Here is a 144179-nt window from a genome sequence, read left to right on the forward strand (position 1 = left end):
AATCTAGAGTTGATTATAATTTGGTTGGCATTTCAAAGAGGCCTGCAGGCCATTTACATCAGAATCCCTCATTTGGGGGTGTTCCTGGGATTCTGTATTTCGCATACCCCACGTAATCTTTGATACACTAAAGTTTTATGGACTTGTTTTAAGATGGATAGAGTTAAACATGCTATTCCATAAGGGTTTTTTTTTTTTCTGTTCTTTTAAATGCATTTTCATAAAACAGACCACTCAAGCATTTTAATCTTGGACCTTAAGTCTAGCTTGAAAAAAAAAAAAAATCTGAAAATACTTAGCATCTTAATGACAATGAACAAGTGTCCTAAGTGGGAAGGGGACTTGGTGGGGTGGCTGTAGGCTGGAAACGTGGTGAGTTGGTTTTATTTTTTAATTCTCTACAGGAAATACACTCTCCTTATTTCCTGCATATTGCCCTCTTTGGTTTGTCACTGATCTCACTCATCCTTTCATTATTATGAATTGGTAATCAGCAACTCATTGAAATTGACTTTGGCTGTTGTCTAGAGTTGGGTTGGTTAATAAATATTGCCTTGTCGTCCTTAATATCTTGTAGATTGTCAAGAAGGGTGTGTAATTCCAGCAGCCTCAGGTAAAGACTGGGATCCAAGGGACTATAATTTAGGAAGACAGCAGTGAGGTAACTACTAAGTTACTTTTCCAAAGCCCTGTAAAGGTAGATAATTTTGGGAGACAGAAGGATGCTCTAATAGGATAAGAAGAGGACTTCATAAAATTATACTTCTTAAAAAGGGTGAAATGCTTTATAGGAATTAGATCCCTAAAAGAACAAGATGTTCCTTGTTACAGCAATCCAAATTGGGTATTTTATCAGAAATTTTAAAAAATCTTCAAAGAAAGTGCAGATAAGCATTGGGAAAGGTGCTAATTCAGAAGTGATAATAGAGGTTATTGGATTCTATTTTGAGAAATATCTAAGCCACTCGGTGTTGGGAAGATCATTTACTTAAGGTTAGTTGGTATACATTTTATTTCGTCATCAGATAGACTATTTTCTGTTCATACTTTAGAATTTGATAGCACAGTTACTTTCCTGGCTCTTTTATTTCTCTTTAAAATATTTGAAGAAACTTAGGAGGTCTGTTAATGCCAGTATCTAAATGTGACATTTAACATGTCATGGAAGCTATGCTTTGAGTAAATACCTGAGAAAAAGTATAATTGCCCTGTTTTTGCTGTTGTATGGATGGCTTTGGATTATACAGGGCTTAATCACATTTTTAGAAAGTACTTGCCAGTCTCAGACTGATGAAGTGGAACCCTTTTAAAAATAAAAATTGCAAGATGGCTGTTTAATAATTACAGTGTAGTTAAGAGATTGGTTAAGGCAATAAAGGAAAATTCGAAATGCTGAGAAATTGTTGTAAATTGCTTCCGCAATCATATATAAAGCATGCTACTGATAAATTAGTTTTATGTATTAAGACCTATCAGCATGTCTTTTTTAAGTACCTGGTTGACTTGATTTTGAACTAACATGATGTTCTCTGTACCATATAACATTTTCAAGACAGTTTCCCCAAGCAAATTCTGTTGGAACCAAGTGTTTCCAGTTCTAGAAGCCTACTTCTAGAGTCTTCATATGAAATTTATAGTGGGCTTTACTGGGATTTTAATTTGCACTAAATTCTCTTTTCTGAAAGCTTATGTTCAAATTATAATGTAGTGCTTATGTCTTATAATTAAACTCTTACAGCACTCATGCATTTTTTGCACTGTCTTTTTTTTTTCTTTTTTCTTTTTTTAAGCTTTTCCCTCTTGGATGAATACTTTAAATAACATAGGTCTTATTTTCTTAGTTGAAAAGGTAAGGCAACTACTATCATGTTTAAAATGACAAGAATTTTTTTAAATGATGGGTTCTTTTGAAAGATAGCTTATGCATAACTGGTCAAACAGTATAAAGTCACTAAATTTGATAGAAAAAAACAGGCAATTTCCATTTTTCAGTATCACGAGGAAGGATATTAAAAGTAGGGAAGATTCTATATGGGGATATTCAGTCTTTGGCCTCTACATTGCTGTCAAATGTAGTGAGGCCACTAAAAGCGCTGGGGAGCATTTTATTATTTATGCAGACTTTTATAAATTCAGAAAATGGCAAATTAAACTTGATGTATATAATAGTAACTGTTAACCATGGCACTTAGGCTTTCTCTTTAAGCCTATCAGTATTGTTTCATTCCACTTTTTATGTTTGTGTCCCTTGAACTTTTTAAGGCATGTGGGTCACTCAGTGCTGGCCTGATGAGAGAGGTTGCCATTATGGCAGGTCATGGTGTGCTGAGCAGGTCTGCCCCTCCATAGATGAACTCTGTAACCAGCTTGTGATTTACCTTTTTTAAAAATCAGAGGATGGAATTAAATAATGGGTTTTGTTATTCTAGGTTCTTCCAAGTTTCTATAATGAGATAACTTTTGAAACAAAATCCTTTTCACATTTATTAAAATGTGTGAGACACTAGCAGATTTTTAAAAATTCTAGTTAAATATATTGAGTGGACTAGATAATTTCAGATGTATGGTCCTGAGGTCCAGCTATCATTTGCCCTGTGGTACTGGGCAAATAAAATTTTAACTTTTTCAGGTATCAGATATACAATTATTATATCTCAGGTGTGGACATTGAATGGTGGTCATGTGAAAAGTGCTTTGAGGTTAGTAGTTTTCAACTTCATCCTGGGTTTACACACACTTTGAGGCCCCGTCCCAGCCTTAAGTAAAATCCTCAGGGGTAGAGCCCAGGCATCTGTATTACTTAAGAGCCCCTGGTGATTCTGATACTAATGATTGAAAACTAAAGCTTTATATTTCTGGCAAGGACTGTTTAAGAAATATGGAAATAATGCATATGAAACTCAAATGTTAATACCTGTATGTGCTGGGGAGTGAATATGAAGAGTACAATGTGGCCAAACAATGTAGACACACATAGTGACCACCATGAGATGAGTGCTCTTTCTGAAGTTTGCCTGGACACCTGCAGAGACTCCCTACTTTTGTTTCTGTAACTCTTTTGGGCTTCTCTGGCTGTGAACCTTCTGGAAATTTGAGGAAGCTCTGTGATTTTCGTGAGTAAATTTGGGAAGAAGAGAAGGAGAGGAGCCAAGGTAAGCTAAGACATCTAGATTCCAGAGTAGCTGTGATTCCCTTTATAGAGAGGAAATAAGGCCAAAAAAGCAGTTTTGCAGGAAAGGAGGAAGAATGAATGTATAGTTTTGGGATTTAAAATTTGAGGTGTTTTGCATGATACCCAGGAGGGTGTATCCAATAGAGAGTTGGGAAATGGTTTGGAATTCAGAAGAGGTTAATTCTGGAGAAGGCAACATCATGGGAGTGAAAAAAAGTATCCTTGAGAGGAAAATGAAGAGAACCAAGGCTGAGCTCTGCTGAAGGCCATTTGAATGATTGTGTGATTGAACTCCCTCCAAGGCCTAGTCCACCTTTACCACCCTCAGCAAGCAGTATCTTCATTTTTCGATCTCTTACTAGCCTAGTGAACTGGGGCAAGTGATGTGACTCGTGCTTCAGTTTTCTCATCTGTAAAATGGAAATATAGTACCTATCTCAGGGTTGTTAGGTGGATTAATTAAGAATCTCTAAAGTACTTAAACAGCTACTGGCATGTAAATGCTCAATAACTTAATTGTTACTGATGACTGGACTGCCTTTACCTATTGAGATAAATTGGATTTCTAATGAGATCCAGTGCCCATCCCCCTTAAAACCCATGAAATCTACCTCAGTGATTTGACCTGGTGTTGACCACTATCTTTCCTGAACCTATTCTGTGCCACTTGATGTGCCGCTGAACTAAATGTTTTAACGTTTATGATTTTTATTGGTCTTGCCACTTCAACTGCAAGTATGCTTCCCTTGAGGATTAGGACCATTGCTTACACTTTTATATACAGCCATGAATTTCTCAAACATTGGTTATTTCTATCAATGTGGTAACTTAGAATAAAAGCTAATGTTTTAGAACTATTGGCACAGAGTAGGAGCTCAAAATTTGAATGCATAATGGAAGATCTAAGATTCCCTCAATATTTGCTTCTACTCGGGTATGTTGCACAAATAGGGAAATCCCCTACTAAGTGAGGAGTGGTTTCTTTTCCTGGCAACTTTCAACAGTTCATAAAAATGTAAGTCATCTCGAAAACTAAGACAACCTAGGAAAACAGGTATTACGTGGACTTGTTGCCCAGAAACGGTAACAGCTTCTGCTTTAAACATGCTGCAAGTGGACAGGAGCTTGCAAAGGTACATTCACTTTTAGGCTCTGGGTCTTCACATCCTAATATGTAAAATTGGGGGCTAGATTAGGTATCTGTAAGTTTGATGTCTTACAGCAATAAATATGCTAGTATTCATTGGCATCCAGGATACAAATGTAGTGTTTTGTATATAATTATAAATTATAGAAATGTTAGGCAAATTTTATAGAGCTTCAAAAATAATGGCAGCAAAATACATGACAATTCCTTTTCTCACAATTCTCTAAATTTCTGTCTCCGCCCCTCAGAAAAATCCTGCCAACCTAGAAAAGGCAAAATGGTACTGATGTGATCTATCTGGCCCATACAGGGTTGGATAATGTACAGTGAATTAAACATGGGTTTAATGGCCTTATACCACAGTACTTGGATCAGTAAAATCTCAGATTCTAGCTGTGTGATCTTATCTTAAAAATAACATGAACATTTTTATAGCATTTATGTGCCAACTTGTTCTGTGTGCTTCACATCATGCTAACTTAGTAGTTTTTACCTTTTTATGTCATTGTAAAATTAAATGACACTCATCCCCCCAAAGCACTTAGTACATTGTGTCAGGGTACATAAATATTCAATAAATCACCTACTTTTTCTCCTGGGAATATATTAAACTCCAAAGTTTCTAACATTTAAAATCCTTTAAAAATATTTTGTGAATGGAAAGGTGATACTGTGCTAGAGGAATTGGTGCCTATTTAAAATGCTGATATTTGATCCTTATAAGAATTAGTATGAGTTATCTAGCAGGAAGAAATCCCTTTTTTAATCTTTTATTCCTCATGGATCAATAAGTGATTTTTAAAACTATGACTTTAGATCTCAAGTTCCCACTTAGGAACTAGAACTCAGGAAACCTCGTTCAAGCTGCAAAGTAAAGGTGCATGCATGCTTTGGTCATTGGGATTCTTAGTGATCCGAAGTAACTGGATGAACTAAACATTCAAAAAAAGGCTGTTAGGGTAGCAAGACAGACAGGAACTGTGATTTATACAGAAATGATACAACTTTTCAATTTTTTGATCTTTATTCATGGAAACGCCTAACAAAACAATGGCTTGAATTTTCACTTCAAATGAAAGAATATGTAGAGGGGAATGTGTATCTCTGGACTGTACTCAGGTTTAGATTCTTATATTTTCAAGGGAATTTTAAGGTCAAGGTCATTTCTGAGTAAGGAGTAAGCATAGGGATTTAATCAATGCCATTAATACTATCATCTATTCCTATTAAGTAATAGTTAACACTTAAATATTTACTACGTGGTAGACATGATAAAACTCTATGTGGTATTATTAGCTCCATTTGACAGATGAGGAAATGGGTACAGATTAACTTGTCCAAAGTTGCCTAGCTGGTAGGTGGGAGAGCAGAGTTGAACCTCGGTAGTCTGATTCCAGGGTTTGTGCTCTTGAAAAGAGAGGCTGGGGAAGTGGTGGAGCAGTGGAAATAAACAGGATTATGGAAAATGAAAGAAGTACAAAGACAAGAATCAAGGGACACTAAAGGGACAACCTCCTCTTTTTCCAGTCCTGTTACTACAGAATGCTTTCGTGATTGTCAGTTGTAGAACATAAAACAATTTATTGGGAGAGGAGGGGTCAGGTTGGTATTACATTTGTACTTAAAAGAATGATGATGATTGAAAGGAGAATTACCATGGTGATGATTATGACCTTTTTGAAATGTTTCCACCATATCCTCTTAAGAATCTTTCTTGTTTTTTTGGAGTCTTTGGCCTGAAATGAAAATAAACACAAATTTAATGTTTACAATTCTGGATCGATGGGCACACTCCAGTACTTATTAGAGCTATCTAAAAGAACTGATTTTTAATTTGGTTTTGACAAGTTCCAAAAAGTCTCAATAGAGCTGAACAGCTTTTATAAAACAATGCACCAAGATTTCCGGTGCCTTCCTTATTGTGTTCAGCTGTACTCTACTTAGCTTTATTAACTTTGTGACCTTGAACAAGTTACTTTGAGCCTCAGTTTCCTCATCTTCACTTCATGATTTTACTTAAATACCGTTATCCATTACAACCCTATTTAAAATTGCTAACCCCATATCTACATCCCAGAAGCCTTATTCCCCTTCTATACATTATTTTTTCTTCAAAGTACTTATCTAACATCATGTAAATTTTACTTATGGGTTGTAAAGAATGTAAGTTCTTTGAAGGCAGGGTTTTTTGTTTCACTGCTATATTCCCAAGAGAGCATGCTCTAGAGCAGGTGAGATGTTCAATTAATATCTTGAATTAATGAGTAAGTATATTAAATGGGAATAATGATATCTATTACAAGGTAGCCCAGACTGTGAAGATTGAGATAATATATCTAGATTATTATATATAAGAATAATTTATGCCATTATTATATTTTTAATAATGAGATGGATTTTGTTAATTTAATGATACAGTAGTTTCATATCTTAATTAAACCTAAATAAAATAGCTCACTTTTGTTAACAGCAAAATATTGAAAGAATTCAAGGAGCAGTGGGGAGAAATGAAACAAATCCACACAAAATTGTAAAAATCTCATTTATATATATATTTCATGCTGCAAAAAGCTTTGTTTCCATTTGGTCCACTCCTTTTTGTTTTAAATGTGTACAAATTTCTCATAGCCATGATCAAATGAATTGATTGATGCTTACATGGGCTTCTGCTGTCTGATACTTGGATATGAGGTAAAACTGCAACATATTTCAATTAACTTTATTCATGTATCAGATCAGCTTCTTTATTCTCAGTGTATACAGTGACTTTTCCAGAGCAAAGTCAAGGTACATGATTACAGTGCATGCTATAAATGGCATGGGTCCCAGTATGCTACTCAGATGGCCTCATGACTCTGAATGTATGATAAGTTATAGGAGCACCAGGTTTATATACCCAAGATGCTGTTAAGTTATTTCAAAGGATTTGGCATATGGAAACTAGTGAGTAGGTGTACTTTCCAGGATGCTATATTTTATTGAATGCTGGTACTATATGACATACATTATATGTATTTTTGCATCATAATACACAATACTCATAATAACCTTGGCGAGTATTCCTATTTTACAGTATTGAAGAAAATGAAGCTCAAAGGTTTTAAGTTACTAGTCTAAGGTTATATAGCTAGTAAGTGGCGGAGCTAGAATTCAAATCTGGAATTGCATGACGACTGCCTTGTGTAGAAATATTCAATTAAGGTATAAGCAGACTATGTTCTTCTCTTAGATTACCTGCTTTCTTTTATTAATGCAATATGCAAATACAGTTTGAAAAGTCAGAATTCTACAAGGCTTATGAATAAAAATGGCATTCTACTGCTCTACTCCTTCACACCCCAAACCTATTTTTAGAGGTAATTATGTTCAGCTTTTTTGTTGTTGCTCTATCCCTGTTACCTGGAACAGTGGTGCTCAGCTGGTGGGTGATTTTGCCCTCCAGGGGACATTTGGCAATGTCAGGAGACATTTTGTCATGACTGGAGGGGGTACTACTGGCATCTAATGGGTAGAAGCCAGAGATGCTGTTAAACATCCTACAATGCATAGGACAATTCCCTACCCTTACCACTCGGAACAAATAATTACCCAGTCCAAAATGTGCCAAGGTTGAGAAATGCTGACAGTATTTGACATACAGTGGGTGCTCAATAAATATTGGTTGAATATGCCTCATTAGCTGTTTATTTTTTTCCCCGGTGTTTGTTTTCCTCTGCATTACTAGAAAGCATGTATTTCTTGATTTTTCTGTTTCTAGCTACAGAAAAGAATATAATTCTTACCATATCCCCAACCCCACCACACACACCTTTCCTTTCTTTCTTATCCTTTTTGTTTAACTAAAACATTGTAAATATTTTCTGAGCCATGGAGTGTATTTGATTACATTGCCTTTAATGTATAATTTTCTGGTTTCTCTAGAGCTTATAGTAGGTAGACAGTTAAAAAAAATCTTTTCAATTGTTAGTTGCCATAAATCCATTCCCAAACTTTCCAAAGGAGCCAAGAAATATCCTTCCTTTGATTGTTCCTGTGTTGAATCCACCTGTTTTATCTTGAAGTGCATCACAGAGCCTTTTCATTTGCTCTAATGTGGTTTAGTTGGGCTCTAGGTTTACTATATAGCTTTAATCTTGGGATCATTCTTCACCAATATCCTGGGAATGCATCTCTTGTGTTGGGGCTTCTATTTTCTTAATCTCATTTTTCTCTTTCTTGATTTATTCCCTTTTATTGGTGCAAAAACATTTGCCAAAAACTTCCTTAGAAAGGGTGAGTGGGAAGTATATTTCTGAGAACTTACATGCCTAGAAATATCTTTATTCTACCTTTACATTTAATTTGTAATTTGATTGGGTATAGCAATTAGTAGAAATCATTTTCCCTCAGAATTTTGAAAGCAGTCCTTCATACCTTGCTATTGTGAAATCTGATGCTATTCTAATTGCCAAATCTGTTTTTTCTCTTTCTTTGAAAGCCTTTAGAACCTTCTTTTTTAATGCTATATAATTTCAAAATTACATGTCCTGCTGTGGTCCTTGTTTTTGTTCATTGCATCTGGAAACTCATTTAGTTCTGGAAATTTTTCTTGTATTACTCTGATTTCCTCCCCCTTTGAGTCCTTCATTTTATTTTTCTGAAACTCCCATTATTCATATGTTGGATCTCAACTTTACATTGTTAATACTTCTATTGAATTTAGATTTACTGTTTATTTCCAAAAGATCTTTTTCCCCCTATAAATAAGCTTTTATATAGCTTTTTGTTCTTGTTTCAGAGATGTATTCTTCTCTCAAGACATCAGAAAATTTTTTTAATGACACTTTTTTGGCTTCTGCATTGTTTTTCCTGAGTTCCGGTTTTTCCCTGTTTCTTTATATATATTTTAGTTTTCCCTGTTTCCTTATATATATTTTAGTTATAGAAACTTTCCTCTCATAATCTGTGTTATTTATTTACTAAAATAATGACTGGAAACTGTTATGAGTGAGGGCTCTCATTTGGTGGGCTATACTGTAGGATACTGTGGTGTGGACCTGACCATTTCATTAGGAACACATCAATATTTGTAGGTATCTTTAGTTTTTTTCTGTTGTTTTTCCATTGGTCTTGTCAGTTTTCCCAGATGAGAGAGATTGGGGAGTGGTCATCATATTCAGGATGAAGATTTTCACTTAATCCATCTGATTTTAATATGATGGTCACTCGGGCTTCAACTGCACCTGGTGTCTAAGTTTAGAACATCTCCGGTCTACTGCTTTTAGATAAGAAAATTTATAATCCTTTGTCAGGGATAAGGAGAAGCAGCAATGTGGTTGTAAAAAGTGCAGATGTGGCTCTACAAGTAACATATTCTTTTTAAAGACTTCATACCCAGTCTCTTCATTCTAGGCCCAAACAGCATGTCTTCTTTTAGAAATACCATGTGTCTCTAATTTCTGATCCTTTTCAAGGTTCTGTGGCCTGGATCCGTTTGCATCTTAATGTCATTTCCTGCTTACAAGCTTAAGTTTCAAGCTTTTACTGCTCTACTGAGACCAATGATTACTGATAATCTATGTTTTAGCTTCCAAAATTGTTGATCTTTCTTAACTGTTGTCTTTTCTCTTGTTTTTTTATCCTAGTACTTTATACATTAAAATCTCTAATTATTGTTTTACCTATCATTTTATTGGAGTTTTGAGAGGATATCAAGATAAATGTATATGTTAAAATCCATGACCCATACTTAACTGTAGGCATACTAAAAGAAAGCTTATTGGCCTACTTTTTGTTAAACACCAAATCTGCTTTTGAAGAACATCCAATAGAGTCTTTACATAAAGACCAAGAGAAAAGAGGGAGAAAACTAATTTAGGCAAAAATAGAGTGATTATGTGCTGTGTGAAAATAATGTGAGAAAAATTGTAAAATACTTCACATTTTATCTTTTATTGAGCTGTTTCTACTAAACTGGCTTCAAAGAGGAAATCATTTTTTCTCTGTAATCATGAAAATATAATGTACACATAAAAGTGGGATTTGTTTGGAAGGTAAGGCAGTATAGTGAAACAAGTTTTCATAATGTTTTTTGCTATGATTTTTCTGGGATTTAGATGTTGCTCATGAGAGATGCATATAATAAAGTAATAGATCTGGCGACATGGTAGATTATGTAACTCCATAACCCTGCCACTATTACTACTCAGAAATGCTAGGTAAAATATAAGAAGCAAATGTTTAAGTACATAGCTTAACTTGGGAGAACAGGAGAGTAAGGCCAGGGGGCAGGAACCTAGGAAAGCTGTGAGAAATTGCACTGAAGGTTCAGCTCCTCTGGATTTGGGAGGATGATGATGTTGGCCTCTGTAATCCAAGGCTTAGGAATTTAGTGCTCACAGTGACAGCAGGCTAAGCTATGGGCTCACCAGAGTGACGGAACTATACACAATTCCATCCTCCTGTTAACTAGGCTCAAAGCTTTGGAGACTTCTTTGACTCTATGACCTCACAGCTAATCCAGTCACCAACTGCAGTTTGCTCCATCTTCAAAATATATCCACAGTCCGACTATTTCTCATCACATACATTGTAGTCGATATTTATTTAGTGTTACTAACACTGTTACCACTTGCTTTGCTCTTTCTCACTGAAACTCAGAATTTTCATGTGAGGTAATTTTTCACATTCTACTACTGCCTTTAGAATTTCCTTTAGTGCAGATGTGATAAAGTGAAGACTTGAATTCCCCTTCCATAATGCAGAGTTGTTGCTGGCAAGAGGCTCTTCCAATAACAAACCAACTTCCCAGGCCTCTCACCCAACCCCATCTGTACCCCTCCCTCTCTACCCCTTGCACCTATTCAAAGCTATAAGACTAATTCTTACCAATACATTGTGAGTAGAAGTGATAGGTGTCACTTTTGGGCTGAAGTGGCTATAAGCAACTTTGTGTCCTTCACACCATGTTTAACTAACTGCCACCTGAAATTGAAAAACTCAGAGGCCCAAGGAAACTGGCAGTCATAAAATGAAAAAAGCTTGGGTTCTTGGATTACCATATGTAAGTCTTCCGATGGAAAAACCTGCTAAAAAAAAAACCTCTATTGAATTTAAAACACTGAAAACTTGAAGTATGTTGTTACAGCTAGTGTTTCCCTAATACTGAAATTGGCAGTAGGATGAGATGTTATTACAAAATTCTAAAACGTGAGTTAACCACCAGGTGATAGGCAGCAAAGAAACCGATATTAGAGGCTGGAAAGATAAAGACATGCTATGGAGAGTAAAATATTTTCTAAAACATCACCTGTGATAACTTGGAAGGAAGACTAAGTACCTACTGAGTCTTTCACTTTAGGAAAAAAAGTTGGAAAACAGAATGGTCATGTGAGTTCTTGTTACTGGCTGCATTTAGCAAGGCAAAAATCGATTGGTTTGCAAAAGGAAAGGAATAGAGAGGATGAAGAAATGTAGAACACTGAAAGATTAGAAAGTTGATGGTTTCCGCCCCCCTACTCCAAACAAGAGGAAATAAGATTGAAAAGGTTTTTTAATGACAAATGCCCATTAAGGTTCTGCCCTTTCTCAATATCAAAAATGCCCCCTAACCTATTAAAAAATGGGGCAATAACTCGAATAGACTTTCTCTAAATAAGATATACAAATGGCCAATAAGCATGTGAAAAAATGCTCAACATCATTAGTCATTAAGGAAATGCAAATCAAAATGAGATACCACTTCATACCCAGTAGAATGGCTATAATTTTAAAAAACAGAAAAGAAGTGTTAGAAAGGATGTGGAAAAACCAGAATCCTCCTACATTACTTATGGGAATGTAAAATGGTTCAACCACTGTGGAAAATAGTTTGGAAGTTCCTCAAAACTATTAAACATACAATTACCCTATGATCCAGCAATTCCATTCTTATGTATATACATGAAAACAAGTATTCAAACAAAAACTCGTATGAGAACATTCATAGCAGCATTAGTCATAGAAGCCAAAAGGCAGAACTATCCAAATGTCCATCAGCTGATGAGTGGATAAACAAATTGTGGTATATCCATACAATGGAATATTATTCAGCCATAAAAAGGAATGCAGTCTTTATACACAGTACAATGTCATGCTAAGTAAAATTAGCCAAACACAATCACAGATTGTATAATTCCATTTATATGAAATATCAAGAATAGGTAAATCCATAGAGACAGAAAGTAGATTAGTGGTTGCCAGGGGCTGGGAGAAATTGCTTAATGGGTATGAGGTTTCTTTTTGAGGTGATGGAAAAGTTTTCAAACTACGTAGAGGTTATGGCTATATAACTTTGTGAATGTACTAAATACTACTAAATTGTATACTTTAAAATGTTAATTTATGTGAATTGTACCTTAATTAAAAAAAAAAAAAGATTCTGCCTTGCAGCTTAAGGGTACAAGCTTCCTATCCAAGCCTAATGGCTCAAGGTACTGTCTTTAAATTGAGAGGGAGGCATGAGGACAAGGAAGCAAAGAACTATGTCTAGAGAAGAACTTTTCATGTGGCTACAAGTACTTGGAAATGACTAGAAGCAAAGAGGTTGGAAATCAATTTTTTGAACAAAATTATAAATAAACCAAAGTTTGGTCCTTTGGAAAGACTGGAAAAAAAAAGCTTGAGGACAGACTAAAATAATTATATGAGAACATAACCACACACAGCATATAGTATATAGTTTTTATACATTGCTGAATTCAGTCTTTGTGGCAGCAATGAAGAAACAATAACATATTAATGCAGCAACACGTAGACATTTAATGTGCAATTCATCATATTAACAGGTTAAAGAAAGTCATTATCTCAATGTAGAAAAAAGCATTTGATAAAATTCAATCCCCTTTCATGATAAAATTTCTTAGCAAATGAAAAATAGAAAGGAACTTTTATATCATGTTAAAAGGTATCTTAAAATCTGAATGTAAATTTAATAATTGGGAAGCACTGGAAATATTCATTTTCAATCAAGAATAAAACAAGTATTTCAGATATCAACATTTCTATTCAAAATTTTACTGGTGGTCCTAGATACTGTTGTAAGATAAGGAAAATTACATAGGAAAGGATTTTAAAAATCCAGTCATTATTTATATATGATAGAATTTCTATGTAGAAAATACAAAGAAATTCATAGACAAACTATTATCAGAAAAGAGTGCAGCAAGATTGTATTGACTGTATTCCAGTTAACCAAAAAAATACAGTTTAAAGATATCATTTACAATAGCAACAAAAATGGTAAGATATCAAGGAATAAATCTCATCAAAGGTTTATAAGACATGTATGGGAAAATTTATGAAACTCTATTGAAAGATTTTGAAAGAGACCTAAAAGAACGAAGAGACACAGCATGTTCAGAGATGGAAATAATATTTTAAAGATGTCAATTCTCCCCACATTAATATAATTACAGCTAACATCCTCCCAATTTTTTTGTGTGTGGAACTTGAAATGTACATTCTAAAATTCATTGAAACAGAAGCCTAGCCACCAATTTTCAAAAAATAAAAAGACAAAAAATAAAAAATTAAAACTTATGAACCACAGTAACTGAAACTAGCCCAAGGATATAGAACTAGGCCAGTAGAAATAAAATATATAAAAACCAAAAGAATAAAAACCACTCACATATGAAAATATAACATATGACAAGGATGGCATTACAACCCAAATGGGAAAGGCTGAGCTAGTCAATGGTGTTTGGGAAACTGGTTATTCATACACAAAATAAAATTTGATTTCTACCTCATACTATGTGCAAATATAAAATTCCGTGTTTTAAAGACCCGTGTTTAAGCAGAATTTAAAACTCTTAGACAAATGAGACAAGAGTATCTTTGTAACCTGGGGAAGGGAAGGAATTCTTAAATGAGATGCAGAAAGCATAAACCACAAAAGGCAAGACATACATTTGCCTATATGAAAGTTAAAGACTTCTCTCCTAAAAGATGCTATATACAAAATTTAGTCAAGCTACATACTGGGAGAACATATTTATACTTATACAACTAAGTATTAGGAAGAATTGTACACTCATTCTTTATTCTAAGTTATAAATTCATATTTTATATACTACAAATTATTTAAAAAGATAAAAAAACCCCATTAGCAAAATGGGCAAAGTACACCAACAGAAAATTCACAGAAGAAACTCTAATGGTTAATATAAATAAAAACTGCTACGGTTATTCAAAATTAGGGAAATGCAAATTAAGACAATAATTATTTTTCCCCCACCAAAATGTTAAAATTTATAATCTCATAATCCCAAGTATTAAAAAGAATATGGAGCAACAGGAACTCATATAACATACTACTGATGGAAGAAGCATAACTAACCTGGCATAACACTTTGGAGAACAATTTAGAAATGTTTAAAGGGGCATACATTTTAAGATCCAGCAATTCCATTTATATGTGTGTATATATATATATATATATATATATATATATATATATATATATATATATATACAGTGAGGGTTCCAAAATGCATCAAGCACCCCAAGGGGTTACATAAGATGATCTGCTGGAGAGCTAAAAAATAATATTAGAACCTTTATTTTAATCTAAAAAATAAGGAAATGAAAATGTATTAATATTTAACATATGGATAGATAGTGACCCCTCCTCTAGGTGTGTATATAAGATGGTAGCTTATGAAAGTTAAGGTGTTTGGGGGTAGAGAAATGAAGAGTTGACCACTGCATACTCTTTTATCCATTTCCTCATTGTGTACTGAAATTCTTGCAGTTTACATGCATCTGGGTAAGTGAACTTATGAGTCATATTATTTAGTTTTAACTAAACTAAAAAGTACATATGTGGCTTTGTAATCAGATAAAAATTAAAATTATACACATAAGGCAAACATAAAATGGTAAAGGGGATAGATCTCTGCTTCTAGTTTAAGTACTCCATCATCATATTTAGAGATAAAAAATAGTGATTTGTATTCAGATTTGATTTTTTTTATCACATGACTATCATTAAAATACATTATTAATATATTTCTTAATTGGAAAGTTTACTTTTCTCAAAACAAATTAATATTTTATTTAATCTGTACCTCTTTTAGTTTTTGTATGTTTAATATATAACTATTATAGAAGAATATATAAATATTTAAATGCATTCTTAAGATTATTTTTTGAATAAATATGCATGATCAAAAAATTTTATAGACCACTGTGCTAGAAACATTTTTGCAAAAGTATACTGAGAGACATGTACAAAGATGTTCAATGCAGTTCTGTTTATAATAAATAAAAGCTGTAGTCTACATTAATGTTTATTAAAAGGAGAAAGAATAAGTATATTGTTTTTTTAAATAGTAATGATATGCTGTCAGAAATTAAATTGATAAATTTGAGCAAAGTGTATCAAAATAAACACATTTCAAAAACAATGTTTTATTAAAAACTCAGGTCACAGAAGGATATGTACATTAATTATAATGTCATAAAATTAAAAATGCAAACCAATAATAGATACATATACAACTATACATATATAGCAGAGGAATAAAAAAATGCATACAAATGATTCATATCAAATTCACAATAGTGGTGATGGTGGGGGAGTGGAATGGGCTTGGGAAAGGTGCACAGAGGACTTTGATTATATTTATAGTTTTATTTCTTTAAAAAACAAAGGCCAAGTCAGATGTGGCAAAATATTAAGACCAGATAAAGCAGGTTGATGATTACAAGGCTATTTGATTAACTATTCTAAAAACTTTTTTACATGCTTGCAATAAATATTTCATAATGAAATAGTTTAATTTTCTCAGGATTCCTAACTATGGGCTCTGAGTCACACAGTATTTAAATATCATACATGCTTTCTAATATAACAGAATGAGGCAATATTTATTGTGGAATTTTATGTCTGCAATTTCAAAATGCTCTGTAATAGTGTAGATACTTTCAGTTCTCCACTGTTTGGCTGTTATGCTTTATCCATCTATTATGACATTAATACATACTTTATATTGCAATTAGCTTTATATAAATCTGTCTCCTGCAGTAGATTAAACTGTGTATCTTATTTTATTCTTTTACTCCTAAAAATAACCACCATATCTTGTACATAATAGGCCCTATAGAATGTTTATTAATGAATATTGAGTGAATCTAAATGGCTTGAACAGGATTATCTGAACTCGTGCTATGACTCTCATAAAGTACAACTGTAATCCTAGATAATGGTTTACTTTATTCTTCTTTGTAGATTATATAAACTGATGTGAACTTATCTTTTTTCTGCTATAAAAATAATGTTGGGGAATGCTTTGTTCAAATAAATACTATTTAACATTGAATGCTTGTTTGTTAGAGTTGTGGCTATCATATTCATCATTATATTCTTAGTGCCTAATATAGAGCCTGGCAGACAGTAGATCTTCAACAGATATTTGTTGAATGATAAACACAGCCTGGTGAGGAGTCTTTGGTTGGGTTTTGATGGATGAGTGCAAGTTTTCCAGGGCAAGGAAAAAGAGAGGGAACAGTGTCTGTAAACATGTGAAATAATGTAACATGTATTTTGCGAACTACAATTTGTTTTTGAGATTTATAAACTGCATATCTGGGTCATATGACTGGCAATATAGTCAGAATAAAGCTCTTTATGGGAAGGAGGTTGGACTCTACCCTGTGTGGACAAAGGTGTACCACCTGAATGTTTTATGAAGGCTATAGAAAATGCTCGTACTTCCACTTAAATAAATATTCTAGTGTCAGTGTGGACGATGACTGGAGTGGAGTAGAACTAGAAATAGGGAGAACAATTAGATCTGGGGATTACCATAGTAAGGGAAAAGATAATAGATCTTGGAGTGAGATAGTGAGTGGCACTGGGATGGGCAGAAAGTAGATTTAAAAGAGATTTAGCCATTCCATGGAACAATATTCAGCAACGAAAAGGAATGAAATAGTAACACATACAACGAAATGAGTTACTATCAAAAACATGACACTAAGTGAAAGAAGTCAATTATAGAAGACTATTATATAATTCTATTTATATGAAGTTCTATAAAAGGCAACACCTACAGTGACAGAAAGCAAATCAGTGGTTGGCTGGGGTTAGGAGTGTGGAGAGAGTCAACTGCAAAGAGCACGAGGAAGATTTTAGGATGAAAGAGCTATTCTATAATTTGAATGTGGTTACACAATTGAAGACAGTTACCACAACTCATCAAACTCATATTTAAAGTGGGTGAATGTTACTTATTATATATAAATAATAACCTAATATTTTTGTTTTGTTTTGTCTTTCAATTACAGTTGACATTCAATATTATATTAGTTTTAGGTGTACAGCTTAGTGGTTAGACATTTCTATACCTTACAAAGCTGATCACTCCGATAAGTCAAATACCCATCTGACACCATATATAGTTGTCACAGTATTACTAATTCCTTTTACAACCCTTTGTAACTGCCAATTTTTACTTCTCAATCCCTTAATAAATTGATTTTAAAAGTGAAAAAATGAGGCTAAGACCAAAAATGATTTGGGAGGTAGAATCAATAGAACTTGGTGAGTAAAGTGTGTATACTTAGTTTTACATTGTGGCTATGTTTCTAGAAAAGAGCTGTAAAAGTAAATTTTAAAATGCTCGAAGGGAACTAATCAATCCTTAGCGATTGCTTTAAAACTATTTTCTAATAGAGAATTTTTAACACACATAAAAGGTGACAGAACAGTATAATGAACCCTATATACTCAACATCCAACTTTAACAGTCTTCAATTTATGGCCAATTTTGTTTCATTCATACCTCGTTCTTCTCCCCTACTCCTGAACTATTCTGAAGCAAATACCTCAGATGTTACATAATTTTATTCATACATATTTTAGTGTGTATCTCTAACAAATAATGACTACTTTAAAAACATAACTACAATACCATGACCACACCTAAAAAGTTAATATTTCTTAATGTCATCTAATATCCTGCCAGAGTTCAAATATCTAATTGTCTCATGAAGTTATAAATTTGTTTGAATCAAAATCCATTAAGGACCACACATTTAACTGATATACCTTCTAAATCCATTTTTTTGGTAAGTTCTCCTTCTCTTTTTTTCCTCTTGCAATTTATCTGTTGACTAATCTATTTCTCAGTGTAATAAATCCTTCTGTTATGCAAATAATCACCTCCTACTTAAATGTTTTTTAAAAATTTGGATTGTTTTATAATTTGAAAAAATATTTTGGTTGTATTCCAATAATTTTTTGATAAAGCCATAATGTGATGACATAGGATTATCTCACAGTACCAGGGTATGTTTTTGCTTTTGGTGATTAGTCTCACGGGCATTAATCCTATGGTTTAGATTACGATTTAGATTTGGATATCAAGACAGATGTGCATCACTCACAGTTGTTTGGAGATCGCCTGTTCTGTCAGTGAAGATATTCAATCGTTCTTCGCTTTCCAATATTTTATCAATATTTTGGGACATAACATTTTTTACATCAGTTACTTGACTCCTCAGTGTGGATATTGAGCTGCCATCTTGATTTTTATTGTATTTCATCTATATGGAGTGAAATATAATACAAATTTTATTTTCTATAAGTGAAATCTATTATATTGTACACATTAGAATAAGAGTGTCAAAGGCATATCTCACTTTTATTTTGGCATAAGGTATCAACTGAGCCTCAATTTGTCCCACTTTAATCTTGCAAAAAGAAGGGGTTAGTGGGAGAGGGATATATCAATGTTCTCATCACAGTGGGAGTGTTTTTCTTTTTTTATAATATAGGTTGTTTATTTATTTAGACTTTTTTCCCTTAAAGAGCAGTGTTAGGTTCACAGTAAAATTGAATGCAAAGTACAGAGTTCCCACATGCCCTTTATCCCCTGCAGGTGCACAGCCTACTTCACTATCAATGTCTCACTCTACAGTGAGACATTTGTTAAAATGGATGACACTACACTGATGCATCATTATCACCAGAAGTCCATAGCTTACATTAGTGTTCACTGTTGGTACTGTATATTCGATTGGTTCGGACGAATGTATAATGACATGTATTCACCATTTCAGTATTAGGCAGAACAGTTTCACTGCCCTTAATATTACCTGTGCTCCACACTATTCATGCCTCCCTTCTCCCTAAGCCCTAGCAAAGATTGGCCTATTTAGTCTACATAGTTATAATTTTTCCAGAATGTCATATATTTGGAATCATACAGTATGCAGCCGTTTGATTCGATTTTTTCACTTAGCAATATACACTGGAGGTTCCTCCATGTCTTTTCATTGCTTAATAGCTCATTTCTTTTTAGTGCTGAAATAGTGCATTGTTTGGATGTACCAGTTTACTTATCCTACTCATGTATGAAAAGACATCTTGGCTGCTTCCACATTTTGGCAATTATGAATAAAGTTGCTATAACATCCGTATGCAGGTTTTTGTGTGGACAAATGTTTTCAACTCCTTCAGATAAGTACCAAAGAGCGTGACTGCTGGATTGAATGGTTAGTGTGTTTAGTTTTTTAAGAAACTGTCAAACCGTCTTCCAAAGTGGCTGTTCCATTTTGTGTTCCCACTGGCAGTGAGTTTCTATTGCTCCACATCCTTGCCAGCCTTTGGTATCGTCAGTATTTTGAATTTTTGGCCATTCTAATAGATATGCAGTGCTATCTCATTGTTGCTTTAATTCTCCATTCCTTAATGACATATTTGGTAATAAGGTCTTTGCAGATCTAATCGAGATGAATGGTTAGTCTTTGATCTTTCTCTTTGTTTCTTGTCTTTTTCTCTTTTTAAAAAGCTTAATCTTTTTTAATCTATGAGGATCCTCTACATTTTGTTAAGATAATATATTCATAGTCCATTCAACGGCAGTTGGTACATATATATATTTTTAAATTTCTCAAAACTTTTTTTTGAACTGTGTGCATTTTGTTAATTATAGTATAAGAAATTCAAAAACTTTTATAACATTTTCTACAGATTTAAAGCTTACCAGGTTAGCTTTTAAATGTTAAACAGAAATTTCTTTGATGTCAGATGTGTTAACTGTTTAAAATGTGCATATTTTCACATAGTAACTAGTTTTCAGGGAGCTATGTTAATATATTTTGGTTGTCTTGAATTTGCAGGATTCTTCATAAGAAAATGTATAAATTTAATACAAAAGCACCTATCCTTAGTTATTTTGTCAGGCATTATAGTGGACATACCTTATGGTAATCCCCAGTAAGTCACATCCTTGTAAATTCCCCTCCCCTTAAGTGTGATTTGCTTCTAACTAATAGAAGCAAAGGTGATGGAATGTTACTCCTGTGATTATGTCACATTATATAATATTTAGCAGATTGGAGTGAGAGAGATTCCTTTGCTGGCCTTTGAAGAAGCACGCAGCCATACTGCAGACACTCACTTTGGGTGGCAAGAAACTGCTATCAGTCTCAAGGACCTGTAGGTGTCCTCCAGGCAATGGCCAGCCAAAAGCTGCATTCCTCATGCAGCTATAAGAAAAAAAAAACTAATTTTAAGAGTTTATTTGGGCAAGAATTGATCCAGCACCAAACTGAAAGTGGTTAGAAGTGCTTCTAGGAAATGAATTCTGCAACAATCCAAATAAGCCTGGCAGCAGATTCTTCCCCAGAGCTTCCAGGTGAGAACATGGCTTGGCTGACACACTGACTGCAGTCTTGAGAGATCCTGAGTGGAGAACCCAGTTGAGCCATACCTTGATTCCTAATCCACAAGAACTGCCAGATAATACATATGTGCTGTTTTGTGGTTTTTTGTCATACATAAATAGAAAACTAATATAGGTATACTTAAAATATTGTTACAGAAAAGTTCAAATATATACAAAAGCAGAATGAACAGTATAATGAACTCCTTTGTACTAATTACCTAGTTTCAGAAATTATCAATGCATGGCCAATCATGTTTTATCTATGCTACTACCAACCACCCCTTTCTCAAATGTATTATTTTAAAGCAAATCCCAGATATTCTATTATTTCAGTTTGGAAATGCTTCAGTTTGTATCTCTAAAAGATATGGGTTCATTTTTTCTTAAAACTACAACATCATTACTACAACTAAAAACATTCTTTAATACCATCAAATAACCGGTTTGTGTAGAAATTTATCAAAAACAAATCATAGCTTTTTTAGTTGTTTTGTTGAATCAGGATACAAAGTCTACATACTGCTATCTTAAGTCTCTTTTAATCAATAGGTTCTCTTTAACTTCCCCCCTCCCCAAAGTTTATTTGTTGAAGAAATTAGGTCATTTGTTTAATAGAATTTCTCATATTCTAGATTTTGATGATTGCATTGCTGTTCTATCATTTAACATGGTCATTGATCCACTTCCTGTAAACTGGTACTTACATCTAAAGGTTCAGTCATAATCGGGTTTGATGTCTTGGGTAAGCATAGCTCAGATGTGTGCTGTATATTACTTGATTGGTGACATCAGGAAACACGTAACTACTGGTTGATTGTTTCCCTTACTGTGACCTTAGGAATAGTTTTAGGTGTTTTGAGCCCGTTTCATCCATGATGAAGTTTCACATCAGCTTCTCACTTCATTTTTTGTGAATCATTAATGATGATTGCCTACACCCATTATTTCATTAGAGATTGCAAAATAGTGATATTTTTCACATCTTCTTCATTTATTAGCTGGAATACTTCTATAAAAACCAAAAAAAAAAGAAATTTTTTTCTCAATCACCTATTTGGTTCCTTTGAGGGATAGTTCATATAGGAAATCAGAATAAATGCCTGACCCTTTCATTTGTTGGTTTTCAGAGTGATGAGGTATCTTCCAAAGTTGACTACGAAGACATTCCCCTCAGCCCTTTAGCAGTATCTAGGGACTCATGAATTTAATATATTTGATGTATTACAATCCACTGCAGTTATTATTATTTTTGATGTTCAAATTATTCTGCCACTGGACAGTGGCAGCCTCTTCAGGTTGGCTCCTAAAGTCTTTTGGCATGTGTACCATAAACTTGGATAGCTTTCTTGTTTCTGGTATGACAAAATGTTTCTGACATATATTTTCTGTCTCATATATGGAATTAGGTTCCTTTTAGTTTAAAATGGTATTTAGAAACTATAATCTATACACTGAGGGGTATGCTGCTACCGGATTGGCCATTGTTCTTGGGTTTTTTAGTGGATAGGCTAGGAAATACTTTTTTTTTCTTTTGTTAATGAATTTTATTGTTTGGTATGTTAAAGGGTAAGAATAATGCTATAATTTTTTAAGCTTACTTTAATGATTTATACTTTTTTTAAGTTTATTACTTATTAAATTTTATTATTAGTTTCAAGTACAAAGTACATTGGTTAGACTAGACATTTACATAGTTTATGAAACGATCCCCGATTACTCTTTTTCTCCTCTGGCTCTACACCTAGCCATCTTATTACTGCTGACTGCATTTCCTATGCCATGCTCGCCATCCCCGTAACTATCTATCAACTACTAATTTGTACTTCTTTAACCCTTCACCCTTTTCTCCCAGTTTCCCAACCCCCCTCCCCTCTGGCAGATTGTCTTCTGTATTCGTGAATCTGTTTTAGTTTGTTCTTTTTGCTCCTTAGATTCCATATATAAGTGAAATCATACGGTATTTATCTTTCTCTGTCTGGCTTATTTCACTGAGCATAACCTTTAGGTCGGTCCATAAGAACATGTCATGAATTTGTGTGTCATCTTTGCACAGGGGCCATGCTAATCTTCTCTGTGTCGTTCCAATTTTAGCATATATGTCCTGAAGCCAGCACGGAAACACTTTTCTTTTAAAAGAGAAAATATACCATGTGGTACATTTCAATTACATATTTTTTTATTTAATTTTCAATTAAAATTTACATTATAAGATTTTACTTAATTCTTTGACTTTATATTTATAACTATATTATTGTATATGGTGTACAAAGGTGGTCCAGTTTTTTTTTTTTTGCATGTATCTGTCCAATTTTTCCACACCATTATTGAAGAGACTGTCTTTACCCCATTGTATATTCTTGCCTCCTTTGTCATATATTAAGTGACGTATAGGTATGGATTTATTTCTGGGCTCTCTATTCTGTTCTATTAATCAATTCATAATATTTATTTTAGTTCTTTATTTTAGGGTGTGATCTCACTAGGAATACACAATCAACTTATTGTGTTTTAAAGTCACTTGAAATAAATTTTCACTGTCTTTTAAGCCATTATCAACTCAATACACACTGGGGTTTTTTTTGTTTTGTTTTGCTTTGAGTTTTAGGGGTTAATTTTTTAAATTAAAAAATTATTATGATAAAATATATATAACAAAATTTATAATTTTAATGATTTTTTAACTGTATAGTTCAGTGGCATTAAGTATATTCACACTATTGTGCAACCATCACCACCATCCATATCCAGAACTTTTTTCATGTCCCCAAACTGAAACTCTATCCATTAAATAACTCCTCCTCTACCGTTCCCACCAGGCTCTGGCAACTACTATTCTATTTTCTATAGATATGACTACTCTAGGTACCTTATATAAGTGGAATTGCACAATATTTGTCCTTTTGTGACTTTCTTATTTCACTTAGCAGGGACTATGTTTAAAATATTTAATAGTATTTTAAAATTATGTAAAATATATACATGGTTCCCAAGTCAAATTTGTAAAACACATTTCATTCAGAGAGGTCTAGTTACCCCTACACAGGTAAAATTTTTGGTTTATCCTTCTCTTGCACTCCTCCCCCCACTTTTTTTCCTATAAGTAAACAAATATATACATTTGTATTTATTCCCTACTTCCTAAATGGTTGCATATAAGAATGGTAAATAAATAATAGTATACCATACAACTTTTCTCTAGCTTGCTTTATTCACTTATCAATATCATGGATATCATTACTTATCATATAGAGATAGAAGTTCTCAGTTCTTATTCATCTTTATAGCTCTTAACTCATAATTGTCCTCTGAATTGTCAGCTGTAATATTAACAATGTTTAGGAATACAGTTGGAGGTTACATACCATATACTTTCCTAATACTTGTTGAAAATCTGCAACTGCATTTGAAGAAAAAAAAGGATCTTGTGACTTCAAAGGATTTCTCAGAAAAGTATCACTAACCTGGGAAAAGGAATGAAAAGATATAAGCTATGTATATAATTTGAACTGGGGAATTACAGAGTGAATGTTTATTTGAAGCAGCCTGGCAGAAACCTGAAATAAAAGAAACCAGAACATTTCTAGGTTTTTGGTGGCAGGGTGTCTTTTCTATTTAAAGATGCAGTGTTTATGAAAACTGCTTGCCCAGTCTTCTCCACTGCCGCAGTACAGATTACAACCTCATAGCATGAGACTGCAGGTGCTACCTTAATTCTTTAGTATGTTTGAGGACTTGCAAGGAAGAACAGATGTTTGCCTCTTGCAGACAAGGAAAGACAGGAGTCCGTGATATTTTTTTTCCCCCAAATTAACGATTATTTCCCCTCCTGCCCCTATCCTCAAAATCCATTCAGTGATAACAAAACAATCCCAACTATTTTTCAAACCCTATAGGGTTGCACTGGACATTTCAAAGTCTGAAGAAAGAATTCTGACAATTGTTTGTATTTAAATGTTGTATTCCCCAGAAGTAGTGGGAAAAATTATGTGGTCAGCAATTCTGTCAACTGGTTTTGTAAAGGTGATGAACTTGGAATGTTCTGTCATAATGACAGAGAAAAAAAAATTTAGAGTATATTCAATTTAAATGGCTAACAGTGTTTAGCATCTAGACTCTAACAACAGTCTAGGTCTAACTGCAGAGTGACAATATTAGGCCTAATAATCCTTGATTCTATATATGTTACGATTTGAGTTGTGTTAATAAAAGAAGTTGGTTACACTAAACAACTGAAATATATGCATGATTCATAAATGTGACCGGAGAATAACTACTGGTAACTTATTAAAGTAGTATAAGAAATTACTTACGCTTTTAAGAAATGCAGATGGCGTTACAGTATCCAAGGCATTATCTGAGGCACATAGGTAAGTGATTCCATCGATAAAGAGACTATGATAGATAAAGCTTTGAAAAGATTACATTAATTTACATAATAATATTGAAGAGATTAGGTACACACAAAGAGAGTTTAATTTCGTTTTCACGCTCTGATTAATAGCATAAAAACTATATAACTTTTATAATCAGATTAGAATATCTTTCATATATTAAAAAAATTCAATTGCATTCAATTAAAAACTATAAACTTTGAATAAGTATTTAAAACAGTATAAATAAAAACAAGTTACAAGAAAGAAAACTCTGAAATAGGTCAGACAGAGAAAGATAAATACCATATGATTTCACTTATATGTAGAATCTAAGGAGCAAAAAGAACAAACTAATCAAAAACAGACCCACAAATATAGAGGACAGTTTGGTGATGGGTAGAAGGAAGGGGGGTTTGGGATCTGGGAGAATGGGGTGAAGGGTTAAAGAAATACAAATTAGTAGTTGACAGATGGTCACAGGGATGGGGAGCACGACATAGGAATGCAGTTAGCATTAATATATTGGCTAGGTGGAAAACCAGAGGAGAGAAGGAGCAATTAGGGGGATTGTTTTATAAACTATGTAAATGTCTAACTAATGTTCTGTATACTTGAAACTAATAAAAACAAAAGAGAAAACTCTAATAACCTAGTAAATATGTATATTTGAAATGGCTTTGATAGAAGTCACTTATATTCCAAGACTGAATCAAGATTCTGATTAAAGAGAAAATGTTATGTTCACTAATTTTTACTATCCCTGTATTTTAAAGTAGACATATTCAATTTTGGCATTTCTTGGCTTTCTATCACAAAATAGATTAGAATTTAAAAGCCATAAACTGCCAATACCAAATATTCTGAAAAACAGGATGAGTTGGGGAGGAGGAATTAAACTCCCTTATAGCATGCTAAAGTATACCTTGTCCTGACCACTCCGACTTCTAGACCTTTAGTGCCTTCTCAGTGTCTCAGTGTCACATATTAGGAGGCTAGATGAGTCCTGGAAAGTGCCTCCATCTTTACTGCCCAACAATCCAGAACACCTAGGGATATGGCAACAAAAATAGTTGCTTGGTGCCAGGCTTCAATCTAGTTATTCTGAACACTCTATGGTTAACAGGCAACAGACCTGGTCAAATGCTAAACTGGATATGCATGAGAATGAGACATCTCCAAAAAAGGTAGAAAAGATAATTCTAGAGGCACAAAATTTAAAGTATGTGCCCTATCAATATAAACCCTTCATATCATATCACAAATCCAATATGCTAGGAGTATTTATAATGATGACATTGATTCATACACAAAATCCCCAAATGGAAAATATTTTTATTTCTAAGTTGGGAGGAATGTTTGCTGAAAAAGAGTTGCTAATTATACTACTTCTCTGAAAGTTGTATATATGATTTGAATGTGAAAGGAGATATTTTAAATTTATGCTTAGTACATAATTAGTGAGTAACATCCAGAAACCATCTTTAAATGCTAAAAAACTTGAATACCTGATATCTAGCACATACTGTCAACTGACAAAAAGAAGGTGGAGAAGAGTATGTATATCCTACCATTTATCTATATCATTCTTATGTACTACCATAAGGAAGTACAAATATATGTATGTGCCTCATATAGAAAAAAAGAAAAAGGAAATGAAAAACTAAAAACTTATTCAAAATGGTTACCTATATAAGGGGAGAAAGAGTATAGTGTGGACAGGAAAGAAATGAAAGTTAGACTTCTAGAAGGAAATGTGTTTTGTAGATTTGACTTTGGAATCATATAAATGTTGTGCATAATCATAAAATTTCATTAAATCAAATTTTAAGAGTCCAATCCTTAAAAAAAATGAAAAAAATGAACCTAACTTTATATGAAATAATTCTAGCAAGAGATGATGTGGTATGGTTCCTATGGTATTGGTGGAGGTGGTCAGACTCTGGATATATTTGAAAGGTAAAGGTAAACATGATTTGCTGATGGATGGGATTTGAATGTAAAAGACAAAAGTCAAGGATCATAAAAGTTTTAGGCTTGAGGAACTGGAAAGTTGATGTGTGGAAGGCTGCAGGAGGAGGCTTGTTTTGGACACAAGTTTGAGATGCCTATCAGACATCCAACAGAGATATGGAATGGACAGCAGTGTATACGAGTTTGGAGTTCAGGGAAGAGGTCTTTGAAAGATTGAAATTAGGATGTACAATACAGGTAAGCATATTGGAGATGGGGAAAGTGTCTCTTTTTGAAATCATTCCTGGTAATAAGTGAACACAAAACTAGAGTATTACCATTTTGTAACCCCCAATAAATTAATGGCTCTAGGGTACAGGCAATGAATATCAATGGCTGCTAGCATGTCAAAAGGAGGTATAAACAGGCATTATCTATCATCTGATGACAAAACACCTATATTCTTGATGAAGAGATCAAGCCTCTTGATCTAGCTGTTTGAAACACTGTGAGCTGCATTTTGAATATGTAATCAGCAAACCCAGACTGTGGGAAACTCCACAGGTTCTTCAATAAGAAATTGTAAGAAAGGGATGGAAGGGGAAAATGTAGGTTAAAGAGATTTAAACAACACCAAATTAAAAAAATGGGCGGGTCTATGGCCATGCCACCCTCAACATAATGGATCTCATCTGATCTCAGAGGCTAAGCAGGGTCGGGCCTGGTTAGTACTTGGATAGGAGACCACCTAGGAAGACCAGGTGCTGTAGGCTTAAAAAAAAGGTGGGGGGGGGGCAGGATTAGGCTCTAATATCTGAGGTGCATATTTAGGTGCTGAGGCAATGAAGAAACCCGGAAAAGTGACCAATACAGAAGTTGGACTGGTGGTTGATTTTGGGGAGAGGGAAGAAGCTGTGAATGCACAGGACACATGTTGGGAAGTTTTTGGGTGGCAGCGTTCTATTTTTTTGGGGTTAGGTGAAGGTTGCAGTTAGTAGGGGGATTACTTTATAAAACTTCATAAAGCTAGAGTGGTTTTTATATTTTAAAAAAATTTTTTGACCCCCTCCATCCCTTTTTTAACCTTTGGCAAACACTAATCTGTTTTCTATATCTCTGAATTCCCCCTCCCCCTCTTTCGCCCCTGACCTAGGGATGTTGCCGTTTCCCCTTAAGAACTAGATCTCTGAAGGCGGGGCGTCCTCTCCACGGAGCACACCTGGGGCCTGGTGCACCTGGGGTACCGTCCATGGCTCTATCTGGGGTGCGAACCCAGGACCTTCTGCGTGTAAAGCACACGTGCTTACCACTACACTATGGAGCCACCTGAGCGTTTTTTTAGATTCCACATATACTTAAGATCGTACAGTATTTGTCTTTGATTGCCTTATTTCACTTAGCATATGCCCTCAAGGTCAGCCATGTTTTTGCAGATGGCAAGATTTCATTCTTTTTTATGGCTGAATATATATTTTGTTTTATTATACAATATAAAGGTTACAACGAACCTACTCAGACAATGAAGAGTAAAAATACTGGAAAATCTCTTATTCCCCACCTGTTCCTTTACCAGCAAAATATTTTCAAGACTGTTTTAGGCCATACAATGTAAGGTCCCAGGTAAAGCTTAGTCTTAGTCATCTTATTAAACATGTGTTCAAGTAGAAGTTTTTTTTTTATTAATGAAATATTTGGGGTATACCAAAAAAGTATGAAGAATAACAAGAACACATGCAGATCCACCATCCAGTTAAAATGTTACAGATACAATTACTGCCCCCGGTATATCCTTTCTCAATTTCATTCTGCTCCCTTCCCTTTGCAGAGATAACGACTATCTTGAATTTCATGTTTATCATTCCCATTCATGACTTTATGCTTTTACCTATAGGAAGTTCTCCCTTTCGAGGGTTCAATCAAGAGTATATACAACTAATATACTTTTTCCTCATGTCATTATTACTGGAAATAGCTGGTAATTGTTAAAAAGTAGATTTTTATTAGAATATGCCTTACCTTCCCATTTGAATTATGGTCTTTGGTTCAGCTCTAAGAAGCACTAGTCTAAGCACTGTTGCTGCTGTTTCCTAAAAATAAATTGTCAGCATTCACTTTGTAGAAGATTGTAGTGTTTCTCATTATTCCTCTCCTAAACTTTCCTATGCTCTGATTAGTTTATTAAGGGACAACTGTTTACCAGAACTAATGGGTGATTATTCACAATTCATGGTAAGAGGCAAGTTATCATGAAATATTCAAATGTATCTGAAGGAAAATATTAAAATTACATAAATCTATATACACTATGTATATGAATATAAGTGTGCAAATAAAAGTTGCACTAGATAATTGGCCTTATTTTTATAGTCACATCTTATATGTGGCTTTAAGGCTGGGAAATATTATCTAATCAAATATCTTTTCAGTGACCTGCAGTCACTGAAACTATAAATAAAATCTTAATGGATTTAAAGTATTCAGCTCTTATTTTCTGAATACCATAAGCCCCTTTTATGAGATAAAAATTTTATTCACTATTATTTACTGGTCTCTTTCTATAAAGCAAATAATTGCTGAGATCTCTTATATCTGTTTCTTATAGAGCTTATTCTTTTGCTAAAATTTGCAAGGTGTTAAAATTATCCAGAATACCTTAAATACAGTTAACTGTACAGAATCCCATTAATTTACTTTAGAAGTGTGAAAGGAACCTGAAAGTTACCTAAGAAGCCTTGAATAGCCATATTCCTAATTAACTTTTCCATTTTCATAAAATGACACTTGAAATAAAAACTTTTTGAGAGGTTAAAGCTTATTATTAATAGTAGAGAATAAAACTTAGCATTCTTAGTATTGCCTGGAAAATCCAGGCAAAATTCTCTAAGAAAAGAATTTCTAAGAAACATGAAAAACTAAGGGAATACACAAACTTTCAGTTACTCTATTATCATCACTGGAACATATTCCCCTAGCTTTCCCCAAGTGTCACTTTTAGAGTATTCAGTGAAATCAGAGCAAAATTTGAAACAAAGAAAATGGCAACATGAGGCAATAATATGAGTGATGAACTGGGCTCTAGCTCTGTTTTTGGAATTAAAGTGCTACAGAACTTCAGAAAGAGATTGTTGGGATCTGTTCCTTGGTATGAAGAATGAAGGAATTGGCTCTCACCTCTAGGATCCTGTCCAGCTCCAGGACCATATAATAGCAGTTGATTTGATCTCATGATTAAGCCCTGGTAGGTACTAATACTTTTCTAATGAATATAAAATATTCGTGGCATCAGTATTTAGCATGAGAAAAGACAGATAGAACTGTCCTTTAAAACACCTTGTCATCCCTTTTCTTCTCCCGGGTCAGCTTTCTGTATAGCAGTCCTGTTCTAAACCTTTAATCCTTTTCTCCAATTGCATACTGCTCCGCCCCCTTCCACTTTTCTTATCTTCCCGCATGCTTCATCGAGAGAGGCTGTTGGGCTTATGAACTCCTTCTACTTTCTGTCTCTCTCCCTTCTTAATTAAATGTTTATTGAGAAGCTGCTATGTAAAGACAGAGATGAAGACAGCCCCTATCCTGAAGGAGTCTCACTGCAGAGATAGAGAAATAAAAAAGATTCTAATTCAGTCTGGTAGTTTGGTAAAGTGATGGAAATTAGCCTTGGCATAGGGAAGACTTCAAAGAGGAATTGAGGAAAGTCTCAAAAGCACAAAAGAAGCTATATTGCTAAAAAGTTGAGACAAGTGGGTTCCAGGGAGAGGGAACAAGAAAATGAAAAGGGAGACCTCCTTGGTGAAACTGGAGAATAGATGAAGTTCAGTATAGCTGGAAGAGAAGATAATAATGGAAAAGCCCTACTAAAATCCTTAGGAAGGCCTTGAGTGCCAGGATAAGTAGTATGGCTTTACTCTGAATGTAATCAGGTGCCACTAAATGATTTTAAGCAGCGGGGTGACATGATCATATTTGCTTTTAGGAATAATTACTTGAGCAGCAGTAATTGAAAGGGAACTGGTTTTGAGAGGGAAGAGGCTGAAGTCTGGTAGATCAGTTAGGAGGCATTTTCAATAATCCCGGTGACAAGTAATGAGGGCCTAGATGACAACATGGTTCAGAAACAAGGAGATGGAGTCCTGACATATTCAGGAGATAGGACTAATAGAACTTGGTGAACAAGAATAAATATGAAGGTGAATAAGAGGGAAAAATTGAAGTTGGCTCTTGTTTCCAGCTCCAATGGCTTAGGAGGGTTACTAAGCAAGACTAGAAATACATGAGGAGGAATCAGTTAGGAAATAATTAATTTAGCTCTGGACATGATATGTTGAAACTTCTATTAGGCAATCTAACTGTGGAGAAAGTTATTTTGGAAGTGGATTTGGCAGTGATGAATGTAAAGGCATCCATAGGTGTGAATGAATGTGCCAAATTCAAAGAGGACTGAAGTTAGAACCCTGAGAAACACAGCATTTAAAGGACTGGAAAAGAGGAGAGCCCCAGAAGGATACCAAGTTTTGTATCTCTATATTCATACCTCTCCTTTCCCCAAGAGAAAGAGCACATTCTTTGAATTCAAGGCTCACATCTCCACTGGCACATTGGACTCCATCCTTTTGTGCATCTTTAGGTCTTGCTCCACCAACAGACTCCTCCCCTCTTATATCTCCAACCTCATCTTCCCATTAGCCTACATACCTGTGAAAGTTTTCTCTGTATTAAAAAAATGAGGCTCTTCATAGAACATGCTTCTTTTTAGCTTTTAATGTATCTCACTCCCTTTCTAAATTCTTGAAAGAACAGTCTAACTTAACTCTCCCTTCTTCCTCATCTCTCATCCACCTAGCCTAAAGCAATCTGCCTTCTGCCTCTTCCATGTCTTCCAAACTGCTAAATGTAAGGTTACCAATCATCCGCTAATTGATAAGTCCAATGAGCATCTTTTAGATCTTGTTCAACTTCTTTGGGACATAAAACATTCTTGTAACTTTCTTCTTTCGGCTTTCAGGACACGACTGCTCTTAGTTGGTGACCCGCCTCCCTATTATGTTCTTAAACAGTGCTTTGCCTTTTGGTCCTCTTCTCACTTTCTACACTTTTCTGGGTCAATCTTACTTCTACTATCTTCACCTGTTAGCCCTGATCCTCTGAATGCTACCTATTGGACATTTTTATCAATTAAAGCTTTTGGGAATTGGTAGAGGAATAAATGCACAAATAGACTGGCCATTTCCAACAGGCAACAAAATTCAACCTGTCCCTAACTACTTTCCTCCCCTGCATTTCCTCTAACTCCCTCCTCCAGGATTCTCCACACAGTTTCTATCTTGTTTAATACCACTTAATAAAAAATCGTCAAATCATCATGTTGTATACCTTAAACATGTACAGTGTTACATGTCGATTATATCTCAATAAAGCTGGGGGTGGGGTGGGGGAGAAAGAATTAAGAATCATCCTAGGTGTGATCACTGTCCCTTATACCACATATTCAACGGGTCACTAACTCCTTAGGATTAGTTTTATGAAGTCTCTATTAGGATCTGCCCCATCTTTTGAACCTGTACTGTTATTGCCTAAGCTCAGGCCCTTACATCTTCTACATAAACTGTAACAGTATCATCCTACCTTGTTCTCTCCCCTCCAATCCACCTTCTAGATTGTAACAAAACCAAATTTTTCAGAAGATGAATAAGATCATGCTATTCCTATTTGCTTCCCATAACAAACTTAATATAGGACACTTCATTAACTCTTATTCTCTGCCCACTTCTCTGACCTCATCTTTAGCCTCTACATGCTATGACCCTGTGACTGAGGTTCTCGCGGTTCCCCAAACACACCGTTCTGTGTCCTCTGCACGGAGTACCCGTTATCCTTTTTGTGCCTGGCTCTGAAAAACTCTCATAAGGCTTCTAAGCCAAGCATCCTAACATTACCTCCTCTGTAGTCAGCTAACAGCCACTCATTCTGAATACTACGGGGGCAATCTCGACCTACTTCCCTTGAAATACTTTTTACACTGTCGGACATTGTATATAACCATTGGAAATAAAGGGACATCGAGCTCATAAAGCGACATTTCCAGGTGCAGTCTTCCTTTCATTGCTGCGTCCCCCCCATACCTTTATTCAGGCATTATACAACTAACACATGCTCAATAAATGTGTGTTGAACTGCGGTCATTTCACCGCAGGGGAGAGGAAATCTTTAAGGGGGTCTCAAATTGGACAAGACCGCTAATCGCCGCCAAAAGGGTCGCGGGCAGCACCCGCCCTCACCCCTAGGCGGCGCACGTGCGGCTCCGCTGCTCCGGAGCAGGAGCGGCTCGCGCCCGGGGCTCGCCGCCTCGCAGGCACGCCGCGCGTGGGGACGAGCCCTCCCGCGCGAGCCGGGCCTCGCGTCCCAACTCACTGCCTGTTCTGGTCCGCCCCGTAGCGCCGCGTCCGGAGGGGCGGGCTCAGCAGGCGCCACCCTTGAAGAGGAGCACGCGTAAAGGCTGCGGTGCCGACCCCAAGGGTACCTGATAGGAGCCACCAGTCAAGGCCAGATCCGCAAGGACCATTCGGCCATTCGCAATGCAGCTGTAGGTGATCGTCATAGTAGGCAGGCCAGTGAAGCAAGAGCTCCCGCTGGCCCTAACCGCCCGCGACAGCCTGTGGGCGGTCACTAGGGCGGGGCCCCGGGAGAGGGCGGTGCCTGCGCAGGCGCGAGGAGCTATTGAGCGGCAGGGAGGGAGGCGTGGTCATCTTGCCTGGGCTGAGCCTGTGCTGAGACGGGGCGGGGGGAGGGGCGCGAGGCCTCCGGTAAAACTGGCTTTGGGTGAGTGAAGCCTTTCTTCGTGGTTATCCATAAAATCATTTAAGAGTCAAATACTTCACAGTGCTTACCTACATCTAACTCATTCACAATCTAACATGTAAAATATAGACCTTGATTTCAAATAAAATTGATTAACGTAAGCATTCGTTGAACTCCCACAATGCGCTGTGTCTTAGATTAACAGGCACGCAAAGTTGTAGGCCCCAGACCCTCACTTTGAGAGGTTCATATTCTAGCGAAGATAAATTCCAATTGTATACTGTGACAGAAGAGAGAGGAACTAAGTTGCAGAAGCTGGAGTGGAGGCAGCTAATCCTTGGGAGAGGGGATGAAGCTTTCAAAGTCACTGTCCAAGTTGGAGAATGGATTGGAATTCCCAAATGGGAAGAAGATATAGAACAGCCTAAGGAGAGGGAACGCTCTTAAAGGCTTGAAGGGAGGTAGGTGGTTTTAAGGAATGGATGTAAGTAGATGTGGCAGAGGAAAGGCACATGGTAGAGTGAACAGATGAGAGTGGTAGAATGACTTTTGTTATCCTAGTCCTTGAGTCCCTTGACAAGAATTTCGAAAAGTATAAGCTTAAGGTAAGCTTATATATTTTCATTAGCAAGGAGTTGTGGAAGAGTGAAAAGTCAGACAAACTTGTATTCAGATATAGACATTTCCTTTTACTCTGTGCCTTTAATGTAGCTTAACCTGAGACAGTTTCCTAATCTATAAAATGGGAATAGTGGTCAGATTTAAATTAAGTAATTGTGCAAAATACTTACCATACAGTAGATATGTAATTGCAATTCGTATTGTGATAAATACATTAACAAAAATTACTTTCTTGTTCCCAATGGTATAACTTTAAAGGAAAAACAATCACTGCCCTTCTGGGGTATGTGGCAGGAGGTGAAGACAGGTAGTCAGTTGAGTTTATATTAACCCAATGAGATCAAATTGGATTTGACAATCAGCAAAACTGGTCTGGACTCTAGCCCTTGAGAAAAATGCTTCGTTGAATCATGTATCCTCCACATATAAAGGAAATCTTGAATCAATGTGTCTTATCAGCTTAGAGATAATGCCTTGTGTTACAGGTGGGGTGACTGAATTAAAAGCTGTGCTTACATTACTTATATTTGGGGAAATTAAATATGTTAATTCTGAGGTAATGCGTTGGTATATTCTTGCTCACAGTAGAAATAAGCTGAATAAGCTTGGCCACATTGCAGTGCCTATTCTGATTAGTAAATAGTGGAGCTGAAAGTGACTGGGAAATGATATCATGAGCTGGAGTAATGACAAGAAATATCTGATAGTTTCAGAGGGATATATGGGACCTCCCTTGTCTCAGTTTCATCTGGTCATTAAAACAGTCCTGTGTAGTGGATTCACTTTGCACAATCACAAATTCAGACCTACGGCAGTATAAAACGTAATTTATAACAGAACTCTTTCTTTAAGCCCTGTTTTACCTGATATCTGAGGATTAATCTAGTCAATGTCAGGCTTCCTCAGTTAACTCAAGAACTCCCCCTCCTTTCAATATGGGGTGGCATCTTTGTGTGTGGGGAACTTGGTGGAGGGAGAGATCTTATTTGTGACCTATATCTCTCTAGGGTGGCATCCACTGCTAATGTTTATTTTTTATCTGTCTCTGATCATCAATTCACATACTCTCTACTTACAATCTCAAGGCTCCATTAGGCTCTCTGGTTTTCTTAGCCACTTTTGTGGCCCTCTTAGGGGTGAGGAAAACTTTTTACTGCTTCTTCATGCCATTCTGAGATATTGGGAGCCGAGGGAGGCTGTCTCCAGCCTCTGGTCAACAGTCAATGTTGTCATCCTCCTGTTGTGCTATCATTTGTTGTCTTATGGGGAGCAGCTCATAGATCTTACCTCACTTGGGAAGGAAGCCCTTGGATCCCCAATTTACTGAGGGTCTTTATCATCACTGCAGTCCATTACTCATCACCTCCCAGTGGGACTCTGTGGATAATTGGATTGCTTCCTTCTGACTCTCTGCCCAGCAAGTTGAATTGGGAACCTCCTATCACCTCAGGCATTCTTCCTGATTTAGGGCATTAATGTTAGCTTCTGCTGTCCCAAACCTTTTCTTTCCATATACTCTCTTCAGAGAGTTTCCAAAATCTATTTTGAAACATTAAGGGATGAGAATCTTTTTTTTTTTCTTTCCCTGCTTTTCTTCTTCTGTCCCTCCTCTTTGTCCTCCATTTTCTTTGTTCTCTATTTTTATGCAAAAGGAATAACTGAAGGAAAGTAAAACCCACAGGAGGTAATATAAAACATCACAGATATTTCCATCTTTCCCTTGATAGTTTGACAAAACCTTGAGGATAGAGCAGAAAGAGTGGTGAGAAGCTGGATCCCTGGGAAGGTGAAATGGGCCATTTCATCATTGTCCATTTCTTTTAAAGCAAGCTTTTAGACCTCATGACTACTTTCATTGACTAGCAGATCTATCATTGCTTTTTAGAGATTCTCTTCTTAGAAGGAAAAGTCACTAATTTATGGATCATCCACTTTCTCAGGCTGCTAGAGAGTTTGTAAATATTCCATAAACAGGAGACTTTCAAGCATTCAGTAATTCAGGGTGCTTTTAATTAAGTATTGACATTCTCCTATAAATAAGTAAAAGTTCTCTTATTTTTGTTCTTCAAAATGAAAATGTTTTTATAGTTTTTTTCTTTTTTTCCTTTTAATTCCACCCCCCACCCCTCACCCCCCACCCCTCACCCCCCACCTCCCACCCCCTTGACTGATGGATGTTACTGTCTCCTCTTAAGGACTGGAAGGTGGGAGATCTCCTCCCATGCACTCACGGTGCATTCCCCGGGCTTGGGGCACCCAGGGCGGGAACCCAAGACCTTCTGCGTGTAAAGCAGACGGCTAACCACTACTCTATGGAACTACCCCAGTTTTTTTTCTTATAGTGTGTGATCACTGTAGAAATTCAAACAATATACCAGTAAAGGCCTCTCTATTTTTACTATCTCATAAAAATAACCACTACAATAATCTAATTTATATTTGCCTTTTCTTTTTAATGTCGTTTTGTATTTAACGTTGATGAACACATGTATACACATTTTTCTGAAACCTTTTTTTTTTAAAATTTATAAAATGTTGTTTTCTTTGGTGATATATTTTTCAAATATTTCCTCTGAGGCTTATCATGTTCTTTTTGTTTTTGGTATCCTTTTGCAGACATATTTGCTTCTTACCTAGTCAACTATGTGAGTATTTTTTATTATAATATTGGACCTTAAGGTCCTTTTAGGCAAGGCTTCCTTTAATAGCCCCATATAAAAATTATCCCTTATTTTTCTTCTGTTACTTTTGTTTGTTTGCTTTAATGTTTAAATCTTTAATCCACCTGAAATTTGTTTTTGTGTTTCTTGCGAGGTAGGAATTTGTGTTTTCTGCAGTGTATAGCCAGTAGTTTAAAACAATTTATTCACTATCCTTTCCTCACTAATTTGAAATGCCACTTTTACCATAGACTAAATTATCCTCTATATATGTAAATTGGATTTTAGAGTTGATTTATACGCCTGTTTCTGAGCGATATCGCAATGATTTAATAACAGTAGCTCAAATTGCTTTAAATTTAACAAATTGGAGAGAATTAATATATTTAGAATATTGAGTCTTTTCATCCAGGAATGTAGGTTGTCTTTCTGGTCATTCTTTATTATATCTTCCTGTAAAAGCTCTATAAGTTTCTTCATAAAAGCTTGACAAAGTTTTAAATGTATTTTTTTCTCTGATATTTGCCTGCTTTTGTTAATGGAATTTATTCCCCATTGTGTTTTTAAACTGGCCATTTTTGGCATATAGAGAATCATTAGCTGTGTTTAATTTGTTTTGTATATAGCCCTTGCTCTATTATACTGTAACCTTCTTAAGGCCAGGAGTTCACAGAGCACATAGTGCTTTGCTCACTGTGAGCATGATGTAGGATACTATTGTTGAATATCGTACTAGGCTTTTCCATTATACTCTGCAGCCAAGTGGAGGATAACCTCAGGTAGCCATGATATTTGTGGAAACTGGGTAATGATTGAGGGTAGTGTAGTGGGAAGCCAAACAGACCTGGACTTAAAAGCTGACCTTGCCGCTTTCTAGTTGAGTAATCTTGCCATCTCTGAACCTCAGGTTCTTCTTTAGGCTAACTTCTGAACCTAATTCATAAAATGAACTAACATACATAAAGCATATTGTGACTGGCTCTCAGTAGGTGTTCCATAATGCATGGCTGTTAATATCGTTATGAGTCCATATTGTCATGTAACCCAGTATCTCCAATAAGATGCACATTTAAGAAAGCACAGCCTGGCCTATATGAGGTATCTCATTACAGATTTAGTGAACATATTTGAATCATCATTCAAGGTACATGTAACAGTAATTTTTAAAAATCTTTCCTTTTTGAGAAATGTGTTGTACATATTGGTTTCCTCTCTTTAACTTGTATAGTTCCTGAGAGTAGAGGCCAAGTATTACCAATATTTTTATATCCATCCTCTCACACAGTGATGGACACAATTTAGGTGGCTGCATTTTATTTTTATTTATCTTTTTCCTCAAGCAATTTTATTTATTTATTTTTTCTTATGGTGATATTAGTTAACAAAATCCAGTAAGTTTCAGGTATGCAATTTAACAGTAAGGCATATGTGTGTGTGTGTGTGTGTGTGTGTGTGTGTGTGTGTGTGTATAGCATTGTGCATTCACTGAGATGGTTGCATTTTATAGTATAAAGCACAACAATTTAACCATCCGCTTTCTATCTCCCTTTTCTTTTGTTGTTGCTAATGCAAAAGAAGTTGATTTCTCATCTTTGCTAGAAAGTGTAGACAAGTGTAAGGGAGGATATGTAGATGATAAACATCATTGCAGACCACTCAAGTATTACCATGATACTATAATTGGTTTTAAATCTAATTGCCATGTTAGGGCCAGCAGAGGGAGCACAGAGCACAGCTTTGAAGGAGAAAGCCAACTGCGGCGGTTTTGGTGAAGAATTTAAAAGGCCACTTAGCTTTTACAGAGGAAGGAAACAAAAGCTGAGAGGAAGGTCATACATTATTTTATTCTCATCTGCTTTGTTTGTTCTCTTTTGTAACTCATTCAGTCCCAGACAGGCCGATTCTCATCTTTTCTTTTGTCCCTTGTTCAGCAACTTTTCATGACATCTCTTTCCTCTAGCTAATTACATAGGAAGACCAAAAAATGCCACCACGTTCTCCAGGCTGGTTTCTCTTTTAGCTAGCTTAGTTATTTAACTCAGATTCAAGGGATGGACTTTGGTAAGGGTCCCAGAAAACATATGAAGAACCTAGGAGCCTTGATTTATCATGCTCACTGAATAAGGCTATTTGGGGAACTTAAATGGTAGGAGACAGGGCTGGGGTCAGGTTCTTCTCTGTGTGAGGAACTTAGAGGCAAATGAGAGCTAGACAGAAAGGATTGTAAGGAGTGGAGTTTCTAGATAGTAGGGGCAATGGCACTTCCTGCTGAATATCTGTATTTTATTGTTTTGTGTAGGATCTGTGGCGGGTACAGAACCACATATGACATGTCCCCAACCACATAGGAGCTACATGGACTGGTGTTTCTCAGTCTTTTTCTGTGCAATACTAGGATGTTAATAGGTATTATGTAAGAATAATATCTGTGATCAAATAAGTGTGTGGAAACTCTGAGTTAAAAAGATTGAACAGATTTCTCTACTATGGAAGTTTTTAGATGATATAGTCAGCTAATTAATGTGGTTAATTATCTTATAGAAGGGGATATGAAATGTAGGATTTCTCAAACTTATGTGGACCGACCCTTTTAAACAGATGGCATCTGTAGAATGAGTATCCTATGAATTACCTTTTGGAAAGTACAGAAATACACTTGTCTAACATTTAAGAAATTAGGCAATTACTCCATGAAATACAGCCATTGAGGCAGTTTCAGAAAGGCAGTATTTTCCTCAAAGGTTTTCCTTGGCTTTTCATTTCCATTCAGAGAGGTGTGGAGGCATGAGGAGTGGTAAGGAAGGAATATCAGAATCTCAAGTGGGGCTCTCTGATCTCTCATGTCCCTCACTGCCCACCCTTGACAAAGATTCTGATACCATTCTTACTACCTCATCCTCATCTTTGACGATCTCTTGAATTATGAGTCATTGCTGTTCTTGGGAGTGATTGCACTGCATCTTTCAGGTGTAATCCAAAATTCTTTGCCTGTTAAAGTTTTCTCTTGTCTTCTCCAACTCCAATGTCTCCCTGACTTTAACCTTCTTCTCCTCCCCACATTAATCACCACCATAGCCAGTAGTTTGCTCACTGATCTGAGGTCATATTGTGCCGAATCCAGACTGGAAGCTTTTGGCCATATAATCTTTCTCACATTTTCCTAATTCCTCTCTGTCCTTCAAAATCCAGTTTAAGTGTTACTTTCTTCAGAGGTCTCCAATAATCCACCAGCTTATACCACTTAATTAGTATTAGTTTCAGCCATTAATTGCATATAGCCAATTCTTTGTTAAAAAATCTGTTGGGTTTAAAAGTTTTAAGGTGATTGTTTGGAATGTAGAGCACATTTCTCCGTAGGAATGTAACTGAGTCAAGATGCATTTGAAATAGAAATAGTAGAAAATAATCTTTAGTAATTAAACAAAACAGTAACTAGTGATTAAACAAAACAGAGGATCAATAAGATTGAATTAGCTTACTCTCATTTATCTTGGTGCTGGTGTTTAAAGAAGAGACGATTTAATTAAAGGAGAATGAAGAGGTGTTGGGAATTAGTGGATATTCTGAATGAACTTTATGGGGCAATTTCACAGAAGACGCAGGCTCTTTGTTATGTCTTCATTACCTCACAGCTCCTAACTCTCATTTCCATGGTGTGTCGCTGGTGTCTGGCTACAAATGCTTTTGTAGTTAGCCATGGTTTTGATTATGCTAGAATGTCAGCAAAAAAGGACCTCCGAAACATTTTCCTTCCATAAGAGCAATGAAAAAAACTAGCAACATTTTTCAGAATTAACTTTTTCAGAACTCTAGAAATTAACCAAAGGCTTGCAGTAACTTGGGGACCATTTATTCGAGAAAAACGGCTGAATCTTAGTAAGAACAGTGAGTTCTGTGGCATTTTAACTTGCCCCAGTAACCCCCTCCTCACTTTCCAGCTATGCAATAGCCTTAAAAAATAATAGCCCATATTCCTAGGGTAGCTAAGCAACCACAATGGAGAGCAGAATGTATTTGAAATTCTTTCAAAGCCTCATTCTCATAGAAATGTTTTTATCTGACCTGGCTGGTGATTACCTGGAAGACTTCACTTACAGAGCTGACTCGGAGTTCAAGCAATGCTAAAAAACTTCTCCTTACACAGGGGCATTGTCAAAAACAATTATAGGCAAGCTTTTAACTTTGCAGATGCCTCAGGTGATGGATAACAGTTGGTGCAAACAATAGACTAACGATGAGCTTAAAAGGAATGGCTGGTGTAATGCAATGTCTCACAGGGGCTTTGGAAAGTTTCAGCATATTCTTGGTAATCTAAAAGGCCATGTACATGGATGAGCTGTGAGGATGCCTAGGAAAGACCTGAAAGGGCCCTAAGCTCTTACTTCTGGTTGACTTTGAGATTCTATATGCAAGCAGGAAGTGAAGGCTAAAGTGGAATTATAAAATGAGTTTCAAAGGCTTGCCTTAGTACCCACACGGAGCCACTCACAGAAAAGTCTGGGAGATTTATTGGCTCCAGGTAGTTAAGAGAAAATTTCTGTTCAGTCATTAGCTGACCAATAAGCTAACCAAGTAGAGACACCGAAATGACAAAAATGTAGACTTTACACAATTAGTTTATAAAAGTTATTAAATAAACAACTATAAGAAGTGGCAACAACAACCAACTCTATAAGTGAGGATGGGCAGCTCTGATTACCAGAGTTGTCACATTATATTATTTTAAAGGTCTAGTTATTAACACAATATTATGAGGCATACACAGAAGCAAGAAAATATACTCCATACAATGAAAAAAGCAATCAATAGAAATTGTTTCTAAGGAAACCCAGATGTTGGGCTTAAAAGACAAAGAATTGAAATCAGTTTTTAAAAATACTCCAAAGAGCTAAAGCAAACCATATTGAAAGAATTAATGTATGATAATGACATCTCACCAAATAGAGAATATTAATAAAGAGAAATAAATCATAAAAAGGAAATAAACAGAAAATTTAGAGGTTAAAGTATAAAAACAAATAAAAAATTACTATAATAGTTCAACAGCAGATTCGAACTGGGGGAAAAAGAATCAGGGAATTTGAAGATAATACATTGATATGATCTAGTCCAGGGAACAGAAAGAAAAAAGAATGAAGAAAAATGAACAGAGCTTTACAAACCAGTAGGACACCAACAAATGTACCAACATAAGCATAATGGAAGTTCAAAAGGAGAGGAGAATGAGAAATGGGCTGAAAAAATACATGAAGAAATAATGGCTAAAAACTTACAAATTCAGTGGAGAACATTCATCTACATATCTAAGAAGTTCAAAAAGATTCTACATAGGGTGAAGTAAGAGATCCACATCTAGATGCATCATAGTTAAATTGCTGAAAGCCAAAAGCAAAGCTAGAGTCTTGAAAATAGCAGGAGAGAAGAAACTCATCACATATATGGGAACCTCAATAGCATTAACAGTTGCTTTCTCATCAAAAGCCATGGAGGCCAGAAGACAGTTGGATGACATATTCAAAGTGCTGAAAGAAAAAAGAAAACTTGTCATCTAAGAATTCTATATATGGCAAGGAGAAATAAGACATGGCCAGAAAAATTAATTGTAAGAAAATCCAAATGTAAGAAAAACTAAATGAAAGAACACTATATAGTAACTCAAATATACATGAAGAAATACAGAACATTAATAAAGTAACCAAATATATAAATGTAAAAGGTAATACAAATGTAGCTTTTGTTTGTTATTCGTTTTTTCCCCTCATATCTAATTTAAAAGACAACTGATAAAAGCGATAACTATAAATCTATATTGATGAGCACATGATATATACAGATAAATATCATAAATTAATGATAACGGCATAGAGGAGTGGTGGAGAATGGAGCTATTTAGAGCAATTTTTAAAAATATACTATTGAAATTAAGTTGACATTAATCAGAACTAGATTATTATAACTTAAGATGTTAATGATAATCACCAGGAAAACAACTCAAATATATATAATAAAATAATTGACAAGGGAATTAAAGTGGTACACTAGAAAATATCTATTGAACACAAAAGTAGGTAGTGTTGAAGGATTTGTGGAACAGAAAAACATCAGATATGTAGAAAACAAATAGCAGAATGGCAGACATAAATCCTGCCTTATCGGTAATTAAATTAAATATAAATGGACTGTACACTCCAAATAAAAGGCACAGACTGGGAGGATGAATTGAAAAACATTAACTATATGCTCTCTGCAAGGAACTCACTTTAGATTAAAAGTCACAAATAATTTGAAAGTAAAAGGATGAAAAAAGATATACTATATAAATAGCAACCAAAGAGCTGGTGTAGCTATAATGATGTGAGACAAATAGACTAAGACAAAAATAATGTTACTAGAGACAAAGAGGACGTTTTATAATGACTAAAATGCTAGTTCATCAGGAAGACATAGTTATTAACATCTATCCACCTAACAATAGAGCCCCCTTATGTAAACTAAACACTAAGAGAATTGAAGGAAAAAATAGAAAGTAAAAAAAGTTGGGATTTTAATACCCCACTTTTAATAATAGAACAACTAGGAAAATCAACAAGGAAATAGAATTGTGTAACGCTCTACAGCAACTAGACTAATAGATAACTGTAGAAAACTCTACCCCAAAGTATCGGAATACATATTCTTAAGTGTGCATAGAACATCCTACAGGATAGACCATATATTGGGCCATAAAACAAACCTCAATAAGTTTAAAAGGATTGAAATAATTAGATAATATGTTTTCTAACCACAATTTAATACAATTAGAAATCACTAAAAGAAATTTTTGGAAATTCAAAATATGTGAAAAGTAGTATACTCCTAAAATATAGGTCAAATTTGATCAGTGGATCAAAGAAGAAATCATAAGAGAAATTCATTCATACTTAGACATGAATGAAAATGAAAATACAATGTGCCAAAATATAGGGTGCAGCTAAAACAGTCCTTAGAGTGAAATTTATAGGAATAAAAATCCTAAATACAAATTCTATAAACAAAGACAGAAGGCAATCCAGGGCATGTTCTCATGGTGAAAGCAGAGGAGCAAGAACAAATAAACTCAAGCAAGCAAGCTCTTTCCAAGTCTCTGCTTCTGTTAAATCTGCTAATATCCTACTGGTCAAAATAAATTACATGACTGAGCCCAGAGTCAAAGGGAGAGGCACAACAGCATCCCTATGGTGGGAGGGCTGTGGTTCCCTCACTGTATTATACTTTTCTGTAATGTTGCTTGTTTCTGCCTCTGTGTTTTTAAAGTAAGTATAGAATTATAAAAACCCAAGATAAAAGCAGGAAAACAGTGTGTCCTGCATTGTTCAACATCTGTGGTTATGAATTAATACTTAACATGAGTTCGTTCATATGTTAGCCGCTTTAACCATGCATTATAATCATTGGTGTCCATGAAGGAAATATTTATCTGTTGTTATACATTCTCTGATCAGCAGGGTCTTTCTGTTTAGATGCTGTTGTTTAAATGATATTGGAAAATGGTTCTTTAATATGACATATCTTCTGAGGTTGTCCATCTTTAAGTAGTAAGCCCTGCTGGGGCTCTATTAATTAGCTCAAGATTAATAAGCCTTCACTAACCTGTGAAGTTGGAGAACGGAATTGGAAAAAGCCTGAATGTTGTATCATATAAACTAATTTTTGTGTTGTCCACTTGGTGGTAGAATTGTTTTTAGAAAGCAGAGTGAAGAGTAATGAGCCTAGAGAACTACAATCTCAGGAATTGCTAGCCATGAGAAAAATGCAGTGTATGTTTTTAATGAGTATTCTAAGAAGCATCATTACTTTTATTAAAGTGTAAAAGATAATGTCATCCAGGATAGGTATGTTCATTTTATACACACACATATACACACGTGTGTGTGTGTGTATTTTGGCTAAGGAGGCTTGATAATTTTGTTTCCCAACACATCGGATGAAGCTGCTTGCTTACTGGTTAGAGGTCAGTGCTCAGAAATACTGATTTTAGGGCTTGCCTTAATTTGGGTAACCCTAAACACTATCCAGTCTTTCTTCCTGTTTTTTAATTTCGAAAATTCCTTTTGTAAAGCAACACTCCTCATACAATGTTGTTTAAATTCTTCCTACTTAATGTGAGGTCTGCTGATCAGCAACACTGCCATCACTTAGGAGCTTGTTAAAAATGCAGAATCTTGGCCCTTACCCTGGACCTACTGAATCAGACTGCAATTTAACAAGATCCCTGGATTTTTTGTTTGCCCCATGAGATGCAGTCTTCCCCGCTGGTAAAATGCAAGTAGTGGATGATGACATACAAAAGGAAGAGAAAGAGGGCAGGTATCAGAACAGACATCAGTCTATGGCCATGCTACCCTGAGCAAACCCAATCCTGTCTGATCTCGGAAGCTAAGCAGGGTTGGACCTGGTTAGTACTAGGATGGGAGACCACCTAGGAAGACCAGGTACTGTAGGTGGAAAAAATAAGAGATTGTAAACTGACAAGGTCCTTGCAATCTGTGAGGTCAACCAAGGGTTGCCTTGCTTAACTGGAATCATATAACAGAAATTCACAGATTTATTCTGAACCTTTAATTTCTTATTTGAAACCATCCTGGCTTTGGAGATTGTATGTGCGAAGCCACGTCAAGTTCTTTTAGATTCTAAAAAACAGAAAGCAGAACTATGTCAGTCATTTGCACACTCATCAAAATCATTAAAATTAAGGAGATTCTGGAGACGGGTGTTCTATTCTGGCCCAATCAGTAACTGACAGTGTGACATTTGGCAGATTGTTAAGCTTCTTTATCTGAAAAATGAGGTAGTTGGGCAGGTTTATCCTTTTCAGTTCTAAAAATGCTATGGTTTTAGGTACAGTAAACCCACGTAGCCCTTTCCCTATCTTTGTGCTGCGATCTGTTTGGAGTGGCTGGCGCTGGTGCACCCTTGGTTGTTATGTAGTTTAACTATCTTGTCAATGGATGGTTGTAGAGGAACTAAGTCTCAGGGACTGTTAGGAACTAAGTATTATCACTGTAGGTACCAGAATACTTGCATGTTGTGGACTCAACACATGTAAATACAGGCCTGAGATATAAGAAAGCTGAACTAAGTAGTGCAGGGAGTAGAAAGTACATAGGCTTTGGTGTGAAACAGTCTTGGGGTTGTATTCTAGTTTTGTATACTAGGCTATATGGGTATAAGTATATTACCTAAACAGGTGGTATCAGTTTCGTTTTTTAGCTAACAAATGGAATTAGTATAATACCATGTACCTCAAAGTGTAATTGTAAGGAATTAAGATATGAAATAAGATAATTTATGTAGAGTCTGGCAAATAGTAGATGCTCAATAGATAGATGTAAGTTTCCTCTTCAATTATGTATCCATACCAGGAATTACTTGTACATAGACCTTTACTTCTGGAAACCTCTATAATGTGATATGCTGAATGAACAGAGATACTATGTGCCTTAACAATGAATAATAATAAAAGAAAGATAGTTAACTCTTAATAATTCTAGGCGGGGAGGGAGAGGTTATATATCTGTCTAGGGTTCTTGCTAAAATCAAAGATGACTTTCTTCTTTGGGCCAGGGGTCTTTAAACATTTTTGCTTGCACGTTCTCTCTAAGGATTAAAAAAATATGATAAAACAAAAACAGCTAGGTACTCCACATATGTTTTAAAATTGACATTAAAATTTTTCATCATAAATTTAAATAGTTGCAAAGGTTACAGTTTTTAGTGTACTTTAACTATTACCATTTAAAAATAAAACTATTGTTTATCTATCTCAGATTTGGAATAATTAAAGTTGTAAGAAGCATGATGGGAAACTCCAATCTGCAAAGTTATTTTCTGTATTTTTCCCATTCTTGTCAGAGAGAAACAATTGGCAAGGATTTGCTTTTATTAGTGTCTCAATCTGTGCCCTGAGTGCTTATTTAGCTTCATTTTAAGGAAGAGAAGGTGAAAAGTTACATGTTTATTTCTGACAATTCAGCACTGCATCTTCAAATTAAAGGGTAATTCCCCCTCCTCCCCCTTACAAGTTAGCAACCTTTTTCTTAAAGGGTCAGATGGTAAATATTTTAGACTTTAAGGACTAAGCAGTCTCTGTAGCGCAGAGCAAAAGCAGCCATAGACAATATAGGAACAGGGTCATGTTCCAGTAATACTATTAACTACTCATTATCCACCTAACCCACCAGACACTCAGCCCTGGGAAACCAAGGATACACTTTCTATCCCAGAAATATTTGCCTAGGCTGGACTTTTGGAAGCTTACTTAGAGCTTGCTCTGGTGGTTTTGTAAGAACCCAATTTTCTCTATTAAATTCCTTTCTGCTGAAAATACCTTGAGTGGCTTCTGTTTTTTTTGCACTGAACCTTGACTGGTTTAGAATTAAAGGAGAAAGTTGAGTGCTATAGAATTTTTAAAGAAGAGCTTGTTTATTAATGTGTAAAAATGGATATCAAATTACTATAATATTCAGATTCAATTGTATACATTAAAAATATCAATATTTACAACATGCCAAAATTATATCCTTTGTGAGTATGTTTATAATGAAAAAACTTATAATGTAGGGAGGAGGCAAGAGAATTAAAAATATTAATCAAGCTACATTCAGAGACTGTAATATGCTGATCAGTCCTGCAGCCAGGCCAGGAGGACACCTTCAGGACAAAGGAAGGTCATGATGTTCTCGATTACTAACAACCCATTCACCACACCTGTGAAGGGGAACCAGGAACCATGGCTAAAACCATGGGGAACCTATGGATTAAAGGCTGGGAACTGCCAACAGGCCTTTCACTCTAATGTTCTTACCTTTTCATGTGATATACTCTTCCCCTTCCTCACTGTATGTTCATACCAAAGGAAACGGGTTAACAAAATCTTTTAAACAATAACTTACAGGAACTAAGGAATGTTATATAAACCTAATTCCCTGAACACTGGTCCACCACTACTCACTGTCTTTCCACGTCTCTCTTGGTCCCTCTCTCTCTCTCTCTCTCTCTCTGCCTCTATGAGGAAACCACTGTGGAGTGTTACCCTTTTTCTCATAAACTTTTCTTTTGACTCCAGCTGTGGGGTGTGTGTCAAATTTTTTCTACACTTTCTGCCAAAGGACCCTTTTCTCTTGGTGCTGGGCTTAGTCTCCCCCCCACCAACTTGGGGAAATTTGTCCTGTCCTGCATCATTTGATGCTTCACTTAAAACTACATAAAAAAATAAACAGTTTTCAAAGTTTTGTAGGTGTAATGCAAGCAAAGGAGTCTGGAATCTTGCTTTAGACTATACATCTTACCTCTAGAATGTCCTTTGAAACCGAGGCTTTGAACTATGTGGCTTCATTTAAAAAAAAAGTTTACCGACTTTAACAAATCATTTTCCTTAAGTGACAAAGCAACATGTATTCGTTATTTAAAACTTTCGAACAATACAGATGTGATGGTACCACCTTGAACTATACACTTCCTAGAGGTAACTGTCATTTACAGATTTTTATCTTTTGAGATCTTTCTCTGACACAGGAGCTGTAAGAGAAACTTACTAGCTACATTAGATGACCTCTTGAGGTGCCTCCTCGCATCTAAGATTTAAATACAAATTCAGTGCATTTCACTGGGCTCTTTTGAAAACCTAGCATAGCAGGCTCTACCTCTCTGGTACTTAATGAATCTTTGTTAATACTGACCTCTAATTTAAATGATTCAAATCCTTGACAAGGAGTTAAAAAGTAGATCATCTACGATGTGAGTCTAAAGTGCACATCTTTATGTGTAGCGAAGATCCTCTGTAAAGCTAGTGCTTTTTTCTTGTAATTAAAGATCACATTCACTTTTTAAAAAAGTGAATACTTATCTCACAGAAATAACAAATGTCTTTTTAGTCATTACCTTCTTGATCTTGCCAAATGAAATGGTTCTTCATCTATATCATTCCAGTGAAGATAATACTGATAATATCTGATATTTATCTTTGCTTTATATTTTACAAAGTACTTTGAGATGAATCTTATTTGATCCTAGTGAAGCAGACTTAGTAATGGTTATGCCTATCTTAGAGATGAGTAAATGGAGGCTAAGAGAGGTTCACTGATTTACTCGAGGTCACACAGTTAGTGTTAGAGCTTGAACTAAAACATTTTGACTTCAGTGTTCTTTACCCTACCTACACACAAAACATTGCCTAGAAATTGCCTTTATTAAATGATAAGATGGTAAGGTGGCTTAGGAAGGCAATTTTGGGATGGCTGGCATATATTTCTGTAATTTTCGCTTATTGCTGCACAACTTACTCATCTTGGGAGCTAAGTGACAATTTAGCACTGTTAATATAACTTGATGAATTTTTTGTGGCCTGATGAGGGTGCTCTTATTCAATGCATGGTTTGAAACCTGATGTTAAATCTATATCATAACTTCACATATTGCTCAAATAAATGAGTGTGGATGTGATTATGTTTATCTTGGACCAAATAGAGTATTTCAGTTCAGTTTCACCTACTTTTTTTTTTTTAACCTATACAAATAACCAGAATCTTGTCTTTTTCTTTTACTCTGAATATGTAACACTATAGATTTAAAATGATAAAGAACCTTTCAGAGATCAGATTGATTTAACTGATTCTGGAGGGAAGTGTGTAGGGGAAATGAGACTGTATTAATCCAGATGTCAGCAACAGGTGAAACTCCTTTAAGGAGTCCTCCTGATCCTCATCCCCCAACTCATTTCTACCTGTTCAGGCATCACATAAATAGGGCTCCCTTGTGTGCACCCTCGGTTTTACTGAAAACTAATTGACATACAAGTTTAAGGCATATAGCATCAAGGTTTGATTTACATATAGTAGTTCTATTTTTAATTTTTTGAGGATCCTCCATATTGTTTTTCATAGCATGCCTTCAGTTTTCAGATGAGCTTGCCTATACTTTTGGCTAACACCAAAAGTTGTGAAGTTTACATTTGTCTTTCTTGATTAACTGGTGGAAAAATTAACCTTAACTTCTGCTCTTGTATCTGAGCTGTCTATTTATGGACTGACTTGGGTAATACCTTCCTGGCTGGGCTGATTTCTCTCCCTCACATGCCACCATCACACATGCACACTCAAGTGTCTTAAGCGGCTGCCTAGGAAACCCTAGACAGTACAGGGGCAGCACATGGTCTGTCAGTCCAATAATCACTTCCACTGGCTAGCCTCTGGACAATACATTAATTTTTTGAAATCCATTATACCATGGTATATTTAATTCTTTAAATTAAATAGTGTCAGACAGCAGTGACTGTGCCACTTCCTAGTCTGGAAACTCTGGGGAAGTTCCCTAAAATCTTAGATTTCAGTTCCCTCATTTGGAGAGTGTGCTAATAATAGTACCTACTTTAAAGTATGGTTGTGGGGATTTAAAGATGCTGTAGGAAAGCAGCTTAGCATATGGTGTGTTAATACTCAGCATTATTAACCATCCTTGATTACAGGCTCCAACCTAAGGGGGTGAGTTTTTTATGGGGTGGGACAGGACTAGTAAGAATAGTTTTAGGAACAATAGCTTGAAATAGGGCTCAGAGAAAAATTTGTATAAACTCAAAAGCAGGAACTTAATGATAGGAACTTAAAGAGGGTAGATTTGAGGTCTACACAGGAAACTAGTGGTCATTTGGGCATCCTGGGTATGAGTGGCAGTAAAGGGGGTTCATGTTGCAATTGGAGATTCTAGCAACTCCTTCCCTAAGCCTCTAATAGGAAGGATGACTAAGTTAAGCATATCCTTGTTGAGGGCTGGAACAGCACAAGTAAAGTCAGATCAATGTATGCATTATGCCCAGAAAGACAGAGGTAGGAAAAATGTATGGGTTGGCACCAGACATGATAAAATTCAAACATTTCATTGCATGTCTACTCTTCCCTTCCCTAAAGTGTTTTATTCTTTCAGGGTTCATATATGTACCTAGAATTTTTTTTAGTCAAGAAAGTGTTCATTTGAAATGGTATGTTTGATATGATATGATTTTTAATGCTGAAAAATAGAGTACTCTCCTGATATGTATAAAACCTACTGGTGATATTCTCTTTCTTATTTAAATCTGTATTTTCAACTTATCTTCATCATCCCTCTCTGTTTTCAACTTCCTAAATGCTACAGAGAAAGGATAAAATAGAATGTATGTGCATAAGACTTCCCTGAGAAAGGAGTGTCTATTAGATAGGATGGCTAGTGGACTCATGAAAAGGTACCCAATAGTAGTGTGTATTTTTGCATATGTTTGGGAGATGAGACGTGGATAGTTATGTAAAAGGAAGAATGTGATCAACTTAGAAGACTTAAACTTCAATCATCTGTCTATTTTAAATGACACTCTATATTCTAAATCTTAAGTAGAATGTAAAGTCACCAATGGAGCCTGTAGTAATCAGGCTAGGTTAAGCCGTTCTATGGAACAGATAAATCTGAAAATTTCTGTGGCTTAATAAACAAAGGTTTATTTCTCTTTCATATCACAGTTTGATGTAGATCGGGCGGCTTCCTTGCTAGGCTCTTCTCCAAGTGGTGAGTATTTCCTGTAATAGAAGTGACACATCAGAGACCCTGCCCCACCCAACTTGCAGGCCCACCCAAGTCCCTTCCAGTGGCTTTTCCATACAAATGGCCTGTCTTGACTCCTGCTCCTGACTTTCCTATAATCTCTCAAAGTTTCACAAACTGTAAACAAGTAGATCTAGTCTCAGTGTTCCCTGTACATCTTGCTAAGCAGCCCCAAGCCCAGCACTACTGGCAGCTGGGCTTAGGTCACAGCTTAGCTTTTCCTGGGCACCTCTAAGTCCAGCACAAGAGGCAACCATCTGCAGATCACTTTGTAGCTCATACCAAGTGGCTCTGTGCAGGGCACAGACAGCAGCTGAAGTTATGCTGCAAGAGAGCCCCGCCCAAGAGGCCCCAGAACCGATATACCTGGTGGGCTCTGTTGGTGAGCTTCAGACCACACCAGAGCACCATCCAACCACCTCCACAAATGATACGCCCAAAGGCAGACTGGGCAGACACCAGAGCCCTGCTAAAGCGAATCCTGCTCTGTAGGGTCAGCCCCTGCACAACGGCTCCTCCACTGTAGTCCCATCCAGTCCTCACAACCAGTCAAACTAAGGGTTAATCCCTCCCACTAAAGCGCCAACAGCAATCAAGGTTCAACTACAATAGGAAGGCATACAGAACCCACACAGGGACATGCCTGGAGCACCCAGCTCAGGTGACCAGGGACACTGTACCACTAGGCTGTACAGGACACCTACTACATAAAGCTACTCTACTAAGACCAGGAGACAGAGCAGCTCTACCTAATACATAGAAACAAACACAGGGAGGCAGCCAAAATGAGGAGACAAAGAAACAGGTCCCAAACAAAAGAACAAAGCTCCAGAAAAAGAACTAAAAAAAATGGAGACAAGCAATCTACCAGATGCAGAGTTCAAAGCACCAGTTATAAGGATGCTCAATAAACTCAGTGAGAACTTTAACAAAGAGATAGGAAACATAAAGCATTAATTTTTCTCCTTTTGAGAATTGCTAGTGCCTATTAGAGTGCTTATCTTGTAACATGTAACATAATAATAGTAATATTTAGCATTTGCTGAAACTTTTTGTACTTTACATGTATTTTAATATTTAAAAAAAACCCTATGAAGTAGGTACTATTATTATCTGATGCCTATGGCTGGTGGGAAAACTGAGTCAGAGAGAATTTAAATAAACTGTTCAAGGTCACATAACTAAGAAGGATGAGCCCTTTCGTATGCGAACAAAACTGAATCTAAAATAAAATTGTTGTTGAATGAATGAATGACTTGTTTGCTTCCTATGCTCATTTTTCTATTGAGTTGTTTTTCTTTTTTGCTGGTAGGAGCTCTTTCTGTATTTCGAACATTAACTCCTTTCCCATTCTGTGTATTGTAAATATTCCCCCCAGTCTGTTACTTGTCTTTAACTTACTTATTTGCCAAATTTTGGTATTCCTTTCTTATTCACATTAGAAAACCACAAAGCAGTAGTTAAAAATATGACCCCAGATATTTTTGTTAAACTTGTACTGGCTTTTTGAGACAAGTAGTGATAATACTTTAATTATACAGAGGAACTATGTGTGAGTAATACAAGGTCTCACTAAGTTAATCTAAATATGAAAAATAATCTTAAGGGGATTAGTTAGTTACTTACTTCACATTGAAATACTTTAAAATTGCAATTCCCCTTTAGGCATATTTATAATTGAAAAAGAAGGAGTTGGGGGTTTTCATATGTATTAGATTGACATTTGAGGAAATGAATTTTTACTTTATCTGCAACAAATAAACCCTAATTAGTTAAGTGGCTTTGGGTGAAGAGAACTATAAGAACTTCTTTCTCTCATTTGTTTCCACTTTCTGAAATGCCCTTTTTGGTCCTATGAAACTCTCTCACCCTACTGGCCAAATCACCTGTCACTTCCTTTGAGGCCTGTAACCCTTCTCTGATCCTTTGAAGTTTGTGTGTGTGTGTGTGTGTGTGTGTGTGTGTGTGTGTGTGTGTGTGTGGAGGAGACTTCCTAGCAGACATCTTTCTTGCCGTCAGAGCCCCAAATCTGTTTAGATGTTCACTTTCCATCCTGTGTCCTCAGGGATGCTTTAGCCTTAGAGGTCAAATCAGAACTGGTTAAAGTCTAAACCAGTGTTCTCGAACTTTAGCATGTATCACCTTCACTTGGGAGGCTTGTTAAAACAGTTTTCTGAGATCCACCCCCAGAATATCTGATTCAGTATGTCTGGGTGGGGCACTCCTAACAAGTTTTGAGATGATACATATGCTGAAGGTTCAAGGACTATTCTTTGAGAATCACTGATATAAGCTGGGCATGATCCAATATCTTTTGCCTGTGATTGGTTAAGGCATGTTATTTTTAGTCTTCTTATTATTTCAGTCAGACTGACTGTTACACCTGACATAAAACTAATTACTCAGACAATAGCTTTCAATTACTGTGTAAAATATGGTTACTATTTTATATGGTTTCTATACTTTTGTTTCTAAAGATTGTGCACATAACACAGACCCAAGTATATAAATAAATAGAGATGCATAAAGATGTGTTTGCAGCTAGGTGATTCACATTAACTGGGTTTGTGAGGAAGTATGGTACATGGACTTGGATGTCAGAGTAGCTTGTGTTTGAATTACGCTTTTTTTGCACTATAGTAACAACATGAACTTGGGAAAACTCCTTAATTTCTTTGCCTTTGATTTTTTTTCATCTGTAAAATGGGGATAATCACTCTGATCTCTTGGAGTTGTGAATATTAATAATAATGTTTTCAAGGTGCCTGTCAGAATGGACACTCAAGAAAAGGCCAATTTCCAGGGCTTTTAGGCTAGTAGCAACTTGGTTCTTATGTATCAAGTCCCTACTACTATGTTCCTAATAGTCACATTCTTAGTGAAGACTATATGCTTACTCTGGTTTCATCTCTCATTCCCCTGGCACCTATCTATTTTATGGACAAGCACCCTGTATGGGAACTTCTCTTCCAAGCACTGGGACCCAGGGTTGGGGAGCCTGATGTGGGGCTGGGACACCTTGATCCTCAGGTGGCACCTCCGCAGCCAAGATAGCCCTCCCTATTTTTAAGCGCCATACCTGGGCGTGGGTCCAGCTTGTTCCGTGTCTTTGTCCTTCCTACCAGTCTCAAGGTGGCTTCTTTTCTATGTCCTTAGTTGTAGGACTTTGGTTCAGTTAGACTTCAGGCAGTTTTCAATGATGGTTGTTCTGTAGTTTAATTTGTTCTAATTTTGACGTAGTTGTGAGAGGAGGCAAACACAGCCTTTACTTACTCTGCTATCTTAACTGGAACTCTAATGCTTTTAATATCCTTTAAAAAACTTGAAATAAACTTGAAAAGGGAAAATTTTTCATAGGGGAAAAGCAATACAGTAATTTTATTTTCTCCTTATTACATCAATGTTGTTTATTTTTATCTTTTAAAGTATAAATTGCTCAACTTGACAAAAAAATCACTCTTAAAATAGACAACAACATAGAATTCCAAAACTGACCTTTGATCTACCTAAGGATAATCAGATTGTAAGTATAGTTTCTAATCAATTTACACATCATTAGAAGCCACATGTATTAAATCAGTTTGGATTTTCTGTGATTATCACTCAAACTTATTTACTAATTATTTTTCTAAGTAGCAAGATAAATCTCCACTCAGTCTTTCCCCTCTGATAGTCCCATAAGAAATCATTTTGCTATTAGCCTGGAAACATTCCAGAAACAGAACAGCATGGTGGCAGTCTGCAGCATGGCCTCAAGGGAGACATCAGATGTTGGTTCAAATGTGACTTTTATGCTCTTGATCCCACATCTGAAAGTGAAGATGCAATGTGTCTCTATAAAGGTGGTGCTGAATACGAGTGTTCTATCTCTGTCAGCTCATCAGCCTCTGGGGAAGTGCAATCTAAAAGCCATCAGTAGACTCCTGGGCATTGCCTTTACTCTGGGTCTTTTTGGGGGTCCTGAAATATGGAGGGACTAACCACTTTAAAGCAAGCAAATGCTAATCATACAGTAGCCGACTGTATGAGCAACTCTCATCTGGGGATTTAAAAACACTTTGCAAAACAGAAGTCATTAATCTTCTGAGTGGCTTTTTGGAGTCATAAAAATCCATCTCCACCCATCTTTGCCACTGGGAAATCTGGGATTTCAAAGGCACAGTGTAGGGCAGCATCCAAGGTCTCAGATGGGCCCTGTAATACAAACGGTGATCCGAACATCAAGCTCTGGTATTAATCTGGTGAGCAGGGCACAGTGGACCTATGGGGAGATGTAACTGACATTGTGGGGCCACATATGGGTCTGTGGAAGTGTTGACTCTATTTGGACCCCACTCAACTGCTATGTGTTATCTGAGGAAATGCTAATAGGAAAAGACTGAGCTGTTAACATCTGGCTTCTGTCTTTTCCTTTCACTGATTATTTCTCTCTCTACAGGTCTCTTTTTCTTATAATCACTCTCTTAATTTGATTTCTCACATCTGGAGTCATAGATCCACAGCTGTTTAGTACACAAAGAAACCTTAGAAATTGACAATTTTTAGTCTTTACATAAAATTTCGATAATCTGGGCAGGGATATAAAGTTATTGTAGTGAAAACCTGGGCATTAGGGAAGAACTCTGTTTCTGTTGCTTTATATTTTCCCCTGTAAATTTCTAGCCCATGGAAGATGTTTCATAAATATTTTCTGAATGAATTTATGAATGAGTAAAATCATTATTAGGGGTAAGGGTTGGAAGAAAAAGGTTTGGGGTAGTGGTACTTTTTCAGATATTACTCAGGTAAGGCTCAGAGATTTACTGGATCATCTTTTCTGGTTGTTATACTGCTGGTTGGGAACCTTTAACCTATTAAAGGCCTTAATTTTGTAGAACAAAATACTAAGGGCCACAGATATGCCTAAAATCTCATCATTCTTAAAAACATATTCATCTAATAAAATATGAGACATAGCTGGATTCTTTCCTACTTGTGTAGAACCTAAAAGTAGTTGTCATGTGTCTCAATAAGTGAGTTAAAGCTTACTAAGACTAGCCAAGTTCACTTAATTCTAATGAGCAGTAGTTTCTTCATCTGTGTAATGCTAATGATACTAACTTTGCAGGGTCATTGTGAAGATTAGTAAGATAATGAATATGAGAGTGTTTAGTAAATTGTGGAGTTTTATATATCAATAAGTAGGCATTTTATAATTTTATCCGACTAATGTATTGGAGGTTTTTTAAATTGATTATTGAATTACACATATAGTAACTTATTCATTGTGACTCATTAGACTTCCAGACAAGTTTGATAGTTTCTAAGCAGAAGGGTATATCATCTTAAGATGAAATGTAAATATACCTGGCTCATGTCATTTGTTCCAAACAAAGAACAATTAAATATTGCATCATGGACTGTTGAAATGAAAATATTAGGAAATATGTTGCAGGAAGCTTACTGGAAGCTTCGTGTGTGAGAGAGACAGGGGAGTGGGCAAGGCAAGGAAGGCAGAATGCATGTGAGTCATGAGATAGATAGATAGAAACCTGAAAGCAAAAGTTTGGACCTCAAAGCTTAAAAAAAAGGCTTTATTTTTATGTAGGTATGTATACATGTATTCACCCATCTACTCACTGTCAACCCCATCCATTCTGTAGCTATAGCAGATACTTGGTTTTCTACTAAATACACATTTCCTACTACCTCTTTCCTTCTAGAAAAGCCTACTTCTCTTGAATGAAGCTGAAAATGCCAAATTCTCATTTTCTCAGTGTTTTTGTAGCTAATGGTATCCATGTGACCCAGTTCCGGCTAATGAGATAAAAGAAAAGTTTGGTAGAGTGCATTTGGTAAAGATTTTTTCCCCTTTTAGAGAGATTTGTACAAGGGGGCCTTTTTTCGTCTCTTTCAGTTTTATGTATTGTGGTGTGAGAATGTGATATTTAGAGTCATTGCAGCCATCTTACCACCATGAGACAACCGACCAGCAGTTGAAAATCCAGTATATTGAAGACATCAGAGTAAAAGGATGGAAAGAGCCTGGGACCAGGATGATATCTCTAAGTTGCTTGACCAGTTCTTGAATGGTATGTCTTCAGATTTATTACTTGAAATTATTATAGGTATTTATTGTTTAAGTTATTCTAAGTTGGGCATTTAGTAATTGCTGTCATAAGTATACAGATTCACTTTTTCTCTTTTTTTTTTAAGGCACCCACAATACAATGTAGTTTATTTCAAAGAAATTTGAAATAGGTGAAATATGATGCAAAATTAAAAAAAGATAGGAAAGAAAAATGGAGTGAGAACTGATGCTGATACACAAAAGTTGTGCCCTGAAATTCTATATACTTTCTAGAAGAGTGCTATAATTTTATTTTGTAGTTAAAGAGACACCGTTAGGGCACACCATTCAGAAATTTCTTTTAAAAGTTTGTTGAATGAGTAAATAAGAGTACAAGCCGTCTTGAGAAGCAAATTTCTCCTCCTCTACCGCCTCCTCTTCAGAGTATGAAGATTTTAATGTGGAGAGTCAGGGAAGTCAATGAACAGGAATTGATAGTGAGGCCCTAAGGTGCCACCAGTTTTTTTTCTGATCTCATTGGCCACTCTTAAAGAGAAAAGAAACTCTTCCATAGAGCTGTGGAAGGCTGAGAAGATTAGAAACATGTCCTTGGATCGCAATTTTATGACTCTATTGAAAAATTACAAAACATGGAAAGTGTTATCACTACATAATTTATAATAGAAAGAACTGGAAATAAGTGTCAACCTAGAAGGATAGGGAATGATACAGTAAATTGTGGTTTAACCATTGAGTGGAATAGTATATGGTTAGCATTTATTTATATACTTTTGCCCATATTTAAATTTCCAAATGATGACAGCATGCTCCTCCCTAAGGTGATGAAGCTGTCTTTCAGTTCAATAGAAACACACTTTCTCCCCAGAAAAGGGCTCTTTTCAGTTAGCATATCCACCTGTATTTTCCCCTCACCCCCCTTTATTGGACCAAGCTTACAGAACTGTATTTATCATTGCCACACTTTCATTTTTGGTTCTGAATGATATTTAAACCTCTTTTAATCCAATCAGAATCCCAGCTTGATATCCTATAACCTAAAAACTACATTATAAAGTTTATCGCATCTTGTATAAAATAGGAAAATGGTGGATGGGAAACATATAAATAAAAAACTAAAGAAAAATATGTGTACTACTGCAGTCCTCCTTATGCAATTGGCTATAAGATTAGAGTTGGTATTTATAACTTCTTTATTCTACTACCAATTCCCTCAGCCAGCACCTCAATGAGTTGTGATTTATTTACTTGGTGAGCGACTCAGTCTTTTACTCCTACTGAGTGTGGGTCTTTGGTCGTCCTGAGTATATTGGGTGGTTAAGTCTTTTGTTAACTTTTACCAGTGGATAGAGTGGTACTAGGTGCCACCACCTCTGGGTCCAGACTTACTCTCCCTTGTCCCATGCTGTAGCCAGCATTGCCTGTTTTTGATCCCAAAGCCACTCTATGTTTTTAGCCTTTGTTTGTCACTAAATTTTCTTTTTTGGCGTCATGGATGTGCTTATTTTATTTTTGTGTGTAGCTATACCTTTGAACTATTTAAAATTTATGCCTAGTGTGCTTTTGGAAAGGAAGTGGGGCTTCAGTGTGTTCTACTACACTGACATACTGCGGGGCTCACCCTGACCCCTCTTTGGGGCTGGCACATCCATCCCCAGGCTGCTGAGAATATGGGTTGCCAAAGGCTTATAGCTGTGTTCTTCATTGTGATTGAACCTCTGCGATAGGGAACTGCCTTGCCCCGGGCTGTTCCTCCTCTTGGCGATGTGGGTGTACAAAGGCCTCCCCCGTTACCCTCTTTTTTGAGCAACTCTGGAGGGCCATCCTAGCTCTGGAGCCCTCCATGGGATAGCTGAGGTCCATCACAGTTGCAACTGCATTGCATCAGCTCCTTCCTCTGCCCAGTCTTGCCTTCTTCACTACTTACAGGTGAAATATCTTCCCAGAACATTCCATTTGTATATGTTGTGTGGTCTTTTATCTAGGGTTATATATTTTTATATACATATTTTAGAGCAATGGGATCATACTCTTGGTAGCTGCTTTAGATTGGTTTTGCTATATTATGAACATGTTTCATGTTATTCAATACTCTTCTACACATGCTTTTAAATAGCTACATAGTATTCTGTCATATGGTTGTGTCATAATTTATTGGATCAAACCTAAAGTTAAATTGTTTTCGAATTATTGCTGTTGCCATATATAGTGAGTGAGGTCTTAAAGGCAAATATTCGAACACAATTCCCAGAAATGCAATTGCTGAATCAAAATGTGGATTTTACTGCCTTTGATATAAATTGCTAAATTGATTTCTAAAATGATTATATCATCTTATGTAGTTGTCAGCAGAGTATGAGAGTAAATATTTCTAATATTGGGTTGTTTTCCTAAAAGAATTTTATCAATTTGATAGGCAAAATTGTGCTTGCCTTCTTTAATTTATATTTCTCTAATTATCAATGGATGAAATATATTTTTATATGTTTATGATCTTTTTTTATGTATATGTGTTTGTGTGTATAAGTATATAAACTTCCTATTATGTCCTTTGCCCAAATTTTTCTTGGCATTAAATTTTTTATATTTTTTATATTTTATAATTTATATAATTAAAATTTTTCTATATTGTATCATACATATTTTAAAAAATTTGTCATTTTCCTTTTAATTTAGTTCATTGAGCCTTTTGATGTAGTCAGTCAAATTTAATAATTGTTTCTTTTGTGGTTTCCATTCTGCTTGGGAAGTCATTCCCCAACCCTAGGGAAGAGGAACATTGATGAGAGGTGGGTCACCTGTGCCGGGAGGCAACTAGGAGTACACAGAGAAAGGCTGATTAAGCCTGCGGCTAATTCCTGAATCCTGACAAAGGCCCTGAAATTGTCTTCCAGCTCATTCATTTTACAGATGAAGGAGCAGAGGTCCAGGGAGGATAAGAAATAAGATCGAAGTAGCAGATTACAAAGTCTCCTAATAACAGTATTATCCATAAAGGGATATATTACATTTTTACAAGAAATAATTAATTTAGTGTTGAGGAGAAGGACGAAAAACCCTTTTGTGTTCTTCCTATATTCTTATGTTGGTCACAACATTGAAATTCAAAATGCTCCTGAAAGCTGATTGCATCTTTACACATAGAATTGATGGTTCTAATTTCTTTTTATTGATTGTGTAGCATTTTATAAAAGCTGTATGGATGTCATGGTGCTTACCCAAAGCAAACTCACTGCAGCAATCATCATCCATCTATAATTGTTAACAGTGTCTACAAATTAAACTGTAGCAACTCGAAACTGAAGAGGAAGAAGAGGCTATATAGTATTCAATATATAGTAGTTTGTCTTGTTGGCTCAAATAGTTTGTCTGGAATAACGGGCTATTCCAGAAGCAGGCCTTGCATCGATGTGGTGGATATAGGGCTGCCCGGTTTAACAAATAAAAATATTAGATACCCAGTTAAATTGGAATTTCAGGTAAACAGTGAATAGTTTTATAATAAAGTACGTCCCCGATAATGCATAGAACACACGTAACTAAAAAATTATAAATTATTTATCTGAAATTCAAATTTAATGAATCATCCTATATTTTATCTGGGAAGAGGGACTTTTTGTTATACTTATTGAAATAGTAAACCTATGCATTTTATGAGGTTGGTTCTTTATCACTCCAATTACAGGAGTTGAATGTATGAGGTACTTTCAAGGAAAAGTCCACCAAGAATCTTACATCGATATGAAAACTAGCAATAAGAAGCAGAGATGTATTAGTTTCTTATGGCTGCTATAAGAAGGTACCACAAACTGATGACTCAGAACAACAGGAATTTATTGTTACAGTTCTGGAAGCTGGAAGTCTGAAATCAAGGTGTAAGTCAGCAGGGCCACGTACCTCTGAAATCTGTAAGGGAATCCTTCCTTGCCTTATCTTAGCTTTTGGTGGCTTGCTGGTAATCTTTGGTGTTCCTTGATTTGCAGCCACAGCACTTCAGTCTCTGCCACTGTCATCACATGGCATTCTCCTTTTATGAGGAACCAGTCATATTGGGTTAGGACCGACCCTAATAAACTCATCTTAACTTGATTATGTCTGTAAAGAGCCTATTTCCAAATGAGGTCATATTCATAGCAGTTAGGACTTCGACATATTTTTTTGTGGGACACAATTCAACCTGTAACAGATGTGATCACCTAACATCCTTGATTACATATTAAAAATTGGAAAGCAACTTTGTAGTCATTATTTGTCAATGCCAAGTACAGCCACTGATTGGGCAATCAGCTCCTATTCACTTGTTCTCTACTGGAAAGATATTTATTTTTAAAAGCACTAATAGCAATTTTTATGTGAGATCATAGAATTTAGGCCTCAGCCCAAACTTGATATTGAGAGAAGGAACCCCTGGGGACTGTGGAAGTTTATAGTTCCCTGGACATAAGATGAAATGTGGTTTTAAAGGAAAATAATAATCATTGTCATGGACTTTCAGGTGTGATGGTCAGCTGAAGTCACTCTTTATGGCCCCAGAGAGATCCCTCTTAGTCACTTCAATTTAGTACAGTTGTCCCAGGAAGGGAGGGGAAGATGTTATGAAACCTTCAGGAACTTTGGCTTTCAAAACTTGTAAAGCATTTTTATTCTAAAGTGCTTTGAGCATTCTTTAGACGACAAAGTCAGAGCAGCTCCTTAGTGGCAGACGAGTTGTAAAGGAGAACCCCAACAGTCAGTAGAGGTGTCCAGATAACATTTGGGTTTAGTTATGTTATCATCAATACAGGCTACCATCAATCGAAGGCTACACCAGTTCAATTTTCTAATTCAAAGTAAGTCAAAGAAAGGAGGGTGTTTGAATATATTTATTCTTGGAAAGATGATATGAAAAGGGTAAAGAAAAATTTGAAAAAATTAAAAATTCTCATAATCTTTGAAATGTTATACAAATATATTCATTTCTGCTACTTTCCACTCCTTTTGTAATATATACATGCCATTTTAGGGCTAGTGCTTCCTGATGACAAAGTAAAGCATGTTTTTGTAACTTAGACATATTTCCTTCTTTGAAAATAAAGTCCACAGAACTTTAAAAGACATCTCCTATTTGGGCCTGTTATATAAAAGGATTACAATAAAAATGCTAAGAAATTTGCATGACAAATAAGGTTGGTTTATCAGGACAGGATATTTGGGTTTTCTTTGGGAGGGTTGCAAACTGAGTGCCTTAAGTACGAACTCATGAGCTGGATTTACAAATGGTTTACCTCACCAATTTAATTCTAGATATAAGAAATTATTTTATTTCCCATGATTTTTTGTACTAATTTTGAGTAGGAGAAACTGCTTTTTGAAATGGATTCATCTGTGATATATTAGTTTCTTCACGGTATGTTCTTTGGCAATACCAATTAGTCGCTAATAAATAGTTTCTCTGAAAGTTTTCACTGCTATCAGAGTAATGTGTTTTCTTGGCAAATCCTGTTTCAGTAGACCCTTAGGTATTAGGATATTTCCAAGACAGGAAGGGCCTTGATTGGGAGCAGGTGGACTTGCAAAGTGATGGCAGAGCCTCATCTGCATCTTTTCTTGGCCACATTTTAAAGATGAACCATTGGTTGGCTCAACCCCCTCTCATCATTCGCTTCCTCTGCTTCACCTTTTCTAGTGCCGTGGAGCTGGTGTACCCGGAGCCCTCTATATACCCAACCAATCCTGGCCCAGGTTCAGAGATAGTCCTCACGGAGGCAGGACATATGTTGTCTCGGGTACGTCACTCTCTACTTAGCTCTCTGGTCATTTTCCTAAACCTGGGATTTTGGTAACTGGCCCACTCCCTGGTTCTCTTTTATTGTTAGCCCCAGTTTCACACTCCAGTGACTACTGGGTTCCAACATTCTCTCTGTGCCACGTGCACCCTCTCCATCCCTGTGCGATCAGCAGCCTGCTCCGGATGTCAGCTCTGGTGCCTGTTAACTTGTTATCTGCTTGCCAAGCCTTCTCCCAAGAGCCAGAACACTGCCTCTGCTTTCAGGACAGGGAACACAGGCTCTGCTTTGCCCTGGACAGATGTTATCGTGTCCCTCTGGAATCTTTCTCCACCCTGGATTTATAGCTGTTGTTCTCCATCCAAGTGCTGAGTAGCCTCCCCTAACCTTCTCTTAGACTTTCTTGGTGGACCTCTGTGTCAGCCACTGATATTCTTTGCATCGTACCCATCCCACGTGCACTGCTGGCTGGGTCTGTTTCAGGCAACCATGAACTAACCTGGTTCTCAGGCACATCTGTGGTGTCCTTGATACCCTTCCTCCCGACCCGCCCTGAGCTGCTGAGAAACCTCATCTCTCTTGTACTGAGTTCTGACCCATAACAAGATGGGCCCACTGTTCTGAATGATTTATGGATTTTTGTCTTGAGAGTATTCACATATCCTGATGTTGGGTTTTCCTAAGTTCCTTCTATTTCTATATTGTCTGTTTAGGATTGTGGTAGAGATAGCTTATAGCAAATGGTCAAAAGGCGTTTGTTGATTAATGAATGCATAAATGAAAGAATGAACAATGCTTTGAGGTTGTTCAGGTCAAAAAATCCAAAGCTCAGGAAGGTATCTGCCTTAGGTCACTCATGGTAGATAGAAGAGCTGGAATTCAGAAGCATTTCTGCTTGGCTTCAATGCCCATAGGAAAACACCCAAAGTGACAGCTAATTGATATAGTGGAAGAAATACTCCTAATTCTCTCTCTAGCTAGGGAGTGTTTTGGCAGTTAAAGAGAAAACATTGATAGATTTTAACCTTTTTATGTGGCTTCTAGTTTTAGTGATCGAGTCTTGGAATGTTGACTATGAACTACTGTACTTGCTGTGCTGTCTGTGATTATGTTGTAGAAATGGCAGTTGCTTCGTGTGTGACCCAGGCAATGTGTGACGATGCTCTTGGATAGAGAGGGTTCTCCTGAAAGACCCCTGAGAAGAGAAAAGCACTGAATGGGGATTTGAGAGTTGATTTGTCTTGTGGTTACATTGTAACATGTGGTAAACATATGCCCCAGACAACGGGTCTGATGTTTTGTGGTCATACATCAGGGCACATCTGGAACAAAGATGTGTTTCCTTATCTTAAAAGCTCTTAGGGAGGTGTTCAGGGGCTCCTACATATGCCCCAGTGCTTGAGAGATTCTGTACAAAAGTTCTTAATCTTGCGTGTGTTTTGTGTGTGTTTGTGTGTGTGGGTGGGTGTGTGTGTGCGCGCGTGCATGTTCGTGCATGTGCGTGCATGTGCCTTGGATTCTTTTGGCAGTCAGAAGAATGCTTTTGAATGCATAATAAGAAATACATAGGATTACAGAGAAAACAAATTTTATTGAAATTCAGTTATCATAATATAATAGGTCTAATAATTGCTGTAATTTGAAAGTAGTGATGTGTATAAATGATACGGCAAGGAATCAGTAACAATGTGATATGATAGGAAAATATTTGGGATTTCACATGATTTCTGACAAATTCATAGGTGCTGCTAATACTACTGTAGTTTGCACCCTACATTATAGTAGAAGCAACCTAAGTTAGAGGTTTGTGGAAAAAACAAAAAGAAGACAATTTTTTTCAATCCAAGTTCATAGTACCCTAATTGAAGAACCCCTTCTTTTAGGGTAGAGGACAAACTGGCTGTAAAGCAGCCACAACAAATCCAGTCCCTCAGGCCTCCTCATAGGTGGCAGAGGGATCTATAAGGCAATTACAATGTGACAATTGAGCCCAGATTCATCACCTCACCTCTTTATGCATTACTTTCTTCTGTGTCATTGAATGAGATATGCTGACTCCATCTTTACCCAAAGGTTAAATATAGTGATCTATGTCAAATGAAGTATGTCACATGCCTTCAGGTCCTTAGAAGCAAAGTCAATATTCAGTAGGTGTAATTTCATCTAGACAGATGTAGGGAAAATTAAATGGGAGAAATTAGTTTTCATTATTCATGATTCTTTCTTTACTCAGTTTTTTTTTTGTCTTCAATACCCTTTCTAATAAATATTGCTTCATGATAATAATTTCTAGGATCGAATGAAAAAAATGGATTAGTCCCATTTCCTCTTTTAGTAAAATGTGGTTTTAAAGTTATTATTAATTATTTAAAAATATCTTTGTTAGTTGAAATATACTGTAAAAAACAAAAAAGCCCTCCCCTCATCACCTATTTTCAGAGCTGCATAAAGAAATGAAAGTCATCCTGTTCTCTTCACTCCTACCCCCCAAGAGAAACACAGTTAATTGGATGGGTTTTAACTTTTCAACTTTTCCCAGACTGGTATCTCTGCATGTGTGTTTGTGTGTGTATGTTTGTAAATGTGCATGTTGGTGTGTCTTTGTGTATGTGCATGTGTGTATATGTGTATGTATTTTATTGATCATTGTAATCAACTGTGGTAATTTTAATACTTTCTATCCAGTGCTTTTTCATACCCTTTCTTTGGCAAGATCAGTGTTTTTTAGAAGCAATACTTCTCTTCCCTGTGGTCCTTGGGATTGGTAGTCACAGAGTACTGCTCTCCTCTGACACAGGGATGAAAACTGAGACCTGAGCCTGGCTGGTCATAGGGATTGATTAGGCAGAAGGGGGGATTTGTAGGATATTATCTAGATTGGTTCACTCACCAACATTTTAACATCTACTTCCTTTTCTCTCCTTTGCTGTGGAATTTGGAATACTAAACTTTCCCAGATGTCTTTGCAGTAGGGGTAGGCATGTGACCCTATTCTGTCAGTAAAAAGTAAACAGAAGTCTGCTGAGGGGTTTGGGCAAACCTTTGCTTTCCTGATTCAGATGCTGCTGCTTCTTTCTTCTCACTCTGTCCCGGAGATGTGTTAGCTCAAGCAGCAGTTGCCACCTTCAGACCACAAGGAAGCCTGAGAGAACTGCTGTGCCTGTGAACTGAGGCCAGCAGCTGCCTGCTTTAGGGACTTATTGTGGTGTGAGATAGAAACCTAAAACTCTGTGTGTTGAAACAGAAATTAGTTGAATTTACTGTCACATAACTCTAAATGCAAACCCTAATTCAACATGTTTCTTGAGCTGGAGCAATCACTTCCTCCTCAGACTTTTGTGTGGCAGCTAAGGGGAAAGACAGCCTCTCTCTTCTGGTGTTGCTCAGTTTGAAGGATGAGCATCTGGGCTTCCAGGGGCTGCTTCACCTACCCTGGGGGACGGGTTTAGTCGAAGAACAAAATTAAGAGGTGACGCGCCTAGGAGAGTATGGCAGAGCCTGATGAGTTCTTGGATCCAGTCTTGTCTGAAGCCAGGCGCTCTGGATTTATAATGTTTTCTTCTTGCCCTGTGTGATTTTCAGTTACATCTCTCTCACTTGCAACCAACAGAATTCTGACTAACAGTGTCTATAAGTGACTTACTCTGCTCCACTCATATTTATGCCTCCGTTCCGCAGAGATGTCCATGGTTTGCAGTTGGATATGTGTCAAGATGATTGTGAGATGCACACACAATGTATATATATATACATAGGTAGTTTTTATTTAAAATTATACTTTATGTATTTTTATGTATCTTTTCTTAATAACACATTTTAAATATCTTTCCATTCTAACACCTACCGCATTCTTTTTTTAACAGATGTATAATATTTCATGGTATGATTTTAGCAACAATTTGTTTAATCATATTTCTCTTGATGGGCACTTTGATTGTTTTCATATTTCTCTGACTGTATATGAATATTACAGCAAACTTTCTTCCAAGAATTCCTTGTGCAAATGTGCAAGTATTTTCTAGGATGAATTTCTATAAGCGGGACTGAGGGTGTCAAAGGATTTATAGATTTTGAAAGTTTAATAGGTACAGGTCAATTTATGTGCACAAAAATTATATTGATTTTCACTCCCACTTATCTCCATGAAAAATAAATTGATTTAAAAAATTTTGTTAAGCCTATAATAAAAAAATTGTCACATTGTTTTAATTAGCATTTTTTTTGGCTATTGATGAAGTTGAGCTTATTTTAAAATATATACTGACCATTTATTGTTGTTTTGTAAATTGCTTTTTCATGTTTTTGAACATTTTTCTAAGTTTTTCTCTTTTTTTTTATTTTTATTACAATATTATTGACTATATTTCCTACGGTGTACTTTTCATCCCTGTGAATATTTTGTAACTACCAATTTGTCTTTCTTAATCCCTTCATCTTTTTCACCCAGCCCCCTAACTTCCCTCCCATCTGACAACCATCAGTTTGTTCTCTGTATCTGTGAGTCTGTTTCTGTTTTGTTTGCTTATTTTGTTTTTCGATTCCACATATAAGTGAAATCATATGGTATTTGTCTTTCTCTGTCTGACTTATTTCACTTAGTATAATAACCTCTAGATCCACTCATGTTGTCGCAAAATGGTAAGACTTCATTATTTTTCATGGCCGAGTAATATTCCTTTGTATATATGTCCTTTTTCTTTATTACTTTGTAAGACTTCTTTATGTATTAAGGGATATATTAATTTTTTTAATGGCTGCGAGCATTGCAAATAATTTCTTCCAGGTTTTTTGGGGGAGGTTGTTTTTTATTTTCATTTTAGACTGTAAAAATTAGGCCTAAAATGGGTTTTTATAGTTTTTATAGTTTCAAAGTTTTATGGTAATTTTGAGCAACTTATTACACTAGTACTTGTGCAGATGCTCCACTTGTATATTTCATATCGATAAGCATAATTGTTTACTATGTTCAAGAGTAGTTTTTAGTTAGCATAATTTTTTTTATTGTTATTATGGTAGAATATACATAACATAATGCTTACAGTTTTAACCATTCTTAAATGTATAGTTCAGTAGCATTAAGTATGTTTATAGTGTTGTGTAAACAGCACAGAACAATACAACATTTATCCTTTTGGGATTAGCTTATTTTACTTAGCATTATGTGTTTAAGTTTCATTCACGTTATAGCATATGTCATAATGTCTTTCCTTTTTATGGCTATATAATATTCCATTTCCTCACCACAAAAATTAAAAGGTAACAATGCAAGGTGATGGAGGTGTTAATTAACTTGATTGTGGTAATCATTTCACAGTGTATATATTACATCATTACACTGTGTTGTGAAACATATAGTTTCATTTGTCAATTATACCTCAAAGAACCTCAAAAAGAGATTTTGTTTAAAAATACATGCATAAAAATATTCCATATGTATATATCATATTTTATCTATTCATCTATCGATGGATACTTTGGTTGCTTCCACCTTTTAGCTACTGGGAATAGTGATGCTATGAGCATGTGTGTACGAATATCTTGTTGAGTCCCTTGCCTTCAGTTCTTTTGGTTATATACCTAGAAGTGAAATTGTTGTATCATATGGTAATTTCATGTTTAAATTTTTTTTAAGAACTGCCATGCTGTCTTCCACAGCAGCTATCCCATTTTATATTCCCAGCAGCAATGCACGAAAGTCTGTTTCTTTACATCCTCACCAACATTTGTTACTTTTTGTTTTATTTTATTTTTATTTTTATAGTAGCCATTCTAATGGATATAAAGTGCTATCTTGTAGTGATTTTTAATTAGCATTTCTGCATGTAAGGTGTAGTGATGAGGTGTGAGATAAATCGCAAATAATTTTTTTTAAAACCTAAAGGTACTGAAGTTTGTAAATGGCTTATTTTAAAAAACTAGAATGGATTTAACATAATTTCTTTTATAATGTCAGATACATCTATTTGTGTTATAGCATGTTTTCCTGAGTGGGAGAGTAAAGGGTAGGAAGTATATTTTGTGTGCCAGGCATAAGTATAACCTGTATAGTCACTAATCTGAGCATGTCCATTTCACATGCATGTTGTTAGTGAAGCAGACAGGTAAAAAGGGTCCCTTACAGTCTGTTGTATGTTTACAGATGTAGGGATTTTTGTTGTTGTTGTTGTTATTAATGTTGTTAATGGAATTTGATGTAATATAATGGCCAACTATTTCTAAGATGTAGCAAGACATTTATTCTGGACATAAGCCTTTATATCACTTCTCAGAGTCCTCGAATCACCTTCTTTTTTCTGGAAAAGCCACTTTCCACCTGATGCTGCTACCTTTACTAGGTCCTTCGCTTTCTGGAGTCTGAGTTGAGGCCCTGGATCTGTCTGGCATTCACACCCTAAGTGCTGAGCCCCACCAGCGTGACAGCAGCCTTTTACTTCCGCATTTGGTTTCTCAGGGAGGGCACAGGCCCTGGCCTCCTCAATGGGTCCTGAGGGGTCGGATGGTGGGCTCTGAGGGACTTTGATCAGATCAGAGGTCACTGGAAATAGTAAGGAACTGGGTAAATAAACTGTCAGCTGTCATTTTTCTCTTCCCTGGACTTCTCTGGGGGTGGTTAGTTACTTCTTGTAGGCAGTTACCGAGAAGTCCCTTGTGCCAGGTGAACACTCCAGCTAAGTGACTCGTTGTGTCTCTGCAGATCATTGCGAGGTGGTCAGTGGTCAGGAGGTGGTACTGCATCACATTGCATTGCATCTTTCCTCGCCTCTTTTCCCTTTCTTCTCACCTAAACCATCTTGGGCTTGCAACTTCCAAATAAGCTATCAGCATTTTAATCCATAAGTTCTGCTTCCTAGAGCATTTGGGCTAAGACATCGCTCAGTGTATATTTTGTGCTGAATTGCTCTGAACTAGTAGACCATATAACTATGGATTTTAAGACTCATTGAATTCTATTTCCAAAAATGCCTTTTCTAAAAGCAGTTCAAACTAAGATGCCATTTCTCCTTGGTATTAAGCTGTGATTATTAAAGCTTACTGAAACACTCATTAAAAAATAAGATGATCCACTGCTTTTGTCATATATGATTATCTTTTATTAATCATACATATAATACATATTCATTGCAGATATATCAGAAAATAAAATAAATGAGAGAAAGTGTAGTAATTACAACAGAGACCATAGCTGATTGATAGCTTTCCGAATTCTTTTCTGTATGTATGTATGTATGTACATATCTGTGTATATGTATATATGCATATATGTTTTTTATGAAAATTAGACCAAGCAATCTATTTCATTTTGAAACCAGAAATTCGTGCTCATTATATCGTGACTGTATCTCAGTGCCATTAGCTCTACAATATCATTCTTTTGCTTGGCTACATGATAGTCCATTGTTATAGCGTTCTCTAATATCATTTTAAGTAGGCTGTTGCGAGACTCACATACAGTATAACAAATTTAAAAGTTCACAGTAAACTATAAACCACTATACTAATGTAAATTATAATAATTATTCTTATTTGCTAAACTAGAAACCTTTTGTTTGTAGTTATGTTTTTTCTGCTGAATCTATCACTTTAGCTTTTGTCTTTTCTGAGTCATCTATTCTGAAGAGGTTAAAGTAACAGTAACTGAAGTTAGTGAAACTTTTCCTGCTCTAGGCGAGGGATTCGAATTCTGCTGCCCTGAAGAAAACTCATAAATGACATATGTGAGTGTAAGTCATCTTGTTTCTTTGGCGGGCTGGTAAAGCTGATTAAAAACTGAGCTCACTCTGTATAACTTCTTTATGCATGCTCATCTTTTTTTATTCCTAATAAGAGATGTGAAAAAAAAATGCGTTGACCACTACATACTGTTAGTGAGCAAACATGCGGTATAATTTCAGACACGTCAATCCTGTCCAACACCGCCTAATGACTTTTGCTGTGCAAAGAATAATATCACCTGAAGGGGCTGTAATAATGAGCAATTTCTTTATCAATTATAGATAGAACTAGTCAATGTCAAGGTCCAAATTGTTAGGTAAATTGAGCATAAGTCCCCAGTGATCACTGGTGTTTCTCCATGATTATCAGAGGATAGTTTCACTTACTGGACGAATGGAAAGCTGGGAAGGTAATTTAGGAGTGAGTTATTTTTTAAATGATATCCTTTGCCTTATAGAGAATGTCTGCATATGGATTGGAATTTGTAGGATTTTGAGACTTGCGCGTTGAAATAATCTTTAGTTAAAGAAGTTGTTAAACATTTGTATCCTTGCATTGCTCACAAAGAAGCTAAGACACACACACGGGCAATAATATAAGACACTGTTTTTGTTGGCAGGTGTAGACAAGGTGCATTTTATTCAAATCTTTGACTATGGTGTTCATGATATTCAAGGCATTTTCCAACCTCGCAGATCCTTTAGGGGTTTTATCTGAGTCGGAAAAATCTCAGTAAAAGGAACAAAGCATTTTCCTCAAGAGTATACACTTCTGAATTTGGCCTGGAAAAATATGGATTGGTATCTAGCAGAGTATTCTTTTATTTATTTATTTTTTCAGGCAAGGTTAATAATGATTAATGTTTTATTTATAATGTTAGCCAGAGAAAATGCAAGGCTGTTGCTTTCAGAAATCTGCCTGAGGAATTGGAGAGAGAAGCTCTTTCCCCTCCCTGGGAAAGATACTGTTCATTCCTGTATCTGAAGGAGGTTCAGGAATACCTCTGGTGTGCCTTCAGCCTACCTCACTTTCCAGGCTGCTCGTGAAATGGTCTTATTCTCCTCATCGTTAACCACCTTAATTAGGTTAGGTACTGGAGAAATGTATGTTTAGCTGAAATTAAATATCTAGAAATTTATTGATGTTAAAAACACATATAATAGTCCCCTAATCAACTTGAAATGTGGTAATAAAACAAAGTAATCGTGAAACTGACACAAATTGTCTAAGTATTTTTAATAATCCTGTTTAGAGTTTTGAAGTCTATTTCTGTCGCTTGTTAAACACAAATTTGCCTCCTGTGGTACTTACCATAGTGCTTGCTTTTCCTATTTATCAATTAAGCATTTTTGTACTGTTTTTACCTTATTAGAAGATGTATTTTTGAAGAAGGGGGGTAACTATTTATTACTGGTCGTTAAGATGTCGAACGTGACTCTAGACCTGCTTTCCTCCTGAAAATAGATTCTCGTTATGATTTGTTTATTCATCTGTGACGTTTGACGTAGTTTTCATTACCAAAGCTGCCCTTTGTTCAATTTCAGTAGCTGCTTCCAAGTGACTTCTTTATATTTCTTTTCTTTAGTGAATCTTCGAGAATGCCATGTCCCTGTTGTGAGATGTCACTCAGACATTATTATTAGCATGTGTCATTGAGGAAATAGTCCTGGGAAGGCTCAGCAGGGAGGAGGGTCCATGCAGATACAATATCAGCTGTGTCATCATTGCCCCTAATATTTCAGCCAGTGAATCCCACGTTTATTTCCAGAGACTTCACCATTCTTCTCTGCTGCTACCTTGCCTTTTACTATTTGTTCCCTGGCCGCCCTTTTATGTCCCACCTATGGACAAGGTTATACCCCACCAAGAACGTAACCTTTTGGGAGAAACAAAGGAAATATGTTATTTCTCTTTTCTCTTTTTTCATATTTGATAGAGTGGTTGGGTATTTGGAAGTTATAGTTGTTAACCAAAATTATTAAATCTTAATAGTATTTTCTAATATGTGTTTGAAAAATGAATATCATAGTCTTACAGCACAAAAACGTGTATAATAATAAACTCTTAGATTGTTTTGTGATACATCACATTATTTTCTCTGAGAATTCTTTGGCGGGGAGAAAATGACTGTCCGACATACTATAAAAATAACTCATGTGTATTAATAAACAATATGGCAGTGCCTTGTACATCTTTGTCCTATTTGAGGGCCTTTGACTTAGAATATCAACACATGTTTGTTGAATTCCATAGAGGTAATTTGGAAAACAGGCAAAATCATCACCATATTCACATCAACAAACACATCCACTTTTAGTATCTACAAGTACTGTATTCCAGATCCTTTTTCCCCCAAGGATAGTGAGCATGTTTCCATGTTATTATTGTAAACTTTGTAACTATAATTTCAACTATTTTTTTTTCTAAATGGAAATATCTTCATATCTTTTTTCTCATTATAACAGGAAGGATATAACAAATTCAAACTTTAAGAAATTTGTTAAGTGCAAAATGAAATTTTTTTATATCTTTACTTCTCAGAGATAATGTGTTAATGATTTAATTCATTATTTGAAATACCTGCTTATTATTCCATTGAGTGGGTATAGTCAGAGTTTACTTAAGTTTTTCATTATTATTGGATATTTAAGATTTTTCTATCAACTTTTGATAATGTAGAAATACTACATTAATGAATATCTTTGCATATAAAGCTTTCCTCATATTTATTTAAGATAATTTTTTTCAAAATAGAATTATTGTGTCAAAAGTTATGAATGAACTTAAGGCCTTCGAAAAATATTTTCAAATTGCTTTCAAAACAGTTGTGCCCATTTGCATTTTCAACAAGGCTGAAAGTTTGAAATCTTGTATAAAAGGACCAGGTTCACAACACTGGTGCCAGTGTAGAATATTATTCATGAAAGCACTTGCTAATTGCATGAGAAAAAAACACTTTCTTGTGGTTTCATTTTGTATTTTAAAAATTTCTACTGGAACGTTTTCCCATGTTTGTTTGTTAGTTGTCTTTTGTAGATTGTCTATTCATATTATTAGGCTATCAGAGTTGTGATATATATGAAACCTGTAAGTTGTAATAAGAATAATCATTTATTTATTACATAAGCTAAGTTTTTCTCAGTTATACCTTTTAATTTTGATTTTTTTTTAACTTCCGAAGTTTTCAAGTTTTAGATAGTACGACTACTGACGTTTTGCTTCTTCCTATTGCTTTTGAGTTTAGAAATTCCTTCTCCCTCTGGAAGTTTTACTGTTTTCTATGGTGTGAGTTTTAATTGCTTAACTTTTTGATCCATCTGGAGATTATTTTAGTTATGACAAGAAAGGGAGTTGGTTTGTTTTTCTTTGTTGGTTTGTTTTTCAAATTTTTATCTCATTTTCTCAACATCATTTATTAAATAATTCTTCCCCTCTCTGCTAATTAATGATGACTCCAATATGATACTTTCAATTTTAGGTACCAAAAGTTGGTACCAAAAGTAGGACAGGGTCTAATTCTGAGTTATTTATTTGTGCCTTTTTAAAAATTTAGTTATGTATTACATGACTTTAACTGCTACAGTTTTATAGTTGATTTATAGTTATTGAGAGTTCAAATATGTTGAGCTCAGTAACTTACTACTAACATCTCTTTTATACATCTTTATTTGACCTCGCTTGCTTACTTTTCCAGATGAATTTTAAAATATTAAAAGTCTCTTCCATAGTTTTGTTAGCATTTTAAATACAAATATAAGTTTTGGAAGTTTTGATATTTTTCTAATGATTTTCCCATTTTCATTATTTAAATCTTATTCCATAAATAAAGATTTGTGCTTTTTGATCATATGTATACTTCTCGTGGAAGTTTTCCCTTTTTAATTCTTATTATTTCTATAGTAGATAAAATATATTTTAAGATTATATTATTTAACCAAACTACTAAATAGGAATGCTACTGGCTTAAAGAAATATTTATGTTATATCTGGCTATTTTCTAAACTCTTTTCTTAGTTCTACTTGTTTTTGGAATTCTCTATTTGGATATCAAGGTAGTCATTCATCCGCAAATAATAACAATTTTGTATTTTTTATTACATTCATAACTTATTTTTTCATAGAAATAATATGAAATATAGGTAATAGAAAGCTTCCTTGTTTTGTGCTTAATTTTAATATTATTTCTGTAGAATTTCTTTATTAAAAAGACTGGTTGTTGGTTCGATATAAAAAATGGCTTCTATTTGTTGGGTGCCAGGCACTGTGCTTTGTATACACGAGGTTAATAGTGGTTTTATTTGCCCTGTGTCAGTTTTACTTCAAAACTGTTTTTCCTCTTTTTTTGTCCTATTTTTAAACTAGTAACAAAATCAGGAATGGTGGTTAATATCATCAACTGCTTTTTTGGCATCAAGGGAGTTTTATTTATTGATTTAATGATTTTATGAATGTGTATTTAATCCTTTGTATAAATCGATATTCTTCCTTATTCAAAGAAAGGAATTCGATAACTTCCAAGTATTCATATACCAGGATAAAAAATATAGATGACAAATTGGGACAAAGGATTAAATGGGTAATTATCTTATGGATATTTTGGTTTAGCCTTTAATATAGCATTTTATGTTAATAAATTTCTCATGACTAAGCCATTCTTACTTTCTCCGTTTAATTTTTTTTGGTTACCTTAGATAATATTTTGTTGAATTCTATTTGTTAATATTTTATTTTTTAATTTCACTCATATTTGTCAGTGAAAAGATTTTAATGTCTTCTCTCTTCTTTCTTCTTCTGTACTCCCCTTCTCCCTTCCCTTTAAAAAAGTATTTTGTATTGCCTTTGTGAGGTTTTAGTATTAGGGCTGTATTCACTTTTCTAGAATTAATTAGGTTGTTTTCCATGTCTTCTTTACATTCTGGAGCTGGATCCGTTACTTAATATGACACTTCCTGTTCCTAAAAAATCTAAAGACTTTACTTGTAAAACAGTGTGAGGTAGGAACACAAGCATTCTGGTAAATAGAGCAAAAAAAAAAAAAAAGTGTGAGAATATAGTGTATATTTTTTATTCCCTGTAAAGGTATGCCCTTTTTAAATTATTTAATTTCTCTTCTCAAGTAAGAATAATAACAAAGACCTTTGTACCTTTGAGATTAATCCATATTTTAAACTGGAATTTTCCTGCTGCAATAATTACATTTACTGCACCATCAGTTCAGACTTGATGGTCTGTTGACATTAGTGATCCTTGAAAAGCCTCTTGATAATTTATTATTATGTTTCTGGTCTGCCCATGGGACAGATCCACTAACTTTCTTTGTTGGAATTTTAAGAACGTTTCATTGTAATGACTCTTGGGGCTCCCTAGAGGGCACATGTCTTCTTCCTCTGGAGGAAAGCATGGCACAGTCCTGAGAGAATGGGAACTTTGGAGATAGCTGGCTTTGACTCTCCAAGCCAACCACGTCACTTATAAAAAAGGTCTTATTTTCCTCATCTGTAAAGTGGGACCTGCAATAAAATTTAAGCCATTGTTTTTAAGGGAAAATTTAATGAGAAAATCCTGTTAAAATGCTGAGCACTGGTTCAGACACATAGCAAACACAATAAATGGTAGCTCTTCTTATTTCATATTCATTGCTTCTATTATACCAATAGCGTCAAAATGTATTGAGATATAAAAAATGTTACCTTTTTAATTTAAAAATTAACTTGATTGAAGTATAATTTACGTACAAGAAAATGTTTCCACATGTTTCGTTAAATGTGTATACAATCAAAATATAGAATATTTCCATCTGCTCCTTCCCAAATCAGTCCCCATCTCCCGACCCCAAATTTGTCATTCCTAGAGTTTCATGAGAATGGATTATATAATGAGTCTCCTTTTTTGAAAATTTCTGTTCAAATGTTTTGTTCATTTTAACTGGGTTATTCGTCTTCTTTTTACTGAGTTATAGGAGTTCTTATATATTCTGGATATAAGTCTGTTGTAGGATTCTCGAATGGAGAGGTGGGATACCGATGCTATAAGGAGGAAGTAGCATTTATTGATGCTGGCACTGGCTCAGTGGATTCCTACCCAAAGGCTGAGCCCCGATTTTAACTTAACAGTCAGTTTTATACAGTCTTGTTATTACTATACAGCTACAAAGATAAGGAAGAACATTAATTGGTTGGCAAAGCATGAATCAACAGATGTGAGCTGGAGAGCCCTAGCGGTGGGAGAAGGGCAGTCAGGACTGAACTCGTTCCAGCAGGAAATGACCAGGCAGGGTCAGCTTGGCATAAATACTCTGTGTCAGATAAATATACTGTGAATATTTTCTTCTAGAAGATTTGCAGTTTATTTTTTTTAAGTTTATTGGGGTAACATGGGTTAATACAATTATATAATTTTCAGGTGTACATTATAATTTGACATCTCTATATTCTACTGTGTGATTACCACCCAGAGACCAGTTTCCTTCAGCTACCATACATTTGATCCCTTTTACCCACTTCACTCTCTCCCAGCCCTCCTATATTTGGTCCCCTTTACCCTGTCTACCTCTTCCCTCCTCTCATACCCCATACCCTGTGGTAATGACTAGTCCATTGTCCATGTCCCTGAGTCTCTGTCCTGTTCATTTGTTGCTTTTAGGTTTATATCCCACATATAAGTGATTTCATGTGAATTTTAACCTTTTCTGTCTGGCTTATTTTGCTTAGCATGATTATCTTGAGGTCTATCCAGGTTGTCGCAAATAGTAGTATTCCATCTCTTCTTATGGCTGAGTAATATTCCATGTATATATGTACCATAGCTTCTTAGCCAATCATCTATCATAGGACACTTGGGTTGCTTCCATGTCCTGGCCACTGTGCATAGTGCTGCTATGAACATCAGTGTGCAAATACCTTTGCAGATATGAGTTTTCAAGTCTTTGGGGTAAATACCCAGTAGAGGGATTGCTGGATCATATGGTAGATCAATTCTTAGTTTTTTGAGGAACCTCCATATTGTTTTCCATAGTGGCTGTACCAATTTACAGTCCCACCAGCAGTGTGTGAGGGTTCCTTTTTCTCTGCATCATCTCCAACATTTATTATTACTTGTTCTGTTGATTATAGCTATTCTAACGGGTGTGAGATAGTATCTCATTGTGGTTTTGATTTGCATTTCTCTAATAGCTAGCAATGTTGAGTATCTTTTCACATATTTATTGGCCATTTGTATGTCCTCTACCCATTTTTTTATTGGCTCGTTTTTTTTTTTGTTGTTGTTGTTGTTATATAGTTTAGTTTTTATTTTCAGGTTTATGATCCAGTTGAAATTAATTTTTTATGAATAGTGAGGTAAGGATTGAGGTTTACTTTTTTCTCATGTGAATATCCAGTAGTTCTATTTGTTATTGAACATCGATTGACCACATATGGATGGGTGTTTTTCTGCACTCTTTATTCTGTTTGTTTGACCTATATGTTTACTTTTATCCCAGTAACCCTCTCTTTTGATTACTGTAGCATTATATTGTCTAGAAATCAGGCAATGTGGGTCCCTTGTTCTTCTTTTGCAAATTATTTGGCTATTCTAGGTTCTTTATATTACCATAAACATTTTAGAATCATTCTGTCAATTTCAACAGTGAATTCTACTGGGATTTTGATTGATATTATGAAGGATCTATGGACTAATTTGGTGAGAATTGACCGCTTATCAACAGCAAGTCTCCTGACCATGAATATAAGTTATATATCTCTATTTATTTAGGTCTTTATTTTTTCTCAGTAATGTTTTACTGTTTCCATTGTGGGAACTTGGGCCCATTAAAAAAAATTTTGTCCCTAAGTATTTAATATTTTTTAATTCTGTTATAAGTGGTGGTGTTTTTTAGTTTAAATTTGAATTGCTTTTCTTTAGAATATAGAAATAGATTTTCGAGTTTTGTCCTTGTTTCCTATTACCTTTTTAAATTCACTTATTATTTCTCATAGCTTTCATCTAGATTCCTTAGGATTTTCTACGACATGAGCATATCATGTCTACTGATAAAGACAATTTTAGATTTTTCTAATTTGTATGCCTTTCCTTTTTTAAAAATTAATTTTTATTTTTAAATTTAGTTTCAAGTATACAGTACATTGGTTAGACATCTATATAGTTCATAAAACGATCCCCCCAATTGCACCCTCCCTCCCCTGACCCTCCACCTAGACAACGTATTAATGCTAGCTGCATTCCCTATGCTGTGCTCCCCATCCTCATGACCATCCATCAGCTACTAATTTGTACTTTTTTAGCCCTTCACCCCCATTCTCCCAGCCTCCCAAACCCCCCTCCCATCTGTCCGACAACAAATTGTCCACTATATTTGTGAATCTGTTTTTGATTAGCTTGTTCTTTTTATTCCTTAGATTCTACATATAAGTGAAATCATATAGTGTTTCTCTTTCTCTGACTTAAATACCTTCTAGCTCCATCAAAGCAATGTTTTTTCATCCCCTTCCTTTTAGTCTGTGTGCATCTTTTAATCTAAAGTGAGACTTTTGTGTTTTTTTCTTCTTAAAGAAGTCTCTCCAACATTTCCTGTAATACTGGCTTGGTGATAATACATTCCTTTGACTTATTTTTATCTGGGAAACTCTTTATCTGTCCTTCAATTATAAATGATAGCTCTGCTGGATAAAAGGATTCTTGTTTGTAGATCTTGGGTCTTCATCCTGTCAAATATTTTTTGCCGAGCCCTTCTGTCCTGCATAGTTTCTTTTGAGAAATCAGCTGCCAGTCTTATGGGTGTTTTCTTATAAGTAACTATTTGTTTTTCTCTTGCTGCTTTTAATATTCTTTCTTTGTATTTAACCTTTGGCATTTTAATTATGATGTGTCTTGGTGTGGGCCTCTTTGGAGCCCTGATTTTCGCAATTCTCTGAGCTTCCTGGGGTTTTATGTCCATTTCCTTCACTAGGTTAGGAAAGTTTTACATCATTATTTCTTCAAATGGCTGTTCACCATCTTGATTTTCTTCAGTTATGCCGATCAGACGAATATTTGGAACCTTAATATTGTCCCATATTCTCCTTAAATTATTTTTATAGTTTTGGCATCTCATCTGTTGCCATTCTGATTGAGTGTCCTGATTGGCTTTCCTGTCCTCTAGATAAGGCATTTGATCCTCTTCTTTATTTACTTTGTTTATTCCTTTGTTTATTCCATTTAATATACCTCTCATCTCAGGTAATGTGTTCTTCATTTCTAACTGGTTTCTTTTTATAATTTCCATTTCCATTTTTATGCTTTTTATCTCTTTGTTGAAGTTCTCACTGAATTTATCTACACTTCCTGAAAGTTCATTGAGCATTTTTATAACCTGTGTTTTGAACTCTGCATCTGTTAGAGTACTTGACTCCATTGTATCTGGGTGTCTGTTCTGTTCTCTCATATGGTTTCTGCTTGTTTGTCTTCCCATTTTGGCTGTCTTTCCATGACTTTTTCTATGTACTAAGCAAAGCTCCTAAGTCTCCCAGTCTTATTAGTGTGGATTTGTGAAGTAAGTGTCCAGTGGCACAGTGCTGAGAAGAGTTCAGCTGCAGGCCAAACTTAGCCCAAGCCTCTGCCCCTCTGGGACCACCTATTAAAATTCCGCAGATGCTGTGCTTATAGTTGCCTCAAAAGGCCACACCAGAAACCAAGGTCCACCAGTGCGAGTCTTAGCAAGGAGCACCTAATTCACTGAGGATACCCCTAGATGTGGCTTGGGTGGAGTCACGAGTTGGGAGAGGCGGGGTTTTAGGGAATCCTCTGGGCTGAGTGACCTCTGTTATCCAGTCTGATGACCTCATGGCAATGATGGCACTGTGTCCACTCACTGGGAGTGGGGAGAGCTCAACAGAGAATAATGGATACCGCCGGCACTTCTGTACAGAGTGAGTCTCACTTCCGTCCTCACTCCAACAATGTCTCCCTGTAAGTCCCTGGTGCCACCTGTGCGCAGCTAAATTGGCACTGGTGTTCAGAGCAAGCAGGTCTGTCACTGCAAAAATGCGCTCCGACGTGGGCCCCTTTAAAAGGTGTCCGCCACTGCTGCAGCCTCTGTCTAAATCAGCCACTATAGACCAGGGCAGCCCCGCATCCTCTCCCTGTTCTACCTTCTGCGATTGCAGAGTGCTTTCTTGGACTTCTCCCTAGTTGTATGGGTTGTTCTTCTAAATTCCGGGCAATTTTTCCTTGCTGCTGCTCCTTGTTTTTGTCACAACTTTGATTTGGTCACCAGAGGGATGAACAGAGCCTCTATCACCTATGTTATTTTTTTCTCCTTTGTTTCTTTTTCTTTATTGTTTGCATTGGCTAGGACTTTTAGCAAAATCTTGGATAAGAGTGATAAGAATAGGAATCCTTGTTTCTGATTTTAGGAGGAAAAAGTATTCAATCTTTCACCATTAAGTTTGTTAACGATAGGTTTTTCATATATCAGTTGAAGAAGTCCCATTCTATTCCTAGTTTGCTGACAGTTTGTAATATTAATTGATTTTGATTTTTGTCATATGCTTTTTCTGCATTTTATGAGATGATCATATTGTATTTGTTTTTTTCTGTTAACAGTGAATTGCATTGATTGGTTTTCTAATGTTAAACCTTTCATTTCTGAGACAAACTCCATTTGATCATAGTGTTATAATCTTTACATATTTTTGGATTTAGGTCTGCCTGAGATACCAATTATTTCATAAGGTTTGGGACAGGTTACATAGAATTTCTTATAGCATTAATTCTGTTATAAAAGATAGTGAAATGAGAGGTATAAAGTAGTTTCTCTAAAACTCATTTCTCTAAAACTAAGTAAGAGTGTAGCCATCGAATACAATAGGTGATGTTTTATTGCCATAGTATTAACTGACACTAAGCCAAAGCTTTCTATTTTATAGAAAAGTCTTTAGACATGTAGGAAAATTCATAGTGAATGTAACTTCATAAGAACTTTTCTTCTTTCTTTATTTTTTTGTTGACATTGTCACTTTATATTCTTGCTAGTGAGCTATAGAAAGCTTTACAAATGGACTTCTATTATTCTACCTTCCTCGAGAGCTGACAAATGCAATAGCCTAGATGTTTCACATGGGCTCTGCAATCCAATATCAAGGCCTTTCTTCCCAATAGAATTTAAGTATGTAAACAAAAAAAAGGGCATGGGGGAATGAAAATGTGCAGAGCAAAGTCCGTAGGAGTAAATCAGTTTTGAGTGATGATCCAAGGGTTATGCTTGTGATGCTATTGAGGATTATTCCGTATCATTATTATCTCAGGCTATAACTGTAAAGTAATCTTAAAGATTGTCATTAGGTTTGTCACAGTGGAATCTCTCTGGTAAAAGATAACCAGACGCTTTAGGGAAAATGTGTTGGTAACACTTAAAAATACACAAGAAAAAAATCTCTTAAGTTTACACTTCTTAAGTGCACCCTTCTTTTGAGAGCACCATAGTTCTTTCCCAAGAAACTCCAGATTCTTCTAGTGTCCCATAATGTGTCCACTTATAGAAAGGGGTAACCATTCTAAGAATTAATCCAGAGGCATCTTGCAATCAAAAATCACCATGGATGCATCATTTCTTTACTTATGAGACTCAGAAGTTCTGCTCTATTTTGAGGACTTCTTAAAAGCAAGATCTGCACACAGCTCAGTGTCTAGTATGTTGTAGGGACTCAGGAAATGTTTAAAGAGTGTAGGGCATTTCAGTGAAAGAATGTGTTTGCTAATTTGACCAAAAGTTTTGATGTCAGAACTACTTGTATTCCATAATGAGATACAATGCAGTTCCTGGGTTATAGATTTTTACTGTCTGAGGAACATTAACTCTTTACTGATAGACACATACTAGATGAATAAAGACAAGAGGGGTTTGATGCCACAGGTCAGTGGTTTTCAAAGTATGGTCAGTGTTCTATGGGCCAGCAGCATCAGCATTAGTTGAAAACTAGAAATGGAAATTCTCGGGGTGGTTCCATAGAGTAGTGGTTAGCACATCTGCTTTACACGCAGAAGGTCCTGGGTTTGAGCCCCAGCATAGCCATGGCCCATCCCCCTGGGTGTGCCAGGCCCTGGGTGTGCCAGGCCCTGGGTGTGGCAGGCGAGCGCATGGGAGGACATACCCCACCTTCAGAGACTCAGTTCTTAAGGGGACTCGGTAAAGTGCATAGGTCAGGGGTGGAAGTAAGGGGGGAGGAGAATTAAAAAATTCTCAGGCCCTCCCTTAGACCCATTAAATCATAAACTCTAGATGTGGGGTATAATCTCTGATATTTTAACCATGCCTCCAGGTAAGAGGGATACGCAGTAAGGTTTCAGAACACTGGTGAAGGATACACTCATTTGAAAAGCTTCTAAAACATTGATGGCTGGGCCCTACCCTAGATCAATTATATCAGAATTTCTGAGAGTTGGGGCTTGGGCATTGATATTTGTTAAATATTCCCTAAGTGAGTTTAATATTTAGTCAGAGATAAGAACCACTGACATAGGGCACTAGTTTTATTTTATTTTATTTTTTGCTTTTGGTTTCTGTTTTATTGAAGAAAAACTTACATAAAAGTATGTAAATTATGTGTGTATCTTGATAAATTATGACAAGGTAAACATACCTGTGTAACCAATACCTGGGCAGTCCCCTTGAGCTAATCACATCCTTTCCCACATCCTATCATATAATTACTCTTCCAACTTATTACACTATTGATTAGTTTTACAGACATTTTAAAACTTTACTTTTATTTATTTTTATTTAAAAATTTGTATTGTTTATTGGTGTGACATTGGTTAACAAAATTATATTGGTTTCAATTGCACAATTCTATAATACATCATCTATTGCATTGTGTGTTCACCACCCAACATCAAATCTCCTTCTGGCACCATATATTTGACCTCCTTTACCCTTTCCTCCCTCTCCCCTTTCTGCCTGGTAACCACTATACTGCAGGATATTATTTTTTTTTTTAAAGTATGGTCTGTATCACTGACATCAGAATCTGACATTCTCATTAATATACAGATTCCTAGGCACCCCCAAGAACTTTTGAGTCAAAATCCTTAAGGATAAGAGTGTGAATTTTTAACAAATTCTGTATTTGTTCCTTGCATTAAAATTTGAGAACTGCTATAAAAGTCGTTGCTACCACTTGCTGAGAATCTTCTGTGTGCCAGTACTATTCTAAATGTTCTTCATTTATTTATGTCATTTAATCCTTATGTCAGATCTTATCCAAAGGTAGATATTGTTATTGTTCTCATTTTTTTTATATATAATTAAACTGAGGCTCACTGAGGTTTAATGACTTACCCAAGGTTTTATAGCTGGTAAGCACTAGACTCAGTCTCCAGAGTCTGTAGGCACTACCATTATCTTATTCTGTTTCTAGTAAGGAAACTAGGTGAAAATGAAGATGAATCAGAATAACACTGTCTCATCTCTAATCTTTTTTTTATTTTTAATAATTAATCTAGAATTAGGAAATAGTCTAAATTTCTCTGAGGACCACCCTTGTTTATTCTTGTTTTTTTTTTTTTTTTTTTGGTGTTTTTGCATTTTTCATATGCTGTTCAGGATTCCCATGTGAAGAAAAGTCATTTGAGAAAATATTGTTAAAGTTTTAGTGACTTAATATACTGTCCCTCTAAGTGGTTTCTTAAAAAAAATTAATCTATTTAATGCAAAAACTGAAATTTGAATGAAGCTATTTCAGGTAATAGTAGATGAGTCATTTCAGGTGGAAATGGGTGTGTTTTGGGGTTTGGGGCCACATTAGGATTCACAGACTGTTTCTTATAGGCAAGTGATTTTACATTATACTTCCTGGTCTGTTTGGTAAGAATGTCTGTCAGGTAGGAACTACCTTCTCATTTGTATTGAAATTTATAAAGCAATGTAAGAGTTGAAACTGGTAGTTTCATCTTTTTAGAACAGGGGTTAGTGAATTACAGACCCTAGGGCCAGATCCACTCTTTGAACTATGGATGGTTTTTACATTTTTAAATTCGAAATTTAAAAGACTGTTAGTCTTTCTATTAGAAGAACTGCCTAAGAAATGAGAATATTGCTTTCTGCCTTCTAAAGCCTAAAAATGTTTACTATCTTGACTTTTGAAGAATTTACTCATCCCTGCTTTGAAAGATAATTCTGATGTTGCAACTTACACCAAAGAAAAGGAGTGGACTCATATTTGTTAATAACACATAAAGTCTATTGAATTAAGATGTGTTTGTTGGATGAGTATTACAGTGTTTGTGGTATGTGTGTATGTGTGTGTAAGCCAAAGGTCTGGGATCCTGTGCCTAGTTGTGTTCGTGTGTAACCCAGTAGGGCAGCGCCAGGCTCTGATGATCCCAGTTATTGACCAGCCTCTTATACATACTTGAGCATAGCTGTCACATTTGTCTATCAATAGGAAATCTATTTTATTTCCCTAGAATGTGCAAGCAAATTAAAAATCAGCCTTAATGCACAGCAGGATTTCAGAACAGATGTGCACATTCTGCTTGCTGCTCAGTTTTCAATTCATTCTGCAGGCCGTGGTGACAGGCCAGCTCTATGTGTGTAGGTGGGATAGGAAACTGCCCAAATGCCTGCGTTCTCCATGGCAACAACGTGGGATTTAGGAATTTGAGGCAAAGGGCTTCCTTCCATTCCCAATCCTTTCTGGCTACTCAAATGTCAACTTAAAATACATTTAACAAGGGACAAGGCCTTTGAATCACTAATTCAAGGAACACTTCCTAGCAGCCATTCCCCAAGGATCTAATACTGATCTGTATGTCTTAATTCTCGTACTTATCAGACTGTATAGATAGGGACTATGAGTTACTTTTCTATATTCCCAGCATCCATCACTGTGTCAGGCCTAAAATAAGTTGATTATTAAATATTTTTGAATGAATGAAAGTTACACTTATACTTAGGTATAAATGGCTAAGATCAGAACCTTTCCTGATAGCTAGTTTTGACAGGATTTGGGTGAGAAAGGGCCTCCAGGAGAGAAGGCTGAGACTATTAAACTGAACTTGTCTCCTTCACAATTTTCCTTGTAGCCCACTCTCTAACTTGGCTCACTGAGAATGGAGCTGCCTGAGCAATATGGGAAAAAACTTATGCAATTGTTCTTGTGCAAAATGAAAACCAATGGGTACAGCCACTATGAGTGTTTCCTATAGTGTCCAAAGTGCACAACATGCTACCTGAACTACGATCCTATGACAATAGCAAATCCCTCTTTTGGTCATTGAGTCTTAGCATAGTGCTTCACTTTTTGTGTACTGGCAGTGATTTATTTCTGTGACATGCTTTTAAGGTTTGATATTAGTGGTTAACCATATCACTAACTAAATCTGCAGTTCCCTAGGGGTCTGTTGTGGAGGTAATGCTATCCTGTACCTCGCAGACTGGAATGAATGGCCTTTCTAAAGCTGGCCACGAGTGTTGGACCAGAAATGCACAGGAATTCATCCCTCCAGGCAGCAGTCCTCAACCAATGGCCAAAGAGAGTTTGAGGACAAGTACCCCACTCCCTTGCCTCTCTAGTGGGATGTGTGTTTCATACTGTTTCCCAGTTTCTCCATGAGATTAACCTTCAGTCACCCCCAGTGGTAGCTACAGAGCCATCATAACTTTAATGGCGTCCTTCCCTTCCTCTCTCACTTGCCTCTCACCTACTGGAGGTGCGGTTCCTGCGCCTCCTGAAGAAACTTTTTGGACTTGAATGATTGCAAGGGTCTGCTTCTGGGGAATCCAAACGAAGACAATGGGCTTTGCTCATTTACAAGTAGACACTAGTATCTTGTGGTCATCACTTCAAAACTGCTGGATTTATTTTGCTTTGGTTTATTTTTTGGCTAGGGGTAGGAAGGTTGCAGAATGGAGGAACAGGGATGAAGATGTTTGGGTTTCTGTTGACAGCTGATTTTCCTGGCTCACTGTGGACTATTAACTCATCATTGTTGAGGGGTGAAAGTCTTCCTTGTCTCCTAGTAATTGCATCATTCAGGAAAATTTCCTCTGCTTCAAATAGAGTCCTCTGTGACCAGCCTATTCATCATTTTTGCAAAGCCGATGCTGATGACCTTGCTCAGGAGCAACTCCTCAGAAAAGCCCAGATGAGAAAAGCATTTAGCTTCCATTTCAGTCAGGTACCAGCACCCTTTGCCCTTGTCCTCATGCACTTCATTTCCCTCACCTGGGCAGTGTGACCACATACCAGCATGTGGTAGAACATTTAGGTGAGAGGTAAGGAGTGATGCTGCTCTGCTTGGTGCAATGTGTCACCTTGAGCTATACAGCTTAGGGAGCAACCCCGTAGCAAGGAGTGTAATAAGAGAGCAGTGTCAGAGTATTATGAATGTGTCAGGATGATGAATTTACTATAACCATATCACCACTGACAGCACACAGAATGCACTATATCTCAATCTGTCATTTTTCTGTGGTCATGTATTGTGTAGGATCAAGCTTTTCTCCTTTTTTCTTTTGGTTTTGAGTGATGCTTGTAATGGTAGTGGTGAGAAAGGCAGAAGTAGACAATGATTTTGGATAGCCTTGCTGAGTTAACTGTTGTTGCTAGGAGACAAGGGGTTGTGGGGAGGAGAGTGGGAAAAGAAGGAGAGGGAAGTATGGGGAAAACTGAGAAAGAGGGTAGAAACAAGATTATTGTTAAAGCATTTAAGTCCTGGGGTAAAAATCTTTATTTGCTCCCTTTCAAGGGTGAGCTTGCTCAAACCAAGAATAGGAAATTAGAAATTTTTATTTGTAGCCTCTATTGGGATGTCAGTTTGGAAAATGATCTTTAGCATCACATGCTTTTCTCCATTGCTTTCAACTCTACCATGAACCCTCATTCACCCTGTGACCTCTGTTCATTCCCTGGATCTCTCAGATACATGCCATTGACAGACTGACTGCCACTTCTCTACATAGGGACAAGCAGAGGGTTTGATGTAGAAGAGGCATCCTTCCACTTTGCACCATGCTCCCTTGTTCCCACTCTATTACTCACACAGGTCTATATGTGTGTATTTTTGACTTTTTTTGTTGAAAAGTTGGGGGACAATTAAAGAAAATTAACAGATAGGAGTTGAAAATTTAAATGTGTGTGATAAATATGACCTTTTAGAGGATCTAAGGGGAAAACAGGCAAGAAATGAAATCCTTCACTCTAGGGTACCTCTAGTAAACTGGAGAATGGTCACAGAAGGTTAATGTTACTTATAATGATTATCCAAATGGGTCTTAAATACAGTCACAAGTATCCTTATAAGGGAGAAGCCCAAGGATATTATACATGTAGAGGAGAAGGTGATGTGAAGATGAAGCCAGAGATTGGAGTGATAAAGTCTCAAACGAAGGAATGTCGACAGCCACAAGAAGCTGGAAGAGGCAAGGAATCTGATAGAACTTTCTTGTGGGTATACCCCTTTCCTCAGAATTGTTCCTGTTTCACATGAGTATCGCCAAGCTCTTTTTGGGAAACCTCACACCTATTTCTAGGGGTTGATCACATCCTAAGAACCATTGTTCTGTCTTTCCTCTTGAAATCTCTTTTCCCAAGTCCGAGAGGTCAGGCCTAAAGTAATGGCAGCCACCCCATCCAGGGAGATGCAATAGTGGATCTGAACACAATAGGTCTGCCTAGATGGACATGAGGACTTTGGTACTCAGGTCTTACACTATAGTCCAGAGTGGACAAGGGTTCTCCTTTTGTGTCCTCTTCAAGATCTTACGACCTATTTCTTCTCTTAATTCACACACACACACACCCACACCCACACACACACACACACACACACCCACACACTACCTTTTATGGACAAATGTGAATTCCCAGGAACAGTACAGTCTAGGGATAAGGATAAGGAGAAAAAAAAATTCCCTAACTGCTTCTTTGTTTGTTTGTTTGTTTCTTTTCAGAAAAGGATTTTTTTTTTTTCATTTAAGTAACTGAAAATAGGAAACCAGAGGTGGGATGCCTAGGCTGGGACAAATAACAGCTACATTCTCCTTGGCAGAACAGGGGGAGAAGCTGGCCTCCACACTCACGAGGGTCAGCACAGGCTCCCCCTGCTCACTCTGCTGCAGCATCCTAGGGGCAGGGCCCCACCTTCCTTGGGACTACGGTGGGTGGTCGGCAACCCAACCTGCTTTACCCCAGGCCCTTTCCCCTAAGAGCACCTTGGAGAAGGCGAGTGTGGGCAGAACAGGAGGCAATGAGGATGACATTTGGTGCTGGTAGCAGCAGCAGTGATAGGTGTCTAAGAACGAAATGTTAAACAAAAACAGCACAACTGTCCAGAGGTAGTTTGTGAACAGAAAAGACAGAATCAGAACCTTGGGGGTGGGGAGGAACAGAAGGATGGGAGTGGGCAAGGCTAGCTCCTTAGTAGTGCCCATGTGAGAAAAGGGGGAAACTTGAGGCCTACTATAGAAGCAGATGGGTTAGAGGTTCAAAGACCTCTTGCTTTCTTTCCTGTGCCCCAAGAGGGCTGTCCAACCTAGTTCAGGGACTAGACAAGGTGAGGAAGGAAGAAAAGTGGGTATGAGCCACATTTGGTGAGATACAGGTTGGTTGGGAGTATCTTGGGGCCAAGCAGCCCTGTATCCATTGGCCACACCTGCTGCTGTTGCCAGTACACTGGAGTGGGCATGTCAGAATGAGATGGGGCTGGGACCCGTTTTACGGCCAGAGAGCCCTCCCAGGCCCCTTCATGGGAAGCTAGAGGGAGGAGTAGGGGAGAAGGGACCCCTAAACCAGGAGCCTAGTCAGCAATGTCCCTAACAATGAGAGTTGGGATGCGGCAAGTACAGGGTGTGGCTAAGTGGGAAATCAGCTTCATCCAGGAGGGTGAGTTGTGCACGTGGGTGAGAGTGGTTTCTGGGAACCGAGACCAAGGAACACGGCTCCCCACTTAGGCTACCAGTGCCCTGCAGTGGCTGGTGTGCTGTGTAGTGTGGGGGTGAGGGTGTCCTAACTGCTTTTTAATTTGTAAGATGTGCTTCTAGCCATCAAGTCAGTCCACTGCAAAATAATATTGTTTCCTTTCCTTCATTCTCTCTTTCAGATTATTCCCTGTTGGGGTCTTCTGGGAACAAGCAGAAGGTCTGGTGCTAGACCCTTTTGGTTCTTCATGGTTGTCTTCTTATTTACCTAAAGATAAGCATTGAGATAATTGCCTTGCTAAGGACTCAATTAAAGTTTTATTCTAGTTTCTCTATAGCAGAAGGGAGGCGAGAGACTTATTCTTCTAGTTCACTCAGTTGACTGGACCTGTGGGAGTCAGTTCAGAAGGGGCTAGGAGAGAAGAATTAGTCTCATTAAAGGAACAGGAAAATCTGGTTCAATTGGAGGTTGTGTTGGTAGTTGATTGCTGGTGAGGTTATAGGGAAGGCTAAAAGCTCTCTTGCCTGAAGACATCTTAACCTTCTCATCAGCGTACAATTGTACTAACTCCCCTTTCTCCTTGACTTGAAATGCTCACCTTTATCAAGAGCCTTTTATAATACAAAAATGGAGGTGTTGTCTCCAGAAATCTGGTTTCTTGGAAAGCAAGATGGAACCTTGTTGAGCTGTCTTCTAGAACCCTGGTCTAGAACACATTAGTTATGCATGAGTTTTCTTCTTTAACATCTCTATCAGTATTGTTAGGCTTCTTAGTCTTGCCAGTTTCAAATGTGAAATAGTATCCTATTCTGGTTTTAATTTGCATTTCCTTGGTTGTTAGTGAGGTTAAGCATCTTCTCATATGCTTATTAGCCATCTGAATTTTTTTCTTCTACAAATTGCCTGTTAATAGCCTTTGTTCTTTTTCTATTTGTGCAATTTAGGTTTCTCATATTGATTTGTATATTTAGGATGCAAATATATATTGAAATATCTTAGTAATGTTAAAATAGTAACACAGAAGTCCCTGAATTTGTTCCCCCTTCAGGAAAACACCAATTAGCAACTGTTCATAGACTAGATACCACCGTGAAAATCCCAGAACCCAGGAGCTAGGCTGAAGCATTTCTCTGGACAATAGACACTGTGACAGGCCACATTAGAAGAGAAAAAGGAACAATTATGCTTTGAATGCATTGCCCCCCCCCCGCCAGCACGGTGCTGCACCAAGGCCCGCTCAGTTTGTGGTTTCTCCAGTAGGAGAAAGATAACGTAAGATGGACATTCAGCTTCCCTAGAATTCTGATATGCTTTGTGAGAGGTTCACTGGGGTCTTACCTTACAAGGATCACTGGGGGGCCTCTCCTGAAAGTGGAGTCCAGATAATGGCACCATCTGGTTGGGGCGCAGCCAGGAGAGATTTCAGAGTGTGGCCTGCAGTCCTCCTCAAATGTGGGCTCCAGCCAGTGGTATGGCTGCATTTCTGGAGAACACAGCCTGCAATCCTTTAGAGGTGATTACAAAAACCAGCCAGTGACCCCACCTGCCCACAGAACACAGCAGCAACCCTGTCCCACCTAGGAGCCCACCCAGTAGCCCCACCTGAACATGTGTATGGAGCCACAAAAGACCTTGAATAGCAAAAACAATCTTGAGAAAGAACAACAAAGCTCGAGGCATCACAATTTCTGATTTTAGACTCTCCTCTAGGCTATCGAAACAGTATGGTTCTAGCATATCAATCAAAATGGTATCATACTGACATAAAAATACACACATAGACCAATGGAATAAAATTGAGAACCCTGAAATAAACCCACACATATATAGTTAACTAATATTTGACAAAGGAGCCATGAATACTCAATGAAGAAAAGATAGTTTCTTCAATGAATCATCATCTGTTAGAATGGCTATCATAAAAAGATAAGAGATAATAAGTGCTGATGAGGTTGTGGAGAAAAGGGAACCCTTGTATAGTGTTGGTAGAAATATAAATTGGTACAGCCACTATGGAAAACAATATAGAGGTTCCTCGAAAATTAGAAATAGTACTACCATATGATCCAGCAATTCTACTTCAAGGTAAATATACAAAGGAAATGAAATCGCTATCTCTAAGAGATATCTGCACTCCTATTTTATTGCAGTGTTCTTTATAATAGCCAAGACATGGAAACAACCTAAGTGTCCACTGAGGATGAATGGATAAAGAAAATGTAATATACATGTATATTGTAATATAATGGAATATTATTTAGCCATAAAAAAGAAGGAAATCCTGCCATTTGATGACAGCATGGGTGAAATTTGAGGGCATCATGCTCAGTGAAATAAGTCAGGCAGAGAAAGACAAATGCCATATGATTTCATTCATGTGTGAAATCTGAAAAATAACTAAATTCATAGAAACAGAGTGGATTTGTGGTTGCCAGGGGCTGGAATGGGGTAGGGGAAATGGGTGAAGGTGTTTGATACTATTTGATTGATTGAAGGTGGTCAAAGACTGCAAACTTTCTGTTATGATATGAGTGAGTTCTGGACATCTAATGTACAGCATGGTGGCTATAGTTAATAAACACTGTATTGTGTACTCGAAAATTGCTAATGGGATAAATTTTAAAAGTTATCAGCACACACACAAAAATGGTAACTATAAGAGATGTTAACTAACTTTATTGTGATAATAATTTCTCAATTTATGTATATTAAATCCTGTATACCTTAAGTTTACACTTGTCATATGTTAATTATATCTCAATAAAGCTAGGGGAAAAAGAAATGTCTTCTCTGAGTTTGTGGCTTAATTTTTCACTTATGTTTTTATTTTTTTGTTACATGGAGTTTTAAATTTTATTGTGATTTAATTTGTCAATCTTTTTCTTTATGGTTTACCTTTTTCTCTTATTTAAGAAATCATTTCCTACCCTCAAAAACTGATATACTACCCTCAAATAGTGATTCTTTTTTATTTTTACATCTTTTAATCTATGTGGATTTTAGTTTTTGTATACAATGTGAAGTAGGGATCTAAATTATACATATTTTTTCATTTGGAGTCTACTGTCTTAGCATTATTTAGTTTAATTATAATACCACCTTTGTTTATATATGTGCCAGTGTGCATACATGTGTAAAATATGTATGTGTGTGTGTGTGTGTATATGTAAATGCCACATATAAAGTGTCTGTTCTATTCCATTGATGTTTCTTTCTGCTCTAACACTCATTGTTTTAATAGTTACAGCTTAACATTAGTAAGCCTTGATATCTAGAAGAGTAAAAATTTCCTTTTGCTCTACCATCTTCAAAATTGTCTTGGATATCTTTGGCCCTTTACCATAGTTTTGCATGATTCAGAGTAAGTGAGAACATATTACGTGTGCAATTTTATAACCTGATAGTTTTTCAATTAACTTAACAACAGAACATTTTAAAGTTATGGTGTTATTATTTAAAATAATAATACCATAATGAACATCTTTATGCATAAAGCTTTTTCCATCTTTAGGATGAGTATACTAGCATATAGTCTCAGAAATGGAATATAATTAATAATTTTATTTTCAAAAGAATTTAACATTCTCATCAGGATTTTTTGGCAATGGGTACTTTCATTTTTATTTATTTTATTTATTTTAATTTTTTGGGGATGAGGCAACCCTTGGTTGACCTCACAGATTGCAAGGATCTTGTCAGCTTACAATCCCTTAATTTTTATTTTTTATACCTACAGCACTTGATCTTCCTAGGTGGTCTCCCATCCAAGTACTAACCAGGCCCGACCCTGCTTAACTTCCGAGATCAGACGACATTGGACTTGTTCATGGCCGTAGACAGGTATTCTCATTTTCAAAGTGAAAGTTAAGCCCATCCTATTTAATAATTGTGCTTCTAGCTGGTCCTGAAAAGAGACAATTTTCTAAAGATACTGAGCAATATTCCTAAATATTGAGGAAGGAACGGGGTTGCAATAGTTGTTTACATGGGGATGGCATTTGAAGGAGGGAGAGAAGAGTGTCAAAAAATGAATCCCAAAGTGGCTCTTTTGATTTGATCTCAGTAATGAGGATATTTCTGTTAACTTCACTAACCATACCTTCATTTCTTCCTCTTTCTCCATGATTCCATATGTAGATTTTAGAATATAGTGACTTTTTGGCAGATTACTTAAATCCCGGTGAGGCGGAACAGTATTCAGATTGTTTATAATGACTATCATCAGTGGCAAATTAGTTTAGCCTGTCTTAGTTTATTCTCTTTGACAGCTTCATGTTTATTTCACACCATAGAGGCTGAAAAGGAAAACACATAGAAAGGTTTTATTGTCATTTAATTATATGAATAATAAACACTATCAGGAATGTGTTTAAGATCCTGTTCCAGCTGCAAAATAAGACCGAATCTGAAAAACCAAGCCCATTAGACCTTTTCAGTAGGTTTGCTTTACTCTTTTTATTTCCCACATATTAGTTTCTTTTTTACTGAATTCTGTCAAATTTATATTTTTCTAGAAATGGAAAATTTGGAAATAGAAAAGTCATGGTAATTTCAAATCATTTGTGATTGTTTGGCCTTTAGAATGTACTGTCTGGGATACTATATCTTCTAGCTATGAGTTTGAAAAATGATGGTTTTTTAGCTATGATTGCAATTGAAAGGTTGAGAATACACCACATCTCTAGGATTCATTCATCTTGCACAACTGAAACTTTGTACTCTTTGACCAACACCTCCCATTTTCCTCTTTCCCTCGCCCCTGGCAACCTCCATTCTACTCTCTGCTTCTATGAGTTTGACTGTTTTAGATTCCACGTATAAATGAGATCATGCAATATTTGTCTTTCTGTGTCTGCCTTATTTCACTTAGCATAATATCTTCATGGTTCATCCATGTTGTTACAAATGGCAGGATTTTCTTCTTTTTAAGGGCTGAATAACATCTCATTGTTATATATACACTACATTTTCTTTATTCATTCCTTCATTGAGTGATATTTAGGTTGTTTCCATATCTTGGCTACAATGAACATGGGAATGTATATTATCTCTTTGAGATCCTTTTCATTTCCTTCAGATGTATAGCCAGAAGTGGGATTGCATATGGAAATTATATTTTTAATTTTTCGAGGAGCCTCCATATTGTTTTCCATAGTGGCTGTACCAATTTACATTCCCACAAACAGCGTATGAGGGTTCCCTTTCCTCTATAACCTTGCCAATACCTGCCTTCGTTTGTCTTTTTGATAAAGTAATTCTAACAGCTGAGAGGTGTTGTTTCATTAGAGCAACATAGTGACTACAGTTAACAATACTTAACTGTGTCCTTGAAGTTTGTTGAGAAGGTAGATCTTATGTGTTCTATTCCCCCACTGCCCCCCCCCAAAAAAAAAGAAAGGAAAGGAACTAAGGAAGAAAGGAAGAAAGAAAAAAAGGAAGAAAATGGTAATTATATGAGATTATGGGAATGGATACATTAATCAGCTTGATTGTGGTGATTTCACAATGTATACAGTGTTTTGCTCTCAAAACATCAAGTTGTACACTTTAAATATATATAATTCCTATGTGTCAATTTCAGGTATATTTAAAGAATTACTTATTTATCATAGATTTCAATCTATATACATTTTTATTTTAAAAGAGTTGAAATAGAACAAGAAATCCAGCAGAGATTCCCCTAAGTTTCTGTGTATGTTTGGGAGGTAACCGCTTCCCAAGTTCAATTTAAACTTCATTTACGGGAGTTTAAAAAAAAAGTAAATTACTTAATATATTAAAAAAACAACAACTTAGAGCTTATAGGAAATTATATTGAGTGAGGCAGAGATGAAGTTCAGAAGACAGCAGATTTTGGCTTGGGCGACAAGATAAATGGTAGTCCTCTTAATTTAGGAAAAAAAGAAAGCAGAAGGAATATCATGCTGGAGGTGGGGTAGCTTGAGTTTCGTTTTGGTTTTCTGCATTTGAGAGGACATCAGTTGCAGACCGTGAGCTGACCCAGGCCAGTTCGGTTTTGTATAACTATTAGGTTCTTCTAGGTTGATAGGAGTAAGGACTTAAAAGCTAAGGTGGATGAGGGTCTGCTAGCCTCCTACAGACTGGTATCAGGTTATTTTGACTGCAGGTTAGATCAATTTCTGCCATACATGCAGAGTTTTCTATTTAAAATAAGAATGGTATTCGCAAGTGGGCACGGAGTATGTTGTGCCCACTTAATTTTGTAAGGTTAATAGAGACTTAGTACCAGTGTCCTATCAGCTGTCACAATGACGTCTTCATAAAAGGTTCACCTGTGGCAGAGGCATGAGGCAATTAGAGTCCTGAGTCCTGGTGGCTGAACAGAGGACTGTTTAGGTATCAAATCTCAAGCATTATCTGTAAAGGTTCAGAGTGTGGGCGCCGTTGCCTTCTTATACTCTGTTCTGGTGAGGGAGGAACATGTCTTAAAAGTATTTTATTTGGTAAACATCAGGGAAATATTACTTATTACTCCATCGAAAGCTCATTTCTAATATCCTCTGGGTTATTCATTTTACCAGTGAAAATCCATATTTCATATCATTATGATAATTAGTACACCTCTGGTATTGATCAAAGATAAAGATAACAGGATAGGTGCAGCTGGAGTTGGGCTTCTTGATTAGTGCGCTAGCTACACCCTAGGCTATGGATTCCTGATTAGGTTAATTGATAATACCTAAGTTGCAACTTGAAATTAAAAAAAAATTTTTTTTTTATAGTTTCTACATTTATTTATTTATTTATTTTTGTAGGCAAGGCAACCCTTGGTTGACCTCACAGATTGCAAGGAACTTGTCAGCTTACAATCCCTTATTTTTAAAAAATTAAAAAAAAAATTTTTTTTTATACCTATAGCACCTGGTCTTCCTAAGTGGCCTCCCATCCAAGTACTAACCAGGCCTGACCCTGCTTAGCTTCCGAGATCAAATGGGATAGGGCTTGTTCAGAGTGGCATGGCTGTAGAACAACTTAAAATTTCTGATACAAACATATGTATATAACACTCTCTATGCTGAAGCACTTTAAATTGAAGCACAAATATAATTCAGGCCCAGTAAGCTACAGGATATATGAGAGTGGGACTCAGGAAGAATCTGAATTGGAAACAATTTTGGCAGTTGTATAGGAGGCATGTTTATTTCCAATTTTTTGTTTAGTGACATTGCCTTCCTCTTTTCTTTTGTTTCATGAATTATTTCTTATGTATCTTTATTCTTCCCTGTAAGTCACTTTAAATCCTTTTTGAACATTGGAGGATATAATTAAATATCAATAAATAAGACTTCTACCTTTCCATGTCATTTATGTTTCGACTAACAACTATTTCTTTTGCAACTAACTTCTTAAACTATGTGCAAGATATTTATTGTGTCTCCTGGTTTCATCACTGTCTTTCAGTTACTTCAAATATTAGAAGTATTTGTTTTGTTTTGTTTTTGTTTTGTTTTTGTTTTTGCTATTATAGTTGGACATGCTTTACAATAATGAAACAGATGCACTTTGTCATTCAATTGGGAAAAGAAGATTTTTACTCTATATTTTCAAATTATGTCCTTATATACTTCACATTTTTGAATTATATACTTATAGGAGCAATAAATATTTTGATTTAGTGGTTTTTGGGGATATTTGCTTTTATAGGCTTGAACATTTTTACTATTTTATAACATATATACGGAAAAGTGAACAAATTATAAGCACGTAGTCCAAAGAGTTATCACAAAGTAGACACGCCCATGAATCCCCACCCAGGTCACAAAACAGAACACCAGCATCCAAAGCCCCTTTGCACTTCCTCCATATCAATAGTTCCCCTTCCTGCTGTAAACATTTGTGTACAAATGTCTGTGTGAACATATATTTCAATTTCTCTTCAGTAAATACTTAGGAGTAGAATAGCTGGGTTTAGGTTTAGGTTTAACTTTTAAAAAGTAATAAACTGATTTCTGTAGTGGTTTTACCATTTTTACATTCTTGCCAGCAGTGTGTGAGAGTTCTAGTTGCTCTATATTTTCTCTAAAAATTGTATCTTGGGTTCCTGATCCTAATGTTAACGGGGAATGGGGTGCCCTCACCCCACCAAGCTAGGTGTCCCACAATTCGTTGTAATTCTGACACTATCTATCTGGAAATAGTATAGATTCCACAATTTAAGGACAAAGTCTTACAGAAGTGCCCCATCCCCCACTTTCAGATGTCAATTGAAAGCTCAGGTTGTCACATGTGCTTATGAACAATCACCTATAGATGGGGGGTTCCAAGTACCTCCTTCTTGGACTTCGGAGGCCAGTTGCAAGTCTAGGTAGTTACTGTTACTTCTGACTGGCTATATAAATCAGAGGTTTCAATGAACTTCTCTTTGAGTTCAGTTAATTTGCTAGAGCAGCTTGCAGAACTCGGAGAAATATTTTACTTACTACATTACTGGTAGTTATTATAAAAGGATATAACTCAAAAACAGCCTGAGAGAAGAATTGCACGGGGCAAGGTATATTGGAAGGGGCACCCTGTCCTCTCCAGGTATGTGACTCTCCCCATGTCTTCACATTGTGAGCCAAAAAAGGGGCCTTGTACTAAACCTGGGGAAACCTGCAGAGCAGCCCTTACAAACTCAGAGACTGAAAGTAACCACATAGGATGGTCTGAACATAAAAATTCCGAACTAAAAGTGACTCATGACATGTAGTCACTTCCTACGCCTGTAGCTTTCTTGGCAAAGGTTAATACTGTAAGTGAGCCTGTCTATTGTCTTTTTGCATCTAAGATAACATACCTTTGAAATGTCAGAGTAATCTTTTCCAGACCCCACAGAGCACAACTGCCACCAGAGCGTGAGACCATACAACTCCACATTGTTGTCTTGTCCCCCGCATACCATCTCTATGTGCCGTAAATATTGTTAACTATCCTATACCCACCAATGTAAAAAGAAGTATGTGTTTCTTTGTTTTACTTTCTGTGCAATCCCAGAGAGCTCCCTGCTTTGCTTTCTCCCACCCCCTTAACCTACCACCGATAGATTTCCTGTAACCCTCCTTATAGCTCCTCCTTGTATTCTAATGTATAATGTAAGCTGCAAAACTGCGATTCTCTAGAGTATTTTCCTCAAACCGTTTAGATCTTGCTTCGTGGCAATTGTTATCAGTTTGGCTCAAATAAACTAATACGGTTTAACTATTTCTTGCATCAACAACATGTTGACCAATCTGGAAGCTCCCCGGACCCTGTCCTTTTAGGTTTTTATGGAAGCTTCATTACTGATTTATAAAAATTCCAACTCTAATCATAGAGTTGGTTTAATTGGCAACAGCCCCCATCTTTAGGTGACCTAGGGGCATTCTAAATGTCATGTCATTAACATGAAAAAAGACACCTTGATCACTTTAATCACTAAGGAGATACCAAAGGTTTTAGAAGCTCTGTGCCAGAAATTGAGATGTAGACCAAATATATATTTCTTATTATAAATATCACAACTTGGTAGGGACAGTCTTAAATTTTTGACATTCTAGTTTGAGTGCAGTGGTATCTCATTGTGGTTTTAAGCTCATTGTGGTGTCTTGTCAGATATCACTTAATCCCATTTGAAAATCAACTCTAAATTCTCTAATTGGGGACAAATGAAATGGATTTTGGTTTTATACATTTGTGTCAGTATATTAAAGATTCTCCTGAAAGTCTAAGTATTGACAACAAGATGGAATTGGAGTGAGAGACTCTTTCAACATGAGATCGATGAAACTGAAGAGTAGGTAGCCTCCTTCTGTTAAAAAACAAAATTTAACTGTAAATTTGAAGCTCTAATTGGCTTGATTCAACAATTCATGAATTGGAAAGACAGCATACCATCTAACAAAGAGAAAACTCTGAAGAGCTGTATGAAATAGAAGGCTTTTATAAGCAGAAGATGGTGGGACAAGGAAGCTACTAGCAGTCATTTCAGGATAGGTCATCTTCCCGTAGAGGGCCAGAATGGCAGGGGTATATCGGGTAGATTCCTTCACTAGTGGTGACCAGGAAATTTCAGAGTGACTGGGAGAGGCTGAAACTGCAGTTAAGTTGGGTTTTAAGTCTTAGTTTGTTGACATGGGGCTTAGCACAAGTTACTCCCTTTGGGGTCTGTTGTTTCTTTTTACCACTATGTATATATTATTTCTAACTCAGAAATTTTCCTTCTGAGCTTGTATCTCCGCTCCATCACTATGAAGTTTTGTCATTTTTATGCAGTATTTATCAATTAGTAGACAGAGCTCATTGTGGATTGTAAGATCATTACTCATCATCATATTAGTGTATCATCATTTATTAGTTGTATCATCCCAGCTACACATTTAAATACAATGTACTAGCAAACCAAGGGAAACTGAGCTGAATTTATTCTTTTTGTTCTGCTGAATTTAGACCACTTGGGGTTTGATTTTTTTTTTTTGGTTGGGGAAACAGTAAAATTTATGTAGAAAGCATTTTCTCCAGAGATTTATGAGCAAGCCAGAAGTCATTCCCCCCTGTCCTACACACACATACAACTAGACTGACAAATGACTGGGTAAATGGCAAAGAAGTAAAATGAAATTTTCAAGTGGACTCCAGTGGAAGAATTTTAATGTCACAGCTTGTTACAATAAGAATGTATCAACTATATCGTATTTGGACAAATATGGTTAGAAAGAAAAACAAGATTATTTCTTATTTTATGGGGGCAGAAAATGTACTCAGTATGTATGTATGTATGTATGTATGTATGTATGTATGTGTATATATGTATGTATTTATTTAGTAATATCAGTGGTGTTTTCTAGGAAGTGTATTTTGTGATATATGTACATGCATTCAGACCTACACATTACTTCTGATTACATTGGTTACTTATGATTTTTCATATGTGGGTTATTATCATTTTGTGGTATATATGAACATTATATTGAATATTTCTTTAGTGTTGATGAGAAAATAAATCATTGATATGAGAAAACACTGGCATTACAAGGTATTCATCTGGAATTATTCAACCTTTCACAAGCAAATGAGAAAGATTATAGGATTAGACCAAATCCTGGATTCTTTTTCCTCTCTGCCCATCTGTATTCATTATAGTTGAAAGATAGACAAATGAAACTATTGGTAGCTCAGTCTTTAAAGCTTTATTACAATTTAAAAGCATTAAAAAAGAGAGAGAAAATGGAAAAATCTTATCAAAGGCAGGAAATGATCTTCATATTGAATAGTTGAATTTTCTAGTTTAATGACAATGAAGAATGAAGATAAGTGTTGTAAAGATATGACTTCATTATCGGTATCACTCAGTATTTGCAATTTAAAAAAATTAGGCATCGAGCTTTTAAAGGCCTGTGTCAGAATATATAACTGACAATTGGGCGCATCACTAGAGGAAATGAAAAATGGGTCAGTGGTTTCCCCTTCTATATAAACTACGTAAGGCAAACCCACAGCCTTGGCTAAAGCTCACATGAGAATCCTGGATTCTTTTGGGCTGTTGCTCTGGCTGTTGTTATGCTTCTTGGATTCCAAGAATGTGGATTAAGAAGATGGAAAGGCCAGAGAGCACAAAGCTGCCACACAAAATGCAGAGGAAACTGTTAGTTTCTCTCAGTATCTGTTCTTCTCCTCTTTCCCTGAAGCATCCCCATTTTAATCCAGGAATCCAACCTTTGCTAACATAGCCTGTGGGCTTCAGGGAAAACTGAGCCCATCCACAGAATCCCACCAAACAGGGGATTCTTGTTTGGTGAAAGAGTAGTTCCATTCTACTGTCACAGTGATTGATTCTGGAATAGACATGTGTCACAATAGCAGATGCTTGCTGGGGACCTTGGGTACAGTATTTTCTTTGTCTTTAAAAGAGGGCCACCAGGCACCTGGATTTCTTCTCTTCCTCTGAACATGTTTAAAATGTTAGTCCTGAAACTACTACAGCCAAGTTGAAACAGACACATGAAAAGAGAAGAGAACTGAAGAGATACCCAGAAATCTGATCTAATCATATCTGATGACTGCTTTTAGAGTTGTGAGCTAATAAATTTCGTAGACTGTTTCTTTCAGCCAAGATTATCCCTACTGATAGAGAAAAGAGGTACACTCCCTTCAAGCCCAAGTGTTTCTAACCCAGAAGACCACACACACAGTGTTTTCAGGGATCCCTTGGCTAATTTGATCTAATGTGAGGGCCACACAGATGCTCTCTTCTGGTCCAGGCCTGTTTTTAAATTCCACTCTCGTGATCATACTCTTAAAAGTTCTCTGGTTTGTAAGACTAGAGCACTCCTCTGAAGGGCACCCCTGCTGGAATGGATCCTTTGGTTGTAGTCTAATTTAGATCTCCACACCTGGGTCCAGAAGTGCCTGCCATGGTGACCTCCAAGCTGTGGAAAACATATAAAATGGTTCTCTTCAGTGGTCCATCACCTCCAGCACAATTTTTAATGAGAAGATATATCTGAGTCTCACTCACAGACTCACTCCTGGCTTCTGTAATTTCCCATGTAACTTTTGATTTTATAATAATTTTGATCTAGGTATATAATCATTTTGGTCTAGGTACATAATCATTTTGGGAAGCTCTGTTGAGTCCACCTCAGCTAAAAGTGATAGAAGCAATTTGACATTGGAAAGGTTTGGTCTGGTGTGATAATGCTGGAATCCTAAATAATCTCTAAGTAAGCCTTGTAGGAATAGCTGGGTTGCATTTCAAGGATAAAATATTTGTTGTGGGGTCATTATGTGCTACAGATAAACTTTTACAGTGAGGGATCTGCGATGTACATGGTATATAATATACTAAACCTACAATCAGATAGGTATGTTTTGCACTTTCATTTAAATAAACTATCAGGTCAAGACCAGTGGTTTCATAGTTGGTTGGAAATTAGGATTGAGGTAAGGGGTAGACCACGTGGTAGTCATGGTACTTTAGATACAACACCTTAAAGCAATGTATATTTAATATAATTCTAAATACTAGGCAGATTTTCAGACAAAAAATCTAACTCTATTATATTTATAACCCCAGTAATGCTGGGTCTCTTTGTTCTTACCTTAGAGCCTGTCTTTGTTTATTGTCCTAACCAAAGATACATGTGTCTGACATCTAATAATAATTGAAAGCAATTAAAATTTTTACTATCTTAGATGATGAAAAGTGGAGATGACATTCATAACACACTACAAAGCTTTTAAAAGTCTTTTATTTACCTATCTTCCCAAAGTTGCGCTTATCATGGTATGGCAGGTGGCTTTAATATGTCATTCTCCCCAAGTTCTTCAGAACTTCTAAAATATCACTTGCTGTCCTTTATCTTGTCCCTACTCTCTTCACTGTATATTTTCTCTCTTATAGAGTACGTTTTGGTTCTTTCCCATAAATTAAGGCCAATCTAGGATTCTCTTGTATCTCCCTGTCATCCATTACTTAGTTCTGCACAGAGAAGCCCAGGAATTGTGTACATGAGGAAAGAATTCTCCTTAGCATTACTTTTAAAAGTTATTTATTTATTTCTATTTTCTTAGCATCAGGTTTGATCTGACCATCATCTGCTTTTCCCAGCATCATTTACTACAACAGCTTCACGTCCATGGCTCACTTCTGCCATCAACAGATTTTAAACAGAATAGTGGCACGATCATATTTTTATTTTAGAAAGATCACTCAGATCTGTTTGAAGAATGCTGTTTGGAGAATGGATTGGAGTTTTGTTGGAGTGGGAAAGAGGAGAGAAGAGGGGAAAATTAAGAAACTGTAGGATTGTCTAGGAAAGAGATGTTGGTAGTTTAGATTAAGGTGGTGACGGAGATAGAGATAAATTGAAAGGTTTGAGATACATTTTGGTAATTTCTGGTTGGGGAAGAAATGTTGTTATTTAGAGTAGGGAATATAAACGGAAGATCTAGTTCATAAGGTAAATAATTGATATTGGTTTTAGACATGGTGAGTTTTAGGACTCGTGGGATATCTACTTGAAATGTTAATTTGGCATTTGGTTTAGCTAAGTCTGGGGGCGATCAGAGCTAGAGGTATGAATTTGGTCATTGTCAGCTTATAGATGGCTGTTAAGCCTGTGAGTTTTCATGAATATCCCAGAAAAGCATACACACTGAGAGCATTTGAGGACTCACAGCAGAACCCCATGGAGCATTGTCATCCATCAGGGAAACAAAGGAGACTTGGGAGAAAACCAAGAAAAATGGGACAGAATCTGAGAACTATTGTTTTAGATCAAGAAAAGTGGAATCCTAATGATTTATTTTTTGATGAGACCACCACAACCGACAGCATACCAGCAGAGTTTAGTGCTCAGTTTGGAGTGCCAGCCTTTTGTAAGGACATAAACACAGCGTCTCGGGAGGAGGGCCGTCAGGATGGTGAGAATCCCAGGAGTCATGTCAAAGCGGAGCAGTAAATGCTTTCATATAGAAAAGATATTTATGAGGAACATATTTGCCACATGGAAGAGGAATTTAGCTTTGTTTCTATGTTCCAGAAAAAATAGTGAGGCAGTACAAAGAAACCCTCTTTAGACAATATAAAGAATAATTTTACAAGCTGTTAAAAATTGAATAGGTTGTCTTATTTAAAGTGAGAATTCCTTTGAACAGGAGCAAGATTCCTGTTCTGAGTAAGATTTACCTGTTGAAGTAGCTTCTAATTTTAGAAACCAGTGATTCTGTGAAATTGTTGTCTGTCTCTTTTTATATACATATTTAATGAATATATTTCAGGTCACTACACATATAAGGTCAGTGTGTCATACAGTAAGCTCAGGGTGATGATAAGAAATGACATTTTATCCTTCAGAGGCTCTAAGTGAAAGTGACATGAATCCCCACCATGTTCATATCTGCACTCATGAAATTTTGTTGAGAATTCTTCTGAGAGAGAATGTCTCACTATTGAGTCAGTTTTGTGGCCTTGAGCTGAGACAATTGACGAGACATCTTGTAGTAAGAATAAGAGGGCAAGATGCCCTAGGGCTTCACATACATTTATATCAAAATGCTGTGAAGGAAAATCAATGTTTTGCTCCTAGCAGTGAAATTCCTCACCAAATTACTAGGGATGAACTTTATTTTCAAACACCAGAGAGGGGGAAAAAATACCCATCAAGCTGAACAAATACTTCATGATGTCTCTGGGTGTAACATGGTGTAATAGACTTGGTGATGATCCTATTTTGGAACTACAATAACTTTTTTTGAAATTGCTTCAGTGAAGCCTTTTTCTGATCTCTCAATACTTAATTTCCTCTTTCTCTGCATCATGTTTTCCTTAACACTTGCTCGGAAGCAGGATCTTAGACAAGGATTTGAAGGCAAGTGGATTATATGCAAGGTGATTCAGGAAGGCCAGTTAGGACACAGGGGAGTGAGACAGAGAAGGGGAGAAAGCCAGTTCAGTGTGTGGCAATCAGCAGGTTACTGCTGTGGGTACCTGGGATTCCGTCCTGCTTGGGACCTCTGGGAGATCGCATGGTCATGCCTTAGATATGCCATGGTGTGTGTCTGAGGCATAAGGAAGCTGAGTACTTATACACCAATTCTTATCAGTCCGTGGTCAAGAACTGCTGTGAGGGGTTGGGACTTTAACTTCCAAGTAATTCCAGTCACTGTGCTTGGGGAAGTGTCCTCCAGCTGCCAGAGAAAGCTCTCTGCTTTGCAGAAGCTCACAGTTGGAGCCTTGGGGTCAAGGGTACATGGGAACTGTGAGTCTTAGGGAATTTGCTAGTGAACTTGTTATTCTCTACTTATTGGACTGTATATTTTATTTAGTTATTTTTATCGTCTGTCTCTGGCTGTGACATTAGCTTCATGAAGACAAGGACTCTTCTGTTTTGTCCACTAAGTGGCACTGGAAACATGGTCCCTGAGTTGTCCATTCAATATGTACAACAACTAAGTGGTGCCTCTCCTGTACTAAGTACTCATTTGTTGATACTGTGATTTCCAAGGAGCTGTGTAGATCTCCACCATCTTTATGGCTAATCCTTAGCCTATACTGAGTCAAGATTAATAATTATAAGAAAAAGATGATAGACAAACATTTTGGTGGTAATCCATGTTTTTGGTATCTAAATAAATAACTGTGACAGCATGAACTGCTAGAGCAGAGAAAGATCAGTAGGGGGTGGAAGAGAAAATGCAAACAACAGGTTAGAGTGCTTACTCTAACCCCAGCTTCCACAGAGAGCTGCTTTGCTAACTAGGTCTAGACACATGGTATCCCAAATCCGAACCTACCTACCCTCTGGCTGACCGTTGGGTTCAAGTCTCAAGGATGATGCTTTTGCTTTGGACTCTGTGCTTGAGTTAATGTAGACTCAGATTTGTCAAGTAGCAGATGACTCACTGAGTATATAATCAACAACTATTTCAGAACATTTAACATGTATGACTGGTAAATTACATTGCACCTGTCCTGAAATTTTTTCCAGCCACTCTAACCCTAAGTTTTAAAATTTATCTTAAAATATTTGGTCCACCTTTCTAGCCCATCACTGGGCATTCTCTGATTCCCAGTTTTATCCCTTGTAGCTTCCTTTTATTTTATAATTTAACAAGTCAATATTTAGCACTTATCTTTGATTCCTAGTGCATTTTAAAATTTTAATCAGTAAGCAAATATACATGAATTTTGGTGGTACATTATTTGTATACAGCCACATCTCTTTTCACTTATATTAGTGGTGTTCATAAAGGATTGACCAGACTGAAAATACTTTCATGTTACATTTCCATAATTTATAACTTTGAATATTTTCTGCTGTGGTCATATCTGCAGGTAGCCAAAGCTATAGATACACAGCCCAGAGCTCCAATTATTCTTAACAATTTCTAGTGTGACTTATAATTAGAGACTTTTCTGTACTCAACATAGGAATAGATACTGTTTTAAAATCATTCATGGGGATCTCTAGAGTATATCCCCAAAGTTGGGGAGGGTATTTCTTTCTAAATGCAAATACAAACGTTTTTAAAGTATAACTGCAGGGAGGAAAATTTAGAGAAATTTATTTTATACAGGCACATCTGACTTGGAAGTAAAATACCAAGAAGAAGAAACTTAGAAACTTATGGTAGATTAGGTCATCATCATCAAAATAACATTTCTAAATGTTATTTATCATGGTTTATTAAGCTGGGCATTGCATAAAGCAAACTGGTCATATCTAAGTGCCCGTAGGAGAATTAAACATGGCTGGGAGATCCTGTACCCCAACTCATCAAAGCTTACTAAATACCATCTTTGGGACCCTTCTGTTCCAAAGATGGTATTTAAAACCACAGCAGATAGGCCAATCATCAGACCATATGTGGATCCACCAAAGCCATATAGATCTTGCCTGAGACTTTCGCTTCCTATCCTGAGAAGTAACAACAGTGGCACAAACCAGCAAATGGACAAACCATGTGCTTGTGTAAATGCTAGAAAATAAATTAGACAAATAGAGAAAAAGCCTTTACATTATGTTAAAAAATTAAGGACAAAAAAGTGTGCATTTTTATCTATGTGTTCCCTTGGTATTCCATAAAGCTTTTCTCTCAAAACAACGAGCTTGCTGATGTGATAAATTAACAGACACCTCGTTTGGCGTGAAGTATTCCTGTGTTGCAAATCACTGATTTTATTATATGTCAGCTCTAGCAGCAGTCTAATGCTGCCTCATGAAAAATCCATAACAATTCAATCTCATTTTAATGATTCTGGAAAATAATAGTACCTATTTGAGAACAGCCCACTTACTCATAGTCCCACTTTCTAGTCATGTCTGTTAAAGTGAATGTGATTAATGGACTTTTGTGGCTATTACTATTTTTTTTTTTTTTAGCAGTGTATGAACTCAGCTCAGTTTATCTTTACCTGCTTGATTCACACATCACTCTCTCCTTAGCATATTTCTTGCATACTGCATAAGTTATAGCTCATTTACTTATTCATTTGGTTTCTAAGCTCATTGGAAGATCAAAACTAATTCAGTTGGACATTAAAACCCATTATGACGCTTGTTTATGGAAAAATGCTCATAACGGCTTACATTTTTAGTTCAGGGAAAAGCTGAAAATAATTTTACCTGATTCTTTTCAGACATATAATTAGAGGAGTTTCTTAGATAAACAAAAATTTGATTAAAGCCAATCTAGAAGTAGACTGTAACTCTATCCTATTTGTTTTCTAATTTCATTTGTTTACTTATGTGTAAATCTTTATGTGACACCATCGTTGTGTGACAGTCATGCTATTTGTCTGTCACCACAACCGTCTGGGAATACACAAGAGTTTGATATGTAGTTTCCAATAGGTCACTATCTCTTTTTCTTTGAATATTGTTAGGACAATTTGTCTTCACAGGCTCAAAACTGAAAAGAAACAGGACATTCTCGTATCTTTGTAAGTGCTGATTCTTGTGTCAGGTAAGAGAATATGTTACTTCTCAAGTTCTATAGTTGTTTAAATTCCTTTTCTAGATAGACATATTTACATATTATCAAAATACGTTCTTTGCATGCTTTTTCAAGTTAAGATCATCATTTACCAATAGCAAATATTTAGTCTGCTAATAAAATATTAGTTAGTCTGTATCTATTCTTCTATTACTGTTTTCTGGTACATATGCTTTTAGTGTAATGTATACTTTCTGATGTAGAATTTCAGTAACATGAAGACTGTTGATATTCTTTTATTTTATTACATTTTAATGATTTTGCCCACCATTAGCTGCTATTAAGAAATCTATCCTTTAATAATTATAGAATACTTCTGAAAATAAGTGGCAACAAGAATTTCCTAAGAGATAATCAGAGAAATAACTACAAAAGTCTGTTCAGTTGCCTCAGTTTCACCAGTGAGACTGTGAATAGATTGTTCCGGAGAGATACAGATTGAAACAAATGCAAAATTTGCCGACTTTTCTGAGTGGATGTGCATGCCAATATAGGATCATTTGCCTAACTCACCTTTGTGGGAGGTCAGAGATGTCACATTCTCTTATCTGACATATTACATAATTAGTACTTCTGAAAACACTGGCAGCCATCTATAGAGGTTCTTGGCTTTTCATGGATCAGGTTCCATTATTTCTCTAGTCCTACATTTCTGAAAATTTACAACTAAATATGCTTGCCTCATCCTATTGTCTCTCAGGTAAGTAAAAAATTTTTTAACATACAAAAGATAGAGGGCATAGCTCAGATAACCTGTTTATCTGGAAAAATGACTAATACCAAGACTAGTACCAAAAAGAACCTAATAGAACCTAATAATATATCATATAAAAATCTTTTGAAAAACTCAAGGAGAAATAAGTAAATTATCATAAGTTTTGGCAGTTTTCTTTGGACAGATGGAAATGTCAATGAACCATTCGTAAAGTTTCCAGCAGAATTACAGAGTATTTTGTTTTTAAATGGATTTTATTTTTTTCCACTTTTCTCAAAAAATTTCTGCTCGGGATTAGGCTATGACCCTTTTTCTTTTCCATCCTATATCAGTATTGGTGCTGATATCTTCAACATATAGGCTCAGTGTTTCTAATTCCTGTCAATCTTTGGTTGATCCTGAACAAGGTAAACTTTATAATGGTACACTTAGACTCCTGAGCTGTTGGGTGTAGAATTACTGGCGCACTGGTAGGTTCTGTGTCCAGGATTTTTGGGTTGTCAGACAGAGTTGTACTTTGGGGTGTGCATGCTTTAATACAGATCCGGTCTTACCAAGATGATTATTTCTTTTGTATGACTATTCATTTCAATACTAGCATATTGCCTTTTTCTTGACCACTTTTCCAAATGTCCTCACGTGGCCTGCAGGCCCACTTTCAAGAGACCTAAGTCGACTGGACAAAAAGAAATCCAGTTGTCCAGAAAGTAGTAAAGAACATCTCTAGAGCATGTGGGGAACTTTTCCTAATTTGGCCTAATTCATATTCCCGTATTCTCTGAATTCCTGTATTCTTCCTTAGACCTGTGATGATTCCTAACCAATGATTAGCCGAACTGGGGAGACAATTTGTATCCCACACTCACCGTCTCTTTTTAACTTTTACTCAGCTTCCAAAGTTCCCCATAGGATCACAGTAATGGATCTATGATGCTGATGGTGGTTGGTGCTGGAGTGTGGAGAAGACATTTAACATTGTTCCAAGGGATATGTAAAAACACAAGATATATTTGACACTGTTCTCCAAAGGACAAGCTATTATTTCTTAAAGTTCTGCAATTTAGGTCAGACTTAGCAGGGTGATTCTACTGCTCCATATGGTAACACTGGAGCTGGAGTGTCTAAGATGCCTTCCTTAGTCACAAGTCTGGTGCCTCAGCTGCAGGTGCTGCAAGAGCTGATGGTTAGCCATGGATTTCTCTTTCTCTTTTTACATGGTCTCTTCATTAGGAGAACTAGACCTTTTTTACATGGTAGCTCAGGGCAACAAGAAAGAGCATTCCAAGAGGACAGTCCCTGTCGTGAAATCACTTATCATGCTTCCACTTGCTTCTACATGCTTCTACTTCATTGTGGAAAGGGCTTGAATCCTGAAGGCAGAATTATTTGGAATTTGCCAACCCGACAGTCAACTATATAGAGTAATATCAAATTTATATGAATTTAAAAAATAAAACAGGTGATTTCAAGATAACTTTGCCTTTCTGGTGGTCCAGGACTTATCCACTCTGGATAAGGCATTTACTTTTTTCTTCTGCTGAGAACAGACCCAAGACAGTTTGGTGTGCACAACTATTAGTTTTTTTTTTTTTTTTTTTTGGTGGTTGTTGTTTTCATTTTGTATCTTGGGAGTTGTTAATGGTTAGTGGTAATGAGGATTAAATACCCTCTTGTAACCTCATATCAAGTTATTAGGCAAGCAAGTCTCAGACCAATTTCTGCTACTCATATAGACATTTCTGCAAGCAGGCACAAAACAATCCTAAACTAGTTCTGCAAACATCATTTAAGGATCTCACCTAGGGCTGCATTACTAAGGATAAAGACTCCAGGACTCACTAGAGTCTTACCTTCTATTTTAGCAAGCATGGAGAATGGCTATAAAATATTATAGCCAGTTCACATTTCTCCACTGCTACTAATTTCCCAAATGAAAGGCTCATTTTATCAGTTAACAAGGCACTAATTCCATGAAGGAAAACCTACTTCTAACATAATGTTGATTAAGAAAGCTCTGGCATTAAAGGAAGAAAATAATGACTGACAACCTTTTAGTCATTACCTCTAGCATAGGACTTTTCTAATAAAGTTTAGCTAATCCTCCCTAGAATGTGGGTTTCTGACGAGGGCAACATCCTGCCCAACAGTGTAATTGTAACTAACACACAGTGTATACTAAGGAATATTAGAATAAAGTATAGGTACCGTAACACATGTCTTAAAGGGTGCTTTGGTGTAAAAATTGGGACACTTTCACTAAAATATAGGAAATTAGGACCTTGAGATTAAGCTTTGTGGATCTATTGCTTCTGGAAAGAGCAACATCCCGGTTCTCAGGTAACTATTTCCAAAGCTAATCTAAGTTTCATGTACACATAAAAAGTCTATAATTTAAAATTTTATTTAAATATTTTATTTATTTATTTTTATTGTATTTTTATTATCTATTTTCAAACATACACAGAAGTAGAAGAAGCTGTACCTATCATTCAGCTTCAGTGATTATATATATTTCTAACAACAGATAAGGATTTTTCTATTAGCATAAACATAATACTATTAGTACACTTAAGAAATGAATAGTCCCTCAATGTCCAGTCAGTATTCAAATTTCTCTGACAATTAAATGTCTATAATTGATTTGGTTGATTCAGGATTCAAAAAAGTTCCACAGATTATGTTTGGCAGATATGTCCTTAATTCCTTGTGGTAGATCCAGAACACGGCTTCTCAGTTTCAATACTATTAACAATTAGGATTGTATAATTATTTGCCATGAGAGCTGTCCTGTCATTGTAGGATATTTAGCAGTACCCCTGGCTCCCAAAGTGACAAACGAAAATGTCTCTAAACATTGCCTAATGGCCTCTGGAGGCAAAAATGCCTTAGTTGAAAACCACTGATGTAGAATTTATGTTTAATTTTTTTGTCAAAAGTATTTCACAGCTGTTATCGTATATTTCTTATTACATCACATCACAAAGCACAAAATAATTGGTTAGCTCTCTTGTTGATTAGTGGGCCCAGGTGTTGTCTACCTGACTCATCCATGCTAAGGTTTCTCATCTATATTTCACCCAAGGACTTTAATAGCCATTGATGATCATTGCCTATATCCATTGTTTTATTAGGGATTGCAAAAATGAAGATTTTATTTTGTTATTACTTCTACATTTATTAATTGGCATTCTTCTATAAAGAATGTTTCCTCATTAATGATTTGATTACACTGTAAATGAAGAAACACTGTGTTCTTCCTCTCACACCACTTCTGACACCAAATGTGTGGGTTTTCCGCCAAGCAATTCTCTATCCACAGGTTAAGGGCTCAGTCTCTCAAGATTGCCCTTCACCCCCATTTCAGATGCCAATTGTCAGTCCTGGGTTGCCACCTGTACTTCTGACTAGCCAACTATAAATTGAGAGTTCCCATGACTTCCCTCCGTGGGTCCAATAATTTGCTAGAATAGTTCACACAATTCAGGGAAACATTTTACATACTAGATCACTGGTTTATTAAAAAAGACACAACTTAGGAACAGCCAAATGGAAGAGATATAGGGCAAGGTATTATAGAGAGGGGGCACAGAGCTTTCATATCCTCTCTGGACATGCCACCCTGGTTAGTTCCTATGGTAACCAACCCTCTGCTCTAAGAATTACCTCATTAGCATAAACTCAGGTGTGGTTTAAAAGAGGCTTATTATGAATAACAAAAGATGCTCCTCTCACTTCTATCACTGAGGGAATTACAAGGGTTTTAGATGCTTTGCGCTTCCTCCCCATAACTGGTGATGAAGACCAAATATATATCTCTTATTATATCACAGCCTCACAGTCCACCCACTGGTCTTTGAACATAGATACCTTAGAGTAAAATGATCATAAAAGTCAAAAGATACTGTCACTTTAGTAGAATTTATTTGGTCATTAATAATTATCCAGTCCATCATCATACTATACAAAAATGTCTCCCAGGGAAAGGTCTTCAGGTTGGCAGGCTTTCATTCAATCTTGTCAGGTTCTAAGAGCAGGAGTGGTCTCAGCAATGTATGTTCATCATTTGCTGTTTTCACCAATTCTTGGAGAATGCTGTATAGCAGGGTTTAACAATAACAGTACTATCGACTAATTCTTTGTTCTGTGGAACTGTCCAATGTATTGTAGGATGTTTAGCAGCATACTTGGTCTCTATCCACTAGATGCTAGCAGTACATCTACCTGCCATTAGACAAAAATGTCTCCAGACATCGCCAAATATCCTCTGGGAGGCAAAATCATCCCCAACTGAGAACCAGTATTTTATAATGATATTGAGAGCTTTCTCATTTTTCGTATGATGGTATCATATTCCATTTTGTGAATGTATCATAGTTTTTCCATGGAGTTTCTTATGATTGGGAATTTAAGTTGTTTCCAGTCTTTCACTATTACAAAAAGTGCTACTGTGAATGATGTTCTGCCTACATCATTTTATATTTTTGCTAGTGTATTTTTGATCAGGTTCCTAGAGGTGGGATTGTTGGGTCAGTGGATAAATGTGTATGTAATCTATCTAGATATTGCCCAAATTTTTCTCCTTGGGGATTATACTATTTTCATTCCCTACAGCAAGGGAATGTTTTCCATAGCCTTACCATAGAGCATGTAGTTAAACATTTGGAATTTTGTCTATATATTTTTCTGTGAATGATATAATTTGCCCATTTTTCTGTAGGTATTTTCATCCTCTAGAATCATGAAAACCTCTCTCTGTATTAGAGATATTAACACTTTATGAGTAATATGAATTGCAAATCTTCTTTCCTCAGTTTATCTTTTGATTTTGCTTATGTTATTTTTTCATGCAAAAGTTCTATTTTTATATGGTCAAATTTATCCCTTTTACTTTATTGCTTCTAGATTTTAAGTCAAAAACAGTTTTCCCCATTTCCAGGTTATTAAAGAATGACTCATATTCTTTCTAATACTTATGTATGTATGTATGTACATATGTATCTATATATTTAACATTTGGATCCACTTGGAATTTATTCTGGCATACCATGTGAGGAATGGTTTCAGTTTTGTATTTTTCTATACAAATGCCCAGCTTTCCATTAGATAGTCATTTTTTTCCATACTGACTTGAGATTCTGCCTTTATAACACCCTAAAACTTTTACTTTCAGCTTGATGTATTTTTGGATTTTCATTTGTTTCTATATTGGTATATCTATTAATTCATGTGCCCACTTTGGTGGCATTATCTATGTTTTGATATCTAGTAAGGCTATCTTCCCCACCCATTTTTTTTTTAAGTTTCCTTGGATGTTCCTGCTTGTTTTGTTCTTTCAACTAAAATATATAAGTGGCCTTTTGAGCCATGCTTCTCTTACTCAGGCCCACTTCCATGACTGGAAGTATACTTTCCCTTCTAATAAAGCTTTTATTTTCTGCCGTTAAAATACACACACACACACACACACACACACACACACACCTGCACACACGCACACGTATATATATTTAATCAACTTATCTAGCTCTGGAGAAAAACGATGTATTTTTGGGGGGGATTATGTTAAATTTATAAAGTCACTTAGGGAGCGCTGACATTTTCATGGTGCTGATTTTTCCTACTTAAAAACATGATGTATCTTTCCATTTGTTCAAGCTCACTTCTGTGTCTTTCAGAAGTGTTTTATAGTCTATAAACATTTTGATTAACATACAATGTAAAGAATGAGGCCGTCCTCCCATTTCACACAGCTTCCAGGGGACGTGTTTTGAGATTCATCTTCTCATTCTTATAGTCAGGATCATTTAAACTTGATTCTACTTTTCTGAAAATTTGAGAGGCGGGATGAATTCCATGTAAAGTGGTAAGAGTATGGGCTCTGGAGTTAGACTGCTTTTGGTTTGAATTTGTCTCATTTATCAACTCTGTGACCACGGGCAAGGCCTCATGGCAAAATAGAAATTTTTACCTTTTATCGTAGTAAGGATCAAAAGAGGTAACATATGTAAAGCAGCTAGTGTGTGGCTGGTATGAATAAGAGCTCACTTTCAGTGGCGGCTGATACTTGTTGTGGGCACTAAATTTTCCCAGTAACTATCCTGATTGTGAAGAATTTCCAATATGAAACTGAAAACCATATCCCCAGCCTTACACAGGTGTTTGAAACACAGGTGTCTCTTATGCTACATGTGTATTTAAAAATATAAATGCATTTATCTTCCATTCATATTAATTTCATTGGTGCTCGGCAATACCATGCTGTTTTGAGATTTTCCTTTTTTCCCATGAGTTGGTATTTTTTTTAGACTTTATATTTTGTCTCATTTTTACAAAATGCTGGAATAACATGCAAGTCGTGGCAGAAGCTTTGTTCATCTGAACAGTGATGGATCATCTTTTCTGGGAAGCCATCAATCAACAACAGCTAACAAGAATACGGAGTGGGTTAGGAGTGGGAGGGAGTCTGAAGATCACTTTACTTGGTTCACTGACCACTTGCTGTGGAACCCTTGTGATCGATGTTGTGGAAATTTCTGCTGATTGCATAACTATTCCAGGAAAGCTGTGACTTGTTTTCCCTGAGCAGACTTCTGATATTAGTTGAGAATCAGCATTCTGAACTTTTGAAATTTTATGCAGATGACATTAATCGAATGTCATTAATTGATAGTGCACTGTCTTCAGAGCACTACTGAACAGAATTAAAAATAAGTAGAAGGGGCAACATCCAGTTGTGCCCTTGGTGAGTCCGGTGCTCTTTGCTGAGCAGTGCCTAGACTCACACTGGAGGTAGCTGGCCTCAGTTTCTGATGTGGCCTCTTAAGGCAACTATGAGCACAGCATCTGTGGATTGCTTGCTGACTCTTAACAGATGGCCCTGGAAGAGGAGAAACTGGGGCTAAACTTGGCCTGCAGCTGAACCCCTCTCAGGACTGTGCCTCTGGACACCTACTACACAAAGCCACGCTAATAAGACTGGGAGACTTAGGAGCTTTGCTTAATACACAGAAACAGACACAGAAAGGCAGCCAAAATGGGAAGACAAAGAAGCAGAAACCATTTGAGAGAACAGAACTGAGATCCAGATACAATGGAGTCAAAGAATCTAACAGATGCAGAGTTCAAAACACTGGTTAGAAAGATGCTCAATGAGCTTAGGGAAAGTATAGATGAGTTCAGTGAGAACTTTAACAAAGAGATAAAAAACAAAAATGAAAATAGAAATTATAAAAGGGAACCAGTTAGAAATGAAGAACACATTATCTGAGATGAAGAGTACGTTAGAGGGAATAAACAGAGTAGATAAAGAAGACGATCAAAACACCACGAAGACTATAATGATAATTTAAGAATCCTATGGGACACATTTCAATGTAAAAATATCCGTGTCATAGGGTTACCTGAAGGAAAACGAGAAGTTGAAGAGCCATTTGAAGAAATACTAACGGCAAACTTCCCTATCCTGGTAAAGGAAATAGACATACAATCCCAGGAAGCTCAGAGAATCCCAAGAAAGAGGAACCCAAAGAGGCCCATATCAAGACACACTATAATTAAAATGCCAAAGGTTAAATACAAAGAGAGAATCTTAAAAACAGCAAGACAAAAGCTGTTGGTTACTTACAAGGAAGAACCCATAAGACTGGCAGCTGATTTCTCAAAAGACACTATGTAGGACAGAGAGCTTGGCACAGAATATTCAATGTGATAAAAACCCAGGGAATACAACCAAGAATACTTTATTCAGTGAAGCTATTATTAAGAATTCAAGAACAGATAAAGAGCTTCCTGGACAAAATAAGCTAAAGGAATTTATCAACACTAAACTAGTATTAACAGGAAATGTTGGAGGGACTTCTTTAAGAGAAAAAACATTATCAAAAGCATGAATAAAGAATAGTAATAACTACATTCCTATCAACAAGTACCTCAAATGGAAAAGAAGTGTTCCAATCAAAAGATAGAGTATCTGAATGGATAAGAAAACAAGACCCCTACATATGCTGCCTACAAGAGACTCACTTCAGATAAAAAGACACACACAGACTAAAAGGAATGGGGTGGAAAAAGATATTGCCTTGATGGCCCTAGAGGGTATTGCACTGAAAGAACTAAGTCAGATAGAGAAAGACAAATATCTCATGATTTCATGTACATGTTGAATCTAAAGAACAAAATAAACAATAACAACAACAAAAGTGGAAATAAACTCATAGATACAGAGAATATTTTGAGGGCTACTAGATGGGAGGAAGTTTGAGAGGATGGGGAAAAAGGGCAAAAAGATTAAGTACAAATGGATAGTTACAAAATAGACATGGAGATATAAAGTGTAGCATAAGGAAAATATTTAACAATGTTGTAATAAATATGTAAGGGGAAAGAGGGGTCCTAGATTTAGTGAGGTGATCACTTTGTGAGTTATATAGATTTCTACTCACTATGCTGTACAACTGAAATGAATATATTATTGTATGCCAACTGTACTTGAAAAAACCCCTCATTCAATTGTACAATGTAAGTATGAGCAACTAATTGTCTATTATATTTCAGTAAAGCTGGAAAAAATAAGTAGAAGTGTCAGTGATGACCTGTCCCAGGCTGGTGGCTGTGTTAGGTACACCCTGCTGTAAGGACATGGGCTGGTCAGTTTAAAGAAAGAGGCAGGTGGGCTGGTGTGTGCTCAGCTACAATGGTGGTTGTAGGACTGGGAGTGCCGGGGTCACGGGGGAGGGTCATCACAGGAAAACCAAGGAGTGGAGCAGGAATGAAGTTAGGACTGTTTATTGGAGAACGAGAAATAAAGTTTAGTGCTGTGGCCAACAGCCCCGTAGTCTGAAAACCTTGTTTGGAAGCTGTGGAAAATGAGCAGATGTGAGGGCAGGAGTTAGGCCAAGGTTAGAGGCAGGTAGCTAGCATTAGAGGGTTGTGTTGACAGGGTATGAGGTGCAGTGCCACCTTTTTCAAAGGGCAGCACAGGATATCCCCGAGAGTCAAGCCAACGAGCAGCAGTCCCTCTTCTTAGAGGAACTCTGTCAGCAGCGTCCAAGAGGCTCTGTGCATAGCGCTAACAGGCTCCGCACTCTACAAAGCAAACCTGCTATACAGAGCAGGGATGGAATCATATTAATAATAGTAGCATCTTTATTTATTTAATGCGTTGGAGTGCTTTATCCTCTTCTACTGCACATGTATAAAGTGCTGCCTTTCCCTATGAAGGCAATGTCAATGGCTTCCCATTAACTCTTGTCCTTGGTGTTGTTTTCTGCAAGTGTGTATTGACTTTGGTTGATTAAAACACACTTTTTGGTCTCCTGGTAACCTACAGGTAACCTAGAGGTGTCAGAGTGAAACTACGTATTGTCTATATGCTCACACTTCTGTGAGATACATGCACGCACATTCATTTCAACTGAAAATTCATATTGTGCACCCATTAAGTAATAGGCAATGCTTTGGTGCTATCAATGCACAATTATTTCTACATAAAAGATATGTCTGTATGCTTATTTTCCTATAAAATCACCTCTTATCCAGAGGTCAGACTGATGGCAGCCTCAACCACTCAGAACATAAATTGGCAACGAGAGAGCTTGAAGCTGCAAACTGCTGAAGACTTTATTCTGTAGGAAAGACAAAATCGCCCTCAGGCAGTTTCTCAGAACGCCTGTGTGCATAACACAGCGGCTGACAGGAGTGGGACTCTGACCTCCTAGAAACGACAGCTGACAGCAGAGGGCAGAGGTGGAAGAACTTTCAAAAATGGAATAATTTCTTTTGAATTCACACTAGTTCTTTGCCACAAGGATCCGAGCCATTTAGTTTAGGAGTAAGCAACCACGAACAGGACAGTGACCTTTGAGAGCAGTTCTACGTTAATTAACACCATAATTGATGTTTATAATGTTACCAGTTCATATCTGCACAGCTTTTTAAAAGAACATTTACATTACTGGGTTATTACGTCAACACAAGATCTCCGTGGGCAGTATGCATCAGAACCACCTGGAAGGTTTGTTAAAACACAGCTTGCTGGCCCCACCCATAGAGCTTCTGATTCAGTAGGTTCCGGGGGAAGATCCGCAGATTTGCCTTTCTAATAAGTTTCTGTTTGCTGCCGTCTATTCAGGGCCACACTTTTAGCGCCTTTATTGGGGATGTTTGGCTTCTTGCATCGTTCTTGTCTCTATTTTACGTGGAAAGAAATGGAATTTCAGAGAAGTTGAATTACTTAACCAAGGGCACACAAATGGCAGAGTTCAGACTCAAATTTCGGTCATATGCTTTTATGTCATAAGCCATATGCCTTTTCAACTATGTGTTGTCTTGAATTTTTCCTTAAGAATTAAGATAGGGTTTAATGCATTTTAGATTTGCATCAAAATATTTGGGATTAAAAATGTTGCCATTCTGGCTATTATCATGAGAGATGAAAAGTGCTAGTGAGGATGTGGAGAAAACAGAACTCCTGTGCACAATTGGGATTGTAAATTAGTGCAGCTACTATAGAAAACAGTATGGAGATTCCTCAAGAAATTAAAAATAGTACTACTATATGATCCAGCAATTCTACTTCTATGTACATATCTGAAGGAGATGAAATCAGCATTTCAAAGAGATATCTGCACCCCCATGTTCATTGCAATATTATTCATAGTGGCCAAGATATGGAAACACCCTAAACATCCATCAGTGGATGAATGGATGAAGAAAGTGTGACACACACAGATACACACATACATTCAGCCATGAGGAAGAAATCCCATTTGTGACAAATGGAACCTTGAGGGCATTATGCTAAGCGAAATAAGTTAGGCAGCGAAAGATAAACACTATGCGATCTCACTTATATGTGGAATCTAAAAAAGCCAAACTCAGAAACAGAGAGGAGTTGGTGTTTGTTGGGGGCTTGGCAGGGAGGAGGGTGGGGTTGGGGAAATGGGGAGATGTTGGTCAGAGTGTACAAACTTCCAGTTGTACCATGATTAAGTCCTGGGGATCTGATGTACAGCATGGTGACTATAGTTAACAACACTATATTATATATTTGAAAGTTGCTTAGAGAGGAAATTTTAAATGTTGTTATCACACATGCAAAAAAGATAACTGGGAGGTAATGGATGTGTTAACTGACCATGTTGTGGTAATCATTTCACAATATATACATATATCAAATCATCACATTGTACACCTTAAACTCACATGTTAAATGTGATTATACCTCAATAAAATTGGGAAAAACATTGCCATTCTAGTTTATTAGAAAATCTATGTATGTGGCATATATTCTTTCTTCATAATTCTGGATGAGGTTTTTGGTATGTTCGGGCCGTGTAATACCTAGAATATTTAAATATGTGCTAAGAAATTAGAAGGAGTGAATGGAAAAGGAATTATAAGGATGAAGTTGGTTTTTTAATTTACTGGGGCAGGTGAAAATCCTTTGGAAAAGAGCCATGAAAGAGTGGGAAAATACAGATAAGGAAGAAGCTGGTGTTTTAGGAGCATCTCTCTGCAATGATAATAATAATAATAATTATTATTTTTAACATTTTGCACTGATAATTAGCACAGAATGCTTATACTGCCTTTGACTTGATTTTACTCTTTGCTGGATGGAGTCTGCAATGGTCTTTTCCAACTGAACAAGCATTCTACTTCCAGGGTTGGAATATCTAAGAAAAATCTATTTTGTTCATGTTTATGTGACCATTTTCCTTCTCTGTGATTACCTCTGAGCTTCTTTGTCCCAAGTTTTTTCCAAATCCATTAGAGAATTATGATGAAGCCTCCTAAGAAAGAATCTCTAAAGGAATCTTAAATAAAATTCCAGGATTATCCATGTTCTTCCATAACAAGACTTGTGTTAGCTGCCTCTGAGACGGAGAAATGGTGTTAGTTGCTCAGGCGGTAAACAAGGTATATCAGCAGGATTTGGTCAGGAAAATAGAACCGTGGGTATTTTAAACATGAAGGGATTTAATACATGGATTGAGGTGCTCACTAAATCATGGAAAGGCTGGAAATTAAAAATCATGGGCATTCGCTGCCACAAAGTAGTAGATAGCTGCTGCCACCCAGAATCAGGAACCTGCAGGGAATGTGGCCGATGCCCTCAGAGTTTCTCCCAGCCCTGGGTGGTGGAAATGAACAGAAGCAAAGAGGCTGTAGTAAAGACACATCTCGGAAACTCAACATATCCATCTGCCAGTGCTGCCAAAGGAGGAAGAAAGAATGTTTGTATTCTCTCTTTCACCTTCCAAATCTTGCAGGAGTGCAACCTCATTGTTGAATTCTAGGCCACTTTCAGTTTAACTTGTTAAACGGGATCCACTTAGGAAATAAAGTTGGTGTCGCTGGACAGATGTGGCTGTGGCCTCTTTCTCAAGTCACCATCAAGGGGTGGACACATGGAGTCTGGCCAGCAGTAGAAGTGTCCACATCTCATTACCAAAACTCCGAGCCCTGAAGTCTCACTGCAGTCACAGTTTCTGGATTTGATTTTGCGTCACAGAAATTAATGACTTATGATTGATTATATAAAATCTTAATTCATAGGAATCTTGCTAAAGCACAAGCTCCTATTAATTTTTCTGTCTCTGTGCCCTATTTGGAGGGAAGTTTTACCACTAGAAAATAGGCTCAATGAAAAGTTTTAATTTTTATCCAAAAAGTTAAAAAACATACCCAATTACCCAATAAATACATGTCTATTGTACAAAAATGTGGAAAATATATTTTAAAATATATGTATTTATATAAGTAAATATATATTTCTTTAATTTGTCTCCTTTTATTAGAATTGTAGTTGGCTATAGTTTTTTTTTGCTTTATTTACCAATGCTGATATGAATACTCTGATACATGCATCCTACAATAAGCAACATGTTTGAATGAATTTTTAGAAGTGGATTTTTTAGTGCCTAAAATGATGTACTTTTCGAAGAATTTTAAAGCTTCCAGAAATATTAGGACACTTTAAATCTTCTACCAGCTGCAAATAAGAGTTCCCAGTTAGTTACCTCAACTCTCACCAACATTGGGTCTTGTCATATTTAAAAAGCTTTGCTGACTTGATAGTTAAAAGGGATATTTAATTGTTTTAATTTGATTTGCCTTGATTGCTAGAGAGGCTGAACATTTGTTCATAAGTTATTGTCTATTTATGTTCATTTTCTTACTGAAATTATATCTTTAGCCTATTTTTTTTTAGTGGGCTGTTGGACTGCTTTAAAAATTGATTTTAGGAGCTCTTTATGTATTAAGGGTAAAATCACTTATCTCTTATGCATGTTGGAAATATTTTTTTCAAATTGCTGTTTGCCTTTTTGTAGATCATATTTTATTTCCTAAAAAGTTTAAAACTTTTATTTTATCAAAATTTCAATTTTTTAAAAAAATGGCGCCTGCACTTGAGCCTGTGCTTTAAAAATTTTTCATCCAATATTACATAATATCCAACTATATTTTCCCATACTTTAAGAGTTTCATTTAAAATGTTTATACTTTAATATCATTAGAAATTTATTTCATTATTACACAGAGATGAAACTATAGGGGTAAATTTTAAAATATTTGACAACAGTATGCTTTGGGTGCTGACCAATCAGAATAAATGCTGGCTGTAAAAACTGGGTATGGCCAGATTGTTATTTCTTGCTGAATATGAGCCCCAGATGAAATTATTATTTCCCCTAAATGGTCAGCTTTCGCCTCATTGATTTGAAATTCTCTCTTTATCCTGTATTAAATATTTTTTATATTCGGATCTCTTCCCGAACTTTACTGTTGACTTCTCATTGTATGGCTGCCTAGTGTACCTATTCATAGCAAGGCAGTAAATTCAACACTCTTTCGTTCACTGTAGCTTCAGAAAACTTTGACTATCTGATAAAAACAATTCATTAGCCTTTTGAAATCACTGTGACTAGGAGGCAAGGAAAGGTGTTACCACTCTGACATATGATCATCAGGAGGTAATAGCTACTGTTGTATAGTGAGAGCAAGAAAGAATGTTTTCCTCTCAAGTGTTTGTTTTACGAACTATATAGATGTCTAACCAATGTACTGTGTACTTGGAACTAATTTAAATAAATAAAAAACCCGAAAATATACATAGAAAAAAAAGAAGTGTCCCATCGAATTATATATATACATTAACTACAAATAGGATTTTCTTGCATTTTGAGATACATGAAAGTGAATTATTTAAAACTCTTCCAGCCCCCATTATTCCCTAAAGTTTTCCCAGATGTACCTTATAGCCTGTGTAGATATTATGGAATATTTTTACAATTAAGAATCTTCAGTTTCATAAAACAGTTCTTTAAGAAGGCCCTGCTTAGGTAATGACATAATTAGGGATGAAGCTGCAGTCAATGCGAGTGTGGTAACAGATCTAGAACAGACCACATGCGAGATTATTTAGAAATCACAGATAAACTGTCACACAAGAAATGTTCCCTATCTTTGGGAAGTTAAAAAGACTTTCGAGATGTAAGTTTTACTTATGAAAGTCGTATATGATTTTAGTAAAAAATTAAAGCCACACAGAAGGCCTTCCCACACTGCAGTAAATTACTCATAACAAATTTCTCATGTATACTTTTGGAAAGTTTCTACTTCTACATAAAAGTATGGAGTACCCCTTAACACTGCAATGGGATAATACTGAATGTGATGTGTTGCATCTTCCCACAATGAACATCAAATCTTAGGTCTGTTTTTACATCACTGTGTATAGATCTGTGTTACTCTTTATTATATACGGTAGAATGCTATATAAATATTCCATAATTTATTTTACTAGTTGTTTTTGATGCTCATTTGGTTATTTCCAGGTTTTTGTTCTAAAAAAATAATCCTGCAGTATGCATTCCTGTGCTTATGTTTATGTGCATGATTCAAGAAATTTGTGGATAAAATCTCAGAAGTAAATTCTTGAAGTAGAAGGTGTGTGCGCTTAGAATTTTGGAAGATATTGCCAAAGGCCCTGAAAATAGGGTGCCAATTTATTTCCTTGCCAATACTGTATAAAAATGTATAAGGAAAGATGTGTAATCTGAATCTAATAATGTGGGAATATCAGACAAAACAAATTAAGGGATTTCTTAAAACAAAACAAAACATCTGGTTTATAATTTTCAAGTGTCAAGGCCGTTGAAGCCAATGAAGAACTGAGGAATCATTCCAGACCGATAGAGCTAAAGAGACGTGACAAATAATACAGGATTCCAGGCTGAATCTTTTTGCTATAAATGACTTTTTGGGAAATTTGGTGGAATTTAGACGGGATCTGTGGATTAGATGGTAGCAATGTATTAATATTAATTTCCTGGTTTTGCTGGATGTATTGGGCTTATGTAGGCTAATTATCTTTTTTATAGGAAATATACACTAAGGTATCGAGGGGTAATGAGCAACTTACTCTGCAATGGTTCAGAAAAAAAAAGTCCTTTTTTCTACACTTTCCACTTATCTATAAACATGAGGTTGCTCAAAGTAAAAATCTGAAAAAACTATACAAAATAAAAATGTATAGAGAAATTAAAAATGCATATTTCGATAAAACTTTGCATACCAAACAGATCAGAATTGCATAGTTTCAAATTAGAGTGTTATACCAGGTCATTAGAAGTAGAGTTTATGAAGGAATAATTCTTAAATGACTGAAAAATTATAATTATTTCAGGGAATAGCATTAGTAGATAATAATTTCATAAGATTTCCATTTCTGAGTTGTAGTTCTTTCATAATTTTCCTTAGGAGATTGTTTATAATATTTCGATCATTTTTAATGTTTGGAACATTTTGTTTTTTATTTCCTTTACTTCAATTTACTTCTGTTTTTCCTGAGTTAATTCCATTTTAATTATATTAAATAATTTCTCCCATTTCCTTTTAAAAGTTATTTTTTCATTATTTCTTAGATATTGCTTAGTTCTTTACTGTATGTGTGCCTTCGTGTCTATGTTTTCATATGTGCCTGGGTTAGTAAAATGATAGTGTTGCTTGATATTACCTAAAGTGTGTCAGTACTTTCCTTGATCACTATAGCTTTATGCATATGTGAGATTATTTATTGGAATAAAATTATTTATAAAACCTAATGTGATTAATTATATCATGAATGTAAATAATAATGTATCTCAAGGTAGATGTGCTCCTATGTAACTCTTTTATTTGATAAAATATAATCTCTATAGGTAAATAATTATTTCTCACATTCTTCATTGATAGGCATTTATTAATAATTTTTCAAAATAATCCTGACAGCTTTACATTTCATATATTATTGAGTAATCTGTATAATGAGTTTGCTTATAAGAAGACAACGTGATTTCATAGTTTGATGGAAAATAGAAGAGATGTAGCAGCAATAAAAACATAGTGGCAAATGTTATGTCTGGGTTGTGGGAAGTTCTGTTTTTCTCCTTTTGCTTACCTATAGTTAAAAACTTATTTATTGTAACCACATATTGCTTCGTTTAAAAAATAAATAACATCTTAAACACACTGTGTTCTTCAACAGAACTCAGAGGTGACCAATGAAAAAAGATCAAAAAAGGGAGTGTGGGATATAAGATTATGGTTCACAATTTGTAAGTCTGTTCCTTCACTGGTTAAGGGAGTTGAAAAAAAAATATTTTTTACATTCTTCACTCTTTTTGGGAATGCATTATTTAAGTACGTGAACATATTTAATTTCTAAATATTTATGACCTTTTAAATGAAAAAGAAATGTGAGCACCGAAGACTTTCTAGTTGCAAATGTTCTCTTCGATTTTCCCTGACCACAAGTATACTCATTCTGAAATGAATATACTAAGCATCCGTAGTAGCCTGCTAGGGCTTCCATAATGAATACACAGACTGGGTGGCTTAAACAACACATTTATTTTCTCACAATTCGGGAGGCTAGAAGTCCAAGGCCAACGTGTCAGCAGAGTTGTTTCTCTCTGAGGGTTGTCTTCTCCTTGTGTTCACCTACGTAGTCTTTCCTCTGTCAGTGTCCAGTGTCCACATCCAAATTTCCTCTTTTTATAAGGAAAATAGTTATATTGGAATAGGGCCCACCCTAATGACCTCATTTTAACATAATTTGCTATGAAGATCCTTTCTCAATATGCAGTCATATTCTGAGATACTGGGGTTAGGACTTTAACTTATGAATTTTTGGAGGGACACAATTCAGTCCATAAGAGCATCTGAAAAATGTGCCTACTTATTCAGATGCTCTTTGGTTCCATAACTACACATGGCTCATGTATAGTGGTATTTAATCTCTTTTAAGTTAAGGACTTCTTTGAGAATGAAAAGTAGCGACCCTCTCCCCAAAGGAATGCACATACACACTAAATTTCACATCAGGAAGTTTATAGACATGACTTCGGCTTCCGCCTTCTCATCCTGTCTGTGGATGCTTAGGGTCTAGATCCTCTGGTCCAGATGCATTAAAGCCATGAAATCAGGTTGTTCAGTGATCAAGTCCATTAGACTAGTTGTTTGTAAGGTTTACCAGGAGTAAGTTATAAGGTTAGATTTTTCATTTGAATGTTTATAGTCCATTAGCTTACATTCGAAATTCAAGGAATTAAAAGTAGCTCCATAAAACCCATCTTCACTTTAGCAAAATCAAACCACAAGCACATGCCAGCAACAACCCTGAATGATGGGAGCAGTTCTCTTGGTGTCCAAAGATATCTTGTGACATCGGATTTTAAGCACAGATCAATAGTGAGGGAGGTCAGGCCTGTCCTTGGGCAGTCCCTGGATTTGGGCCTGTTAAGAATGAGATGGGGTACACCTGGCTACATCTGGCGTGCCCTCATAAGTGTGGTCTAGCTTGGCTCATCAGTAGACAGGGGGACCATAGGTTAATTGGGTTGACTTTCCCCTTGGAGCTTTCTATCTAAAACCCAAACTCTTTTGTTGCTCAGGGCTCAAAATTACTCAAAGTTAAGTCAGATTTCCAAGGGCGAGGTCTCTTACCAGTTCCTGAAAGTCATCAAGGTTAGATATCTTTAGTCTTGTTATTATTCGTAAGTAAAGAAAAAGGAAAAATCTGAGTTAGCATTTATAGAAATAAGCTCTCACTGGGCCCTATACTATGTGTATAGAGCTTTCTATAGAATGTATGGACTTGAATGAATGTTTAGACCAGTGTGGAGAATATTTTGATGACCCTGTTTTTCTTCTGGTACGTTATATAAATGTGTCAATCTGAGGCCAATTACTGGTTTTTGTGTTGTTAGCACACTTTGGCAAGGTTTGCGAGTTAAGAAAAAATTGATATTTGGGTTCAATTTATTTCAGGTTCTAAAACACTATGTGGTTTTTTCCAGCTTTCTCTTTATAGTCCATTTAGATATAATTTAGGTCCGTTGTCAGAACAAAATTTAAAATGCTTATACAAGAAATAGTGAAGCTGGAAATTATGTAGAATTCTACATTATATAGCTACATGAAAATTCTGTACGTAAGCCAAAAACATAGGAAAAAAGCTGGCTAATCTACTAGAAGTTCTTTAATTAAGTTATACATTTTTTATGTATCTTTAGTTTCATGTGAGTATATTTCATTTTCTTTGTCTTCTTGTTCATTTGAAAAATTATGCAGTTTTAAACCTATGTTGTTACAAATATGCTTTTATTAGAAATTAATTGATATACTAAAAATTATTAACAAACCTAATCTTGATGTATGAAATAAACCTATGTAAAATATAAAACAAACTTATTTATAAAAGAAAATATTAGAGATTTAGCTTGATAAAGTATTATCAATACTGATATTTTTATTTCATTTCTCAAATGTGAAAACCCTTTTGATGTACCAATTAGTTTTAATCCACTTAATCAACCTTTAATTGTCTGTGCTATTTAGGTAAGGAAAATAATAAATATACTAAGCTAATATATATTTTTTTTCAGCAAGACTTCAGAAAAGGTTTATGGGTTAGAAGTTATATGAAATAAATATTCAAAAAAATAGTTAAACATTATTTTAAATTTCTTATAAACGATGATTAACTTTTAACCTTACTAATGGCAATAGTACTTACAGTTTTAGGTACAGATGGCAAGAATTCTTAAACAATGATTTTTCAAAAAAACCCAACTCTGATTTTATTCAGATTTCACCACCTTTCCACTAATGTCCTTTTTCTGGTCTAGGAGCTAATCTAAGATACCACATTGTATTTAGAATACATTTTATTTTATTTTATTTTATTAAGTACTTTCTGTTGTTCTCATATTTTATAATAACTGCTGACCAGTAGAAATCTTTACTACTCTCTCTCTCTCCCCCTCTGTGTGTGTGTGTGTGTGTGTGTGTGTGTGTGTGTGTGTATGTTCATGTACTTTTTCCCTACTATGGTAGAACAGCAAAAATAATATGGGATTTGAAATCAAATTAGCCTAAGTTTTAATCCTAAATTTGCTACTGAATTTTGGCATTGTTGGTCAAGTCTCCTAAATTCTCTAAACTTGTTTCCTCATCTGTAATATAAAAATAACAATAATACCTCTCCCACTGAGTTTTAAGGACTAAATGTGAATATGCAGTGAACTGTAGTAGTGATTGTTGGTATTATTAATTACAGTCTAATGAAGATAACCAAAGAAAAGAGAATTATCCATAGAGCAGATGGTCAAGGACAATTTTTAAAAAATAGGGGAGGAGGAATAGCCCAGAAAGGCCACAACTTGAAAAACCAATTCTGAAATAATCAGCAATTGATTATTCAGTAAAATTAAGAAGCTTTTTTGTTTCTTGCCAGCATATTTATATCAAAATGTGTAACATGGGACCAGTTTTGTTACTTGGCATGTTTCCGGCCATTTGTAAAGAAAATGTTCAGCAGCTGTTGTTCTGGGAGGCAGATGGATGGATGACATTTATGAATTGTATATTTTAGATGGAGAAACTGAGGCACCAAGTGGTTAATTGTTTTTCCCAACCTTCCACATCCATGAAACATCAAATTTGAAATTATAGTTCATGAATATCTTCTGCCTTCAAGCTATGTGCTTCAGAACACAATTGCCAATGGATGAGATGGTGAAACTGGGGGGCTTTCTCTCAGGGAGGCCAGCTGAAGAGTCGTGCTTTTGTGTCTGGTACAGATGGCCAACTGGTAGTGCTTACCAGGGCTTCCCTCCCCTGCAGCCACCCACCCTGAAGTGACAGCTTTTTGCATCTTCTTGTCTAATTAAACTAGCAACAGAGAATGCCAGTTATCTGCTTGGGTGACACCTCTGAATATTAAGCAGCTTTTGTAATTAATTATTTTTTGAAAGGCTTGATCCTTCATAGTTAAATAAATCTTTGAGAATTAATAATAGGTTAGCAGAGTATATGGGCTGAAAACACCATGATCAACAACTTGGCAGTGAGGGAAGAACTTTGCATCCAATATAGTGTCTCTATTGATCAATCCTTGATGGTCTGAACGCTCCCAATGCTAATATTACGACATGTTTCTTGCTTTCTCTATATTCCTGTGCACCCAAGTGGAACCAATTGTTTCTGCACAGGCTAGGAAATAAAAATGCAGATTCGCTTAAATAACTTATTGTCCAACAAGGCAGTCTGTGTCGCACATGAGAATATGCCACAAGCAGCTGTCTGCCTCATATTGCCCTCTGGGTTATGACTGTGATGCCGTTTAGTAACTTTTGTGTCTTTTTGTGCTGGCAGCGACATTGAGAACAGATAATAGATGTTGGCAAGATCTTGAAATTACAGGCATGGAAGAGCACCTTGAATCAGCAGGTCATGTTTTTCTGTGGCGAGCTTTGGGGTGTGACTGAGTGGTCCACCCCAGAGGACAATCCAATATGCCACTACTGTCTAAATGGGGAGCCTGCTCTTTTGCCCTTGAGGGGCCAGGCAGCTGAGGAAGGAGGTGACTTGCTGCTGGGGGATATTCTGCCTTCGGGGCCTGATGTTATATGATTTTACTTTTTCTGTGGAGGCTGTTTAATTTTAGCCTGTAGGGGTCTAGGATTTAGCTGCCCAAACTCCGCAGGACAGGTGTTTAGCAAGAAGCAGTAAGGTGCAGAAAACATGACTGGAGTTGGGTGAGCATAAGTGAGAAAGGGGTCATGCTCTTATATTTAAAGAATATTTCCTGCCCTTTCCTTTCACCTGGTACAATTCTCTTTGTTTCTTCCTTCTTTTCCTATCTCTGTCTTTCCCCTTGTTCACTTATCCTGATTCTGTGTTTTTGTTTTAGTGGTTAGCACCAGTATTATCTTGCTTAGATTTCAGTTTTCAGAGTAACAGGATCATGCCTCAGCATTACAGAATTTTAAATCTGGAAAGTGTCTTAGGAATTCCAGACCAGTCACAGAGAATTTTGAATCTTAAAAGATTCTGGAAAGATTCTAGGACAGTTATCTTTTTGTTAGATAAACCTAGGAGTGCTGTCTGGCTCAGAAACTTAGATTTAAGGATCATGGTTCTAATAATAATTATCACCACAATGATTAATATTCATTGAAAGATGCATACTCTGTATACCTTGTCTTTTGACATTTTAATTTTTAATAGCTAATACATCTGCATGGTTCACAGTTCAAAAATTATAAGAGATGTCTAGTAAAAATTTCTCCTCTTCCCTCCACTGAGCTACCACCTACCGAAGAAATAATGACTCTTATTCATTTATTTTATATCCTTTCAGAGATTTTTAGTGCATAAATGAGAAAATATGAATGTGTATATATATATTTGTCCTGTGTTTCATGGCACAAATAGTAACACATTGTACATTGTTCTGCACTTCACGTGCGCCATTACTTACGCTCACAGCAGTCCTGTGTGGAATAAATTATTATCCCATTTTACAATTAGAATTTAGTTTTAGCTGAGTGAATTCCTCAGGGCAACATAGCGATGCAACTAGGATAACCTGCCTGTCTAACTTGATCAACTATGACCTTCCTTCATCACCAGGCTGTCCTGCCTCCCTGTGGCCAGTCCAGACTCCTCAGTGTTCCTGCTGGTTTGCACAAGTGTCCGGGGCTCAGTGGAGTGCTGGCTCCTAACTACAGACTCCGGCCAGCAATTAGGGAATGTGGCAAAACTGATTCAGCTCTGTACCAGTTGGCATTTTTTTTTGTACATTCACATTATTGTGAAACCAATCTCCAGAGCTCTTTTCATCTCCTAAGCTGGAACTCTGTTCCCATTAAACAGTAACTGCCCACCCCTTCCCTGCTCCTCCACCTGCTGGTAGCCTCCGTTCTACTTTCTGTCTCTATGAGTTTGACTACTGTAGGAATAAGTAGAATGATACTGTATTGGTCTTTTCGTGACAGGTTTATCTCACTTAGCATAATGTCAAGATTTGTCCATGTTGCAGCGTGTGTCAGAATTTCCTTACTTAATAAGGCTGAGAACATTCCATTGTATGTATATATGACACTTAGTTTGTTCATTCATCCAATAGTGGATACTTGGGTTGCTTCCATGTTTTGACTATGGTGAATAATGTTGATGCAAACATAGGTTTACTAATGTCTGTGTTTCTACTTTCAATTCTTTTGTGTATATACCTATAAGTAGAATTGCTGAATCATATGGTAGTTATATTTTTAATATTTCGAGGAACTGTCATACTGTTTTCCATAGTGTCTCCACCATTTTGCATTCCTATCATAAGAGTTGAGTTTCTCCATATCCTCACTAACATTTATTATTATTATTATTTTAATAGTAATCATCCTGTGTGTGGTGGCATTTCTTTTATAACATGCCATTAAACACATTTCTTAAGTCTTGTATTGGGCCCACCTGCCGTAGAATTCAGAGTTCTTCTCACCTCAGGTCACTCTTAAAGGCAGGAAAAGATCTGTGGAAGAGTGGCTAGCCACCCAGCCAGGAGGTCAAGTGAGGCTGGTGGCTCAGCTCAGTGAACCTGGTCAGACTGCTTCCCACCGTGGGTCCTTGGCGACCTCATTCTGCTTTGGTGTGACTGTATTGTTTTGAGGGCTGTTCCTCAAGTAGAAAGACATTATTGACCTTTGCCAAAAAGACAGGATGGGCTCCCAGAATGCAAAGAAACCTTTCCCTTTTCTTAAGTGACTCACTTTCTTCATCCATCCTGTATGGTTGTCACTTTGTTAAAGTGGGAGACTTTGTGAATCTAGTGACATTTTCATTCAATAAGCTGAGTCACCGTTAGACATGTCCACTTCTACCTTTGTGTTTTATCTTCTCTGGGAAGAAGATGGCAATATTTTTCTCCCACAGTGTAATATGCAGGGTACATCATGTCTCCTGCAGACTTCCCAGGTGAGTGACCTAGCTTGACAATTTAGGTGAGCGTTTTCCCCCCTTTTCTGGCCTGGGCTCTCTGTGATGTTTTTTGGGAATGCTTAGGAAGCTTTAATCACTCAGGACCCAAATGTAGCCTCAGAGCAGTACCAGAATGAGGTATTTGTCTATATTCCTAGCTGTAACCCAACGTCTAGTCCAAGGACTAGCTGCCATTAGGAAGGAGGTGGAGCACCTTTGTTTGTGGTTGTATAATTTTCCTACACTAACAAATATTCTTTTACGATATTACTTTTAGTGATAGTATTCATGGCATAATATAGATATTCTGTACTTTATTTAAAAATTCCTTTATTGTTGGAAATTTAGACAATATTCTTTTTTGGCTATTAGAAATTTTCATGAGCATCTTGGTACATATATCTATGAAAATTCTGCTATTTGTACATGTTATCTTTGGAAAGATGTATAGGACAGTCTGTTTCATCACATGAGACCCTGAATCCACAGGAAAGTGAGTTGACAATGTAGGGACAAGTGTTGATAAAAGGCAGTGGAAAGAACAGACCTCCCCTTTGAATTGAGGCATAGAGTATCTGGGCACTGACACCAGCTCCAGAGAAACCTGAACAAACTCAATGTCACTATTGCTTTGCCAATTTCATTTGACACCCAGAGTTCTTAGATGTTCGGGGTGTTCTTTTTCTCCCTCCCAGCTGTTCATGGTATAGATTAGTGGAACTTTGGAAATATCTCTCTAACAATTCTAGCCAACAGCAACACCCTCAAAATGTAGATGTAAGCCTTCCTCTGTTTTGTGAGATGTTAGATGAATTTAAGAGTGCATTTCCTGAAGTGGCCTATATTTTCTGAGGACATTTCTTTAGTTCTTTTCCTGCAGACAAAGAGTGTTATATCATTGTTATTCTCATTGTTATTCTGGGTGTATCTTCTCCATTGGTGATTTACTGCAGAAAGTCCTGGCTTTTTTGCTCCAACACATTCCTGGAGACTGTGTCCTCAAGCAGATTAAAAAAATCATATTTTCTAATGAGAATAACACCAAAGTGGGAAACCAACATATTCCTATCAATTAACTTAGAATCAAATAAATATGGATGTGGTAAATAATATGTAGTTAAAACAAACAAACATTTTTTTCTATAAATTTCATTTTCTAAATTTTCATTAGAGTAGTCAGACATTCAAAGTAGTTCCACTAATTCAAGTCATATGAAGTGAACATAAATGTATGGCACATATTGTTTATTCAAAGGGCCCCAAATATACATGGAAAGTAATAATAGATACTATAAAAACAGTATGATAAATCAGTGTGACAGATTTGGCCATGTCCTTTAATTTTGCTCTCCTACCACCTGCCTCATCCCACCTCAGATGCAGGGTTCACACCCCTACCAGCAGGGATCTTCCTAAAATGCAAATTCAGCATGTTATTTCTTTGGCAGTTCCCCAGTGCTCCTAAAATAGATTCAAGTCCCTCCTTCCGTGAAGCATTCAAGCCCTCCACATTCTGGCCTCTGGCCTTTAAGGTCGTGCAGCACCTATCTAGGCTTCACACTTCATATTCCAGTGATGCTGAGCTAATTGTATACTCCCCCTCCCCCAAATATTTCACATGTCCATGCCTTTGATCAGGCCTCTTTTTTTTTGTCTGGAAATATAATCCTTTCTCCTTTGACTTTAGTTGGCTAACTCCTACTTATTATACTTCAAGACTCAGCGTAGGCATCTTCTCCTTAGGAAATCTTCCACAATTTCAGCAGGGCATGGTTTCTTCTGTATTTATGTCTGCCCCTCCTTCTCTACTATAAACTCCAAATTCTGCTAAACTCTGCATCCTGCTAAACTCTGCATTCCAGCATCAAACTCGATACCTGGATTTAGTCAAAGCTTTAAATGTTTGCTGAGTGCCAGATCAGGGCAGATGGGAAAGTGATTGAACTACTACTCAGGACACCACCTGGGTGACCAGACCTAAGCGACATGTGGACTACACTTTGCTGGATGGAGCATCAGTGCAACTAGCCAGGGTATCTTGAACACAGGCATGTCTCCTGCCATGGTCTCCTCTCTAAGAAGGAGGAAGAGGACTGGGCATCAACTGTATTTTGAGTCTTTGCTGAATCTGAGAATCCCTTGGGCCCACACAGGCTGGGTATCTGGAGTTAGGAGAGAAAGTATGGGCTTCATGTCATCGGGCGAGTAAAGGGGAAAGGTGGATGTGGTGAGTAGGACAAGGCATCACTCAACATTACAGGAATCCACAAGAAAAGGGCAAGCTTTGAGGAAAGGACTGATTAGAAGACACTTTCCTCCTTTTCTTCATCTTCCTTTTCCATTCTTTTTCATTCACTGTCCTTTTTATTTTTCTTTCTTCTTCCTCTGCTTCTTTTGTTTTGGCAGGCATATTACACTTTTTATCCTGAATAGTCTTTTAATAGTAGTGTCATAGAGAAAAAAGGTAGAGAAAAATATATAAAAGTGCAAAATAAATTTGAGCTTAAAAGGAGGGTGGAAATTAAAGAGAGGACAAGTAAAGTATATCATTTATTAAGTTGGACATTGCCAGCTTTAAAATCAAGTGTAAATCAAGCACTTGCATTATGCAAAGCATATTGCCTTGGTTCATAAATCTAGTAACATTAGTGCTGCTAGAATGAAGTGCAAGTTCAAAATGCTGGGTTATGAACCAAAAATAGGAAAATATGTAGTGTTAGGTGATATGGCATCAATGTTTAATCTCCCTCTGCCCTTGTCAATCATGCATAAAATATTGAGTTTATTTGGTCATTTGTGGATCATAATTTGCATAACTCATTATGACTTCTTGTGAATAGTTTGAGAAGCTGAAAAAAAAAATACTACACTTCAGAACATGTATATCACAGGGAAGCCCACCAGTGCTGGAGTAAGAGCACAGAGGAATTTCCATGCTGTTCAATTTAGTGTCTTTGCTTGAAGGAGTTGTTTTCTGTGTTTAATTTAAGATATGTCCACAGGCTAGGACATCATTTCAACCTCTCTATATATTCGTTGTTTCTCACAACATGGGCTGTCGACCTGCATTAGAATAACCCGCGGTGCTTCCTTTGGTCCAGATTCCTGTCCCTCATGCCCCTCAGACCTACAAGATCAGAATACCAGAGAGTGGGTACTGGGCTTTGCAGACTGTTTAAAAGCCATCAGTGCCCATTTTTTGTAGCATGCCCACATAGGGCCTGCTGATTGTATGTCATGAAGCCGATGGTACCGAGTAGCAGGCACTGAAGTGAGGGAACATCAGGTAAGCTCTGCGTCATGTTAGATGGAAGATGTGGTTTGCTGTCAGAAACTGTTGAATTGGAATCAGAAATTGTAGGTGATAACTATTCACGTAACACAAAGGGCAAAGCCTGCGAGTCTCTAGGGGCCGACCTAGTGGCAGGCAAGGACTCCTGGGTGGGCATGGGAAACCCTTTCCTGGTGAGATGGCAAAGTGGTGGCTCCAACAGCGCCCATGACCCTGGAGAGGCCAGAGGGTCTTAACCACAGTTGTGTTTGGCTGCCTGACTCATGCATGGGGTTTTTTTTTTTCAGAGAATAATCCTGACCTTGAATAAATCTGCACAGGGAAGTGGTCTGTTTTGTAGGCTGTGAATTGCATCCAAGCCACAGCTTAATTCATCTGCTGCTCTGTACAATTCCTGAGCCTTCAGCTAGCCAGCCCTTCTGCCACCAGCAAAGCAGGCCCGCAGCGAAGTTGTAGGGCCAGATGCGTGGGCAGCCGGCCCACTGTATCTTAGTGCAGAGAACAGAAAGTCATATCATAATCTCTCTTATGGCTTTCAACCCGTTTGATGATATCACAGAATCATTTAAACATATTTTCATGCTCTGACCCACTCCCTCTTCTGATAATCTTCTAGAATATCACTATACCTATTATATTGTTTCTGTTTCTAGTGATATAATGCCTAATAAAGAATATCATTGAAAATACACCCTGTATTTTTTTTTTAATAGAAGCATTACTGCCCATGTTATACTCACATGACATCTTGGAAAATGATACAGGATCATTCCAAGAATTTTTCAGGTTATTCTAGCATTAGTATATGTAAACATTTACTACTAATTATAAAAGCTGTTGCTTCTCTGTTGTACCTCCCAGAATCATTATCAGACGGAGAAGGTTGCTGTCAATTGTTTTGGCTCTGGGTCTTCCTATCTGTCTACAAAGTAACACATTTGCAGAGCCCCCGAGGACTTGAACATGTGTCCACCTTGACCTCGCAGCGAGTCCAGCAGCTCTGTCCTGCACAGTCTAGGCTGGAATCTCCCTTTAGACTGCAGGATTGTCCTGCTTGTAACACACTTCTGTGGGCTCCAGCAGGCTGCCCCCACTGAGCCAGGAGGGAGGAAAAAAGGAGGCAGAGAGCAAAGGACCTCTAACTCAGGGTTTCTGATAGTCTTGCCCATTGGTTCCTGGCTTCTCGTTTTTAGCTCTGACTTCTAGACTCTGAACTTTGTCTGTCAGAAGCTGTGGCACCTATCAGTGCTTCTCAGCCTTAGCTGACCTCTCTGGGTGTACACCCCTTGTAGGACTGGTTCTTGCAGCCTTGTGCACCTGTCTTTTCCTCTCTCATCAGTAGTATCTGTTAGATCCCCCCCAGTAAAGCAGGCCTCTGGTACTGACCCCTCCTGGTTCTCTGGGTTCTGTTGCCAATGAAATCTAGAACTTAACCCACACCTCGACTTAAGCTCTGCATTGGCAGGCACTATGTCGCTCACTCCTGTATTTCTTGTTACAGGTACTTAGTAAATGCTAGCCAAGTGTTGACTGAAGCTGTGTACATACTTTGGCATTTTAAGAGGTAAGTATACATTATAGAATTGGAAACCTAGAAGGAAAATTATTTGAATAAAAGAACACGAAAGCAAGCTGTAGTTCTCCTTCTCTTGTTCATAGCAATTCCTGTAGCTCTCTCTGGTATCAAGAAGTATATTTTATATTATTTTCAGCTCTTAAAAATAACAGGTAAAAATGGCTTTGCCATTCCCAAATATAGACTAATAGGATTTTTCCCCCTGTAATATGAACTGTGCACAAGGCATTAAACCAAACAGTTCTGGGGTCTAAAATGTAGAAGAGGCCACTGTAATGAATGTTTCTGACTCTGAAACAAACACTTTTCTTTCTCCCAGCTTCTTATCTTCAAATATCATATAAACTTTTTCCACCAAAAATTCTTGATAAGTGGTATGAACCAGGATGGAATCAATAAATTCATATTTTTTTCTCATCCCATTCTTATTCATTATAAAATAAGAAAAACTACTTATGATTCTTCTGCTTTAACTAAATCAACTACTTGCCTCCATGTTCCCTAAGATTGGAATATTAGTGTCTTATCTGAATAAAAGCCTGAATTGAACCAGCATGATGCTGATTCATCTTTTTATTTATTTGTTTTTAAACTCAGACTTAGCTTGTCTTCTTGGTGGTCACTGCAGCTTGTCAAATGAACTTCTGGGGCTGATACCACTATGAAAAATTTGCGTGGACCATTATTCTCTTAGAAAATTTTATTTTTCTTAAACAGAAAGACCTAAAGAATGAAAATATACCCTTAAGACAAAGTCAAACTCTGGATAAAAATTCGTGTTTTTACACAGATTATTAAAGAACAGAATGTACCTTAAGATGGAAGAGTCCAGTGAACTCTTAAGTTGGTCTCTGGTGTATGTTCATGAGGAGGAAAGATGGATGAAAAAGGGATTCTTATATCTGACCTAAGGACAGCTCCATGGGGGGCAGCATCACATCACGGTAGCGATTAATGCTGGCACAGAGCTGTAGCTTGCAAGTGTTCTGCCCTCTGAGCTTCTCAGCAATCCTGAGAGGTAGCTGAACAGGCAAGATCATTCACTAACCTCATCTTCTGCATAAGAAAGGGATACTTAGAATGTTGCTAAATCTCACTAAGCAAGTAAATGAAGGGTTGAGAATTAACCTAAGTCTTTTGACCGTAAACTTGCTCCTTTCCATACACCCCTCCTGGAACAGTGACTGCTGTACATTCTTCTGGAGCTAAGAGCAGACGGACTGATCTTCTTTTCCATGGATGGCCTGAAGACTGGGGTTGGTGTGAGATATTTCATTTTGGGGCAATTTTGTTTTCAGTTCCTTCTTCTAATATTTATTCAGGGTGATTTTCCTAGCATTCTGTTGCTTCTTAGGTTCAAATTCCTGCATAAATATTAAAATTTTATCTACCAGTGTTTATTCAAGTAAGCTAATGTATTTGATATTAAAGGCAATAAAATGAAATTCGAAGCATGTTCAAGGGGTTTGGCTTTCATTCTTTGGATGCTTTAGACCTGGGTCATTGGGTTAAATAGTGCCATAAATCATACTGTCCCCAACAGATACTAGAATGGAAGCCTCATGACATTGCCAAAATACTTGATTTTCCTTTTAAACTTCTCATTGATTATGAGTTTTGCTGTTCTGTTGGAGGAAGAGATGTAAAGCAGATTTGCTCTGTAGTTAATTTGTGATTATACTTATCTACAATCTATTACCTGTCATTCTGAATTTCAAAAAGTCCTGAAAATCTTAAATTTTTTTCTTAAGTCTGGTGCAAACTTATTTGATGGAAATACAAGATCTAAACTGAAAGGAGTTTAGGCTTTATTTATCACATTTAATGTGGGTATTTATGTGTTTTGCTACAGAAATATTAACACGAGGTATTCCCCATATTCTATTTAATGATTTACCTGATAATGGCTGTGTAAAATATGAAAAATTGTGAATTCTGAAATGATTTCAGATAAGGGATTGTAAACCTCTTCTCAAGAAGAGAAAGGAGATATATGAATGACAGAATAATGGAGAAGCACAAGCAGTAGACTGTGATGCCTTTCACCCACATAGGTGCCCTTCCCGATGGAAGATTATACATCTCCACCTTGTTGAACTCATGCACAACCATGAGATTGATATTCATTGGCAAATAAAATGTGAGCGGAAGAGATGAGTCATTTCTAGGCAAAGCTTTAAGAGCCAAAGTGTATAGCTCTCCATTCTTTCTTTTCCTTCTGCCATAAACTCAGCAATGTTCCAGATAAAGGCTGGGGTCCATCAGCCTGCATTCCCAGTGAAGGCTGGGACAGAGCTGTGGCTGATTTGGAGATGTAATGTGAATGAGAAAGAAACCTTTGTTTTTCAACCCTCTGCAGTATCACCTAGTCTATCTTCACTGACATGTGCAAGATCTGTGCCTTCCGGATGAGCCACCCATCAATGTAGCATCTGTGGGCACGGGTACAATTAATGACCAACAGTCAGTGTCCTCTAGGAGTTCTCAGTCTAGCTATACAGATAAGCAGTGAAGAAGGAGACACCAAATCAGGCATGGCATGCCACACTGCCACCCTTTGTCCCCCACCCAGTGCTGGTTTCACTATCTAGGCCCAAGGCCAGATGTCTCCTTACTTTATATATACAAATACATACTTGGATATTGACACAATTTTTCTTACTTTGCTGGATTAAATTTTATATAAGTAATTAATGTTATTATAACAAACACCAGAAAGGTATATAAAGAAAAAGTTCTCTTTCTTCTCTCTCTTTCCATTGGTGTATATCCTTTCAGACTTTTTTCTGTGGTAGGCAAATATACGGGGTCATTTTTTAATATTGTCCTACTGTGAACATTACTCTGCCAAGGACATCCATTCAGTTATTAGCTCTAACCAGACAATTAATTTTTTAAATTATTAATAGCTTCTTTTATTGGATGCTTACAATGTCCAAATCACTCTTATAAACACTTTATTTATTTAATCCCTCTGTCAACCCTGTAAGATAGGCACTGTTATTATCAGCACTTTCCATTTGAGAAAAACTGAGGCCCAGATAAATGGAATAATTTATTAGAGTCAGGCAGATTAAAAAGTGATAAAGTGAGAAACCCAGGCCTATGTATTGTTCTCCTAACTTCTAAGTCATGCAGCTTCTCTAATTGCATAATAATTCATAAATAAATGGGCAACAATTTATTCAACTGTTTCCCTATTGATGGAGATTGAGATGATTTCCTTTTTCCTCTTTTTATTTTGCTACCACCAACAATGTTGAAATAAACAACACCGAAATACATTCTGACACACTCTTTTTCTGTTGAAAAGAGATCCACATTAATTTCTTCCTGTGCCTAATTTGGGAGAACCTTACCAATTATGGCAGTCTTGGTCCTGGTTAGGCAAGGGGTCCTGGTTATTGTAATTCAGATTCCAGTGATCAGTTAGGAATTCTTGCTTCATCAGTTCCTCTGAACTGTCCACGTATCTCTGTAGTACTGGGCAGACTGGAGAGCCTTGTTTAAGTCAACACAGTTTACATTTAGAAACAGGAGGAAGTGAACTGTAAGGGATTATTTTCTCCTAGTTGTGTCAGATGCAATCACACAGCATGGATTTATGAAGCAGACTGAAATATTTGTTTTGATTGCTCACTGATTAAGAATACACTCTACTGCACAATCTTGACAGACATCTAGGCCAACTACCCTTAAATTAAGAATCTGGGTCAGGGTTGCCCAACTTCTTCTAATTCAGCAGTCTCATTTCATTAAAGGATTATGCAAACAAACCTCAGTTGGGTCTATACAATTGGCTGCTTCGTCCTTGGTATTTAATATTGCAGGAGTCCCAGCAGTCACTAATGTTATTGTCCTTTGATTTGTAATGTCTCCTTCCTCATTGTTTAGTATAGAGTTTGAAAAAGCAATTAATTGGGATCTTAAGAAAAATGGATATATCATATAAAAAGTGGACATGTAATTTATTTGTTTTATTATTTTTTAAATGGACATGTAATTTAATACTGAAATAATTCATGAAGATATTTGAGGTATGTTGGAATGCTTGCAAATAGGGTTTTTTAAAAAACCTGAAAATTATTTAGATGGAAATGATTAAAAATCTGAAGAGGTATGTATTAAAATTCTAATCTAGAAGTACTGCAGAGTATGTATTTATCAACAGATTGCTACAATGTGCTAGCATATGAAAATTAGAGAGTGAGGTAGATTTGGTTACTTTAAGATAAGTTATCCAGTGAAATGAAGAGAAGAGAGTCATAATATAAATTGGGGGATCTTGTGTTTGTGACTGGGTGTTTTTGTGTGGGGCAGGGGTTGATAAGCATGTGGTCTCCTTTAATTTTTTCTTTCAGTACAATATAGGCTTTAGGGTAACCAATAGTCACTCTAAACAGTATATGTTTGAAAGAAATGGATTCAGTGGTTTAAAAATTAATGATTACATATGCAAGAACTTATGCTTTCAAAAGCAAAGCATCACATCATCACTGTCCCGAAGTTTGTCTATTTCTCCTCAGCAGCCCTCTCCATTTCTGTTTGCATTTCTGTTGATGTTAGGAGAAGAACATAGGGGCATTTAGGTATGAAGCCTCACCCGTAAGTGTGGATGCAGGACTTTTTTTTTTTTTTTTTTTTACTCTGTTCATACAAGGCTGGGGAATATGACAGATATTTTTAACGAACCCACATTATCTTGACTACCACTGTTTTCACCAGCCAGAGCCTATTTCTACATTCATGGTGCTGATTAAGGTGCTGCTGATTTCTCCAATAGAACTTTATTTTTGAAAATTTTTATAGTCATTAGCAAAAGCTCTGGTGAGGACCAAGGTATGAGTACCCGAAGCACAAGAAGCAGTGGGCCCTCTGGTTTCTGGGCTTTTACCCCATGAAAATGGTTTCCTGATTAGGACAACTGACTGCCCCTTGAATAAAGCATAAACCAACTAACATTATGATGTCTCACTGTCTATATTAAAGCCTAAATTATGGACATTTAACTGTGATGGACCTATACAAGCCCTTAAACTTAGCTGCTCTCCAACTTATTTCTATCTTTCTACGTTCACTCAGATTTTATCTTTGGCTCCATAATTCTTCCCACTTCTCGCTCAGCTTCTGCCCTAGTTTCAGTTACAATGACTGTTCTCATGTACCTAAGTGCATGAAAACATATGGTCACTTTTTTGAGTGATAATTTAGTTTACTTTATTTACTGTTGTCCTTATGCTAAATGCAGTAAGTTTTGACCTGAAACATGTAACGCTCTGCCAAAACAGAAAAAAAAATGACAAGTTTCCTCTTAGTGTGGAATGCTTTCCACCTTTGTCCTTTGGGGCTCTGCTTCTTTTCACCTGTAAAGTGAGGAGTTTGGTCCAGAATAGCTTTTCCTTCCCTGACAGCTCTAATAATTTGAAATGGTCTTCCTCGTCCCGGCAGTTATACATTGTCCCAGCAGCCTGTGAGGCAAAGACACAGAACAGGGTCTGCATTATAAAGAGCCTGCTGACTTTGGGTCTTTTCTCTTATAATGGTGAATCTGAGAGCTCTGGTCATCACTATTTGATAATCTAGCCAGCTCTGTCCCTGTAATGACTCAGGGATGTACATGGTGACGGTGCCAAGTCTCAGCCATAGGTAAGGCATCCCTTAGACCAGGATGTACATCAAAGGGGGAATCCATGGGATTCAACAATCTTCTTTCGATTTTTATGTAGTCATTGATTTAAAAAAACGTGAAGAGTGTAGCACATCTTCCCATCTTTGCTTTTAAAATGCATTCTGCTTTCTCAGCAGGTTGCATAATTTTTTTCAAAACAGTAAAGACTCTTTGCCTCTGAATATCAAGAGTTGTCTTAGAAGAAATAGTGGGCTGGTGCTGATGTCTCTACAGATGTTTCTGACTTATGATAGTTCGTCTTACCATTTTTCGACTTTATGATGGTGCAAAAACAATACACACAATCAATTATGAATTGTTCAACACTTTATCATAAAATGGCTTTGTGTTGTGTAAGTTTGCCCACCTGTAGGCTAAGGTAAGCGTTATGGCCATGTTTAAGGTGGGTGAGGCTACACCGCGATGTTAGTAGGGTAGGTGTATTAAGTACATTTTCAACATGATATTTTTAATTTATGATGTGTTTATAAATTAAGAAGCATCTGTATTTAACCTCAAGTTAAATATTTCATAATAGGCTTTTGTTTTGATGGCCATTTTTCTTTAATGATAGAGTTATTCATCATTACACAGAAATTCAATATAGTGAAACTCGAAAGAATTTATAGGTATTGGAATTTATCCAGTACATGGTACCTGTTTACTGAATTCAAGGAATGTATA

At 36.5% G+C, this 144179-nt stretch overlaps 1 protein-coding gene, 1 long non-coding RNA gene and 4 pseudogenes across 7 annotated transcripts; 3 read left to right on the top strand and 3 right to left on the bottom strand.

The window, feature by feature from the left end:
• Positions 1-5582: 5582 nt before the first annotated feature.
• Positions 5583-33978, bottom strand: LOC107516439 (vesicle-associated membrane protein 711). 6 transcript variants are annotated; one of them, XM_036227804.1, is made up of 6 exons: positions 33857-33978; positions 29356-29426; positions 25327-25423; positions 24379-24477; positions 18732-18890; positions 5583-6055 (listed from the first exon to the last, which is right to left on the bottom strand). In XM_036227804.1, the coding sequence occupies exons 1-6, from the start codon at positions 33932-33934 to the stop codon at positions 5918-5920; spliced, it is 642 nt and encodes a 213-aa protein (XP_036083697.1). In that variant the 5' UTR covers positions 33935-33978; the 3' UTR covers positions 5583-5917. The 6 variants fall into 6 exon arrangements, 1 of the variants encoding a protein (XP_036083697.1); XR_004953088.1 differs by lacking the exons at positions 5583-6055; positions 29356-29426; positions 33857-33978 and adding exons at positions 20750-20837; positions 21721-22025; positions 31871-33730 and having other exon boundaries at positions 18779-18890; positions 24379-25423; XR_004953091.1 differs by lacking the exons at positions 5583-6055; positions 18732-18890; positions 29356-29426 and adding exons at positions 18910-22025; positions 26312-26435 and having other exon boundaries at positions 24379-25423; positions 33857-33962.
• LOC118608808 lies at positions 23030-23127 on the bottom strand (annotated as a pseudogene).
• LOC118608907 lies at positions 27994-28112 on the top strand (annotated as a pseudogene).
• Positions 33979-45779: 11801 nt separating the features above from the next.
• On the top strand, positions 45780-45898 carry LOC118608904 (annotated as a pseudogene).
• A 6041-nt stretch (positions 45899-51939) lies between these two features.
• Positions 51940-64555, top strand: LOC118608668. The gene is made up of 3 exons (XR_004953092.1): positions 51940-51986; positions 57919-58093; positions 63755-64555. It is a non-coding gene; the product is annotated as an uncharacterized LOC118608668 (long non-coding RNA).
• Positions 64556-97333: 32778 nt separating this feature from the next.
• Positions 97334-97452, bottom strand: LOC118608984 (annotated as a pseudogene).
• Between the last annotated feature and the right edge of the window lie 46727 nt (positions 97453-144179).

Source organism: Rousettus aegyptiacus, unplaced genomic scaffold, assembly GCF_014176215.1.
Source record: "Rousettus aegyptiacus isolate mRouAeg1 unplaced genomic scaffold, mRouAeg1.p scaffold_m13_p_10, whole genome shotgun sequence".
Taxonomy (NCBI): Eukaryota; Metazoa; Chordata; class Mammalia; order Chiroptera; family Pteropodidae; genus Rousettus; species Rousettus aegyptiacus.

Excerpts from the sequence above, each read along its gene's own strand:
- LOC107516439 (XM_036227804.1), bottom strand. The coding sequence starts at position 33,934 with ATGACGATCACCTACAGCTGCATTGCGAATGGCCGAATGGTCCTTGCG. Across the intron at positions 25,424-29,355 it reads ACCATAATTCAAATGGGAAG|CTTTATCTATCATAGTCTCT; the intron begins GTAAGGCATATT and ends ATCTTTTCAAAG. Across the intron at positions 6,056-18,731 it reads CAGGCGATCTCCAAACAACT|GCCAAAGACTCCAAAAAAAC; the intron begins GTGAGTGATGCA and ends TTTTCATTTCAG.